The sequence below is a fragment of the Conger conger genome, chromosome 2 (assembly GCF_963514075.1).
Source record: "Conger conger chromosome 2, fConCon1.1, whole genome shotgun sequence".
NCBI lineage: Eukaryota > Metazoa > Chordata > Actinopteri > Anguilliformes > Congridae > Conger > Conger conger.
The window spans coordinates 26161088-26305266 of NC_083761.1; the positions used below are offsets into that span (position 1 = coordinate 26161088).

Here is a 144179-nt window from a genome sequence, read left to right on the forward strand (position 1 = left end):
CTGTAGAGACCCCATGAATGAGACAATACATCTCTCCTGTAGGTGACTAGAACACACATGCATGATATGCTATCCATCCAACAGCCATTACACACCATCACCATACACTAACACACACCATTATACACCGCAATACTCAAACACACAACTTTATACACCACCACGCTCTGTTCCATTATACACTCATCATACATGCCCCTCACAGTGGCATTCCACAAGCACCTTATCCATCAGGGTCACCTCTGCTGGCTTGGGCATGAGATTAGGAAGTCAGACAATTCTTCCTTGCAGAATTCTCTGTGACCAACTGAGTACTGCAAAACAATCTGCAGGCGGGCAGAAGAAGCTCTTCAAAGATCACAGAAAAGACCTGCGGAATCAATGTCTATCTGCTATAAAAATTCACATTTTAGACCATTCCTCCATGCAGAACCTTTCAGAATCATTGGTATACGTGGGATACCCCTCTCTTCTGTTCAGACCACAGGTTTTTCATGGGTTTTAAGTCTGGAGACTTATTGGTTGTTGTTTTTAACCATTTCTGTGTGGATTTTGATGTACTGTTGGAGTAATTGCTGGACAATCCACCTACGAGGAAAGCAGATTTCCTGCCATGATTTGCTGATACGTTATTAAATTAATTGTCCCATTGATGATAAATAATGCACCTAGACCACTGGCAGCAAAACATCTCCACAACACCGGCCCAACAAATGGCCCACCGCCATATTTGACAGTAGGTATGAGGTGCTTCTCCTTGTAAACATTCCATTTTGAATTTCTCTGGAGCAATTATTGTTGTCCATTTTGCCGTTGTATACATCTATACTTATACCTACAAATGCGATTATCTATGTTTTGTATAGGCTCCCTCAAACATGATGAGCCAAAGTACAACTTTTCTGACCAGTATTTGTAACATAGTTGCAGAGAAAATGTGTAACCTCCATCCATATGATAGAAGATTCAATATAACTTCAGCTCATCAAAGAACCAACTAAGAAGCATTTTAGCTGATGACATTACGTTTCCAACAGTATATAATTTGTTTGGCTTTGCTCAGGTGTGTTATTTGCCTCCTTATTGCAGGTATAAGGTCTCAGCACCTAGTCTTTCCTTTTTCAATCACTTTTTAGGAACTATTATTGCTGTTTTTCAATATGAGGACCAAAGTTGTTCCAATAACAGTCAAAGAAGCCATTACGAGACTGAGCAACAAGAATAAAATGGTTAGAGACATCAGCCAAACCTTAGGCTTACCAAAATCAACTGATTGGAACTTAATCAAAAAGAAAGAGAGCACTGGTGAGCAAAGGGATTGGCAGGCCAAGGATGACAAAATAATTCTCTCCATAATTAATTATTAGTAGTATCTAAAGGGTAGGTATGATCATGGAAGATTCTTTCTGGAACTTGCATCTATTTCAGCACTATCAGAAGAAACCACGTATCTGTGAGAAAAAAAAACAGTTCTGCAAGAAGTCTGTACCTGTTGCTGTTTTATTTGCAATTCGCAAGGGATGCATTTTTGTGAAACGAGATATTGCGATATCCTCGTAAATCGCTTTTTGCGAAACAAGCTCTGGATTGTTAAAATGGTATGTTGTGCTATATTGTTCTAGCAACAACAGAAATAAACTAACAGGGTCCACCAAGATAAGCTTTTATAGTACACCAACGGAGGCATTGAGTAGTTAAACGTAGATGACGTTTGGATAGCCAGAATTAATCAAGGAGTTCTACCGTCCTTGCACATGAAGGTTCTGTTCCACTGAAAAAAGAATGCCTATTGACCAGGGGTTCTAAAACATTTCTGGCAGCAGCCAATCAGTGTGGCACAAATACGTCACCCAAAACAGAAAACACACCTCCAATTGAACAGCTGTTTTAACTTTGTTACCATTCATCACTGATGTACAGCTACTGCAGCCTATGTAAAAAATAAATAAAGCAGGCCAAATCACGGATAATGATCCAATTTCTCGTATAACACTTGTGCTTGGAAAAAAGTCAATAATTGTTGCAGGTACTTGTCTAAAACTAGAGTACTCTGATCACCCCTACTATGAATTGTTCATTGAAGTGGTAAGGGGAAAGGGGGGAGTGTTTACAGTGGCAGTAAAATCCTGAGGATAATTGAGGGATGTGTGTAATTGAGGATAGTATAACAGGATAATCCTTGGTCCCCTGCTCTTCTCCATCTACGGCAGATTCCTTGGCCCTGTTATCTCTGCTCATAGCATGTCATATCATTGTTTTGCCGATGACACCCAACTCTTTCTCTCCTTTCCCCCCACACACACGCCTGAGAGACATTCAGATATCCACAGAGCTAATCCCTGCTCTAACCTCTCCCTTCTCTGATTGTTCAATTTCACTTGGGGATACCACAGTGACCTCATCCTCCAGTGCAAGAAACCTTGGAGCGGTGATGGACAACAGGCTGTCCTTCTCCGACAACATTGCAATGGTGACCCGGGCATGACGGTGGTGAGCCGGGCAGGCAGTTTCTTCCTGTACAACATCCAGAGAATCCGTCCCTTCCTCACCGCCTACTCTACTCAGCTCCTTATTCAAGCAATGGTCCTGTCTCGCATGGACTACTGCAATTTTCTGCTGGCTGGCCTTCCAGCATCCACCTCTTGCCAGGCAAAAATCAAGTCAACTGGGAATTTAATTAAAGGCACTACTTAAATTGCATAACAATCATTATAAATCAAGAGGTATGACAACTGATATTTCCCCAGCTAAAAGAAGCAAAGGTTTTTTCCTCAAATACAAATTATATGTTCAAACCAGAGCTAAGCAATCCTCTATATGGTGATTCACCCTGAAATGCAATGCGGCTGCCCCCTGCTGTCGGAATCTTGCTACTATTTTTTCCCAGCCAGTGGCATTCTTGCCGCAGAAGCAGAAAGCCAAATGAAAGTTACTTTCTAAATTGTTAGCAGTCTGGCTTGATTCTTACCAAAGTGGATCCACCATGATCAAAGTGGTTTAGCATCAATCTTCAGACAATCTTCATAGATTACTACACATTTCAGACTACTCGTCCAATTGTAATATTAGTTTGAATGGTTCTAACCTGGAAATATTAACTGTAGATGATGAGAAGACTTTTGATCACCTATAATGGAATTTTCTTTGGTCGGTATTACAATATATGGGTTTGGGCAATATAAGGTACAATAGGTAAGATTTTTGCGTTAAAACATTGTTACAAGACTATTGTAAATCCCTTCCTATCATTGTCCTACCAGGCTCACTGACATGTTCACTCACCCACTACCTGGGTTTATAGTCCTTAAATTTGAGTTTCAGTTGACGGACCGACACTCTGTACCAAAATATTGTATTGCTGTAAAAAAAAGCTCATTGGTTGAAAATTGGTTCTAATTGCCACAGCCAATGTGTGTGTGTGTGTGTGTGTGTGTGGTTTGTGGTTTGAATGTGTTTGTTGCTGCAAAACCTCTCGAGTGTTAGAAATCTTTTGTTTGCTTTTTCGGACTGCCTACCTGGATTTGACCACTGCCTGTTTTTTGACTACCATTATTCTCTATCCCATCTGTTGTCTGCAATTGACTTTCTGATTATATACATCACAGTTCGATGCTCCCGCTAGCTCCACCAATTAAATATTGGAATAAGTATTAGTACATATTTTTTATGAGATGGGAAGCATCCTAAAAGTAAACAAAGGACTTTTAAATTATATTGTTCCCCTTGCAATAATCACAGTGTGGAATAAAGATCTTGAAAGCTGTGGTTGCACCATAAATTGCTATAGAATTTGGATGAATACCTCATGATCCTGTCGTGAGCCACGGACCCCTTGCCGAGCTCAGACCTCACGTTCCCACGAGCAGTACCTCACAATGAGGTGTCTCGGGGACGAACTCAAGTACTCCGAACGTCCTGGAGCCCTGGTAAGTTCTACTGAACTTCCAGCCCAGTCTCGAAGTGAAGGGTGTGATGCAAATCTGGTAATCGATGTCCTGTATTCAATGTATTCCTCTAAAGACTCTTTATCACATATGATTATAGTAAGATATACTTTATTATAATCAATCAAAAGAATAGAGTTGTACAGATTACAGTGTACATATCATCTTTTGCAGTTTGCTAATCACATGCAAGTTACATATACCCCTCTTAGCTCTTTCTAAATTACCTTTCCACCACGATGTTTAAAAATCAAGGTACACCCTTCCTATATCCATCCTCCTCTTTGGCCTTTACCTTATCTTATGGCTCCCCCTTCACGGAGATAAAAGCTACTGAACTTCCATTAATACAATGGGTACGAACACCCCTAAAGTCTACTACTTATTTATATCGTATATAGTATCTTTCTAAAAAATAAAAGACATAAAAATAAAAGGAAACTTATAATGTATTACTTCTATGTATTACTTTTCCTACTTCTACAAGTAATATAGATTATAATTACCACTCATGCCCTAAATATAGCCATCTCGTTTTCTGCGGGATTTGATCCCTCCTCCTTGCTGTTGATGAGCTCTTTGAACAGCTGCATTGGTTTGGGAATCTGGGGCAGGATCAGGACCCAGACTTTCGAAAGACGTGACTTTGCACTTCGTACTTCTCCTGCCTGTTGTCTGGGATGTGCACTGGTATTTCTTCGAACACGTCGGGGGTTTTGCAGTGCAGCCGCAGCATATGCCTCTCCTCACTGACACTGAGGTTAGGGGGGGAGGCTTCAGGTTCTTGCGTGGGTCCAGCAGGAAGGTGTTCTGTAGCGTGGAGGAACCCCGCGTCCCGTCTGTTGGCCTCCAGGTGCAGTTCACGGCTCCAAGCATGTTGTAAAAGCCCTTTAACTCTTTCACCAGCTTTTCTGTATGATGAGGGATGCGCGTGAACACCTCTTCGACATCAGTCCTGCTGTCACAACTCTTGGGCTGAGTCCGCACCGCGTACGTCACTCCTCTCTCCATATCCATATCCTGGAGTGGCGCGCAGAGGGAGCGCGCCACTCCAGCTTGACTACAGCTGTCTTGTGTTGCTCTCTCTTCACCAGCTCGTAGATATCTTCTGAAGCCAAATTCTGGGATCCTGCTCTAAGGTCTAAAAGCTTATCCCTTATATATCTTTTTTGCATACAAAAGTGTACCTTTTTTGATAAGAAATGCCCCCATTATGTCAAGCGGGAAGACATTTATCTTTTATATAACCTGTTTTTTAATGATCATATTAATTATTTCTGTTTTTCCAATTGTTATTTTCTCATACCTCAAAAGAACTGTCCCCAATATTTTATTTCATGGGCCCCTCTGGTTTGGGAATTTCCACCATCTTAATATACGAGTGGAAAAACACTAGCCCTTATGTTGTTTTAATGAACCTATTCATCACTGGTGTCTGTGTCAGTTTCATAATCTCTCCTTGACTTCCTCCAAACTTTGATTTCATGTAAGCCAGACGTTAAAGCCTGCCACCATCTCAACACACTCTTCAGGTGCCCCTCTCCGCGGCGCCTTAAGGGATTTACAAAGGACATCCAGCCAATAGCTGAGTGTAAATCATCCGCCATTAATCATTAATTTTCTTTCGGTATTGACATCCCTTCCGTTTTCCTTATTTTTGTTTTTCTTTAGCCAGGCATTGTGCCCCTCCCCTGTAGGGTTGGGGTATTCTCAGTCAGAACTTTAACCTTGCTCCTTAAAACCCTAAATCTAAGTCTCCCGACTTCAGACTCCTCTACTGACAAGTATGGCTGCTCATTCTCTGAACCACATATTTTTCTTCTTACGGGCGTTCTTACTACCACCTCGATGGCGTGTGCGAGGGGTTAACAATGCATTCCTTTCTAACCCATCCCCCGTCAATCTCTCATCAGGGGGGCCTAGGGCCGGGTCCTCAACAATCCTCTCACTTTTCTGAATTATCAATTGACTAACAATACCTTTGTACATACAGTACAGTGCATTTGAGACCGGGAACAAGGTACAGTATGAAAATATCACCCATATCTGTAACCTTTGTCAATCAAATCAAATTGGAACTCAAGTGTCTACCCCATAGTCTGTCCATTGAAAGATGGAAGGAACTTTAGCCATTGAATGATCTTGCACTAATCTTAGAAATGCAGGCCAGAACTTAATTGAGGATGGTAGCTTTCCTTGCAGCGAAATCCTTTCTATTATAAGTGTAATCACAGCCTGTATTTCACTGAGCTGCAAATTAGTGGAAACAGGTCTGCCAAAATGGGGCACATGACAGCAAACCTCTGGGGGCAGGCTGGGCAGCCTTGGTTTATACATTACCACCCTTTAAGACTTGAGATTAGTTTTACAGAAGTTTTCAGGGATTGGGGGGAGCCCCCCTTCTTTTGGGGGCTAGTTGCCTTACGTTTGCTTTCAGCATATGAAATGCTTGTTCAACTGGATTCCAATCAGATTAATAACTTTTATACATTTTGTATTATACTTAATGTATCTGACTTTTTTCATACAAAGGGTCTGTACGAGTGTGCCACATCAGAAACAAATGCACCTAACTTCAGACAACTGTCCTCAATTAATGCAATACAGTTTATATGGTACTGTAGGTGGGTTGTGGCAGATAGATGGCTAATGGGATTAAAAAGAACAAGGGAACAAGGTCTACCACGTAATTGGTACCTGATTAGTTAGACTGCGGTTCATTGTTTTTTGGCGAAACATAATAATATTGCAGACAGTTGATAAGCAATCCACTAAAATAAATTTCTGAAAACATTTGAGGTGAGAAATGGGCAATGCACTTACTGAATCTTGATATATATCTTCATATTTGATCTGCAGTGCCTAGTTTGAAAGTTTAATCTGAGTTCTGTCTGCCCAGCGAGCGGCGCTGACGTTCACTGGAAGCCTCTCCATCGGAATTGAATGGAATGATTTGTGTACATGATTCGTACGACTCCCCGGGACCCCTCGTAAATGTTGATCCTACCTAAAGAAATTCTAGATGTTCTCTCAAATCACATGTATAGGCGATTTAAGAATGAATCTGTTCATAAGAACGGTTCATGCATGATAGTGTTGTAGGATGAAGTGCCTACAAGACTCATTGGTCTTCAAGTTCAATGAACTTGGTGGAATTTGCTTTGTTTTTATACACTTCAGAATTAATTCTGCTGTTGCTATCATCAGTGAAGACAAGAGAGCCAATACTTGTGGCAGCCATACAGCACATGCTAAAACAATAACACACTAACACCATGTTAGAGATGAGAAGGGTGTTTAAGATCTTGGGCAGTTCCTTTTGGTCTCTGCACTTTGATCTTTCCATCACTCTGATACAAGTAAATATTGGACTCAGCTGTCCATACAACCTTTTTGCAGAACTCTGCAGGCTGTTTTATTGTAGGTACTTATTAGCAAACCTGGCCACAAACCTTGTAACCTGGTCATTCTGATTTTGCAGCACACTATTGGTTTTCAACTTGCAGTGTAGCCAGTGGAGTTCTGTTTGTGAAAAAAATCATCAGACCCTACACCCCTGCCAGACCTCTTCGTTCAGCCTCCACAAGCCGCTTGGCACCTCCCCCTCTCCGAACCTCCACCTCACGCTCACGACTGTTGTCTGTTCTGGCTCCACGGTGGTGGAACGAACTCCCCGTTGAGGTTAGAACTGTAGAATCTCTCCCCACCTTCAAACGCAAGCTGAAGACACACCTCTTCAAGCAGCACCTCTCCCCATCCCTCCCTACCTCCCTGTGAACCTTAATTGTTGTCTCTGTGACTTGCTTTGTGTATCAGTATTTTTTAGTTGGCTAGGTAAGCAGTGTTTTGATAGTTAACTTTGGTCACTTTTGCTCTTTGTTTCTTGTTTAAAAAAAATAAAAAATAAAATCGTCCTTATCTTTGTTGTACAGGTAGCAGTTCAAATTGTACTTCCCTCTAGGGTCTTTCAGCGAACTTATCCCTGGTTATGGATATGCACTTTGTTGTACGTCGCTCTGGATAAGAGCGTCTGCCAAATGCCAATAATGTAATGTAATGAAGTCACTGACATGTCAATGCCTGCCTCCTGAAGAGTGGTTCTGCACGACAGGTGTTTGGGGTTTTTCCTTAATTATGGTGAACATTCTTCATTCATCAATGTAGAGGTCTTCCTTAGCCAACCAGTCAATTTGCAAATGCTGAGCTGGTGTGTTTGCTTTCTTCTTAATGATGTTCCAATCCTGGTTGGGCCTATGGCTTTTTTATCATTATTATTTCTCAGCCTCATAATAGCTTCCTTGAATTGGTACAACTCTGCTCCTCATGTTGACAAGGTAAAAAAATGTTTAAAAAAATAAACATTTGAATGATGCGCATCCATGTCAAAATGCTCATACAACAGAGACTAGGAGAGGAGATATGTGGCTGAGATCTGTTTCAGATGATCCCCATAAAGGCGAGTGCAGAATTTGCCGTCAGAGCTTCTGTGAGGTGGGGCGTGGGGTGTTAGGCCAAACACAGACACCAGGGTTCCTAAAAGCTGTTCACAAACAAACAGCCACTAAATCTGCAAAGCAGACTGAAGGGACAGGAAAACGAAAAGATAAAAGGAGGAATAACCTTTAACTGAAAACTACCCCACCAGGGAAAAACCTCCACCAAAGGGAGGGATAAAGAAGGTAAACTTAAATAGATCCCAACTGGGTGGTCATAGCAAATAACTAACACAGGGAGAGAAGACTCCCACAAAACAATATTCTCAGTGAAAATAGAAGAGTATTCTAACAAAGGGAGAATTAGACTTTTCTCAGCGAACCAGCAATACTGTTTACCAGCTTCTGAGTAACACAAATTGCACAGGAGCACCTGAGTGCTGTGAGAAGATGGTTATCAAGGGTGCGGCTGATTGCAGAGAAATGATTACACCCGTGAGTAAATAGGCTGAAAAGGCTGTCAACCGACCAAACTGCCCTCCAGTGGTCCAAACCGGTACTGCACTGTGACAGCTTCACCATCACCCAAGGAGGAGAGGGGGATGTTAAGAGGCATGTTGATGGTGAGGCGCGCATAAAAAATGCACAGCAAAGGAATGCTAACACTAGTATGCCAAGCCTTTTCTCAACAAAAAAAAAAACACAAAGTCACAGTGGCTGAGGTGACCAGTGTCTACCATAATGTGCAGCATGGCTTATCATATAGATCTGGCGATTATGGATCAAAACTTCCCCCCGTCATGTTCCCTGATCCAGAGATAGCTAAGAAACTAGCATGCAGACAGACCAAGAGTGCATCTATCGTTACTGATGTACTTGCACTGAATCTGTGGAGACATGCTTGAAACACTTAAATACACAAATAGTTGCAGACAAACCAGATTATCTTCAATTTTTCTCAATTGCGTCAAACCACAGTGCTACCAAGCTATTTCCACAAGCAGTGCGATTTTACACCTCAGAGCTTGGCGTGTAGAACGAATCGTTCGAATCGATGACCACAAGGAAGACTCCAATGCGATATTTAACCAGGTTTGTTTTGAGGCTCGCTTTTGAGCTAATCAAAAGTGAAATATAAGTGAGGGTGAACTACAGCTGCACTTGGCAGGGGATTTACACCCCTGTGCTAGGAGAAGGCCCTGCTAGATGCTTCCCATTCTGACAATAAATACGAGTGAATGAGTATAAGGAATGCAGAACAGGACCCAGTTGCAGAAATCCAGAGAGCAGTGTTCAGTTCAGAATCTTTATTGAAAGATTGGCAGGTCAGGGTGTCTCGGTGGTGCAGCCTGTAGAGCACTGACCGCATGCTCATTGCAAGCCGCGACTTCGGTGGTTCGAATCCGACCGTCTGACATTTGGCGCATGTCTTTCCCTCTCTCTCGCCCCCATTCTTCCTGTCTCTCTATACTATACTGTCCAATAAAATCTGAAAAAGGCCTAAAAAAATTTTTTTAGGTCAGACAGGTGGGGTTCAATAGCCAGCAAAGAGGAATTGCAGGGACTAGGGAGTTTGTTGTAAAGTGTCTAGGCAAAGGATCAATACACCAGCAAACAGAGATAACAAAGGGTTACACTGGTAACAAGAGCGAAATGGCAATCGAATTAATGAAGGTGAAACGAATGAATGAAGTGAACTGACAGACTACGGTGTGCACAGAGAGTAAGAAAACACAGAAACGCTAAGCACTTAGACAAAGACTCGACAACGAAAAACACAGAACCTGGCAATGAGGTAAGAACACACACAAACAACACAAACCTTACCATTAATAGCCTGTTTAGATAATTTTCTCTTCCTTCATAAGATGCATTTTTAAGCCTGTTATTAAGATAACATAAGAGAAACATTCCATACTGACGATTTACAGCAGATTAATAACAACATGTGCTTTACATAGCGTTGAATATGAAATCAAGGCATTTAAACAATAAATGAAATCATAATTTATTTTATTTTCCCTCTCCCACATGTCCTGCATTGTCCCGCAAAAGCAGTTCTGCTGTCCTGTGACTGAACAATTTTGACCTGGTCACCCTATACCCTACACCTGACTAATGGAGTTATGGACCTGTTATGGAATTCACTGTATCTACACCTTCACAGGCACTCTAAAGAACTCCCTGCGCAGGTCTGCCATTTTGATCTAGTTAACACACTCAGGTTACACAAGCCCTAGCGGCAATGTGGCTCACAAATAGGACTGTTTAGCTATGGGCTGTAAGTGTACTGCACTGAACCAGAAATGTAATGTAAATTGTCTTCAGAAATTACAGATTACAGTCTAAAAACACTTTGAAAAACTAGGATTAATGCTTGGCAGGGATAAGGGCAGCACCTTAGGATTTAGGTTTAAAATATCTCACATTCACATTCACCACCACCCCAGAAAATGTTCACATTTTTTTAGGGCCCCTGTCTGTCATCATCATTCTAACTTCACCCCTAAGGGCATTGCTGGGCAAGGATATTGGCATGTTAATTTTGCATTCCCTGTATATTATTCCATTATCTGCCACTTGTAACCGCAGCTGTTCATTACTATGTTAAAAAATAAATTAAACAATGTGGTAATTATAGTTATTTGTGGATTGGAACGATTATCCCAAATGGCAAAATGTTCCAAAATCAAACGAGTGTTGGAATTGGTGTGAAGTGCCCCCTGCTGCAGGTAGTGTAGTGGAAAGAAGGAACTCATGCTGATAGATTTCCACTGTGGGGGTGAGATCAGGATCAGGTGACAAGCGGGTGCAAATTGGCACACAGACACCCATGCACACACGCACACACGCACACACGCACGCACTCACATAGACAAAGAAGATCTTGTCATATAGAAGGGGAGAATGACAAACTCACATGATGTTTTTCGATCTGTCAGATTCGTCTGCTTGTCAGATACACCTGTGACTGGGAGGGAACTGTAAGAGAGAGATAAAGAAATGAAAAAAACAGAAAGAGGGAGAGAGAGGCAGAAAGTGAGAGCGTTAATAGGAAAGAGGACACCAGAGAGAAGTGAACAGAAAGAGTTGAAGAAGTGGCGAGCCAAGTAGAGACAGACGTTTTACTAGGAGCAAGTGGAAAGACACATTCACACTTAGAGAAGAATAGTGTTGCATAGGGGCAGTGGAGAGGCTGACTCGAGGTGTGTCTCCTGTGTGTCCCAGAGTGTGAAGTAAGGAGCAGACAGGGAACACCAGTGCGCACAGGGTTACCTCACTGTGGACTGGTGTTAAGGTCGTGGGGAGGGGGAGAGGCTGTTTTCAGGGCAGAAGGTGTAGAGGGGGGTGGGGGAGGTACAGTTATCTGTGTAGCGGGAGAAGTCGGAGGTTAGCCGTGTTATTAAATGAATAGGGAGGCAGAGGGGTGAGCAAGATGCAACAGATCCTCCAGGACATGGTAATTGCACCGGACCTGCTGGCCGAGCTGAACGAGGAGCAGAAGCATATTCTGTTCTACAAGATCCGGCAGGAACAGGTCCGGCACTGGGAATACCGCGAGAACCTATATGAAAAACAGAATGCCGGTCCGTCAGGTTGCTCTCACAAAGGTGAGTACAGGTTCTATCTAGTATATATTCTATCTGCAGTCTGTTGCAGTCTGTCAGTCTATTTTAGTCTTATATTTAGACTTCTGTGGAGGTGGAGGATCCAGGATCAGAAAGTAAAACTCCGTCACTTGAAAGTTAAATGGGTAAAAAAAGCATGCAGAAGGCATAACAGATACAAAAGCAGTGGTTTAGTGGTGCTTACACGCAGGTATACAGCATATACCCACCTCTGAAGAGAGGGGTTTACTGTATGCCTACCTACAAACAGTGAGAGATTGATAGATGTCCATCAATCTAATTTGGGTTTACAGCCTGTGAAATCATGTTATTTTCCTAGCTACAGTAGCATTATTCATTCTGTATGCATGAATTGCAACACAAATAGGAACCGGATGGGTAGAGATCAAAGTTGGTTGGACTGTCAAAAAAATTATACAAATATCTAAATATTGTTCTAACGTTTCTAGCTTTTTCTTAAATGTGAGAATTTTAAGTTGTTCAAGGTCATTAAGGCAACTCTATTTTCAATGCCCATACTGTGGGTAATGTCCCCCGTCACAACACAAAAATTAATTAGGCTAAAGTTAGCAACGGTTACCAAGATGTCTTATTTTCCTTCCCAATACAAAGTGATGCGTATTTAGCACTATAGACACCTATCATAACCTTCAAACAGCAAGAATGTGGCCAATATTTCCATATATTAAATATTTTCCTTCCTGTTCTGAAGCTTTAGGTAAGCTGGGACAAACAAACAATCAACTAAACATGCATTTGTGCGGACATTTCAGCCTTTTGAATGCTTTATTTCATGTTTCTGTTATAAAATGAATAGTCATTGTCTCATGTTAATAATCACAGCTGTCGGCTAGCTGGTCTGTGCCCTATGCTTCTATTAGCCTATATTCTCAGTTGAACCCCAGCTATTGTGCCATTGTGCTTAGTGATTGCAAAAAATTATTTGCTGGGTTCATTTGTCTCAACAGTTTTGTTTGTTGAGATATTGCCTATATTCGCAAGACTGGCCTTCTTGTCCAAGCATTCACTATGGAGAGGCACAGGTGAGGAGCACAGACACTGCACACAGTGACATGAGAGATCTCATAGAGAACTCAAACAGAACCACACAATTTAAAGCCAGTACAGTTTTGTATGCAGATGTTCATGTGCAGTACAGCAGAATGTGGTTTTCACCTTATGAGAAAAGATGTTTGGAGTGTTCTGTGGCTAAAGGAGCACTGTCACGCTGTTTTCAGTTGAGCTTATTCAGATTAAATGAGTAAATTATGTGTAGGCATTTTTAAAATCACTTTCAGTGTTGCCATTTTGTAAATATGGGGCAAAACTTCTCAGTTCTCTTGAATCTCCAGCCTGTGTTTCCCAGAAGGTAACGGGCACTCAAACTCCACCCTTGAATGCAGAGACTGGTTTATGGACAGCCACCCATCCAGGCGATCACATGACACTCCCAGAAAATATGGTAAGGTTAGCATACAAATATCACAGAACCTACCTTGGCTAGCCTGAGCGATATGACAGACAACTCTGACTTTGCCAAGTTAGAGGACAAGCTCTTCAATTTTGACAAAGAAATGCAACTTTATAGTTTTGAACTTGGATTTACAGAGGAAGAATTGTATGAGTGAGAGAGACAGACAGCGGAGGAACACGGAGTTTGCATCATTGCCAATAATAAATCAATAATCAAATAATGATAAATAAATAAATAATGATCTAATCATTGCTACATCCTTCACTAGCTTGTCCTCTAAGGGCACAGCTCCACTGCAGTCATCAACATCAGCAATCATCATCAGCCGTCGGACGCTGAGGGAATCACGCTCGATGGTAGCGTCAAAGTTGGAGAATCGCCGATGTTCATTTCTCTTACACTGTCATTGGTTAAAAGACTACTGTACTAGCTATTATTGGTTAATTTTCTGGGAGTGTCATGTGATCGCCTGGATGGGTGCCCGTCTGTAAACCAGTCTCTGCATTCAAGGGTAGAGTTTGAGTGCCCATTACCTTCTGGGAAACACAGGCTGCAGATTCAAGCCAAACACGTCCAGGGACATCACTGGACATGTTTGTTTTGAGTAGTTTTGCCCCATATTTAGGAAACAGCTACACTGACAGTGATTTTTAAAATGCCTACACACATAATTTAAGAATTTAATCCAAATAAGCTCAACTGAAAAAAGCATGACAGTGCTCCTTTAAGTAGTTGTGCTGAATGACAAAACTGTGACAATTTGTGATTTTTGTGGCTGTAACTAAAAATAAATTTTAGTGCACTTTGTAGTGAGCAGCTTTGTAGGTGAGTAACAGAATTGTGTCATTGATATTCCTTGATGGGAAGCCAGTGTAGGTTTTTTAAAGTGGGCGGGATGTGTTGCCAGAATCCTTTCTGAGTCAGCATTCCAGCAGCAGATTTTTGGACGTGTTGAATTTTGATCAGTAGGGTAAAGGTAATAGAGTATGGAATTACAGAAATCAAGGGGAAGAAGGCAAGCAATTTGAAAAAATGATGTTTTGACCAGATTGTTAACATGAGGTTGAAAAGACAGCAGGGCACAGAGTATGACACCTAGGCTACAAACCGCCTTTGACACTTGAATAGTGAAATCGTCAATATCCATTACGAAGTGGTTGAGTTTGGATAGCTGGAATTATTTGAAATGAGTAGAATTTCTGTTTTATCACAATTCAACTGTAGGACGTTGGAGGTCAACCAGTACTGTAAGTCCTGGATGCAAGTGAGTGGTGATAAAGGAGGGAGACTGGAAGAAGTGCTGACACAAATCTGTGCATCATCTGCAGAACCGTGGGATTTTAAGGCACCAAGTTTCACAAATTAATGTCTATCAAGTCAGACCTGAACCAGTCCAGGACATAATGTTTTAGGAGTCAGGATCCAAGCCGACTTTTTTCAGAATCTGTTCATATGTTTATTCTATTGGCAATAGAAGGACAGATAAAAGGGGGACAGGCTTTAAGTAAGGTAGTGGGCATGGGATCCAGATGACAGGATGTGGGCTTTCAGCAGCTAGATGAAGTCTAGGAGCTAGGAGAAGATGAAGTCAGGTTCAGGGCCAGGGGAGGAGCTATTGCTGGGCATAGCGGGCAAGATCTGAGTAATCGGCACTAAGGCAGGCTTGAGTGAGTTGTAGGTTGATGGCAGTGATTTGAGAATGGAAGAGATCTTCAGGGGTATGGAGCAGTACAGAATTTACAGCTTGGGTGATTTATTTAGGCCTTTGGGAATGGGATTTGCCTTCCCATGCTAATGATGTAGGCATAGAAAGTAGATATATCTGTAGCAAGGGCCTCTCTAAAAGTTGTGAGATGATCATTGCAAGCTTAGGTATGTATACCTCCAAACTCTGATTTCTATTACTTTTTTCCCAGGAAATTGCCAGTTCAGACAACTTGTTCATTTTGAGAACTTGCAAACTGTTAGCAGCTAAAGTGTTTGCATTTTGGGTTTACAATGTTATGTCCTGCAACATCGTTCATGCTTTTTCACAATGTTATTACGTTTTAAAACATTGTTGGTTGGAGAGTAGATGATCTCATTTTAGAGAAGACTAGGGTTTATCGTTCACAAACTAACACCGCTCCCCTGTACGACTCGTTCACAGGCCCTTGTTCGTTCACAGGCAATTGTGAATTCACAGGCACTCATTTGTTCAAAGACACTTGTTCATTCAGTGGAGTGGAGAGGAACTTGGTAGTAACAGTGCAAGCTGCTAACTCTTCACAAAATGTTTCAATCAGCTGTCAAAAGAACAATAGGCTAAACAATAATTCCCATACCAAAAAACATTTATTATACTTTGGGGAAAATTACATATACTTTTGCACAACCAGGAACTAGATTCTTGGGAGCCTTTCGTTTCAGTGGAGCGCAAGTGCTGGCAAATGACTCGAATGAGTAAAATGAATGGTTCAACTGAGAAAACAAACTAGTACTTCCGAGTAAAAAGAGTCAGTCAATTGAAATGACTTGTTTGCGAACTGCACACCACTGTAGGCCAGCTGAAACAGGGAGTGACTACAGACCCCCATGGGGGTCCTGAGAAGTAGAGCTCACAGGTGGATGCTGGGGTGGTGGTCAGACTGCAAAAAAAGTCTGAGGGCATGATTCATGATTCAGGAATAAACAGGATAATTCAAGGAAATGCAGCTAGCAAATACAGCAGCAAAATTAGCAAAGGCCTGTTCAGGTAAAGTTGGTGGTTTATATAGCCCCTCCCATTTGATGTAAGCATCTTGTGAGGGGGCAGCCCTTCTCAAATAGTCTGCTTGTACTAGCTCTGCAGGCTTTCATCCTCATCATTGAGGATCAACAGTTTGATTTAAGATTGACCAATTTCAAGATTTCACTTATCAAGAGAACTGTAACTAAAAGCATGCTAATATTTTCTACTTAAAATAAAAAAAGGAAAAAAGACAAAAGACTTGAGAAGACTTTTTATACTGGTATACTGGGCTGCAGGTGAGTAATTCTGGGGTGCAAGGAATGGGGTGTAGGTAAGTAATTTTATACTTCATGTGAGTGATTTTGGATGCAGTTGAGAGATCTGGACTGCAGGTGAGTAATTTTGAGGTACAGATGAGTGATTTTGGAATGCAGGTGAGTGACTTTGGACTGCAGGTGAGTGATTTTGGAGTGCAGGTGACCATGTCTTTCTACAGGTGGCAAACTGGGCATACAGTGGCTCCTGGGCTCTGATGGGGAGGTGTGGGTGTGGGTGATGGGAGAAGGGCCTGGAGACCGACCATTTGATGCCATCGTGGAGCAGCTGATGTCAGAGAGAGCCAGGAGACAAGCCCAACAAGAGGCACAGGAGCTGTGGTGAGGAGGAACTTTGGGGAGGAAGAACATACCACTTCTAGCACAGGAGGGCAAAGAGAGGGTGAAAAAATTGGCGTTGGTGAATCAATGCATTCAAAACAAAGACGATTAAAAGTACAAATTCAGGGATTAGAATATGATTGTGAAGTTACAGTTTTGATAGGAGGAGGAGGAGTTTGTTCCGTTTTCCTTTGGCAGCTGTATCATCTCATTAAATGGTTTGTTTACCCTCATGAACACAACCCCCTCCCCCAACAGGCGTTTGAAAGAGGCAGAGATTGAACAGAAGTTCAGGGAAGCAGTGACCAAAGAGAAAGCTCGCTCTGTGGCGGGAAGATGGAAGGAAGAGACTGAGGACAGGAAAGAGGAGCGCATTCGGGAGGAGTTGAAGGTAGGAGTGGCCTCTGCTGTAATATCTCTGTGCAAATCCATATCAAAGGATCAGTTTCCATTGCAAGGCTTCAGTCTACTCTTTTCGCACATGCATTGAAATGCAAGGGATCTTAATTGATTTTGCGTGAAAGCAAACCAGACTTGGCTGTTCTGGCAATTTGCTGGCTGAAGACCTTTTACCATTTACGGAAACGTTTTGTTTCAAAGTTTGCAGGAACAAAGTCATAGCATTGCCAGATTAAGCATACAAAATGTGTGTACAGTACATCTTGGTTGTGTTCTTCAATCTCATTGTTTGATCTTTTCAAGTATTTGACTGCCATTTGTTCAAACAGAAATCACCGCTGCTGTCATGTGAATGATATCAAATAACATGTTTAAATAACAGTTTGTCATTGGTTGTGAGAACAAGAGAAACCACTAGCGTTCCTGCATGAATGACTGAACAAATATTTGAATGAGTGGGTGAGTGAGTGTGAGTGGGTTTCTGAGAGTGAATGTGAGTGAGAGTGTAAGTGGTTCATCACTAGCCATCTGAGTGTCTGAGTGTGCGAGTGGTAAATGTATTAGTGTGTGTGTCTGAATTAGTGGGTTGATGAATAAAAAGAACAGTTAAAGAGTGAAATACGACAGTGTAAATGAACTGACCAGCAGGTTAGCATTCAATTATTGAGTTCTTCAGTAATTCAATTTTAAAGGGAAAATGAGCTGCATGGCGTCTCTTGTACAAAATGAACACCACATGCTTTTGGTCTGAACATTAAAACCTAGACCCTAAATGCTCACCTGAACTTAGCTTCTTGAAATAAGACCTGAAACTGTTCCCTCATAGTGATCCCTAATAATGCATCCCCATGTCAATCTCAAGGGATTAGCATGGCTGAACATGTATTATTCAGCCTTCTTCTAAACTGTGAAGCCAGATGGATGATGGTTATCATTTGTGTTCAAGATAAAAAAAATATACATACAGTGTACACCATAACTCAGTGACACATTTTTTGTTATTTTGGTTCTGTACTCTAGCACTTTGAGCTTGAAAGGATACAATGACAACGTTGAAGTGTAGACTGTCAGCTTTAATTTGAAGGTATTTTCATTCACATCAGTTGAACCGTTTAGAAATGACAGCACCTTTTTTACATGGTCCCCCCATTTTAAGGTACTACAAGTATTTGTTAAATTGGTTTCACAGATGTGTTTCGTTAGGTGGGTGTATTCATTCATGCAGGCTGTTGATGTCTAGTCTTGATTGTCGACTTTGCAATTGCTTTTGGAGATTGTTGTTGGGGTGAGACAACATGAGGAAGACATCATAAGGCTCAGAAACGAAAATCAATCAATCAGGAACATTGCAAAACCATGGGAATTATTAACAAAGAAAAAACAATGCGTAAGCTCAATTATGTCAAAAGACCGAGGAAGACCGCTTTAGTGGATGACCAGAGAATACACTCTTTGGTGAAGGAAACCCCCCTAACAACAGCCCAACAGATCAAAAACACTCTGCTGGATGCAGGTCAGATGTGTAAAAGCTACATGTAGAAGACTACACCAGCAGGACTACAGAGGATACACTGCAAGATGCAAACCACTGATAATCCGTCAGAACGGAAAGGCGAAATAACAGTTTAGTTTGCTAAAAAGAAGCTAAAAGAGCCCCAAGAGTTCCGGTACAAAGTCTTGTAGACAGATGAGACAAAGATTAACCAGAGTGATGGAAAGAGGAAAGTGTGGCGAAATAAAGGAAATGCCCATGTTCCAAAGCATACAACCTCATCCGTGAAACTTGGTGGAGGGGGTGTTATGGCTTGGGCCTGTATGGCTGCCAGTGGAACGTACTCCCTTGTCTTCATCGATGATGTGACTGCAGACAGAAGTAGAACAATGAGTTCTGAAGTAAATATTTTATCTGCCCAGATAAAACCAAATGCCTCCAAACTTATTGGAAGGCACTTCATCATGCAACAAGGCAATAACCCAACACATACTGCTAGAGCAACAAAGAGGTTTTTGACAGCTAAAATGTAGGAAATCCTAGACTGGCCGAGTCAATCACCAGATCTGAATTCAATTGAAAATGCATTTTACATGCTAAAGAGAAGATTGAAGGCAAAAAGTCCCTGAAACAAGCAGAAACTGAAGATGGCTGCAGTATAGGCCTGGCAGAGCTTCACCAGAGAAGATACCCAGTGCTTGGTGATGTCCATGCATTGCAGACTTCAAGCAGTCATTGCATGCAAAGGATATGCAACCAAATATAAATTATTACTTCGTTCTACATTATGTTAAACTGGGCAATATTTTTGATGCCTGTAAATGATGGGGGGGGGGGGGTTATGTACAAAAGGTTCTATAATTTCTAAACAGTTCATCCGATATGGATGAAATACCGCCAAATTAAAACTGATACTCATTGCCATTATATCCTTTCAAACTGAAACTGCTAAATACTGAACGATAATAACAAATTACTGGTCACTGTCCAATTATGGTTCTCACTGTATTTCATACAATGGACAGTTAAAATTTAACTTGAATAGAAGCTTATTTTTGCACGATGAAAAAAAACACAACAACCTGATTTGCATAAGCAAATGACATAAAAGTGTGAAATGAAATAAGACTGTCTGTGACAAATGGTACTGGCAGCCAATTTCAGTCCACAAACATCATATGATCTCTGCTTTTTGTTTGGTTCAAAACCATAATTACTTAATTAGAACAAAGATAAGGTATTAATTAGTAAATGTATTAATTTGTCCAAATTATGAAATGTTTCATGTCATCTGCCCTGCATTATTTAGGCTGTAGAAATGTAGACTGTATCGGATACAGACCTCAATGAAACACTACACCTCCATTACCTGGTCTTGTCTGATTGACCTCCATGGGGGTGAGGGTGAATTGCATCAACTGAAATATGTTTGGGACTGTCAGGCTGCAGGAACAAGGAACCAATCGCAACTCAGAAATAAACTGAATAAGTGTCTTAATGAAATAAATGACAGGTCAGGCAGGCAATGGTAAAACACAGGCAGACAGTTATGGCAGAGGCGAACAAGTTGTTGTAGTTATGAGCAAAGGTACAATCACAGGGCAAACGGGTATAACAAGAGTGATCCAAAACTTGGTCGAAGTCACAGGTGGGAGTCCAAACACAGTAAGGCTATCCGAACGGACGACAGTACAAAACGTGATCTAAGAATCGTAACCAAGCGCAGAAGGGTAATCCAAAAAGTGAGGAGGTCGGGGTACACGGAACAGATCGATAAACGGAACAGACAGGCAGGAAACAGCTGGAAAGAATGGTTGACACACATTACAATCTGGCAAAGGCTATGGGAAACAAGGTGGGTTAAATACACCGAGTGATAGGACAGAAATGACAAAAAGGTGTGATTGAGGGAAAAAAGGTAACGAGACATGGGTGAACTGAATGACTGAATAAATGAAGACTACGGAAAGTGAGACGGGACAAGAGGCACGAAAACACTGCCTCAATGGATACTGGCATGCATATAATCAGAGGGCATTCAGTGTGTCAATATGTGTGTGCGTGTGTGTGTGCATGGCTTCATTTTTCAGGGGGGATGGCTAGTGATGAACCACTCCATGTTTGTGGTGATGCTTTCAAATTGGTCTATTGCTATATTCAAACTCTCAAGATGTGGTTTCTTGCCCAATCCATCTCTTTCAGTTACTATACCGTAGAATCATCTTGAAAATAATGACAGGCACAGTGAAAGATGCTATACTGTATATGAACTGTGCAACATGGATATGAGGCTATATTGAATACAAAAAACACTTTACATTAACCTTTTTTGTATTTTCCATTGCACAGAAATATAAAGAGGAGGAGAGGCAGAGAGGAGAAGAGGAGGTCCGGCACACAGAGGAGAGGAGAGCAAAGGAGCTGTACATCTCCTTACGCCAGGAGGAGATGAGGGGTGAGAGAGAGGACATGGAGTGGCAGGAACAATGTGAGTGAAAGATGGGGAGAGAACAGGAGAAAGTAGGGGGGGGAAGAGAAGTGAGAGACTATTACATTACAGGCATTTGGCACTCTTATCCAGAGCGAAGGACAACACAATGCATAACTGTAACCAGGGACAAGTGCGCCGAAAGATCTGATGAGACAAACGAAAGTATCAAAAATACACAACGCTAGTAATAAAATGAGCATACATTTATATGGAAACTACAATAAACTACTTACATAGCCAAATGAAAGTCACAATAAAACCATATTTGAAAACACAACCCTACTAATAATAAAACAATTTAGGCAATTATGAGGTCTAAAATAAACAGCTTAGTCAGTTATAGGGAATTATAGGGAGGTAGGGAGGGGTAGGGAGAGGTGAGGTGCAGCCTGAAGAGGTGTGTCTACAGTTTACAAAATTCCATGCCAGGACAGGTTCAGAATGTTTATTCATACAGCTGTCTCAACATGGTGAGGCCCCAGACTAGACATGTCTGGATCTTCTTGACTAGTCATCAGTAGCTTGAGATGACTTTGTTTGTTGTGGTTCCCAACTGATTATTGGATTTTTCTTATTTTCTCCTGTTTCTGATTTCATCTTTTTGCTGTGTTATGTCACATAATGTGAGTCAGTGGTATGAAAGAATTAGCTATTTTTGATTGGCAGCGGGGTGGCATGGTGGTTCAGTGGATAGTACTGAAACCTTACAGCAAGAAGGTCCCGGTTTCTCCCCGTGTCTGTGTAGGTTTCACAATGCAATAACATGCAGGTTTAGGTGAATTGGAGAGTCTAAATTGCCCATAGGTATATGTGTGTGAGTGAATGGTGTGCTTGCCCTGGATTGGGGACCTGCCTCTCACTCAGTACATGCAGGGCTGGACTTCAGCCCAAAGCCCCCCCTCCACCCGCCCCATGAGCCTGAACGGGAATAAGCAGGTTACATAATACATGAATCATACCTGGGTCCATTGTTTTGGATTCAAATACCTTTCTGTGCTCCATTGATCTTCTCAATCCAACCAAGAGGACCAGAATTCCAAGAGAGTAAGGCTCCAATACAGCAGACAAACTCAGTAAAGCATAGAAAAGTATTTGAATCCTGAAGAATTAAGTATTTGACCCGGGTCTGGATGGATGGTTGGCAGCACAATTTTTACGGAAACTGCGATTTGACTGGCAGTGCGGCGTTCAAAGGCAGCGGATGAGGAGATGAAGATTAAAGCCCGGAGGGCTAGAGACGAGTACAAGCGGCAGTCACTCCGGGCGATAGAGAAAGGGCTGGTGGCCGGGATCAGTGGCCTGTTCCAGAAACCACACCTTAACGGATCGGCGCAGAGCCGCCGGCACAGCTCGGTGACGGAGTCTTCGATTACGCCATCGCCGTCTGAAGCCCTCCAGTCCACAACCAACCCCAGCGGGCAGCCGCCCCCGGCCCATAACCGTCGGCGGCAGAACCGCAGACACAGCACAACCGCTGTGAACCTCACTGACAGGTACACACAGAATCTCTCACACACACACACACACACACATACAAACTCTACAGTATCTCTTGCTTTCTCTCTCTCTCTTGTGCACACACACACACACTACAATATCTCTCTCACACACGTGCACACACATACAGTACAATATAACACACGTGCAAACACACTACAATATCTCTCTCTCACACACATGCACACACACACTACAATATAACACACGTGCACACACACTACAATATCTCTCTCACACATGTGCACACACACAGTACAATATAACACACGTGCACACACACTACAATATCTCTTTCACATACGTGCACACACACACGCTACAATATAACACACGTGCACACACACTACAGTATCTCTTGCTTTCTCTCTCTTAAACACACGTGTGGCAGGGGGCAACATGGCTCAGGCAGTAAGAGCAGTCGTCTGGCAATCGGAGGGTTGCCGGTTCGATCCCCCGCCTGGGCTGTGTCGAAGTGTCCCTGAGCAAGACACCTAACCCCCAAATGCTCCTGACGAGCTGGTCAGCGCCATGCATGGCAGCCAATCCCCGTCAGTGTGTGTATGAATGGGTGAATGAGAAGCATCAATTGTATCAATTGTGTGTGGATAAAGGCACTATATAAATGCCAACCATTTACCACACAAACACACTACACTATCTCTCTCTCTCCCATACACACACACACAGTAGGTACAAAGGCCCTGCAGAGAGAAACAGATTATGACATTAACAATCATGTGATGTATATGATAAATGTAAACACTGGAGACACGCTGTGTTTTCTTTTAAAAATAAGAATAGCATGATAGGCAAAGTGATGTTACTGATCTACAAAAGTGGACATCAGTGATAAGGCCAATTTATAGTCCAGCGACACAGTGTCACAAGAGTGAAATTGCAGAACATTTGTGAAAGTTCAATTGTCGCCCAACATGGACTCTGGTTGTTGTGCTTAGCAAAAATATATAAACATGCTTGAATCGCCCAGAGTGTAAACCAAACCTCACTGCGACATCCATCGCCAGTGGCAGCTGGACTATGGACTGGCCTTTAGTTTTATGAATTACGAAGTGCTAAAAGTCACCAAAAATCTACAGAAGGCCCATTTACAATAATTTCATGGAACATTTGATGGATGACTGATCCAGCTGTGATTATGAACGTGTCTCCATCAACAACCCCCCCCCCCCCCCCCCCCATCCTCCAGTTCCAAGTGGGTTCGATCACCCCGCCCAAGCTCTCGGGACTCCATCCTGTGTTGGTTCAGAGAGGAGCAGATCCCCAAAAGAGCTGGGTACATGAGAAACAGCAACAACATTGCCCCCTGGTTCCATGGTGAGTAATTTCATCTAACACCCCAAATATACCATCAGCAAAAAAAATACAGTGGTGTGAAAAAGTGTTTGCCCCCTTCCTGATTTCTTTTTTTTTTTTTTTGGATATTTGTCCCACTTAAATGTTTCAGATCATCAAACAAATTTAAATATTAGTCAAAGACAACACAAGTAAACACAAAATGCAGTTTTTAAATGAAGGTTTTTATTATTAAGGGAGAAAAAAAATCCAAACCTACATGGTCCTGTGTGAAAAAGTGATTGCCCCCTAAACCTAATAACTGATTGGGCCACCCTTAGCAGCAACAACTGCAATCAAGCATTTGCGATAACTTGCAATGAGTCTCTTACAGCGCTGTGGAGGAATTTTGGCCCACTCATCTTTGCAGAATTGTTGTAATTCAGCCACATTGGAGGGTTTTCGAGCATGAACCACCTTTTTAAGGTCATGCCACAGCATCTCAATAGGATTCAGGTCAGGACTTTGACTAGGCCACTCCAAAGTCTTCATTTTGTTTTTCTTTAGCCATTCAGAGGTGGACTTGCTGGTGTGTCCTGCTGTAGAACCCAAGTTTGTTTCAGCTTGAGGTCACGAACAGATGGCCGGACATTCTCCTTCAGGATTTTTTGGTAGACAGCAGAATGGTTTCATTTATCACAGCAAGTCTTCCAGGTCCTGAAGCAGCAAAACAGCCCCAGACCATCACACTACCACCACCATATTTTACTGTTGGTATGATGTTCTTTTTCTGAAATGCGGTGTTACTTTTACGGCAGATGTAATGGGACACACACCTTCCAAAAAGTTCAACTTTTGTCTCGTCAGACCACAGAGTATTTTCCCAAAGGTCTTGGGGAACATCAAGATGTTTTAAGACGAGCCTTAATGCCTTCTTTTTGCTCAGCAGTAGTTTTCGTCTTGGAACTCTGCCATGCAGGCCATTTTTGCCCAGTCTCTTTCTTATGGTGGAGTCATGAACACTAACCTTAACTGAGGCCTTAACTGAGGCCTGCAGTTCTTTGGATGTTGTTGTGGGGTCTTTTGTGACCTCTTGGATGAGTCGTCGCTGCGCTCTTGGGGTAATTTTGGTCGGCCGGCCACTCCTGGGAAGGTTCACCACTGTTCCATGTTTTCGCCATTTGTGGATAATGGCTCTCACTGTGGTTCGCTGGAGTCCCAAAGTTTTAGAAATGGCTTTATAAAACCTTTTCCAGACTGATAGATTTCAATTACTTTCTTTCTCATTTGTTCCTGAATTTCTTTAGATTCTTTAGCTTTTGAGGATCATCTTGGTCTACTTCACTTTGTCAGGCAGGTCCTATTTAAGTGATTTCTTGATTGAGAACAGGTGAGGCAGTAATCAGGCCTGGGTGTGGTTCGAGAATTGAACAGGGCCATGTATGTTTGGATTTTTTTTCTCCCGTAATAATAAAAACCTTCATTAAAAACTGCATTTTGTGTTTACTTGTGTTGTCTTTGACTAATATTTAAATTTGTTTGATGATCTGAAACATTTAAGTGTGACAAACATGCAAAAAAAAAAAAAAAAAGAAATCAGGAAGGGGGCAAACACTTTTTCACACCACTGTATATGATTGCTGTGTACGCACACTGGAACAGGCATGGCTTCCTCTAAAAATTATTCACACGCAGTTCCAAGCTGATTTGGTCACAGTATGTGGTTCCTGATGCATTGCACGTGAAGGTGAATGATGACCAGATTCCCTGGTGAGGCACGCTTTGTCCTAGAAAACACATACACACATGCCTATGTCTTCATGTGCTCGATGGTAATCTCTTTATAGATATAAATCCGTATGGGTGCAGAATCATTCATTTCATTACATTACTGGCATTTGGCAGACGCTCTTATCCAAAGCAAAATACAGTTGATTAGACTAAACAGGAGACAATCCTCCCCTGGAGCAATGCAGGGTTGAGGGCCCTGCTCAAGGGCCCAATGGCTGTGCAGATCTTATTGTGGCTACACCGGGATTCAAACAACCGACCTTGCGTGTCCCAGTCATGTACCTTAACCACTATGCTACAGGCCGCCATTCTTTGTTATAGTATGTGAAAAAAATGGAAATGAAATTTAAAAAATCAGCATACACATAAGTGAAAGTATGATGTTTAAAGGGGAATGTCATATGAAGCAGAGGAGATTCAAGTATCACGTGAGGGCCTTGGGGTAAGGGGCAGGGGTGTATCAGGTGGAAGAACACAGTCTGATGGCTATGGGGTAAAACGTGTTCTAAAGCCTGGTGGTCCAGGTACCGTTTCCCTGATGGTTAGGGTCTTTTAATAATGCTATTAAGGACGCACGCCTTATAGATGTCCCCTATAGACAGTAATGCTGTGATCATGTGCTGGCTGGCTTTCACCACATGCTGGAGAGACAATCAGGCAGAGCAGTTACTATACCTGATTTTGGTTTTTGCTTCTGTTTATCCACCTGTTTGGACTGCCTGTTTGTTTTCGACCCTCTGCCTGTGATCGCGACCAATTTTCTTTGTTGTACCCATTTGCCTGGATATCGAACCATTGCCTGGACTATTGATTATGAATGTCCTATTTCTTACCATTCCTGTTTGCTGGTTATCGCCTGTTTGAACTTTGAGAACATTAATAAAGACTTTAACTTCATCTCCTGTGGTCTTGCTATGGGGTTCACTGCTCTGAAGCCTGACACTCTGCCTAATCTTTTTTCTTCTCACACCACCTATGTTAACTTGTCCTCAAATTAAAATTGACTAAACTGAATTGTGAATTTAGTCCCAGTGAATTATTTTACATTTTAATTAGGCTGAGCAGTTTCACTTCTTTGACAGTTAGTTTGCAAGAGACACTATTAAATTAGCAGTTTATGTAAGGAGTACTTATGTAAGGAGCTTGCTTGAGGAAGAGTGCTTGGTCTTGAAATGGTTTCCAGTGCGTAGACAGTCAGAGTCGGCGCCAGAGCAGATCTACTGGAGGGGCATTGGGTCATCGTCGGGGGGGCACTGCTGTTTGAGAAATATTTTAACGCAGTGGCGACAAAATAGTCCAACACAGCAGAAATGTTATTAAAACATAAAAAACGAAATACGTTTTTCTTTATTAATATTAATTATTTAATTAGCAAATTTCGGTTTGGTTTTTTTGTTGTTGTTAATTTCCATATCACGTCACTTTGAAGCTTTGTGGTAGCCCGATGCACACAGTTTATGCAGTCACACACACACAGACGATAATAGAAGGTAGAAAGGGGTGGGGTTAAGTTAAGCCCTCTCTCTACTCAACCTGGGACGGACACACAACGGAGGGCTGTCGTGGAGGCTAAATGCAAATAAATGCAGTTTACCCACCTCTGACATGTAAAGTAACAGGACAGGATGTTATCGCCGACATAAGCACATACTGAGGCACGCGTTCGGGCAGCAAGTAGCCTAATGGACAAGCCACACACCAGGCAGAACTGACATAAGCCCATATATCTTTCAGGCAGTATAAGTATAAAATACAAATGCAGATAGACCCAGCAAACATCCATCAACAATTCACCTGCTTAGTAGGCCTTATCATGAAAGCCAGGGCTGGCTTCAAGAAGTGAAATTAACACACGACTTAAAGTCAGAAGAGTTGCAGGCGACGAGAGTTGCTGCTGAACCTTCTAAGTACTGTGTCCTTCCATTCGCTTGTACATTTGCGTGTCAAGTCTTTCTCGAATGCAAGCTGCACCAACTGGGCCTTTCTCTCGTGTAGCATTGTGCGTCTGTGTTCCGAAAAAAACATTTCTCAGAGTGGAGAATGAATTCTCACACATTGCTGTGGATGCGCCAAATGTTAATGCATGTCATGTCAGCACACTGGGCATGGCAATCAGATGGTTGTGGTACGTTGAGATGATGTGCTGTATGGTCCAGTCTCCCTCCATTGCTTGGTTTTGTGACATTAAAAACTCTTTAGCAACTTCAAACTCAGCGTCAATTATAATCGATTGTGACAGGTCGAGAATATGCTTCACAGCTTTCACATCAAGGAAGTTATCACCCTCTGGATTTAGTGCTGCAAATGCACTTGCCAGATTTGCGCTCGCTGAATCTACGCTCCAGTTCCCCAACCACCAAATCAATAGTGTTGAAGTATAATCTCCGAAGTTCAGTTTCCAAGTCATGATCACCTCTGTGTCTGTAGGCCCCATAACGATGTAACCATCCATTCGTGCTCTCTCTATGTGTCTCCGTTTGGGCCCGGGTCTCAGTGATTCGCTGGTGACCATGGCAGTATCCAGCACCTGCTTAAACTCTTCATCACAACAGAGTTTTTTAACACATGCTGTTGCACTCGCCACAACACTTAAACCCATCAACAAGTCAGTGTCCTCTCTCTGGAGAAGTTTGTTCGGTGGGTCCAATAGAGAAAGGACTAAGTTTGCAAGGAACATGAAACTTGGCTCAGATACCTCGCGCTGCAGGCCTGTAGCTTCCATTCTCGTCTCTGTGCCATAGTTCAGCACAGTGTCAGCATCGGTCAGAATCGATTTTATGTCACTAAATGACTTAAGAATGACTGAGACAGTGGCAAGATGCCCTGTCCATCTCTGCTCCAGAAGACGTTTAAGATGCGCACCTTTATAATGCATAGCAACCGTTGGCTTCCTACAGAATTTGTAGAGGGATTTGCACACCTCAAAAAACTCTAAAAGTGCGGTCTCTGCAGACATGTCATGAACCACAACCAAATGCAACTGATGGTTGAGGCAGTGCACATATGGTATCTCACGTCCAAGTCTCTCCTGCAGAAGTTTCTGAACACCACCACGTTTCCCCGACATAAGCGAAGCTCCATCATATACCTGACTCAGAATTTTTGAGGTATCCAGGCCAACCTTGTTAAGCTCAGTCAGAACGGTGTCAGTTAATGTCTGTGCGTAACCTTTCTGAGCCGTAGCGAGGCACAGTAGACGCTCTGTAACTTCCTATGAATCATTCACAAACAGAAGCACAATCAAACTTTCAAAGTGTAATAGGAGTCACCAACTTCCTCCACTATAGCCTCCACACCACATTACTGAGTGTTCTTATAAGTTGTAAGGTGTAAGTTGCATTGTGAGGGATTGTCTTCACCACATTAGCCAATTCAGGATCCTTTTTGATGGTGTAATAAAGCATAGAAAGGAAAAGTCCAGACCCCCCCTGTGACATGTCATCAAAAGCGTCAATCTTCCCCCGTAGCGGCAACTGGTTCTCAACCAAGAACTCAACCACATCTATTAGTGAGGACACATAATACCGGTTTTTCCTTTGTTGATCTGCATTGACAAGGGTTCATACCTCATTCCCTGCATTGTGACGCATCTCCCTCTCCTTCCACATTGCATAGCAAGACATGTGGTCCTTTGAAGTTTCATGTTTATGAAATCCACGGTCTTTGGTCATGGCGTGTTTCCAGTTACGATAGCTCACACTCGCGAAGGCATCCAATGTTCCAGATTTCCTAGTGAAGCTCAACATCCGACAGCAAAAACAAAATGCTGCGTCTGCCTTGACACTGTACTCCAACCACTCTCTGTTGTGAAACCATTTATCGACAAATGATCGCCCCTTACCCTCGTAAACAGTTACAGGATACTGTTTTAACACAATTTGGACAGGCCTGTCAGTCCCGAGATCATCAACCGCTGTCCGCTGACTAGGAGGGCTTGTAGATCGTTGCTCTATGGCTGTGCTGGTTAAGTCCGTTCGCGGTTATCCGCAGCTAGCATTAGCAGAAGGGCCAGGTCGGCTCTCAGAGACCGTGGCTGTACTGGTGGTGGCGGCCGGAGTGTCAGAGCCTGCTGCTGGAAGAGGCTGAGGAGGAGGAGGTCTAAGCCATTTTCGTAAATGTCACGTTTCAGGTCTGTCTCTGTCTGTTTTATGTTTATTCATTTTGTATTAGTCTTGTATTGTCTTATCATGTTTTATGTTAGTCTAGGTTCGTCATGTTGTTTAGTTATGTTTCGTTACGATTTATTTTCTTGTCATGTTTAGTTATGTCTCGTTACGATTTATTTTCTTGTCATGTCTAGTTATGTTTTCGTACGTTTATATTACCAGGTTATGTTGAGTGATTATCGTCTTAGTTTCGCTTTGTGTCATGTTTTGATTTATGTTTATTGTTACGTTAACTCGTCACGGTTTATGCATACACTTTTACATGTTTTTCCGCAAACCTTGCGTTCCGCCTTTTCTCTCTCTCTCTCTTCCTGTCATTCACTCCCTAAGTGTTTCCATTTGTCTCTTTACTAAAACTACTAACGCTAGATCAGGATTGGGTAGAGACTAACAAACTAATCATGTGTTCATGTTACCTTACGTTTCTCGTGCATGTCATTTACTAATTTACTAATGCTAGGGCAGGATAGGTTTTTTACTAACGATTACTAATCTCCTTGTTAAAATTGTCATCCATCGCACCTGTTTTCCATTTCCTTGCTACGCTCTAACTAATTGTCTGCACCTGTCTACACCTGCATTTATAGCCCAGTCGCGCTACTGTTCACTGCGAAATTGTCTGCCTCTGTTTACCACGCAACGCTTGAGCATTTACCACTATTGATTACACGTTACGATCCAAGCCTGTTACCGACCATTGTTTATTGATTTCTGTTTTGTGACCATCGTTTGTTTTTTGACTACATCCTCGCCTACCGTTTTTGTACTTTTGCTTTGCTGATTGTTTCATGGTTTCGACTCCCGCTTCGCCCACGACTACGCCTCTGCCTGCCGTCCGTCTGTTCATCTGCCCCGCTGACAGCTCTCCTGCTACCGGACCTCCCTGCACGTCTACCGACTACGAGTTTGCCTCTTCCCTCGGCACCGTGCATTTTGTTTGTTGACTTTTTGTTTGGCTGGATCTACGTGTATGGACTTTGCTTGTGTTGACTACTCTCCTGGGATTCGTCCCGAATAAAGCCCTGAGGGGTCTTTATATTACTATTGTTTCTGAGTCGTGCATTTTGGGTCCAACCCCCATGCACCCGTCTCAGTAAATCCATTTTTTGTCGATAATTAACTAACTAGCTAATTAGCTAACTGTCTATCTAGACGGACAACTGCTATTCTTTTCGAACAACTTGAAATGGATTCTGCGCACTGCAGCTCAACTTTAAAAGTTAAATCAAATTGACCAAAAATTATGTGTTTTCCCCGATAATTTCATTTTATTTAATTAAGTTACAGTTTGCACATTTAATATTAAAAGAATAACTAAAATGGATATGTTTTTGGCCACGCCATGGCCTGTGGTAGGGGGGGCATCAATGCTCGCTAGGGGGGGCACGGCCCTCGAATGCCCCACCATGGAGCCGACACTGTAGGCAGTGGTGCAGCTACCCTCCTTTGCTCCATGGCTAGTTATTTTATTGATAACGGAAGGTTCAGATACAATGAGGTTCTTTTGTTCCCCTACCCTACTCTCTCTCTCTCTCTCTCTCTCTCTCTTTCTCCAGGAATAATCTCTCGTCAGGAATCTGAGGCTATGTTGAAGAAAGCTGGGGAGGGATGCTTCCTGGTGAGGGTGAGCGAGCGGATTTGGGGGTACACCCTGTCATGCCGCACCGCCAGCGGCTTCAAGCACTTCCTTATCGATGCCTCGGGGGACTACTACAGTTTTCTGGGTGTCGACCAGAGCCGCCATGCAACTCTGGTTGACCTAATTGATTTCCACAAGGTAGGTCCCACCCATGCTCTCATCTGACCCTTTTAAGATTGGATGGAAATGAGGATTGAGTAAAATTTGTTTACATTGAATCCAGCAGTTTTAACTGCTAACACCCTTGTTTAATGTTTGAATACTTAACACTAGAGCATCAACAGTGAAAGCACCTCACTTATCCAACATGGAAAATATATTTTGATTTCATTTTGTAATGTTATCAAAGATATGAATGATCTATTAAATTGCAATTAAAACAAATATTCAGGTCACTTCCAACTAAAAACTAACACTAAAAGAAAGGCCTGTATTTTAACTACTTTAAGTCCACCCAGGTGTGTTTTTTTTTTGTTGCATTAATTCCTTTTTTTCACTATCCAATTTTCAATCACTATGGTAACAGGATATAGCACTTGAAAGCATTAAAACTCACGGTTCTATCTGTATAACATATTTTAAGATGCCTTACTTGTGGGTGGCAAAACAAGTGCTGGGGGACCTCACCTTCTCTGCATTTTGTAAATCCATATGTCATACGAAACAAGGTAATGTCAGTGTCCTTTTTACGGCAAGCATCCAGCGAACCAACTGCATAATAATGCAATTCTAAAGATTAGATTCAACTTTATTGTCATTGAAATATTCTTCTAAGGCAATGAAATGTATTTTTTTTTATTCTTGGTCTAGGGCAGGGGTCGGCAACCCTGGTCCTGGAGAGCCGCAGGGTACGCTGGCTTTCGTTGTTACTCTGCACTTAATTGATCAATTAATGCAATCGATCACACAGTTAACTCGCCTCACCTGGTTTCTTGGGTCTGAATCGGTTGCTGGTATTAAGGCAAAAATAAAAACCAGCACACTCTGCGGCTCTCCAGGACCAGGGTTGCTGACCCCTGGTTTAGGGCAAAGGCAGGAGAACAACAAGGGGAAATTTAATGAACCTAACCTGCATGTCTTTGGACTGTGGGAGGAAACCTACATAGACACAGGGGAAACATCAAACTCCACATTTCCATTACTTTCACCTTCCGGTCTGGTTTGACCAGTCTGGCCATACTCCTCTGACGTCTCTCATTAACAAGGTGTTTTTGTCCGCAGAACTGCTGCTCACTGGATTTTAAAAAAAATGTTTTGCACCATTCTTTGAAAGACTAGTGTCCGTGAAAATTCCCAGGAGATCAGCCATTTCAGAGATATTTAAACCACCCTGTCTGTCACCAGAACTCATTCCATGGTCAAAGTAACTTATATCACATTTTTTCCCCATTCTGATGGTTAGAGTGAAGCTCCTGACCCGTATCTACATGATTATATGCATTGCACTGCTGCCACACAATTGGCTGATTAGATAACCGCAGTGAATTAAGTGTAATAAAGTAAAAATGTTCAGAATAAAGTGCTCGGTGAGTATATCTGAGGAAAACCATGAAAACACCTTTGGCTCCAATAGAGAGAGCATTTTCTTTGACATGACCCCATTTCATATTAGTGTGCATTTAAAAATATTCTCAAAATATTGTATTATTATTCAGTATGCTATACAGTATTGTGCAAAATATGTGGGCACCCCTGGTCAAAATATTATATTATTAGTGTAGGGGTCCTCACACAGGGCACCAAAATATGTAGGGTCCTCGCACGGGCTGCCAAATAACGCAGGGATTTTACTCTCTACGAAACCGGGGCGCCAGTTAAACGTTGTGTAGCAGTATAACTGCAAAAAGTAATCAGTCTCATAAAATTACTATTATCAGAAATATCTAACCACAAATTTAGTATTTTAATTAATAATTAAAATAACCAATATTAATGATTAAACATACCGATAACCTGAAGGTTGGAAGTTCTTCGAAAGACTGCTTTAACTCGGCTCTCATGTCTACGTGATTCCAAAATGGACACCGGGGTTTAATAAAATATATTTATTAAACAAACGTAAAACACAGAACAGATAAACTAACGGGAAGTTAGTAAGGAAATTTAGTTGGGTATGTGTGTGTGCGTAAGCTTGTAAGCACTTCCTGTAGCCAGCGAAGAGTCTTTCAATTCGTGCTTTTGGAATTTTTCCCCATTCATGTCCTCCTTGCATGTACGGCATGTTTGATAGATTCTCAATAATATTCAAGTCTGGGGACTGTGGTGGCCATTCCAAAACCTTCATCCGTCTTTCCCGGATGAACGTCCTGGTTGATTTCGAGGTATGCTTTGGAACATTGCTCGAATAACCAACCACTCTTCAACTTCAATGTCTAGACTGACCTTTGAACATTAGCCTCTAGAATTTCTTGATATTTGGTGGAATCCATTCTTCCTCCACTCGCACAATATTTTCTGTGCACCCAGCTGCCAAACAACCCCAAAGCATAATGAATCCACCTCCATGCTCTACAAAGGTTTCACCCTTTTTCTTCTAAATATACCTTCCTTAGTGGTGGCCAGAAAGTTCAATTTTGGTTTCATCAGTCCAAAGCACAGTTACAAAAGTTCCAAAAATCAATGTTTTCTTTTACATACTTCAGACACTTAATTTTGTTTTGAGGTTGTTCTTTCTGGCAACTCTTCCATGTAGGTCTTTGTGGTTTAAAGAATGTTGTATTGGTGTCCTGTGAATAGCTAGACCTGTGTTTGCTACTCTTTTTTGCAGTTCTTTTGCAGTAATGTGTGGGCTCTTCTGAGCATTTCTCACCAGGTCTCGGGCCATTCTATCTGAAATCTGTCTCGGTCTTTCAGACCTTACCTTGACTTCAACTGTTCCATTTATCTTCCATTTAATGTTTCTGGCAGTGGAAATAGGTTTGAAACATTGAGAGTTTTTGTAGCTTTCTCCTTCTTGGTGGAAATGAACCATCTTCATTTCAGAAATCTTCTGAAAGATTCTGATCAACTGTCAACACCAGAAAGCCACTACAGTTGGATAGTTTAGAAGGCATGGGGTCACTTCAGAATAAAACGTTCAGCCCTGGAATTATACTCACCTGACTAATTGAAGCCCTAACAAGTAAATCACCTGGGTCTGGGCCTTAGTAATCATCTTTTTAAAAAGTAACAAAAAATAATACAGAAGGGATTTATTTTTATGAAAATAAAAATGAATCTTGCTTTAATAGAAGGTCTTTCAGAAAGGTCTCATGTTTAGGTTTACCTTGTTCACATACAGATTCATTGTAATACCAGGGGTGCCTTTGTAATGAGACCAAACATGACCATATTAGTAGGTAATCCAGCTCAGTTATTGAATACCTCTAAAAAAGTGAATTTTTATTTCTGATTATAACAAAAAAAGTGATATTTGTGGACCAATAAGTGCAAAATCGAGGCAGTAGTTTTATCCACCTTCAGGCAAAATATTTTATATGTAACAAAACCAAATTACACCGAGTTGTTTTCGCTTGAAAATGAAACCACATTTTAATGTAGATTTAAACTGTCAGGCATCAACAATACTTATCTATGCTGTCCATTTTAAATGCTTACACTGAGTATCTGTCCATCTGCAATTACAGCTCGGTCAGCTATCATACACAGAATGCAAACTTGAAAATTACAAGGCCATTATTTTCCATTTTAAAAGACACTGCAATAAAGTTTATTGTCAGGCGGTCAGGTTTATGTGTGTGTATGTATGTGTGTTTAGGAGGAGGTGATTACTACATCAGGAGGAGAGCTGCTGCAGGAATCCTGTAAGAGAAGCTCCTCTTCAGACTATGGGGGATTGTTTCAAGACCTCCAAACCTCCAAACTTCAGTAATCCTCGCACCTTCCCTTACCTTCACACTAATATTCCACACTGTAATCCTAACTCTGCCCTGCCCTCTATGGTCATCCATAACTCTTAACCTAACCTTTCAAGCTGGTAAATACAGAAGCATCCTGTTAAACTACAGACTGTCTTCACCCATACCATACTGTACACGTCATTACACTCAGTTAATATCTGTACATTCACTGACCAATTTGTCACAGTAGCAGTGGTGAAATACATGTATACCTTGGGCTTACACCTCTTCATATTCACAGTATCTAAAACACATTGAGATGTGAAGTCACTGTATTTTTGTAGTCTAGTTAATTTAGTAATTCCAGGTGTTTAGTTAAAGAGGTGGAATATGGTTCTTACTGTTTGCTTAGAAAGGTGGTATGTGGAGTTCTGGGAAGGGTGGGGCATTTATAAATTGTCCTTTATAAATTGTTATGCAAATCGCTGTGTGTACCTCGTCTTGTATTTTTAAAGCATAGCTCCGTGATGAATGCACCTGATCCATTCAAATCCATTTCTTGTAGCATTGAGCAGAAGCATCGCTTTCTCTCCTCTCCCTTTCTCCCTGCCTCCCCCTCTCTCTTCCGTCTCTCTACCCTCTCCATTGTGAGGTCGGCACTGTTCTTTTCCATGACCGTTCCTGTGAAACCAGAGAGTGTGTGAAGAGCGCCAGGCAGCGCCGTCTTTGAGCGCACCCCAGGCAGTGGCCATAAACACGCGCTCCGGTTACCGGCGCGCACATTAATAAACCAGCGGCCGCGCATTGTCCTCGCAAAAAGCCACTTGAGTCATGGTCAGACACAAAGACCCGACAAATGCCCCCGCTCTTGGCCTGAATGCGCAGGGAAGAAGGCAACAAAAGGCACGTTTCGCTTTACCGGTGTGTGATCCTGTGCTGTAAGTGAGCATGTTTCCACTGACTGAAACCTATTCATGAGGGAGAATTCTCACGTTCAAAAGGGGAGGGGGCAGAGATACGCTGGCGCATAGATATGAAGTAAATACTGCCCACGTCACACTGTGGATCATTACCTGCTGCCAACAAAGGATTCCTGTATCCTGCCAGTGTCATATTCACCCAGGTACAATGCCTTCCGCGTATCGGCTATGGGCCTTGATCTACATAGACTAATCTGCTGCACATAGAGTTACTGTACACAGATCTTCTGCAAATAGGTCTATGGTAAACAGATCTGCTGCACACATATCTGGTGAGGACAGATGACAGATTTGCTGCACGCAGATAGCGGGACAATTGAGGATTGGAAAAAACGTTGCTTGTTCTGAATCTCAATTTCTGTTGCGACATGCCGTCTGCAGGGTCAAAATTTGTTGTGAATTCATGAATTCATCCTGCCTTGTGTCAACAGTTCTTGCTGCTGGTGGTGATGTTATGGTAAGATTTGCAGCATGAATGTGCAGCCCACAAATTTGCAGCAACTGTGTGATGCTATCATGTAAATGATGGATTGGAATCTCTAAGGAATGTTTCCAGCACCTTGTCGAATCCAGAAAGGTGTACCTAATAAAGGACTATGGGTCCAGTACAGACAGGCATTGTGACTGAGAGAAGCAACCATCCAAGGAGGGGCTAACCAGTCAACTGGATGTTGTGAAAAGGAAAGAACTGGCTAGACTGTAGGGTTTTAAGATTGATTGGAGGTATGGTGGATTTGTTCAATTCAATGCCCTATAGGCAGTGGTGGACCAAGTAAATCCTGTACTTGAGTAAAAGCAAAAATACCCTTGGTAAAATCGTACAGAAGTAGCCTTGTCTATTCTATGTACTTGAGTAGAAGTACAAAAGTACCCGTTTTTAAATGTAATTAAATATCAAAATTAAAAGTACTGTGATGTATGAATTTAACCCAAGTACTTTTATACTTCTACTCAAGCAGAAATTAGAGTAGCCTAGGCTACTTCTACTTTTACTCAAGTACAGGATTTCTGTACTTTGCCCAGCACTGCCTATAGGCTAGTACCAAAGTCTCAAACTTCATTTGAGCTGTAACAGGTTAACTACTTAAGTGAAATGAATCTGGGATAGAAATCGAGGTACTGAGTACTGTACAATACAGCAGAATAACAGCTGCCCCATCTTGTTTTTCATTGCTCAGATGGGAGTTTTAGTGGTCTGAATTTTGCTCCATTATTCCTGAGAAGTGCTGTCTATTGTAATTATGCAATGCTTCAAACTTTTAAACTACTCCCATGAGTTTGTCAATAAACCAAAAAAAACATAATTGCCTGTGCCACCTGATGACTCATTCCGTGTCTCGTGCTTATTTAGATACGAATTATGGATTAATTGCAAACTGCAGAATGTATTCAACCCGTAGTGTACTAGACGCATACTGGTCTACTTGATTGCTCATTTCTTTTCCATGTCTACTTCCATGTCTAAACAAACGGCTTTTATGAGGATCACAATTCACTGTGCCTGTGGGGACCCACAGATTGTCAATGAAATTGTTGATATTGATTGTAATGCAGGTACAGCACACACAAAATGCTGAACTCAGTCATATCAGTTCCAACCCAAAAAATAAGATTAGGCTAAATTTACAGTACTGTGCAAAAGGCTTAGGCACCTGTATAACATTCTGTATTGATAAGATTCTTTCAAAAATAATTCAATGAAAGGTCCTAAATAAACATACGTTTATTTAACGTACATTTTACATTACATTTTATTAATTTAGCAGAATAGTTAAAAACTGAATCAAATCAATATTTTTTTGTGACCACCCTTAAGCGTTAAAACTGCATCACTTCTCAGAGATATCCAATGCTGTCCTGCAATTCTATTAGACAATCAGCAGGGAGGTTGTTCCAAGCATGTTGGAGAACTTGCCACAGACTTTGGTTGGCTCCTTGCTTCTGATCTCAGACTAAGTTTTTATGTTAAAAGTTGTCAGTTGCTTACAATAATATGTTACTTTTTAAAATTAAATACAAAAATGAATATTTGGAAATCTCAAGTGTGTTCTTTTATACTAACACACACAAAAAAATGAACATCTATATAATAAGGTCTAGGGTGCCTAAGACTAAGCCCTTCATTAGTTGTAGCAGATAAGCTTGAAATGGTAGACATGAAATATGTGGACTGGCTGGGGGTAATCGAGAGGTTTCGGAACCACTGCTCAAGAGGCATTATGTCATTATGCAACTGATTTGGAGTTAGCTGAACTTTTCCTTTTTGCTTTTGCTTTAAATAACTCACAAATGGCCCTATAGCAGGGGTGTCCAATCTTATCCAGAAAGGGTGTGTGCAGGTTGTTGTTTTAGCATAGGACTAAAACAGCTGATTCTACTCATCAAGGTCTTGATTAAAGACCACGATTAGTTTATTAGTATAATGGTAATGTATTAGTATAGTATATATATATCAGGTGTGTTACTGCTGGGTTAAAACAAAAACCTGCACCCACGCCGGCCCTTTTAGGATAAGATTGGACACCTCCGCTCTATAGTATGTCAGACCTTCCAAAGCCTACATGCAGCCAGGAACCTGTCTGGGACAAAAGGAAACTGTAAAAAGGTGATTACGACCTTTTAGAATTTTCCATGGTCCTGAATAATATAACACATAAGCAAAGCAAAGCAAAGTGATTATTTTGAAGCGGCCAATTAGGAGTGCGTCACAATTAATATATCCAACCAACTGAAAGGTTTGCTATTTTGGTTTGGAATCTGGGGGATGCAGAGAACTACCATCCAGTGATGTTAGTTCTGTGCACATCTGCAGGTCTGTAAGATATGATATACATTGCCTATAGATAATCATCATACCCCTTTGAAATAGTCACTTTATTTGTCGTAATCAAAACCCATTAAAAGAAAACCTTTTCCAGTTTTATTTACATTTTATTTTCCAGTTTTATTTACATTTTATTTTGCCTTACAACATAAAACTTTTGTAGGACTAACAAGAGTTTTCCTGTAATTACAGCCAGCAATCTGTTTGGATATGTCTGTACTAGTCTTACACACCTAGATTGGGGAATATTTACCTATTCGTCCTTGCAGAATTGTTCAAGTTCAGACAAATTCCGTGGTGAGTCCATCTGCAGATTTTCTATCGCATTTAAGTCAGGGCTCTTACTTGGCCACTGAAGGACATTGCCCCCCCTATCCTTAAGCCATTGCGTTGTTCTTTTGGCTGTATGTTTAGGATCATTGTCATGTTGGAAGGTGAATGACCTGCCCCATCTTGAACAGTCTGGCAGAGGGACGCATGTTTTCCTCAAGAATTTGGGTGTACTTGGCAGCATCCATTTCCCTTCATTCCTGACAAATTGCCCAGTCCCCGCTGAAAAGAAACAGCCCCGCAACCTAATGTTGCCATCGCCATGCTTCACAGTCGGTATGGTGTGTTTTGGGTGGTGTGCTGTGTTTGGTTTTCACCAAACAAAGCACTTGGAGTTCAGTCCAAAAAATGTTGTTCTCATCTGACCATTTCATCACATGGCATCAGAATCCTCCAGGTGTGTTTTTGCATAGCACAAACGAGACTGAATGGGGCACTTTTTCAGAAAAGGCTTCTTCCTTGCCACGCTGCCATACAGGCCAGCTTTGTGTAAAGCTTGTGAGATTGTTGTCATATGCACAGACTGACCAGTCCCAGCCATAAAGACTTGTAAGTCCTTCAAAGTTGCCTTTGGCCTCTTGGTAGCTTCTCTGATCAATGTCCTCCTGGCTCGGTCATCCATTTTGGACAGACAGCCTGATCTAGGCAAGGTGTTGGTGGTGCCATATGCTTTCTTCTTCTGAATGATGCTCTGAACAGTACTCAGAGGGATAGCTAAAGCCTTTGAAATCTTTTTATAGCCTTCTCCTAACTTATGCCTTTCTACAACTTTATCCCGGAGGCCTTTTAAAAGCACTTTCCCAACTATGGTGAATTCTTTGCAGTAACATGCACTACTAGTAGTGGAATCTTCAAGAAACAGCTGGTTTTATTCTGAAGTAATCAAAACCACCACAATTGATGTCAGGTTGGATAATTAGCCTGGTGTTTGATCTGAAAGTTGATTGGTCACACCTGAGCAAGTTTATAATGGTATACTCAAAGGGGCTGATCACTTAACCAAACCAGGTATTTCACTAATTAATTCATAATAATTGTCCAGAATTTTTCAAATTGTTATTTTCACATTGATGATGAGGGTTATAATATGTACATACAGCCCAAAAAAGTTAGACTTAATATATTTTAATTTCAAGGATGTAATGTGACAAAAGGAAAAGATTTTCACAGGGTATGATGACTTTCCATAGGCACTGTACTTTATTGAATCTGTGGCTCACCAACCTGTGACCAACTCCTATTCTGAGGCCTGTGTCTTGGTCAAGGGCAATGGCAGAGAATACCCAACCGCACATGCAGGCCTTTTGACTTGGGAGAAAACTGGGGTACCTGGAGGAAACCCACGGGCACTGAGAGAGAACATGCAAACTCCACACAGAGAGAATCCGGCCAACTGGGACTAACCACTGTGCAATAATGAGTAGATTTCCCTTTGCTCATTAAGATACAGTGTGACTCAGTGGTGAAAATAACCTTTTCTTTCAACAGATGGTAAGTGTGTGCAGCCTATGCGTGGGCTGCAGCCTGTGTTTTTCATTGAATTTGAAATAAAGGAATTTAAACAACGTGTAAATCCGGCCAGTTACACATGAATCACTTTATGCAGCTACTTTAAAGCCATGTGAATTGTACTTCCGGGTTGCACTGTTAAGACATGCCAATGAAACCCACTCCCTGGCACAAATAATTCCGATGGTTGTTGGGGAAAAATATGTAAATGCTACTGTCCGTAACCGTGATAAATAACATGCATTTCTGATTTGTCAGTGGAAAATTGTTTAATTTTACAGATTAATGTTTTTGAAGAGCATCTTTTAATACACAGCCAATCATTGTGAGTTTTCTGAATAACACTCTTAAAACCACCATACCGCAGTCATTTTCGGCATTTAATCAATGATTAATACACTTTTAATCTAGTACCAGTCTTTACATTACATTAGATTACATGCCATTTGGCTGACACTTGATTAGACTAAGCAGGAGATTCCTCCCCTGTAGAAATGCAGGGTTAAGGGCTGTGTGAATCTTATTGTCGAACAACCGACCTTGCTGGTCCCAGTCATGTACCTTAACTATGAACTCTTAGCGTAGCGGTTAAGATAAATGGTTAATTCTGCTTTCTGCACATTCTGCAGTTTTCTCATCTGAACACCAGGGGGCTGTAAAACACACACAAAGTTTCTCAAAGCTAAAAAAACTTCAAACAGCTTTTATTATTCTGATGGGTAATAGGAGCTGCTGCAGGATAACCTGCAGTCGTAAACAGGTAAATGTTTACATTAAACTTTTCAGTTTACATTTGCAGTGTGTGCTGGTAATCCATTCAGCCAGACAAACATGAGTTAGTGGGCTTTAATGCTGAACCAGGGGTACCAATTTAAATCCTAAAAACTATCTATGGAAAAATGTTTGTTAGTTTATCCACCTACATTATCAAGACATTTTACAGAATAAAAAGCAAACATCATATTTTATTAACAAGCTTTATATAAAGAAAGGAATTACACATTTGTGTAAATCAAGTGCAAACATTCCCTTTATAAAAGGCTCTTTGTCGATTTATAAAAATAAGGCAGCACACGTGAAGTTTCATCCACACTCCTCGGAGCCAGCATGCTGGGACCAGTATTGTTTCCGGTTTCCGGTGTGGGATGGTGGAGGGCATGACATTGCAGTACAATTGGGGCCAACATGGCGTCCAGGAGGGGAAAGATGGTTTAAGGCACGTCCTGCAAAAGGGGAGACACCACATTCCACAGATATCAAATGATATTAGCAAGGATATTAAGGCAAGCATATCAAACAATATTAGCAACACCAAGGCAGTCAAATACGGATATGGATATATTAATTATAACATATAATTAGCCAAATTAGTCACTTCTAAATAATCACTTTGGACATGCTATTATGTGTTGTATTTTTGAGGACGAAAGGAAACTAATTAAAGGATTCTTCACTATATACAGATCAGACCTGGGTGAAATACATAATTGTTTTGGATTCAAATACTTTTCTGTGCTCAATTGATCTTGCCTGGTCCAACTGAGCCAACCAAGAGGACCAGAAGATTATACCAATATACCAGACAAGCTCAGTAAAGTGTGGAAAATTGAAAATGGTAAAATAATTACTTATTTGACCCAGGTCTGGAAAGAGTGAAAGAAGGTGTTGGTGACTCACCAGGTCGGGCTCCGGAACATGTCACAGCCTGCCTCTTCAGTAGTAGAACCGGCTCTGCATGATGTCTGAGATAAGCGCTCGTGCCAGGAAAATTCCTACCATCTATCCGAGACGTTGACACAAACATTGACCTTATTATGAAAACTAACATTGTCATTAGCATTGGCTTTACCATTAACCTAAGAACTATGCATCTAAATTGCATTAACAGTAAAATTACAATTAATGTTTACAGTTACAAAAACATTAACATCATCGTTCAGATCGACCCGTAAACAGCCGTCTGAGAGCAGTTCTGTTATTATGAGCATAAGCATTAACCTTGGGGTCAGAGGGCTTGCATCCTAATGAAATATTTGCAAATGTCACACAACATCCTCAGAATGTCCTACCTGCATTTCCCGCTCAATTATTATATGCCGTTGCTACTACATCTTGTCCATACATCACATTATTTCATCACTTAGCACTGTGACTTAATGTCTTAACAAACCTTTTTTACTTTACTTTTATATATTGATGATTCTATCCATTTTATTATAATTTTCCATTGACTGCATTGGGCAGAAAATGCCACATGAATAGCAGACCTGGGTGAAATACTTAATTGTTTCGGATTCAAATATTTTTTCTACACTTTACTGTGCTCGTCTAGTGTATCGGAACCTATGAAATACTCTCAGAAAATGTGCAAATCCCACCTTCTGGTCCTCTTGGTTGGCTCAGTTGTACGAGGGAAGATCAATCGAGCACAGAAAAGTATTTGAATCCAACACGATTACGAATTTGACCCAGATCTGATGAATGGTAACGGGGGATGGGAACGGAAAATACGTTTCGAATGGTTATACGACTTCTGTCAAAGGGGAGATTTGGCAGGGGCCGGTGTCCACACCTGTAGCACGGATATGCCGATAAAGACTCCAGCGACGATGTACATGTTCCGTGGCAGCCACTGCTCCAAAGCCAAAATACAGCCCCGGGTGTTGATAGCATTGCTCAAGCCACCCTGAATCCGGTGAAACAGGTGTAAGCAGCAGTCCTTTGTGTTGATAAGCGTGAGAGACGGGTGTTTGATTTGATATACAAGACTGGGTAAGAGACAGGGTTTCTGTGTGATGGATGTTACCTTTATTCTGACGTCATAGCCACACTGTGTGTTGACTACATTGTTCTGAAAGAGGGAGAACAAATCTGAATTTGAGTGTGTTCTGCATACAGAAATTGACAATCCGCATAATTCATTCATTCATTCATTATCCTAACCCGCTTATACTGAACAGGGTCGCAGGGGGGCTGGAGCCTATCCCAGCATACATTGGGTGAAAGGCAGGAATAGACCCTGGACGGGTCACCAGTCCATCGCAGGGCACACACACTATTCACTCACACACTCATACCCATGGGCAATTTAGACTCTCCAATCAGCCTAACTTGCATGTCTTTGGACTGTGGGAGGAACCCGGAGTACCCGGAGGAAACCCACGCAAACACAGGGAGAACATGCAAACTCCACACAGAGAGGCCCCGGCCGATGGGCATTCGAACCCAGGACCTCCTTGCTGTGAGGTGGCAGTGCTACCCACTGCACCATCCATGCCGCCATAAATCCGCATAATGCGCAATTTAATACGCTGGGTAAAGGCTCACCGCAGGGTCGGAGATGCAGCAGGAGAAGGGAACTCCACACCTCTCCCGGCTGGGGTTGGTTTCACTGCAGTTGAAATACGCATTCAGGTCCCAGTCATCTGGTTCTTTGGCGCCACAGCAGGAATTCTGTGGGGACAGTCCAATTGGTCAGTACAACCAGAACCCTGCAGGGGGCGCTCTGGTGGTCTAGCAGCTCGTTCTGGGGTGGACAGTTGTATTCCTGGAGGGCCAGTCAGTGCGTATGCAGGTTTTTGTTTAGTCTATGTGGCCCTGCTTTCCTGCTCCATTACATTACAGTACAGGCATTTGGCACACGCTCTTATCCAGAGCGACGTACAGTTGATTAGACTAAGCAGGAGACAATCCTCCCCTGGAGCAATGCAGGGTTAAGGACCTCGCAGGGTTAAGGGCTGTACGGATCTTATTGTGGCTACACGGGGATTAGAGCCACCGACCTTGTGGCCGTGTCCCAGTCATTTACCTTAACCACTACGCTACAGCCCGCCCCTGGCTCCAGAACTAGGTGACCGGATAAAGTTGCTTGCGTTGGTTCAACTACTTAGTCATGGGTTTCTGCTTCTTTGAACTTTTTTTGGAGATGTCAATACCATAGCTGTGGTATTAGCATTAGCATTTTCTTGACTTCTTGCAGTAATTGGATTATAAAATACCATAATCATCAACTTTGGGCATCAATTTCAGCCCTCCTTCGGGGATGGGGTCTGCCTCATTATTTCTATTTCATCACTAGTGGTTTTTTCAATTGAGCTGTGATTTTGTGCACCAAAGTATGGAGATGGTATATGGGATATAGGGCTGCATCTTCAATTGATGACTGATAAAAGCAAACATTTAAGACAATGTTATTTTTATTTGTAATTTCAAGGCCATTGGGCCTCAAGGGTTTAAGGAAAAATGATGAATGTTTATTAAACAAATTAATGTATTTGTTTGCAATATAGCACAACTAGCACAATGTGAAAATTATTCACTTCATGCATAGCAATTTCTGACATAATGTGGCTTAAGAGGGTCAATCATCCATCTAAACATGAAAAACATCAAATTTAAAATTACCGGCTTCTTACAATTCTGGAGTTTCAATTGCAATCGTTTCTGAAATCAAAAACCAGCATGTTGCAACACAGTTGCCCAAATCTGCAAGCCACGGTGCCAGACACTGTGGTCGTGTTATGTGAGGTTACTGTGCGGGTGGCTATGTGGAGATGTTCTCTAACGCCACTATGTGGCTACGTGCAAGATGTTCTGTGAGGTCATTGTGGGTGGCCCCCTCCCCTCCTCACCAGTCTCTGTAAAGAGTCGATGACATTCTGCAGATCAATGTCATCCCTGTAGGCTTTGATGTTGGTCAGGAAGAAGTCATTAATCCATTCCTTCAGTGAGTCCTTATATATGAAGGCCAGAACGGCTGCCACAATTTCCAGTAAAAAGATTAAACAAATCAGACCTGAGAACTGGAAGAGAGAGAATTTTAATTAATGTACTGATTTAACAGCATGTTTATTCCAAATTTTATTTCTCAACATCATTATCATAATCATGATTCGGAGAAAAAGATCCTGCAAGGGGCAGTCTCTAATTGTGCAAATCAGATAGTTTCAGAAGAGCTCAGTGCAATTGGCTGCATCAACCTTTAAGAAGTGCTCTCTTTGGGTGAATTCCAGTACACAAAAAAATTTACCCTCCTTTCCTCCACTCATCTCCACTCCCAAACTGGGGGGAGGAAACAAGTATTTTTTAACATTGGGACACACACATTCTCCATCTGTGCGTGAGGCGTGAGGCTATTGTGGCATTTCCTGTGAGATCACTGTGGGTGAGGCCATGCGGACTACAAAGATTCTTAGGCTGTGTCCAAAACAGCTTACTTACTGAGTTTATAAATTGAGTACACTGGAAGAGAAATTAGTTAAGCAAACTTTTTTGTAAATACAGTGTACTTAGTTGCTAATAAAATGTCAACTGCTTACAACAAGCAAAAAGAATAAGATATGGTACTATAGTATTGAATTATAGTGAGCGTGGCTCTCAATATATCACTTGTTTCAAAACCAAAACCAAATCTCAATGCCTTTTAGCAGGTCTACTGCAATGGCAACGGGTTCGGCCTGTATCGTAGTGGTTAAGGTAAATGACTGGGACACCCAAGGTCGGTGGTTCAAATCCCAGTGTAGCCACAATAAGATCTGCACAGCCGTTGGGCCCTTGAGCAAGGCCCTTAACCCTGCATTGCTCCAGGGGAGGATTGTCTCCTGCTTAGTCTAATCAACTGTACGTCGCTCTGGATAAGAGCGTCTGCCAAATGCCAATAATGTGATGTGATGTAATGGGTTCGCCAACTACTGGTACTAATTGGCATAGCTACGTCGTGTAATTTCTGTGTAACAGATACACCTTTTCCTTTAATGGTCACCTGCCTGTACATATTCCCAGGGTTTCCTGGAGTGTGACCATGCCCAAAACAGCCTTCTAACTGTAGTGTCCTCAAAATATGTACTGTCTACTAATCATACAGCCAACTGTGCAACATACCCTCCATATTTCCAACGGTAGTGCAGAAGTGTCATAAAACCACTCCTCTAATAAAAAGCCCCCACCTCTTCCTCTCTGATTTATTGCACTATGATAACCAAAGATGTCTGTTCCTCTCTGTGACACCTCCAAAAAAGTATAATTTACTTCCTGAAATGTGCGCTTCCGAATACACTCAGAAACCCTGTAAATATGAATATCATCCGGGAATTTTAAGTACAGCACATTTTGAGAAACTTCTGTCTACTTAACGTTCTCATCCATTCGGGTAGGCAGTATGTTTAGTAGACATTGAGAAACAAATTTTGAGAACACAGTAGTTAGGAGCCGTGGTGGCTAGTGGGCATTTTACCTAGGTGGGGCTCCATAAATGCATGCACACGCTGGCACACTGACACACGGCAGTACTCACCTCTATAATTACAAAGAAAAGACAAAGCAATGCCAACGTTTTTGTGTAAAGTTATCAACAATCTTAACCTTGGAGGTTTGATAAACTGTATAGGTATAATATAACACGTTGTCCCAATTAGCCTACTTGATGCCTGATTTTGGTAGTATGCAATACAAATGCTTCCACACAAAAAAACAAAAAAAAACATATGATGTATCATCTCCCACTTCTGAAACATTTCATAAGTTTCAGTCTTAGAAGCATGGATTTGTTTCTTGGACAAAGTGAAAAGATCAATGAATTAAAATTACATTAGATGGCGAAAGGCAGATATGGAGGATATTGTAATATACATTTCAACTCAGTTTCTCTTTATAGGGAAGCAACAAAAGATAAGAGAAACAGAAAGCCTGCAACTGAAACAGCGGACCCTCTCCTTACAGCGAAGTGATTTTCTTCACAGTGCGAAAAAAGCTCTTAGATAAAAGCACATCAACTCTGACCACCAGATCTAATATATTACATCGAAAAACATTACAACAAAACATAGACGTATGTAAATAAACAAGCTTTACCGCATGAGTGAAAACACAAAGACGAGACACAACTAGACCAATTTCCTCAAATTTGTTATATATGAAATGGGTAATGGGCTCCGTTTACGACTGTCCTATCATTTTCACAAGTTTGTAAGAACATGCAGTAACCTGCAGACTAAGGAGTACAAGAAATGATTGCCTGGCTAGATATAAAGCGGCACATAAAAAATGCACACAGTGATGCATCTCAAAAAACAACTGAACTGCTTATGATGGTTAACATTTCCAACTCCAAACTTACCCAATTTAGAGGGGAGCAGTGTTAATACATAGTTGCAGGTTTTGCACACAATTGTATTTTATCAGGTTTTTCTAAAGCCCAAAATAAAATGAATAGTTCAAGCTGCTGATTAGGATGATGCCCCTGTTTGGTTCCTAGTCAGAAAAACATTGCAAAAATGGAAAATGTTCATGAGTTCTGGAAAATAAACGTTTTATATTGTATTGGCTATATCCTAAGCTAAGCTAAGGATTTCTTTTAGCTAGCAATCTAATCATAATTTGGAAATGGATGTGTTAATTTCTACGTTAATTGGTTAAAGCGCACAGTAACTGGCATCTGGCTTTTATAAACCAGTGTATTCAAAATAGAACTATTGGTTCCAGCCTGTTGCTACCATTAGAATCGAAAACTCACTGTAAACCAACTACTGGCAGTCCCCGCTCTAGCTAAGGCCCTCTGGGCTACTGGGCATAGCATATGTATGGCCCAGGGACGCCAAGAAGTGCACCCTGCCGGGTTTCTTGCAGCAGCCAATGAGCGTGGCAAAAATAATCACCCGAAAGATAAAACACGCCCCTCTAATTGAACCCCATTTGGGCGCACTCCTAGTGCGCCACTTGGCTAGAAGCAAGAGGCATGCCCAGTCAAAAAGAGAGAGAATAAGGGACGGAAGAGTGAAACCTTCTAAATCACGGAATCAGACCCTTCTACAAAATGCAGAAGGAGTTCGTCTTTTTCCTTCAAGAGGGAAGAGAGAACTCAACCTGACACCCTGGAGGTGATAGTATGGCAGGGTTAAGAACAATAGAGGGCCGCCGGAAGGAAGGCAAGGGTGTTTGTAGGGTGTTTTACTCACAAACTTGAGAAGGCAGATGTTCTCCCGCAGTGCTCCCACACACCCTGCAAATCCCAGGATGAAGGTGATTGAACCTACTATCAGAACCAACCATACAGGGTCCAGACCGTGCGTCCGTGTCACCTGGGTTAGGTCTGACAGCATCCCCTGAAAGGATTATATTATATTATATTAGGATTGCATTATATTGTATATGACAATTATATTACAATTATATTACGAGGGGTGGGGAGAGGTTCACCTCTTGAGGCTGAACCTCTCCCCACCCCTCTTAAACTCTGTAATTTCTAATTACTTTAGTTATTTTGTAATTTGTTCTTAGCACTTATGTTACAGGTTTTTACAATCACTTTGAAACACATTCAGAACCTTGAGGTCATTTTTCAAAATTGTAGACACAAAACTCAAAACGGATAATCAAAATGCAAGAGAAAGGCTTGCTAAAACCTCAGGTCTAGTGTGGTAGGTAACTGATATATCAATAAATAAGATAAAATAAATGAATTAATATTTTTAAGAACTCTGTGTGACTCGTGACATAATGCAAGCATTACCATGGGCTGTAATATAAGATAATGGTCAATAACAAAATAGGGACTGGTTACATGAACACAGATTAATCTTAATTCTGGACTAAATGCAGCTTTGTATGGATAATCTCCAATTAAATTTAGTTTAGGACTAGGCTTACTCATTTGTAATTACTTCATTTGTAGATGAAGTTACAAAGTGTTGAAATTTGAATCACATTGCAGTATTGGTTTATTACAGTTTTTTTTACAATCTTTTTTTCTCTTTCCTTTTTTTAGTTTAATTTTTACTAATTTCAGAACCATGAGGTCATTTATCAAAACTGTAGACACAAAACTCAAAACGGACAATTGCTTGGATACAATATACATAAACCAAAAATAATTTAATCACTGAACCACCGGCAACAACATAGCGACAACATGGAGCAGTCAGATGATCCATGTTAGAATAGAGATCAAGCAGTCACAGGAGGAGGAAGAGGAGGTGGTCAATGGAATGGCAGACGACAAGTACTCCTTCAGAGAGATGGCCTTGTTTCTCATCTTAGAGGTGGGGGGTTGTCCTAGTGGAGGACAGTGTCTTTCACAGCAGTTCAGGATTTATTCCCACCTATAATTTTGTTTTACAATTGCTAAAAATTCACTTTTTCAAAACTCTTCATACAACTCTCTGCACCAACATGCAGCTTGTCAGTTCATTTCATTCACAAAATGGATCAAAACTGCCAAACCAATGCGAACATGTCTCAAAGGAAAAGTGCCAGCACTATAATTTTTGCCATAGAACAGTGCTCTAAAAAGCACTCACAACTAGTGCCATTGCAGTCAATGCACTGTTTTCTGTTAGTGATTTTCAAATTGGACTGTAGAAATGTATAGTTTTTGGTGGTTCAGCCTGAATCTTTATAAAAGCAATGAACAAATCATTCAGTTTGGTCCACATACAGGGCTCTTGTGCGAACTGTGAAAAGTTCTACAAAAGTTCTAAAAAGTATAAAAATGCTTGTTTGCAATTGTAAAACAAACTGTGAAACAACCCACAGCTATGTTATAATTATAATTATATAATATATATTTTTTATTTTTCATTTTACAGTAACGCTTGCATTATGTCACATGAGTCACACAAAGCTCTTAAAAATAGAATGGTTATTTATTTTATCTTATTTATTGATATATCAATTCCCTACCACACCAGCCATCTTGAGAAAGGCTTTGGCTCAGACTTGGACTTGCATTTGATGACTTGTGAACATTTCTGGTCAGCAATATTCTTTTGAGAGTTAAACTCACCGTTGTTTATTCAATTTGCAAATGTAGGCATATATACAGTCGTAAAGGCTTGGATGTACTGTACCTACATTCAAGTTACAAAATACCATGGCCGAGTTCCACCATTACAGCACACTTAAAAATATGTGTGGACTTTTGGGAGGGAATTCCTAGGAGCTGATGCATCGTATTCCTGGTTGAGCCCAATTTGAAACCATTTGAGTATTTCTGTAATACCCTGGAATGATACCCAAGACAGTGTTTTTCCATTTTTATCAACTAAGTGTGAGTTAATGTACTTGTTATTTACAATGTATGAGTTCACAGACTTTTCTGCAGCACATCTGGTCGACAAAATAATGATACTTCAAGAAAAGTCAGATGACGTTACAGATGAGGGGTCATGTCGGGACTGTTGTTGATTTTATCTTAAGCATGGCAGGTATTTTGCCGCGATTTTGATGGCCTTTTAAAACAGGCAACAATAAGGCAAACACTGAGAAGATAATATTCTGCAACACAACTGATTAGAAATACCCAAGCTTGTCAGGAAACGTAACAGAATGTGCCAGCCCTCAGAGAACAATGAGAACATATTTCAGTTGTTTATTTTAACTGAAAACCTGCCAACAGACTTCAACAGCCCAAACGGGGAGAGACAGCAAACATTCATAAAAAATTATCACCCAAAGCAGAAGAGCTTTAAACTCACCTTTTCACTCCAAGCCCAAAATCCAATAGCAATAAATCCAGCTCCGGCTAACTGTTGGAAACACAAAGAGTAAAATCATGTCATTCGGTTAAGGGACCACTATGGTGCAGAGATGAGTCCCATAGCCTTGGACCGAATTTGGATTGTGCCGGAATCTTTACATACGAGTAAATGCAAAAATACATTTAAAAAAAGATTACCTAATAAAGTGCTCATGGAGTGTATAATGCTGTCTATAACAGCTTCATTGTCACACTTATTCAGGGACTGGATATATGAATCAATAAATACACAGAGGCTGCTCTGACAAACTCATCACCATCACAAAACAGTACATACCAGTGCTACACTCGAGTTACCCTGCACCATGCTCACACTGCACCAGACCTGGGGCAAATACGTAATCGTTTTGGATTCAAATGCTTTACTGAGCTTGTCTGGTATATTGGAACCTATGAACTACTCTCAAAAAGTGAAAACCCCTCCTTCTGTCTAGTCTTGTTAAAAATACATAATTTGTCCTTTAGCTGAAGTCTTTATCTAAAGTGACTTCAGACTCAGCACAGGATAATCTGCCCAGGAGCAATGCAGGGTTAAGGGCCTTCCTCAAGGGCCCAACAACTGTACAGATTTTATTGCGGCTATGCCGGGGCTTGAACCACCAACCTTCCAGGTCCCAGTCATGTACCTTAGCACTAGGCTACAGGGTTGCACCAGGCAAGATCAATCAAGCTCAGAGAAGTATTTTAATCCAAAACAATTACATATTTGACCCAGGTTTGCACAACACTCTACAAACAAATAATTATTCCAGTTCTCACCCAGAACAAAATGTTGTAGCTGAACATTAGGTACTTGTAGAAGCAGCTGACCTCCGAGTTCTGAGGTCGGTAATAGTGCATCTTGATGCCCTGCGGGGGAGAGAAAGCAATTATGCACAAGGCACAGTTTTTGGGATGTGAGATTACCTGCAGGAATTTCTGGCTTGCATTAACAGTAAGCTTTTGGAATTCTGTGGTAACTTCAGACTTTTAGGGTACAATTTTAATTGCAGGCTTTTGAGGTAACTGCAAGCTTTTACGGCTGTGTTAGTAATAGAAGTGTTTGTGGAGTGCTGTGATAACTGGCTGTGCTTGGCAGGCTGCTAAAGGGTGGATCCCAAAAATACAAACAGGAAAGGAAGAAACTGTGTTATGCAACTTTTAGTATGTCACTGGTCGTCACAGTCAGATTCTTCTTTGTCCACTAGACAGTTCACTTACCAAGGCAGGCCACTGAAACAGTGATGACTTACTACAAGTCACTAAAAGAGTAAAAACCCATTGCCATTGTAGCTTTCTTCTGCTGTAAAATCAGTGGATCATAGTTTAAGCTTTATTGGAACACACAGCTGGGGTGGGTGGAAGAAACCACACTAAGTCCATGGCAGTTGCAGTTTCAGTCATTCCAGGTTTTACTAGAAGCATGTTAGTGTGGCAAACATTGATGAGCATAGTTATTGTAAATATAAACAGGTAAATGGATAGTGGATTGACCTGAGGCCATTTTTATAATATTTATATAGCCTGGGTACACATTTAAACAGAAATGGAAAATGTGTATCAATTGATTCTTAATTATTATTATATATATTCTTATTGATTATATTACATTCATAAACCCATAATAAAATACTGTAGCTACCATTTTCTTGTTCAAAGTTAAAACCTTGTTTTTACGTAACGGAATACAATAATACATCATTAACCCTTTATGCATCCTGCATATTCTGCCAAATCTCCCGAGGAATAACACAATGACTTAACATTTTAAATAGCTTACACGGTATATTTCAAAAATTAAATAGAAAATAGCAGCAATTCACGTTGTAGTTTTCATATATATATATATATATATATATATACACACACACACACACACACACACACACACATAAGAGTATTTTAATATCAATAAATACATGTGTACAATATAAATACAGGTGTGTTTATTTGAATGGGTCTTTGTGGATGATTTATAATGTAGCCTATTCATTCTCATTCACGACCATATTATGTGAAAATAAAAAAAAACTTTATACTCATCATGTTCTGTCCTGTAAAGCCAGCCACAATATTTTTGGTCTGCATAACTCTTTGGATTCTACCCAGTTACTCAGTATTTAAAGGTTTGTGCGATATAAAGCGGTGGAAGGGGTGAGGAAGATGGTCTGCTTGTTCGTGGCGAGAAGAAGTCTGATTTTTATCTGCCATCTCTCCTTTCAAAATTGCTATTTATATGTTCAGCCAAGCCTCCTACATTACATGGATATCAAACTTTCTGCATTAGACATTAGAAAGTCACAGAATTTTGTGAATAAAAAGTGTATAGTCTCTCCAAAAGACCAGTCTTTTGCAAGTTATTGGTCACATTTTTTCTGGCTTAACAATATATATATATATATTTTTTTTTTTTCTTTTTGGCCCTTCCCCTCAGCCAAGTGCATTAACATTCATCATCTAAGAAGAGTGATTTTTCTGAGGGATTTTGTTTGTCCTTTTGTGTCCAAATGTCATGTCCATAACGCTGGAATTGCCCATATAATATCAGGTGATAATTTATACTAATGCTGCTTTATAAACAGTTAAAACAGACTGCCCAATTTAGAACGTGAACATAAAGATGGCACAAACACAACCGAAGGGTAAGAAAACAATATATTGGTCTCACTGTAATCACCAAGACTTGCTTTACAACATGATTCCTATTTGAATGCTTTGCATTCATTAATTAAGAAATAAAATAATAAAATAAAAATGTAGCCAAAATGTTCATATTTTTCTTTACAGACTGACACATGGAATTCAATTTACAGATGTACAATTTGTTTTATAGTCCTATTACAAGGAGTGATTGCCTGGTTAAAGCAGGGGTGCACAGCTCCAGTCCTGGTTTTGTTCCAACCAACTGCCTTAGTTTTTGTTTTCTGACAGCTCTATTAAATCACAAAAAACAATGTTTTAAGTGAAATATTTGCATTTGCTGAAAGCCTCAAAACACAGGAAATGAAATTGATCAGCCCTACCACTAACTGCTCTCCATCTGGATCAGCACCTATCTCTGACAACATGCTACAGCCAAGTATAATGCCTACTGTACATCAAACAACATGTGCTCACCACTGGGCAGATTGTTTAAGATTCAAAGCTCTCAAAGAATCCATAATCTTAGAGTGGTGCACTGTAAAGTAAATTGCCAATTTCACATTTTAAAGTGAGAGGCAAAATACTTATTTTGCACTTTTCTAAAGCATGCTTTATTTCCAACATGCCCAATGTGTCCTATTTGGGACCACAGATCTTATATTCAACATTCCTACAAATTGTTGGTATGTAGCATACAATTTTTAAACAAGTGTGATTTTTTGCATTCTAAATTGAGCAGCATTTTAAAAAGTTGTTTTGACATTGCATTAATTAAGAAATATTATTAATGACCAAAGAATTAAGGCAAAGTATTGAGAGATGAGCATGACTTTACATTTACATTTTTACATTTTAGTCATTTGGCAGACGCTTTTAATCCAAAGCGACTTACAAGTGCATAGGTTCTACCATAAGTCGAAGCATCACATCCAGAACTAGCAAAATACACATGGAATGCTGTTCTAAACATAGTTGTCATCAGAAGTGCATTTTTTTTTGGGGGGGGGGGGGGGGGGGGGGGTGTAGACAAGGATAGGGATATCAGAAATGAGGGGCAGGGGAAATCAGGAGGGAGGACTAAGGTAGAGTTTGAAAAGGTGGGTTTTGAGTCTGCGTCGAAATAGGGGGAGGGATTCTGCTGTTCTGACAGTGGTAGGCAAGTCATTCCACCACTGAGGAACCAGAACGGAATACAGGCGTGAACGTGCAGCTCGACCGCCAGGTGCACGTAGAGAGGGGACCATAAGGCGACCAGAGCTGGCAGACCGGAGTGGTCTAGCTGGGGAGTAGGTTGTGATCAGGGATTGTATTTAAGGTGGGGCAGTCCCCTTAGCAGCCTGAAATGCCAACACTAGGGCCTTGAAACGGATGCGTGTGGCAATAGGAAGCCAGTGGAGGCCAATGAGAAGCGGGGTGACATGAGCCGACCTGGGCTGACTGGTGATCAGGCGGGCTGCAGCATTCTGGACCAGCTGGAGGGGCTTGATGGCACACGCTGGGAGACCGGCTAGGAGGGAGTTGCAGTAATCCAGGCGGGAAATGACGAGCGCCTGGACTAGGAGCTGGGTGGCTTTCTCAGTCAGGAGATGACGGATACAGCGTATATTATACAGAAAGAACCTGCAGGTTCTGGCAGTGGAGGATACTTGTGGAGCCAGGGTGAGGCAGTTATCAAGAGTCACCCCAAGATTCTTTGCCGTAGAGTGTGTGATAGTGTGTGATTTGTGATTAGAGTGAGACCAAGATATTGTTTTTACCATTTACGGTAGTAAAACTGTGGGTCTCTAAAATAAAGGTGCATGGGAAGGTCAAAACTGTTAAAATGGCCACCTAATCTTTTTCATGATGCTTTCTGTTTCATTTCTCTAAATTATACCAATGGTCATTGCTCCACGGTTACATTATGAGTGTCAAATATCTGAGAGGTCAAGGTTAATAAGGGTCCATTTCCTCCAGGAATGATTCCCTTCATTTTTGTTGTTATAATAATTATTATTATTATTAAATGGTAAATGGTTGGCATTTATATAGTGCCTTTATCCAAAGCGCTGTACAATTGATGCTTCTCATTCACCCATTCGTACACATTCACACACCAACGGGGACTGGCTGCCATGCAAGGCGCCGACCAGCTCGTCAGGAGCATTTGGGGGTTACATTACATTACATTATTGGCATTTGGCAGACGCTCTTATCCAGAGTGACATACAGTTGATTAGACTAAGCAGGAGACAATCCTCCCCTGGAGCAATGCAGGGTTAAGGGCCTTGCTCAAGGGCCCAACGGCTGTGCAGATGTTATTGTGACTACCCCAGGATTAGAACCACCGATCTTCCGTGTCCCAGTCATTTACCTTAACCACTACGCTACAGGCCGCTGGCGTTTGAGCGCCTGTTACCTTCTGGGAAACACAGGCTGGAGATTCAAGCCAAACCGTTTGTTTTGAGTTTTGCCCCATATTTAGGAAACGGCTACACTGATGGTGATAAAAATGCCTACACATAATTAAAGCATTTAATCCAAATAAGCTCAACTGAAACAAGCGTGCCTGGTATAAATTCCTGAAACAGATCAGCCCTGGTTGTGTACCCCTAGTTTACAGTTTGAACTCGATTAGTGATCAAGTTGGGAGCATATTCTGTTTGTCACAACAATACTGTCTCTTACTCTGACTTTTATGTAGACACCCCGGCCATTATTACATACAGTGTCTGTGTTCATACTTCAATGCCTGCAGGTCACCGACTCACGGCTCATCCTGTTATTATACCATTGTATTCGAATATCCTGTTATTGCAGCATAAGGCCCAATAGGTTCTGACCTGTCGCCGCTGTCTCGTAACTATCTTCGCAACTGTAAACTGTACAGTCTGTATGCAATGCTTTCTGCTCTCTGAGCGTGAGATGTTATAAACAATTTTGGGAATGATTCACACAAATCATTTAAAGGTACAATCGGTCATTTCCGACTTCTAACGGTCAAGAGAGGAATCGCAGCAACAAACACGCTCAAACCACAACACTGTTTATCCCATAACTTCTCTGTGAACGTGCTTATGTTGAAACACCAATGGCTGTGGCAATTAGAACCAATTTTCAACCAATGAGCTTGAAATATTGTACAGCTATACGATGTTTTTGGTACAGAGTGCCAGCCCGTCAACTGCATATTTTGAAACCCGAATTTAAGGACTATAAACACATACAGACGGTGTCAACATGAGACCCTTTTTCAATGAATGGTATTGTAACAATGTTTTAACACAAAAATATTGCCCATTGTACCTTTAACACAAATGCCTCATGGTTGACAAGTCTGATAGAATACAGACTTGTCAACCAGATAGAATATTCTTGACGCGAACCTGGGAAAAGCGTTTTGATGAACTCTGACATTCGACTATCGTGCCGCCTACACATAGTTAATGAAGTTAGTGGAAAAAGTAGTTTTAAAATCGCTTCAGTAGATGCGAGGTCACACATATATAACGCATAACGAGAACAATCTAGCCTTGGGATAGCTAGAACTTCTTATCAGCAAAGCTCACGCCTATTTTAGTTGGAAACCCCCGCTCGTGTGCTAATGGTTACAGCCTGTCAATATCAAAAGGCGAATGGCTATATAAAAATAAAGGTATGCATGTTTGTGTGTGTGTGTGTGTGTCCTATGCGAAAATTACCAACTTCCTCCTGAAATTATGATAATCTATTTCGTTTCTCAGTTGACCGGATGGTACGGACTTCGTCCCGACACAGCACACATAGCCCCATTTTCTTCTTAGTTTATAAAGACTTTAAACTGCCGCGACTCACCTTTCGTTTGATCGCCTCCTTTTTTAGGCGAATCCTTACTCGGCCAGATCTCAAACAATTGGGTGTTAACACACGCGCATACACTTTCCTTGCGCGGCACTCACAAGTTTTGGACCTCCCATAGAAAATGAAACCCGCAAGCAATGCGAATTACGAATTACCCAAACAGCTGATACACACCAGGAAGATGCATGGCGTAATAGCTCTACGACGTATGCAACTAATAGACTACTGAAGTTAATACGTAGTTATATGTAACACAGACCCATCTTGGGCGCCAAACGATAAAATAAAGTGGATAAATAAATTGTAGGTATGGGGTATACAGTTTATAGGGTTACACAGATGTGGATTTATTGGTTGGGTGGGTGCTCTGCGATCCATGTTCTTGACAGGCTAGTACACCAGTGTATATATTTTTATAATCCATTCCTTCCATTTCCCCACCACACAATGGTGCAGCATAGTTGTGAAAAGAGAACACCGTTGTTGTAACACCTGTTAGAGCCCAAAAGGCGGTAGCTATGATGTTTTATCCCCCCCACCCCAAATATCTGCACATCAAGGAGCTGAGTTCCAGCGTCCTTCCTGACCAACACCTTTAACAGGCTGTAATCACAAAGGCCATCAAAGGGCTGCATAAAAATCATTTTAACAGTTTCCTCCTCACATTACCTTCCTTTGTTTCCAGGATTGAGGTTGTGAAGGAAAAGAGAAGGCAAAGAAACAAGAACAGACTGATTCGCTTATAATGATTCAGACACCATTAATCACTGCAGTATCATTTTGGAGTGATGTTGTCCATTGTTATTGTTAAAACCTGTTGCACATATACATTGTTTTAAACTGGATTTCATTATAATTCACCTTTGAGAACATGGCAATACTGTGCTATTATCAGATATTGGTCAAAAAACTTGACAGTTTTTGATGGATGTAGATCATTCTAAAACATCAATATTTAACTTTTTTTTTTCTTTCAGACTACATTTTTTTCTCAGTAACACATTTCTCATGGATCTGCAAGTGTATTTCCTTGACAGAAAATGGAAATGCCTGAATTCTTTGAAAAGATAATCTGTATGGGGTTATTACTCTTCTCATTGTACAGTTTTAGAGCTGGAGCAGTTGGATGAATGAAAGACTGGGAGTCTCCAGGCATCACCCCACCACTCATGCCAGTGGAACCATGCAATTGATTAACTGCTCCTATAGCTAAGCAGGTGCTCCCTTATCCTGAGTTATGGCTAATGCTAATGAGATCAGCCATTGCCTCACTACAGACCAGTTACAGCCTATTTTCTGTTGTGGTCTGAAGAAACAACAACTATTTCTAGTCATAGAAATAGGGAGACATAAAAACAATTATTGAAACCCATAGTGGATAGAACATGTGGTCACTGTATGACAGGTAAGACAGAAATGAACTTTTCCCTTCAATAAAAAAACATTCGAATGTGAGTTTGCTGGACTTTGCGATTCACCCTCTTAAGCCACATTACTTCAGAAATAGCTAAGCACTTCATGAAGGAGAACAGTTTGATGTTGATATTGTGCTCATTGTGCTATATTGCAAACAATTACATAAAAAGAGGTTACAAATTTATTTAACTGATCAAATTAAAGACTGGAATCAATATGCTCCTAAATGCAAGACACAAAAAGCACATAAGTAAAACTAAAAGCCTGTTAAAATTCTGGGATTTTAACTCTGGTTGGAACAAAAACCAGCATACACTGCATCCCCCCAAGACCACGGTTGGGAACCACTGCCCTAATCTACCCCAAACTACCCAAAGGTGGATTATCCCTTTTAAAACAATTCATACAGGTGAAACGTTTTCTCAACAATATTTTGAAGGTATTTCATGATTATGATGTAGATCGTACTGACAAACTTAAAAAGCAGAATCATTTATTTGCTTACTTAAAGGAAAAACAGTAACTAATGTTTCTCCTAACACAAAGGAGCAGACCAGAACTATTCTTTTAGGAACAGAATACAAAGTTTCAGCCAGTCACAACACACGTGAACGCGCACACACATACACTCACACACACACGCATTCATAATGGCAGTACTGGTAGCCGCTGCATTTTTTTAAAAACAGGAGCCCAAACAAGCTGCCATGACAGTTTGTGACGTCCGGACGCAGACTGGAGGAGCACAGAAACAAAAAGCCGTGACACCAGTCACACCTCCGTTCCTGTATAAGTTCAGCGTGCGGTCGCATTCAGAGACGAACAGTGGAGAGGTAACGGCCGTCCAGTGGAGACTCAGTCGTCCTTGGGGGCACCCTTCAGGCTAGACCTCTGCCGTTTCTTCTCCTGCTGCCCGAGCACGCGGTACATCTTCTTGCGCTCCTCCTTGTGCCGTTTCTCCCGCTCGGCTCCCTCCCGCTCCTTCTGCCGGAGGAAGTCCTTGTGCTGGGCGTGCTTCTGGGTCTTTGCTTTGTTCTTCTGGTCATAGTGCACGGTGCTCAGGGCTGCCAGCAGTGACGCCACCTGGTGGTGGGAGAGAGATGCACAGAGCAGGGCTCAGCAGGAGCACAGAGATGCACAGAGCAGGGCTCAACAGTCTTCCCTGCCCCCGATATGAATAAAAATTACAGAAATTACACCTTAAGACCATTGCATTTGAGCCAATAGGACCAGAAGGCAGGATTTGAGTATTTCAATTCCAATACACCAGAGTTGCAATACACCAGACAAGCTCAGTAAAGCGTAGAAAAGTATTTGAATCCAAAACAAATACGTCATTGACCCAGGTCTGTTACAGACACAACCCAGAAACCAATGATACGACCCTGAAGATATGACCATGTGCAGGAGGCATCGAAGGGTTCGTACCTTCCTCTCGTGGGGCTCCCTGATCACAGCGGGTCTCCGCAGATCTCGGGGCGTGCGGCCTTTGGGTTGGTCTTGTTTGGGCTTGCTCTTGAAGGGTAGGGCTTTCTGCAGCTGCTTGGGTATGTGCAGTGGGTTGAAGTGTCGCTTTGTCCTCACCACCGGCTGCAGGGTCACACACAGTATTAAGACACACATGCGCGCGCGCCCGCGCACACACACACACACACACAACACACACACACGTTGGGCAACAGGGGTGTCGTAAATTTTCTCTGAGCTCCCGGAATAAAATGATTCATTCTGTAGGTCACACTTTACAATGATGTTACATGAACTTGCATTAACTAATGCAGTTGTTAAGATGAATTATGCACAAATACATTAAGCATGAAATTAACTACATTGAGTAGTGTATTAGTTACATGTATATTTACACATTAGTCAACCATAGGATAAACATATAATTGGTTAACCATTAACAAATACATTTGTTCATGCCATTAACTAATGTAGCTATGAAGAATTAATTCATACATTAACAGATCCGTACAGATTCATTTCCCAGTAGTTAGTCAGTTAATTAACAACTATACTATAGGTAGTTGTCGACTTACGACCTATGCAACTTACGACCGTTCACCTTTACGACTGCGACTGTAATGTGTAGAAAGATGGTACTGTACAGTACGTATATATTGGTTATAACAATAATGAACAAAAAGAACGTTGTTAAAATATGTAAAAAGATGATAACAGTACTAAGACTGGTGATACAATGGTTATAACAATAATGAACAAAGAAAATATTGATAAAATATGACTTAAAGATGATTATAATATCATTACACAGTATAATATATCTAAGGTAATTATAACATAAGCCGACTTACGACCAGTTCCACTTACGACCGGTCGGTCGGAACCAATTACGGTCGTAAGTCAACGACTACCTATACCAATTCATGTAACCATATTGTGAAGTGTTACCATTCTGTCTAACCCAGGTAGTTGGGGCCCTACACCTGCAGGCCTACCTTGTACAGGGAGTCTTTGTCGGGCTTGTTCCGCACGCCCTGTTCCTGTTTGATTTGGCCGAGGGTCCGCATGCCCACCCAGCTGTCCTTCTGGCCCACGGGCCGCAGCAAGGACGTGACAGGGTTATAGAGCTGAGGCACTGACACCGGGTACCAGGAGCGCAGGAACACAATATCTGAGATAGGGCAGGAATATGGTGTCGGACAGATCGCCACAACGGCACACAAACTCTAGACCAGTGGTCTCCAACCTTTGTCCTGGAGAGCTACAGGGTCTGCTGGTTTTCGTTGTTACTCTGCACTGTAATCAACTGCTCTAATTGATTGATTAACTCACCTCACCTGGTTACCTGGGTCTCAACAGGGTGGTGATTTTAAGGTGAAAACAAAAACCAGCAGACCCAGTTGCTCTCCAGGACCAGAGTTGGAGACCTCTGCTCTAGACAGACAGTTAGCCCGATAGATAGACACAGACCGATATAGACAGACAGATAGACAGTTAGATAGCTCAATAGACAGAACGATAGATAGACTTATAGACAGACCAACAGACAGAACTTTATGAATCCCTATGGGGAAATGTCACAGATGTAATAGGACAAGCAAGGTGACAGAGTGCAGTAGGTAAGCTTTATAAAGAAAACTGCTGGTGTTTATTTACAAGGTGCACTAAAATGGACATGCCACAGTATTTACAGCGATTCCCAAAAGTAGGGAGGAAATTAAAGATTAGCAAATGGCAACACCTTTAATACATACACACACAAAAATAAGTGGTGACAAACCAAAAGAAAAACTATCATGTTGGTAAAGCCTTAATGGTCCGTATCACAGTCAGACAGGCAGGGAGGGTTGGTGATATCATGTGCTTGGTACAAAAAGATAACAGGATTCCAGCTGGCTGCATGCAAAAAAGAAGCCTCTTCTAATGTAACATATTTGGCATGAAGGGATGAAGATTCTAAACCAGCCATTAATTATGGTACCTTAGCACAAGGAATAATAAAGATCAAACTACCACCTCATTATTTTACATGTATTGAAAAGTATAGTCCAATACATTTCTTGCAAAATTCCTGAACATTCCTGTGGTTTACCCCTCTGTATAAATAAACCTTCTACATTTATCTAACGGTGTCTGCCTGGTCAGTTATTTGCCAAAAACTGTAGATGTTACATTGCACAAACCCTGATCTTTGTACCTGTGTTTGTATTAAAATGTACTCTCTATGAGAGTGTCTGCCAGGCAAACAGACAGACACAGACATAAACAGACACCCCTTACCACTCATCAGCAGTCTGTCCTCAAAGGTGGCCCGGTAAGCTCCCGGTGGGGTCCGCAGTGCTTTCTTGATCTGACCTCTGACCCCGCTGACTGTCCGGACGCTCGCCCCTTCAAACTTTGCCACCTCCAGAACCGAATTAAACATTCCCTACAAGAGCAGAGAAAGAAGGTACTTAACGGGAAGAAGAGGTACGTAAGACAATCCCACGTTAAGCTCCAAACCAGTTCCAAACTAGCCCCAGAACCTTCCGCAATGACAAAGTCACTCGAGGAAGTGGTTTTACAGTTTCTCAATCATTAACACACTAAAACTTGTGACATGACCCCAGGTGAGTCATTGCATGTGTCTTTTTTGTTTTTGTTTTAAACGATCAGTTAAATGTGCTCTTTCCACACAATATTTCAGCAGTCTCATTTAACAAACCACTGAACACAATATTTAGGCAATAAAAAAAAAGAAAAGTTAATCTCTTGTGATCACAAGGAAAACACTGCCATTTAAAATGATAAACTTTATTTATTTGAATACACTCATTCTTCACATGTCAAACACTAGTTGCAGTAAATGGGTGTAGAAGGTTAGCTCTCCTGTGTTGGAGAACAATGGCTGATGTTGCTGCAAGAGGCAAAGAGGCAGAGGGAGCAGAATGGAGCAGGGGGAGGATGATTCGAAAAATAAGGAGGGCGAGTATCTCAGATCTGGGTGACTGTTTGACCATATGCCTCTAACCTATGAATATTTATTAACTGATGCCTGCTCTGTTGTTATTTACTGTGACTGTACTACAGAATACCTAATGGTGACAAGGTGACGACAGTACCAATTAGTCCTCACTTTCCTTGACACACTGCATTAGGGACAAAGTAAGCTTCCACTGGGCTGCTCTGGTAATGCTGGTTTGATGTAAACCAGCATTTTTCCACATTCACATTATCACACAATACCTTCCATATTAGTCTTACCAAAAAAACAAGGTAATTTTTTTTTGGGCACGGTGGTGGTAGATATACGACTGCAACCCCCACGACCATATTACCCGATTCCAAGCAATGTAGGCATGCAGGGGCGGCCCCGACATGCATAGCCGCTGCTTAGCCAGGGAAAACATCTGATGGCAATTAAATTCTCAGGCCTGATCAAGTGCTGAGACTGGATGCTGAATGACTTCTGTATTTTCTGCTACTTCTCAGAATAACTTTCTCCTTTTTTCTTTTCATTTTGCATTCACATTTTGTTCCATATTAGTTTTTTTATTGTTTTACAACCCTACAATCACATCACTGTAATTTACAGCAAAAACAATGCCACTGTTTGTGTTCTTTTTATGTCTGTATACCAAAATAGTAATTTGGAACAACTGGCTACTGTACACAAGTTGTAAATTACACCACCAAAAAAGCAAGAGCAGGCAGATTTTCCATAATAGTGTCTCATTTATCACACTAGCTGTGTAATTGACATTCAGTTAGTCTATTTATTTGCTGCCTTTTGTGTATGAATTGGTTGCAAAATGTCATTTAGAGGGAAAAAGTGTTGACAGAGAATTCATCAGTTCTGCTGAAACAGCCACAGTTTTGCATTTTGTGCTTGTAGTTTTGAGAACCCCAATGTTCACACACCATGGCATAACAAGAATTTGAATATATCATAATCATCACTTGGGCTCCTGTCCTGGCGCACATTTCCTCCTTCCATATTTTTCATTTTTAATGTGAAAAAAATAAATGCAGAAAATGTGGCTGTCATTGTTATTTCACTTGTTTACTGGCGGTAAATTTATTTAGGTAATTTATTTAGGAAATGATAGCTGTGCGTGTGTTATGTAGTTATGAAGAAGACATTTATTATCAGAGTAAAAGTTTCTATAATGCACCCAGCATGGCTTGGTTAGTATGGGTAACTGGTGCTGCAGTATTCTAGTACTGTATAAGTAAACTAAAGCAATGTCATTTCTAGCAAGATTTTATAAAGCAGCATAACCAGCATATTTCCTACACGTATAACTTGGGTTTACCCGCGGGAAAGTGTGTATAAAGTTAAACATCAATAATTTTCTTATTCAAAACAGAATATAGGAAGACATTTACATAAATGCATGTACATTTATGTAACATTTATGTAACATCTCAAATGTTACCTCACCCTTACTGACATTTGACCACTTAGGTTTGTAACATCCTTGACTATGGAAGTGGGAGCATATATATTCAAATTTAAGCAGTAGAGTCTCGGGGGAGACTTTCCTAGAGCCAACATGGAGGAAGGCATGACACACTGAGCCCATATCTTTACCCTTCCAATAGGTGCATTCTGAAATGTTTGAAATGGGCGAAGCCTACCTTGATGAATGAAGTGTTCTTGTAGATTTTATACGGATATCCGATGAGCTTCAGCTTCTTCACAATGGTCACGGATTTGTCCAGGTCCAGCACCACGCCAGTGGCAGCGATGCGGAAACTTGACTGGGAAACGCATGGGAAATGCATTCGAATTACGCACGGCCACCTGACCTTCTACATATTACCTGAGCAAAGCACATCACTCTGCTCCTTCCCTCTCTGAACAGACTAACACGCACAACACAGCCAACGCCGCCCGAGATACACACAGCACCACATGGCTCCACCAAAAAACTGTCTGTGCACACCCCAGGATTACTGTATCTGTGCACACTGCAGTGTACAGGCGAGCTCAGAAAAGCATTTCAATATGTGCTGTAATTGACCCAGGTCTGTTTAGGATAAGTCTAACTGAAGCTCACCTGAGTACCTCCCACAGACTGGACAGCCAGAAATCCCGTCCCCTGGGGGGTAATTGGCCCTGGAACAACATAGAGGATAAAAATGAGGAAAAAACAAATACAGATAGAGCCAGTATTACAATATTTTTTCAGGTGGGAGTGGGCAAGGGTTCAGACAGAGTCAGTGTTGGACCTTGTAACATCCCTGTGGGCCAAATGGGGGCACTGTTGCCTTCTTCTGCATGGGGCAGTCTGTTTATCTTTATGGAAATGCACTTACTACGAGACAAGCATGTACGGAGATCCTCCCTATACAAGCACCTCCTCTCCATCTAATTGCTGGCTTTTTTCCCATAAAGTTTTTGGCTTTACCTCGTCTGAGGAATAAGCAGGTTTTTGAAGCTGGCTCTAGACTTTTTTTATTCCTAGTAAAATTAATTTCATCTTTGTCAAACCCTGGTGTCTATATCCTGTTTACAGAAGTGGTCGCCAACCCTGGTCCTGGAGAGCTACTAGGTCTGCTGGTTTTTGTTTTCACCATAAAATCCGCACCCTGTCGAGACCCAGGTGACCAGGTGAGGTGAGTTAACTGTATAACCAACTGCTCTAAATGATTAAATAAGTGCAGAGTAACAACAACAAAAAAACCAGCAGACCTCTCCAGGACCAGGGTTGAGACCACTGGTTACAGTCAGCCGTAACGTGTGCCCTCACCCCAGATGGTGGCCCCGCAGTGCATGTGCTGAGGCGTGTATTTGAGAAGGCGGTGCCGCCCGTTGTGGTCCTCGATGTAGTACAGTGGGATGGTCTGGAAACGGCGCCACCCGAGGGAGAGGATGAGCGGGTCGCGCGTCTTCAGGATCCGCTGGTGCCAACGGTGCTTCTTCAGCCTCATCTGAAGCACAGTGTGGGAGAGAGGAGAGAGAGAGAGGGAGAAGGTATGAAGCAGCCTGTAGCATAGTGGTTAAGATAAATGACTGGGACACGCAAGGTCGGTGGTTCTAATCCAGGTGTAGCCACAATAAGATCCGCACAGCCGTTGGGCCCTTGAGCAAGGCCCTTAGCCCTGCATTGCTCCAGGGGAGGATTGTCTCCTGCTTAGTCTAATCAACTGTACGTCGCTCTGGATAAGAGCGTCTGCCAAATGCCAATAATGTAATGTAATGTAATTAAGCATTGTTCTCAAACTGGGTGCCATGGACGCCGTTTTTATTCCAGGCTAAGATCATGATTATATAAGCACCATTCAGTGTCAATTAAATGAAGTGGACCATAGCAGCTCTTCAATTTCTTGAATTTTTTGTGTGGTTGAAGTCAATGAGGAATAGATATCCAGAAAATCTGTGCTTCATACGCTGCTTTGTTTTAAAGAAAATGAAGAGATTCATCCTTTTTTATTCTTCTCATTCATTCATTCATTTCAGTTGAGTTGACACAAAATGGCCCATAATTAGTTCAATAATTTGCTGAATTAGGGCTGATGTATATAAAGAGAAATGAGAACAATTGTTGCTTATATTCTGCACTTTATTGCAGTTAAATGCATATAGCCAGATGAGTAATTGGAATAAATTAAGGCAGCACTAATTGACTGCCATAAAAACTTGCACACACACACGGCCCTCCGTGGCCATGAGTTTGAGACAACCGCTATAAAGGAAGAAACACCAGTGTCTTCAAAAGCTGTTCAGTTACAATACAATGAAACATTACTTGATTGACCCCATGGAGACAATTTCATTTTGGACACTGTGCCGGGAGCTGGACACCCGTGTGAATCAACTGAGCCACAACCGTCACTCACCTGCAAGTATCCCACATTGCCCTCGCTGGACCCCAGGGCGCCGAGGATGATGGGATAGTGGGGGTCAAAGTTGGAAACAAACTCGCAAGGCAGAGCGGGGATCTCCAGACGCACGTACATCCCGGGCCGGAACCCCTCGTACTGGACTCGCATTTCGTCGTCCACGTCCTCAAACTCCGCCCGGTTAAGCTGGGGGAAGGGGCCACGGGTCAGGTTTCATTACATCCCCGTCCAATAATACAGCTCAGATCCCGAGACCCCTCATTTCAACAGCCAATCACATGCTCACACATATTACTGGTACATGCAACCAAATAATTTACCATTAAACTACAGTTATTAAGCTGACGCATTTATCCAAAGCAACTTAAAATTGATTTGAATAAGCACAGGAAATTTGCCCCTGGAGCAATGTGGGGTTAAGGGCCTTGCTCAAGGGCCCAACAGAACCTGTTTTGATATACTTATTATTACTGTAATTTCAAAGTCAAAACTGGTGTTCTTTACTGATACAGATGGTATTTAATTTCCTGTTCAGGTAGCATGCGTTACAAAGGAGATGCCCCAAGACCTCTGACCTCTGCCTGCTTCTGCATCTCCTCCTTCAGGTCATCAAAGTAGGTGGCATCTCCATCGTCATACTGTGAATCAAAACGCTCCTTCAATCTCCTCTTCTTCTCGAGCCGCTTCTTCTTCTGGTCTTCTTCTTCATCGGTCTTCATCGACGGCTCCTCTTCTTCCTCACCACTCTCCTCCTGCGCACACACAGAATAGGTACCCATAAATGACTAATCTAGGAGTTCTGTCAAACAGAAATCTGGCAACAATGCGGGAGTCCTGCTGAAGAATCAAGGTGAACATTGAGGGATAAATAAAAGAAAGAATTCGGAAAAATCTCAATACCTCATCAGGGTCCTCTACCTTCCCAGAATTCCCCTTGTGCACCTCTCCAGTCTCCAAATCCTCAAAGTCTCCGTACAGCTCCTCTGCAAGACAGACAGCCAATGATCTGAATGAGATAAGGGTGTAGCACTGAAATGGGCACAGTAGAGTGTGACTTAGAAAGAGAGAGAGGGAATAGGGTGTGACAGGGAGATTTGGGTGTGGCTGAGAAAGTTGAAAGGGTCCTGACCATCCTCCTTCAGGAGCGTGGCGGCATCTTTATCTCCCTCCCATGCTCCCGTCACAAAGCAGTCCCTGATGGAGGCCAGCATCTGCAGACACAGGAAACATTACCGGAAAGCTGCAGCAATGTTGGACACACCATAGGCAAACACACACCATAGGCAAACACTTCTGACAATGCTCAAAGTACAGGAAACATCCTCACAATGTTTAAATGGAAACATCCATGCCTCGCACAAAATATATTTTGTTACATTTACATTTACATTTTTGTCATTTGGCAGACGCTTTTAATCCAAAGCAATTTACAAGTGCATAGGTTCTACCACAAGTCAAAGCATCACATCCAGAACTAGGAAAATACACATGGAATGCTGTTGAAAACATATAGTCGTCATCATAAGTGCAATTTTTTTTTTTTTTGGGGGGGGGGGGGGGGGGGGGAAATCAGGAGGGAGGACTAAGGTAGAGTTTGAAAAGGTGGGTTTTCAGTCTGCGTCGAAATAGGGGGAGGGATTCTGCTGTCCTGACAGTGGTAGGCAAGTCATTCCACCACTGAGGAACCAGAACGGAAAACAGGCGTGAATGTGCAGCTCGACCGCCAGGTGCACGTAGAGAGAGGGGACCATAAGGTGACCAGAGCTGGCAGACCGGAGTGGTCTAGCTGGGGAGTAGGGAGTGAAAAAAAGCTTTCTTTGAAGAGTCCTACATAATAACTTCTTGGTACATTCATAAGCACTGCATAAGCTTTCATAAGTGCCAATGTTAATAACTTCAAATAGGCATATGATGCGTTCTGTCAAAATTGATGACATATTATGCAATTCCACTTTCTGCATCAATGTTGACATAACACACCATACCATATGCCTATTTACGTTATGGACATATAATGCTTATGAAAGAGTTATATTGCTCTGATGCAGGACTCTTCAAAGAAAGTGTTACCGGTCTGCCCTGTGCCCATATAACTCCTGGTAATACTACTCACTGTGTGTAGTGTGTGCATTTCTCTATACTGCCCCCCTCCCTTTACTGCACTCCTCACCTCTTCCTGATCCCAGTCATGACTGGTGTCAGGGGCGAAGCGTGAGCAGTCCATGGCGTCAGCGCGCTCTCTTTTGCTCTTCTCTGGGCGGCTGACTCTGAACAGCCCTCCCAACTCCTCCTCATCATCATTGTCCTCTTCATCCTGTACCACTGAAGGCCAAAACACACAATTTCATCACACGCAGCATATACTGTATATCTCGCCTACACTAAAGATGGACCTCACATACCCTTCACAAACACAGAGCTCATCTACGAAGCACCTAGACCTGATACAGTTGTGTTCAAAATAATAGCAGTGTGTTTAAAAACGTGAGTAAAGCTCAAAATCCTTATAATAGTTTTTATTTCGATGCATTGGCAACACTGCACATTATATCCTAAATCAAAACATGAAGAAAAATGTGTCAATTTTTTAATTACTTTACAGAAAATGAAGAAAAATGAATATTGGGCTGTTCAAAAAAATAGCAGTGTCTGCATTTTTCTTTGCAAACTCAAATATTTACTGTATAAACTGAAAAATCTTCAGGATTTAGCATTCCTGTGAATCACTAAACTAATATTTAGTTGTATAACCACGGTTTCTGAGAACTGCTTCACATCTGTGTTGCATGGAATCGACCAACTTCTGGCACCTATGAACAGGTATTTCAGCCCAGGATGATTTGACAACATTCCACAATTCCTCTGCATTTCTTGGTTTTGCCTCAGAAACAGCATTTTTGATGTCACCCCACAAGTTTTCAATCGGATTAAGGTCCTGGGATTGGGCTGGCCACTCCATAACTTTAATTTTGTTGGTCTGGAACCAAGATGCTGCTTGCTTACTGGTGTGTTTGGGGTCGTTGTCTTGTTGAAACACCCATGTCAAGGGCATTTCCTCTTCGGCATAAGGCAACATGACCTCTTCAAGTATTTTGATATAGGCAAACTGATCCATGATCCCTTGTATGCGATAAATAGGCCTGACACCATAGTAAGAGAAACATCCCCATATCATGATGCTTGCACCACCATGCTTCACTGTCTTCAGAGTGTACTGTGGCTTGAATTCAGTGTTTGGTGGACCCAAAAAGAACAATCTTACTTTCATCAGTCCACAAAATGTTTCTCCATTTCTCTTTAGGCCAGTTGATGTGTTCTTTGGCAAATTGTATCCTCTTCAGCACGTGTCTTTTTTTTTTTTAACAATGGGACTTTGCGGGGGCTTCTTGCCGATAGATTAGCTTCACACAGGCATCTTCTAATTGTCACAGTACTCACCGGTAACTTCAGACTGTCTTTGATCACCCTGGAGCTGATCATTGGCTGAGTCTTTGCCATTCTGGCTATTCTTCGATCCATTCGAATGGTAGTCTTTCGTTTTCTTCGATGTCTCTCTGGTTTTGCTTTCCATTTTAAAGCATTGGAGATCATTTTAGCCAAGCAGCCTATTATTTTCTGCACTTCTTTATACGTTTTTCCCTCTCCAATCAACGTTTTAATCAAGTACGCTGTTCTTTTGAACAATGTCTGGAACGACCCATTTTTCTCAGGTTTTCAGAGAGAAATGCATGCAAACGTGCTGGCTTCATCCTTAAATAAGGGCCACCTGATTCACACGTGTTTTTTCACAGAATGAATGACCTCACTAATTGAACTCCACACTGCTATTATTTTGAACACGCCTCTTTCAATTAATTATTCAATTAAACAGACTCAGGAGCATGTGTATCATGAATGTTGGGTCTGTTGGTTTTCTATGACTCTACTACACCTACTGGTAAATTATTTGCCATCTCACCTGTGCCATACACCAGTTTGCGCAGGTTAGGGGTGGCACTCTGTTGCCGTAGGAAAGCTTCCGCTGCCTTCTGAGCCAGCCCCTGTTTCCACTGCAGAGCTCCTAATAATGGTCAGTTATTACATGGTCATATTCTGGTCAGCAGATTGACATTGCCCAATAATACAAAAACAGCTGAATGAATGATGGAATGAATGAATGAGCATTTGGTTAGTTTATCACAGCTGCTCATTAGTAATGTAGCTCAGTGAGGCGTACTGGACATATGTATTGTACAGAATTCAAAAACAAAATCTATAAATGAGATTTACTGTAACATTTGCATACCTGCAGACACCTCAGTCTCCTCATCCTCCTCCTCTTCTTCTTCTTTTTCTTCTTCTTCTTCCCCCTCTAGCTGGGGAGAGACCTTTGTCCTCTTGACCCCACTCTGGGAAGCTTTAAGAAGAGAGACCTCTTCCTCCATATCTGAGCTCTCGGACTCTTCCTCATCCTCGTCTTCCTCAGAACAATGTCCAGAATCAGCCGCTCCACGACCGACCACTTGGTCTTCCTCCTTCTCTTCATCGTCTTCTTCCTCCTCACTGTCTGTTTCTCCTTCACTCTCCTCTTCTTCCTCCCCCTCTTCCTCGCTCATCTCCAGGTCGTCTTCGCTGTCAGCGAAGGCCGGCACCTCCATCTTTGTCTCGGCCTCCGCCATCTTCTCCAGGCCCTGCCCTGCCTTTTCGCCTCTCTGCCTCTTCACAGGTGGAGATTCCTCTTTCTGCCCATCATCCACCTGCCTCTTTTCTCCCTTTCCTTCACTTTCTCCATCATCCTCCCCATTGCTCTCGCCCTCTTTCTCTCCCTCTTCCCCGCTCTCAATCTTACAGTCTTCCTTCTCCTCTCCTTCTTCCCATTCCTCAATATTGCCCTCTTCCTCCTTCTCTCCCTCACTATCCCCCTCTTCCTCTTCCTCGCCCTCACTCTCTCCCTCGCTCCCATCAGTCTCTTCCTCCTCTTCCTCAGTGAATACAGCCTTCCGCCTCACTCTCTCGGTAACAGGGTCCCAGACCTGGGTCTCCTGGGGGCTGGGGAGCTTTCTGGAAGGAGAAGAACACTGTCACTGGAACTCTATGCTCACACCACAGCTGCTACAGCACTCCCCCCGACACACAATCCCTGGCTCCCTATATCATGTGGATGCACCTCTTGAGTAATGCAAAACAATAGATAGAAACAGAAATTAATAAGTAGAGACCTGCGTAATATTTAGCCTAAATGAAGGCCTCTCAGAGGAAAATATAGATGGGGGTAAGACTTCAGGATCAGACTGCAGGTGAGCACAGCCACACTGCCAGAAAAACTCACCCTGCCCCCTCCACCTCCTCTGGAGTCAGAGCGGCCGCACCCGTGAACAGCGACACTTTGCTGGCGGCCATCTTTGCATCCAGAGTGGCATGGGTCCCAATAAGTGACTGGACGAGTTCGGTAGTGGGCCGAACCTCCTCCTGTAAGACAGAGAGAATGTTATTGGTAACACTGACATACACTCGCACATAAACATGCACGGTGTGACAGCTCACACTGACAGATGGCAACTAACGGACATGACATAAGGATACACCTCTTCGAAGTCCTACCACCTCTCAGCATGCCACTGTGGGTCTGTGTATATACGTGTGTATATATAGGTGGGGGTATATGTTTCTGCACGCAAGTATGTGAGGGTGTATTTGTGTGTGCGTGTGTATCTGTTGGTGTGTATCTGTGTATGTGTGTAGCTATACGAGTGTGTAGCAGTGTGTGTGTGCATGTGTATGTGTAAGTATATGCATGTCTGTGTGTTGTGTGGCCCATTGCTAACCTGTTGCTGCTGGGCATGGCTGCCCCCCAGATCGATGTACACAGCATCCTTGTCATACACTACACCCCCAACACCAGCCATGGGGGCATAGAGCAGACGCTCCTTCTCATTTAGAGCGCGCTTTTTCAGCGTCTCCGGCAGCGCACACGGGTCTGGCAGGAAGCTGATGTCCGCCACACCGTAGTCACCCACGCCTACAGGGGGCACACTTTGTTATCCCTAATACTTTAGAGCCAAACCAACCACCGTAAGTGCTGCTCGCAATCACCCTTGACATGAAGAGTGCCATGACTCATACTGTAATAAAGCCCTACCGGCACACTGGTCACGGCAAGTCTCACCTGGAATATGGACCTGGGACTTGTTTTTCAGGTATGTGCCACGCAAGTATCCATAGAGACATACAGTGCGGTCACATTTTGGGTCCACCCTCAAAGTCTCAGGGTCAGTCAGGTCCTCCATACTAGAGGAAAAGAGGTTTCATATTGTTACTCGTCAGTGCAGAACCAAGCCAACACACAGCAGTATAAGAACACCAGTATCCTATAGGATCTGCACAAATGGCCATTTCCCTCCAGGTTGTAGGAAATAAGAGGGCAGGAACTATTCACAACAGGGACTCCACAGTTAATGTACCACCAGCAGGTGTACATGTAAGGTACCCCCTCCCCCAACTCACCGGTCTGCCAGTACGTAGGGGTGCGAGGTCTGCCACACCAGTGGGCGGAACTTCATGACGGATATGAAGCGTCCCAGATTCCGCACCTCCTGAGTCTGGTATTCCCCGTGCACCATGCCTGACAGGTAAAACAACTTGGCCCCCTGCAGAGAGGAACAGAGAGTCCAGAAACCTCCAGTTTGGTCCATAACAGACCTCAATCCAAATACTTTCCTATGCTTTACTGCACTCGGTGTGTTGGAACCTATGAAATATTCTCGATAAGTGCAGACACCCCCTTCAGGTTTTTTTGGTTGGCTCAATTGCACTAGGCAAGATCAACAAACCACAGAAAAGTAGTTGAACCTAAACAATTATGTAGACCCAGGTCCGGTCTACACCAAAGCAGCTCTTATCCATCGACCCAAACATCCTCTAAACAAGTATCAATCCAAATCACTCCTCACCAAGGTCAGGAACTTTTTAACAACCCTGGTCCAGCATCTCTCATCCATGGTGTTGATGCTCTCTGTACCCTCTTACCTGGTAGACTTCAGTCCAGAAGCGGTGTTTAAGGCGCTTTTTGGTCTTGCGCAGGGCCTTGTTGTTTTTAAAGGAGTCCAGATGGGTGAGAACGCCCATGATGCGGGGGAAGCCATGGACCTGGCAGATGTTAAGGAACTCAAAGGTCTCCATCTCGAATCCGAAACTGGCATCGATGAGCATTAGCACCTAATCTCGAAAGAACAAAGGAAGGAAGGAAAAAGAGAAAGAACCATCGACCATCACGTGTGTGGAATCAGCTTAAAGATGAAATACATTTTTTTGCGGAAAAAATAAAATTGCTTTATAGCACAAGCAGCTCACCAGATCAGCCACCTTCGCCAAATCAATCATGCTGTTGATGTCATTCCCACACTCAACGAAGGTCAGCCGCCGCTTCTTTCCTACAAAGAAGAAGAGGTTCAGTCCAAGCGAATATCACAATGAACAATTATGGGTAATTCCATGAAAAATCAACCAGAGGTGTAGGAGTTGACCACTCCAATTGTGCCCTCTATATATTGAATAAAGAATATCCAAAACATTACCCTCATCAGATTTGTCGTTCTAGAGATATTGGCTCTAAAATAAGGGGTGGGCGGTACCCAGTGGAAACTGAGCTTTGTGTTGATTTTGGAGCGCCATATCTTTAAAGCATTAAAGCAGGGAAAAACCTGAAAACGAGTAGTCCAACACAATTTTCTGTCTATTTTCCAATTACAGCTCAGACAAAAAGTTATGGTCTTTCAAAAATACTAACTTGTACTGGTTGACTTTTCTTTTTTTTATATTTGATGGCTTACGACACCAGCACCACTTGGTGTATGACTTCCAAATGTCTAAGACCAGTAGATATTTTGGTTAAGAATAGCCCAAACCCAAATTGAGGTAAAATAGATAATTTATAAAAAGATTATACAATGCCAAAGTTTGGTCAGAAAACTGATCATGGCATCAGTGGATCAATAGTGTTTACCCCATTGAACGAGTGCAAGACTCTCACCTGAGACAATGGTGATAGGGCCGCAGATGTCACTGAGTTTTTGCCGGGTGAAGTTTTTGATCAGGCAGCGAATGAGTGTGCTTTTCCCCACCCGTGGGGGTCCTACCACAACCACCACCACTGGTGGAGGCTCAAGGGGGGAACGGTCCACCACAGGGATGTGGTGTTTCTTTGCCTTCAGGTCCTGAGCTCTGGACACAGACAGCAAGCAACAAAACAGTGATGTTGACCAAATAGTCACTCTGCGGTCATATGGAAAACATAGCAACTGAGCAATGTCTATGGAGCATGCAGAGAATGATGTGACTACACAGAAAAAAAAACTGACCACACAGGGAATGCAGAGACAGAGAGGTAATCAGGAACACTATTTCACAGTGATAAAATTGGAGTTCTAAGTTATAAGCCCTGTATGTTGTCAAAGAAGGAGCCTTTGGTTGTATATGCTAGTTACATATGCATGCAGAAAAAGAAAATCTGCGCAAGAGAATGTGTGTGCCCATGTCTGTGTGCCACAGTGCGTCAGAATTCGTGTGCACTTGAAATTAACCTGTGGAACGTGCGGGCCATCCGCACAGCGGACTGAACCGCAAACGCCTTGGGGTTCCGCTTCCTGTCATCCTTCTCCGACTCTGCTGCCTGCTTACGGTTCTTCTTCTTTTCTGCCTGCGGCCCACTCTGCTTCTTCTGGTGCTTCTTATGCTCCTTCACATCCATCTTCTCTGACCTCTAACCCCTGACCCAGACACATTTTTACATTTACATTTTAGGTATTAAGCAGACACTTTTGCAGACTTGCAGAATGAGCACCATAATTCATTGGAAGTGCAGACTGTCAACTTTAATTTCAGGGTATTTTCATCCATATCGGATGAACATTTCAGAAACGATAGAACCTTTTGTACATGTCCCCCCCCCTTTTAAGGTACTACAAGTATTTGTTGAATTGGCTTCACAGATGTGTTTTGTCATTAGTGAATGCAGAAGAGAGCTTGACTCTAGACTTTGCAATTGCCTTTGGAAATTTTAGTTGGGGTGTGACAACATGAGGAAAACAGCAGTGTTGATGCAAATTAAGCTGGCCATCATGAGGCTCAAATTAAAATCCATAAATCAGATAAAAAGCACCTAAAATAGCCCCAAGAGTTCTGGAACAGTCTTGTGGACAGATGGGACAAAGATTAACATGTACCAGAGTAATGGAAAGAGCACAATGTGGAGAAAAAAAAAAAGGAAATGCCCATATTCCAAAGCATAGCTACCACCTAATCTGTGAAACATGGTGGAGGGGGTGTTATGGTTTGGGTCTGTATGGCTGCAAGTGGAACGGGCTCACTTGTCTTCATCGATAATGTCACTGCTCACTGAAGCTATTCTTTTTTTTTTATAGCAAAAGATAAACTCTTTAAGTTGACTGATGATGAATGATGGCAATCATGAAGTGTGGTGACAAACAACTCAATTGTACAGTTGCATAATTAAAAGTTCCTACAACCAACTAGCTAATAACACCATATATTACTGTCAAAAACTCTCAATGAAGTTGTTCGAATGGTAAGGTGTGGGTTTTGATGGTAACCTTTGTTAACTAGCTATCTTGCAAACTTCCTTTATCTGTAGGCTTCTGTACAGTACTTCACTAGTGTGTTCACTTAACACTACCATGTTCACTTAACACTACCGAGACTGCAGAGCCGCATGTTAGATGGTTTGTAGTGAGCTAACTGACACGAGAAAAACCAATCACTATAATATATTGTCGTTACCTTTCGAGGGTCGGTATCTTTCCGAAAGCAGCCGTTTATGATGCTCCTTGTTATTCAGGATATTATATGATGCACTTCATACACCGATTAGCAGAGTACTACCCCCAGCGCAGAGCATGAGAGCGTCAATGTATTTTCACGTGTACCCACTGGACCCGGAAATGAGTACATCAACATTTCCGTACCGACATGAACGCGAATCTTTATTTCCCCAGTTCCGTATGTTTGAGTTGCGGATACATCACACAGGTTTTTAAAGTTCTGACCTATTACATGAATTAAGTGAGAAATACCGATAAAGCTTTTTATCATCGTAATGTATAATGATGCGAAGCGTGCATTATTGCTGTGAAATTCGTCGAAAGGAACTCGTCTCTTGGTCTTGTTACACAGTAACACTGCACTTTGGTGTTACGACAAAAAGCTATCTAAAGTAAAATGATAAAATAAAAATAGACTGTGAAGGACAAACCACGTTTACATTTTGTGATACCTGTAGTTGTCCATCTGTGTGATAATATCTTATGATAATATTTTGGTGCAAACTTGTAAACAAATACATAAATAGGCTAAACATCATTATTTATTTTCCTGACAATAATATCAGTGTTGTCAAAGCTTGATACACCGACCTCAAAATTACTTTTCACATTTGTTAATATTTTTCCATGACTGAACTCATTTGATGATTGATTAGAGCCTACTTGGAGCTCTTGCTACTTATATTGTATGCTACTTATACTTATACAATAGTTGTGTAATCAGCCAATTGAGTAATGCAAAGGTAATTTCAACATAATGAAATCTCCTGAAGGGATTTCATGTATGCTACTGTTTATTATGCTACTAAATATTGCTAGAATAGAGAGGGGGACAAATCTGATGTGCTATAACTAGTTAACTATAATCATCCTAGACAGAGCAGTTGAACTGAATATTAATTGTATACAATATATTATATGATAAACAGTTTCTCTAACATTCAAAGCCAAAGTTTGTTTAATAAGCTGGAGCCCAAACTCAAAATATTCACAAGCCGTTTCTGTCTATTTCCAGAACATGGAAACAGAACAGGTGCTTTCCATCCTCGGCTTCTTTTGGACAGGTACAGGACAGTGAAATCACTGTCGCCCTCCTGGGTAATTCCAGACAGTAATATATCTCCTATAAGTTTATAACTTCACCTCCAGTTTGGGTGGAATCAGGTAGTTTGGGACCCTTTTTGGTAGAATTACCTGGAGACTATCAAAAAAGCTGGTTACTCACTCCAATTATGTTTGATATAAGTTATCACAGATCTCTGCAAAATACATACAGTCCCCTCCAAAAGTATTGGAACAGTAAGGTAAATTCCTTTGTTTTTACTATACACTGAAGACAACTGAGTTTGAGGTCAAAAGATGTATGTGAGATGACATCCGAATTTCATTAAATTTTTATCTTGATTTGTTAAACTTGGAACATATCACCATTTATATTCAACCACCCAATATTTAGGTGAGCAAAAGTATTGGAAAGTCACATGTTCCAAAACTTTTGCTCACCTAAAAATTGGGTGGTCTGATGGACAGGTTTTTGATTGGTTAAACAATAAATAGTTCTGAATGTTACATTATATTACACTATGGGCATTTGGCAGATGCTCTTATCCAGAGCAACATATATAAGTGCAAAGTGCATACTCCTGGTTTTAGCCTTGGGGTTTGCCTGTGACGAAATTTGTGTTAGAAAAGACCAGAGCGCTGTATTTGGGACAAAAGGAAGCCATTTTGCAGCTTAGAAAATAAGTGAAATCCATTGTACAAGCATTGAGGATAGCTTGTACAACAACTTGGAATGTCCTGAAAAAAAAACAAAAAAAACTGCTGGCATACTGAGCAACAGACATTGAACAGGTCAACCAAGGAAAACAACAGCAGTTGATGAAGGTTATGTTAAAGGTACAATTGGTAATTTCGGACTTCTAACAGAGAGGAATAGCAGCAACACGCACCTTCAGACCACAACACTGTTTTTCCCTCCCCCTTCTCTGTGAACACTCTGACGTTGAAACGCCATTGGCTATGGCAAATAGAACCAATTGTGAACCAATGACCTTGAATTATTGTACAGCTATACAATGTTTGGTTGTATAGCTGTACAATACTATAAACTATTATAGTATTGTACAGCTATAAACACAGGCAGAGGGTGAGTCAACATGTCAGTGAGCCTTTTTCAATGATAGGAAGGGATTTACAATGGTCTTGTAACAGTGTTTTAACACAAAAATCTTACCTATTTTACCTTTAAGGTTAATGTTATGAAACCATTCATAGGCCTACTGTGTGTAGCCTACTGCTACTGTGAAATGTAATTATACACAGTGTATACTGTGTGTGCAGACAAACCCCTCGTCTTCCAGTATGCCATAGTCCTCCCCACAGTTCTCGTGGAACCAGCTGTGGTCACTTTTGTCCCCATACATTCTCCGACAAACCTTACAGGGGTAACTGCTGCAGGTTTGACTCCGTTTTTTGTTTTTTTTAAGAAACATAGTCAAAATGCTCCGTGCTGGTGAGTTGGTAGCTGAGGGGTTTAGCCCTCTTTCCAATCCCCCTCTCTCTCTTTGGATTTGGAATCAGCTCGATGAATGTCACTGGCGTCAGGGGAGTCAAGAGACAGAAGATAGAGGGTTGACTTAAGTGACAAATACAGTTAAGTGACAGGTTACAGGGACATTTACATTGACATTTTAGTCATTTGGCCGACGCTTTTAATCAAAAGCGACTTACAAGTGCATAGGTTCTACCATAAGTCAAAGCATGACATCCAGAAACTAGCAAAATACACATGAAATGCTGTTCTAAACATAGTTGTCATCATAAGTGCATATATATTTTTTATTTATTTTTATTTATTTATTTTTTTTGGGGGGGGGGGTTAGACAAGGATAGGGATATCAGAAAGGAGGGGCAGGGGAAATCAGGAGGGAGGATTAAGGTAGAGTTTGAAAAGGTGGGTTTTGAGTCTGCGTCGAAATAGGGGGAGGGATTCTGCTGTTCTGACAGTGGTAGGCAAGTCATTCCACCACTGAGGAACCAGAACGGAAAACAGGCGTGAACGTGCAACTCGACCGCCAGGTGCACGTAGAGAGGGAAGTAAGGTAAGTAGTTAAAGGACCATACTAATGGTTTTGAGTGTTCTTGCCCACAGTGGGTAATGTTTTACAGGTTATCTAGGCTACCTACCTTGCAGATGTTCCATGCTGGGTGACAGTGGCTCAACCCTCTCCGTGGTGGCACTTGGAGCATAGACCTCAGAGGGGACGAACATGGTTTTTGTTCAGGGACCAGCCTGAGCATTCTTAACTGTGGCGGTCGTCTGCCACGCCTTGTTGAAAAGGGAAAATAACTTCCTTATCCACCTTTTCCCTTCCTTGTACCAATTGTGCTGAAGGCTCTTAAAGAGAGCCTTTGTCGGGATTAGGTGGCAAATAACATGAACATGGTGGTTTTTCATCAGCTGGAGGAAAGTCATGTTATAGATATGGCTGCGGTAGCCGTCGAGTAGGAGGACAGGAGGTCTGAGTTTGTCCTTTGGCAGCTGCACCATGAACAGCTTACCCCACTCAACGAAGAGCTTCCGGTTTATCCAGCCATTCTCTGAGACACTAGCAACCACATGAATTGAGGACCATATCCCGATTCCACCCTCAACCCCTAGTTCCGATTCATCGCAGTTCCACAGATGTGAAGGAACGTCCACGATGTTTAGCTCTGTGAACTACTCCTCAAACCATTTTCCCACCACCTCTGGATTCAGGCCTGCAGCTCTTTGTTACATCCAGTGCTTCAAGTTTTTAATCTTCAGCTCTTTGTGAAGTTTCATAAAATTGTTAAACCAGTAGTAGCCTGCTAAACCATCGGCTTCTGAAAAGCATTAACTGCCATTAGCTTTGGCATAGGAGCGGCCTGTAGTATAGTGGTTAAGGTAAATGACTGGGACACGCAAGGTCGGTGGTTCGATCCCCGGTGTTGCTACAATAAGATCCGCACAGCCATTGGGCCCTTGAGCAAGGCCCTTAACCCTGCATTGCTCCAGGGGAGGATTGTCTCCTACTTAGTCTAATCAACTGTATGTTGCTCTGGATAAGAGCGTCTGCCAAATGCCAACAATGAAATGTAATATGCTGTTCATCTACTTTGTTTTATTCCCGCCTTATTTAAAGGCTACCTTTGTCAAGTGAGGAGCAGTTTGCGTACCTACTTCCTGCTCGCCTCGTTTCATGATCGTCATTGTCAGTAGGATGTCCGGTTTCCCTGTCGATTGTGATTTTCAGAGGATGGAGGTAACAGGGAGAGTTCAGCAAAAAGGCTCAGGGTATATTGGCATGGGATATGTGTGTTGATTTATTCAGGTTCCATGCTGTTAATTGAAAACACAGTTTTAAATTCAGATATAAGAATCTTCTCTTAATGAGCATGTTAGCATGACAGCTTCATATGCAAAAATATAAGGTAGATTGATATTGCACCAAAATCAGTTCTGAATTATTCTAGTTCCTTGGCGGCCATTGAAAGTTTTAAGGTTTGATAGAAGAATATTCTGTTAAGCATTTTGCATTCCTGCCTGTCCAGTTCATATGCAAAAATATTACATTTATATTGATATGGGTCCAAAGGCAGTCTTGTTGAATTTGTCCAGTGAGAGCACTTTTGTGCAATCCACTCTTTTGCCCTTTTGAGTATAATGGTACTGTATATTACGTACCTTAAAGAAATGGAAGCTTTTTTAGTTTCCAATGTATTATTTGTACTAATACACTGATAAAATAAAAATATTTGCAACCGTTTCTTTGTTAAAAAAAAATCATGTAATTTTTTAAAACTAATTTCAGAAGTATGATTCATTTTACCATATGTAGCTAGAAGATAAAAAAAAGTTGCCTCACTTGTGAATTCTAGCCTTAATGATCTTTAAACCATGGTCCAATCAGAAAAATTAACTTGTTTTCTACCAATCAATGAGAAAAGTCAACTGCAGTACATGTGTGTGCATGGAGAGGGCACTCAAGGGTACATGCCCAAATGAGACAGAATCTTCCTCGCAACAGCCAGCCCTCACAAGCTTAAATCTTTTATTTTGAGTTTGTTCAAGGTTTTAAGTGGGAACTCTCTGGCGCCATTAAATGGCCGACTACCGTAGTATTAGTTCGTTTTTCTGAACACTGGAAAGGCTGCTCCTCAGTAATGGGGTGGTGTCATGGTCCTCACCAGTATATGAAAATGTATGTGCGCGTGCAACCTTGTTAGTGTGTCCCCTAGGTACAGTAGAAAGTGTACACGTTCCATTGACCTGTGTATCAAGGTCATTCTGTTCCATTTGCAGATTGTAATGGCTGCCTTTGAATGTTGCAAATAGGAAGGACAGCTAATTTATGCTAAATTGGCTAGTTACCAATGTCTGCTCATTCATTTCAAATTGTCCCTCTTTCTGTAGTTTATGCTACCCCAAATTTAAATAACATGTCTTTAATTGTTGGAAAGTAGTTCTCCATTACTTTTGTCTATATTACTTATTTTTTGAAAGCTAAAATGTCACATTTTTGAATGCACACCACCTTACACGATGCAATTTCCACGCAACTTTGGTTGCAGCAACTCATTGATCATGATGTCATTTTATGCAAACCTTTGACCCCAGCTCATGTGTGGAGAAGTGGCCATCTTCACGTTCAAGAAGACAATCCTACAAAGGCTGGACCACTGAAATGGTCACTGTTGACTTGCAAGCCGATTGTATGACTTAAATCTGTTCACAGTGTTTGTCAGAGCAGTCTGTCTGTGTGTGTGTGTTTTGTGTTCAGTATTTAATTGCTGTGCAAAGTTACAGTGCATCCGGAAAGTATTCACAGCACTTCACTTTTCCCACATTTTGTTATGTTACAGCCTTATTCCAAAATGGAATAAATTCATTTTTTCCCTCAAAATTCTACACACAACACCCCATAATGACAACATGAAAGAAGTTTGTTTGAAATTTTTGCAAATTTATTAAAAATAAAAAACGAAGAAATCACATGTACATAAGTATTCACAGCCTTTGCCATGAAGCTCAAAATTGAGCTCAGGTGCATCCTGCTTCCACTGATCAACCTTGAGATGTTTCTACAGCTTAATTGGAGTCCACCTGTGGTAAATTCAGTTGATTGGACATGATTTGGAAAGGCACAGACCTGTCTATATAAGGTCCCACATGTTGGAGCACAAGCCAAGCATGAAGTCAAAGGAATTGTCTGTAGACCTCCGAGACAGGATTGTCTCGAGGCACAAATCTGGGGAAGGGTACAGAAAAATTTCTGCTGCTTTGAAGGTCCCAATGAGCACAGTGGCCTCCATCATCCGTAAATGGAAGAAGTTTGGAACCACCAGAACTCTTCCTAGAGCTGGCCGCCCGTATAAACTGAGCAATCGGGGGAGAAGGGCCTTAGTCAGGGAGGTGACCAAGAACCCGATGGTCACTCTGTCAAAGCTCCAGCATTCCTCTGTGGAGAGAGGAGAACCTTCCAGAAGGACAACCATCTCTGCAGCAATCCACCAATCAGGCCTGTATGGTAGAGTGGCCAGACGGAAGCTACTCCTTAGTAAAAGGCACATGGCAGCCCGCCTGGAGTTTGCCAAAAGGCACCTGAAGGACTCTCAGACCATGAGAAACAAAATTCTCAGGTCTGATGAGACAAAGATTGAAGTCTTTGGCGTGAATGTCAGGCGTCATGTTTGGAGGAAACCAGGCACCGCTCATCCCCTGGCCAATACCATCCCTACAGTGAAGCATGGTGGTGGCAGCATCATGCTGTGTGGATGTTTTTCAGTGGCAGGAACTGGGAGACTAGTCAGGATTGAGGGAAAGATGAATGCAGCAATGTACAGAGACATCCTGGATGAAAACCTGCTCCAGAGCACTCTTGACCTCAGACTGGGGCGACGGCTCATCTTTCAGCAGGACAACAACCCTAAGCACACAGCCAAGATATCAAAGGAGTGGCTTCAGGACAACTCTGTGAGTGTCCTTGAGTGGCCCAGCCAGAGCCCAGACTTGAATCCGATTTAACATCTCAGGAGAGATCTGAAAATGGCTGTGCACCGACGTTCCCCATCCAACCTGATGGAGCTTGAGAGGTACTGCAAAGAGGAATGGGCGAAACTGCCCAAAAATAGGTGTGCCAAGCTTGTGGCATCATATTCAAAAAGACTTGAGGCTGTAATTGCTGCCAAAGGTGCATCAACAAAGTATTGAGCAAAGGCTGTGAATACTTATGTACATGTGATTTCTTAGTTTTTTATTTTTTATAAATGTGCAAAAAAAAAAAAAAAAACTTCTTTCATGTTGTCATAATGGGGTGTTGTGTGTAGAATTTTGAGGAAAAAAATGAATTTATTCCATTTTGGAATAAGGCTGTAACATAACAAAATGCGGGAAAAGTGAAGCGCTGTGAATACTTTCCGGATGCACTGTACTGTACAATAAAATGTTATTTTGACCTGTCTGCGCCCCTAAATTATTTAACTTGGGGCACTGTACTCCTGAAAAGACTTGAGTGTAGAGCCCTGCCTAATATTACATTTTGTCTAAAGATCTGAAACCATTCAGTGTGACAAATATGCAGCAATAGAGGAAATCACGAAGGGGGGAAAATACTTTTTCACACTACTGTATTATACTTAAAAACAATTTTTTGTGTGTGATGCACTGAATCTTGTTTACGTTCCTTCACGCTGCACATCTTACAATACTTGACCATTGTATATATTTCAATACACAGAAACATACAAATTAGGAGCGTCATTTCCACAGACCTGATGAATATGCGCCATTGATTTGTTCCAAATCAATTATACAGCATATCAAAACAGATCAAATGTCAAGGGGCTGTAACAGTCACAAGCATATGAAGTAAGAGTGGGTGTGCTTGTGTGTCAATGAGAGAGAGAAAGAATATGTTTGTTTCATGAGCTCAGAATCAGACTCTTCTGTTAGAGACAGTGAGACCCCAACACTCAACACTTAATTTTCCTGCCTGTTGCTATGGTACCCAGCCAAAAAGATGCTTATTTCCAGAGAACGAAGTGGCACTGGATTGCATTAATCTCTGCCCTCTTGTTGTGGTTCACCGTGAGTACTAAGTGGGGCATTAAACCTTCAGGTGTTTGTGTTTTTAATGAACTGATCTTCTTTTATGTTTCTGCATGCACGCGGCAGTTGGTTTGTTTTGCGTAAACAGGAACCACTGTTCTTGCACGTCATGAGACAGTAGGGTTGAAGTTGTAGTTGAAGTGGAGAATGATAGTGGAACGTGTTAGGCAGAGAATGTTTGGCAATTTCCCTTATTCAAGGACCAGGCAGACACCCAGAGATATATTTGATTGGTTTATTTCTGCGGAAAGAGTATACAGCAAACTCCCACTTGAATGTTCAATACTGTTCTGAAAATAAGGGAAGCACATATTTATACCAGACAAATAGTTTGCAAGAAATGTATTATACTGTGAAATACATGCATAATGATTTGACTGTGATTATATGCAGATTTATTTTGTAAATTTATTTTGTAGCTAGCAATACTATTGACTGGTTTAGGACTGCCATCAATATTCCAAACTGGCAGACTGGCAAATATTTGTTACATTAGAATTGAGGCTTCTATACATGTCCCTTTATCCTTTTACACCAAGGGTATGACCAACCCACCCTGTGTACTTACACTTTCATTTTTCCACTCACAAAGCACGCAAGAAAATGCAATTTTCCAGAGTACAAATAGGCATTGTTTCAAAATAGTTAAAGGTACAATAGGTAATTTCGGACTGTCTCAGCTCGTAGTTCGCGCGGAAATAAAAAGCACACGGTTGTAAAGCCTGCTTTGTGTGTTTATTATTCCATTCTTTTATTTTGATTTTGAGAGGCAAAATTCTTTTAATAAGCCAATTTAATATTATAATTTAATATCATATAAAATGCAACACAATTCAACATGAAAGTGGGGGATGGTTCATTCCGCTATAAATAAATCGGGGTTTAATATAAATTACATTATACACATAAAAAGTTAGGGCGTAGCCTGCCTAGGCCATCGTTTATATGTCTGGCCTCTCTTTACATTACTGCAGCGTATTAGACGATTTGGGGCATGGTGTAGCCTACTTCGGAAAAAGCGCATATTCAAATACCAAGCCCTTGGTAAAGCTCACAGAAGAAACAAGAACAATAACGGCAAGTTCAAACATCATGGTATAGAAGTGGCATGGCATGTGGGCACTTCATTTGTTAATGAGTTTTGTTTTTTGCCTCACGTTTAATTTCCGAGGTTGACGTGAACTGTTTTTCCCAATCGGAAGGTGGTAATTCGGTCATTCTGATATGACGTGAAGGCAGCATTAGACTTTCTTTACCTTTCGTTTAAATGTATTGTTTTAATAGAATATTAAAGAATGCTTCATGCTGCTTTATGCCATGGCCTATTACAGCATAGGATGACAACAGCAACAGAGAGGGAAAACTTTGGATTGGCATTGCATACAAAATTAATTATTGTAATAAGCCTTTAATAAAATGAAGAGTAGGCTAGGAGATATGAAGAGAAGATAGGCTGCGTACAAAAAAGGTGCTGGTCCAACTAAGAAAATGAACACAGAAAGAACATCAGTCACATGGTAGTACATGTGAACTCTACATTATCAAATTGAGGCCGGAACAAACACATTAACCTGATATCTGCTCTCCGTGTCATTCTTTATATGCAATTATATACAGTATATGGGCTACTGTTGATTTTCTGCAGGAATGTGGATGCTTTTACCCCAATTCATCTTTCTGATTAAAGGTGGAATATGCAGCAAGTTGTAAATCTCAGCTTGGCCAGAATGGATGGAACATGCAATTGAGAAATAGGACAATATTGATGGCTCACTCCTGAAATGATAGACATTTATTCAGATTGTATACAGTAGTGCTGCTCTGATATTGTGTCCCTCCTCACAGAACAAAGCCCCCCCTGTCCTCCAATCCTATGCTATACTCTATGATAAAATGAGCAGGGTATAAAATCACTAACCACTATCCCCAAGCCAGTACTGTCTAGGATCAAGGGTGCATTAGCCAGGGTCCCATGTGACTGTTTCTGTCTAGTATTACTAATGGCAAAATGTACACTTCCATGCATTTGTGAACGTATGTTTGCCTGCCTGTGTGTATGTGCATGTATGTATGTGTCAGGACAGGAGCTGATGGTGTATATGTGTCTGCATTTCAGTGGATGGTATTCTGGCCAGATCAGTTTCCCAATGACATGTTGGGTCCATTGGGGTTCCTGTCTAAATATATTAGAGAACATCATCATTCTCTCATGTACAACGGGTGAGTTTCTTTGATATCAATCTCGTTTAATTTCATGCAGATGAGATTTACCTGTAGGGGGTGGGACTAGATTCAGATGTAAATTATGCTGATACAGTACGCAACATATTTGTTGTATCAGATGTATCAAATGAGCTTCAAAGCATCATGCTGCTGCCAGATATTGTCAGGTATCAGAACCGAAGAACCTATAGCAATCCGGAAATACGCAGAATAAGTGTCTTTATTTTGCAAAAGAAAGGTCAGGCAGGCTGTGGTCAAATTCAGGCAAACAAGTACAACAGAGGTAATGAAGTTCGTAACCAGGGTCACAGCCAGAAGTCCGAACACAAGGCAAACAGGTATGACAGAGATAATCCAATTTGTGTTTGAGGTCACAGGCAAAATTCCAAACACAATAAGGGAATCGGAACAGGCAATGGTACAGAAAGTAATCCAAGAATCATAATCCGAGAGTCCAAGCAAAATCCGGTAACGGGTGATCAAACACAGAACAGAAGGGTAAACCAAAAAACAGAAGTCGGGGTACACAAAGGAGGTCGGTACCCAGGACAGGCAGGCAAAAAAACATTGGAAAGAATGGTCTGAACACATTACAATCTGGCAAGTAACAAGGCAAATAGATGGGTTTAAATACACAGAGGAAATGAACTGAAATGATGAACAGGTTTGAGTGCAGGGAACAGGTAACAAGACACAGGTGAAAGGAATGAAGGAAGGAAACTGAAAACGCTAAGACTGAGGAGCACGGAGTGTGACTGATATGCAGTAGAAACTACAAGAATTGTTTAGCCAACAAATGTGTTCCGTACTGTATCAGCATAATTCACATCTGAATCTAGTCCCACCCCAAATTTCCATAGAGATTCATTCAAATGCAAAGAGTTATAGTATCGCATGTAGCACAAGCTGAAAATAAGATTTCCATTTCTGATTAGGTTGATGGGTCACTGACATCAGGAAGTTATGGCATGCAAAAGATATGCATCCAAGTACATTACATTACATTACAAGCATTTAGCAGAGGCTCTTATCCAGAGTGATGTACAATGAAGTGATACAAACCTAATTCAAATAGAAATCTCTTTTATTTGACATTATGTTAATTTGTGTGAAACATTGAAATGGGGACTACATATAAAAAGTTCTGTAATTGGTAAAAAATGTAAAAAACATACACTTTAATAAATTCTCTGCACTTTGACCGCGTATTAATTACAAACAGAGAAAATAAAATATTAAATCAGATAAAGCAGAAAAAGACACGATGACCCCAAACTTTTGAACGGTAGTGTGAGTGTTTCTGTTTCAATTCTGGATCTCAGTGTTTTTTTATTTTCCAGCTGGTGGTTGGCTTTGATGATTCATGTGGCTGAAGCTCTCTATAGTCTGAAAGTTTGAAGGTAAGACACGTGTGTGAATGTATGTGAATGTGTGTGTGTGTGTGTGTGTTGGTATGGATGCGTGTGTGTGTGCGTGAATACATTATGTTATTGTTATGTGTTTGTCTGAGCTGATGTGGGTTTGTGAGTGTCACCAATAGATTTCAACTTTGTATGTGTGTAAAAGTGCACATCTGTGACTCTGTTAGAGAAGTGTGTGTGTGTCAGAGAGAGTGTGAATATATGCATGCATGTATGTGGATGTTTGCATGTTCATGTTAGAGTTGATGTGTATGCTCATGTGCATTGATGATTGTGGTCTGATCTGCAGGAATAAAGGACTGAACAATGCAGTGACTTTCCTATGGTTTGTTCAGACCTTTCTGTTTGGGATTGCCTCTCTTGGTCTACTGCTCAAATACCAGCCTGAGCCCTTGCCCAAACAACACTGAGCTCAGCCCAAGTGACACTGACCCTCTCCAAAATGCACCAAGCCCAAATTACATTTGAGCCCTGCCCGAAAGTCACTAAACCTTGCTGAAACAAGACTTGAGTCAGGCTGAAATAATACTGGGCCCAGTCTGGCCCCTTATACATCCTCCTCACCTTCCCATAATCATTTTATTTTATTTTACTCTAGGGTTGTTCATCTGAACAAATCAGGGATTTGTACAGGAACTCTATTGGTAAAATACTATACTTGGAAAGATAGCCTTTATCCAGCTCAGCCCACATCTGTCTGATAACAACATTCTTCAGATGTTTCAATCAGAATTTCAGTCTCATTATAGTAGAGACTGTTTATTACAGTAGTAAATGATCTTCACCTCAATGCAGATGCTTGTCATCTCAGTGTACTGATTCCTTTGGATTTGAACAGTTCTTTTCATACAATGAATCACAAAGTATTACTATTGTATGTACATCAGCTTAAAACAATAGGATTAGACAAAAAATATTTGAGTCTTATCTTGCAGAAAGTAAGAGTTCCACAGGACTCAATTATTGCCCCCTTATTGTTCTCACTGCTAACTTGTTCCCACTCGGTGATGTCATTCATGGAAATGGTGTATCTTTACATGCTGTAGTTCTGCTGATGTTACTCAACTGAATGCAACTGTAAGCCTTGTAGAAGCTTTTGAACAGGGTCTAAACATTTTTTTGTTGGCTATAAATGGATATGAAATACATTAATTAATTAATTAATTAATTCAGGCAATTCTCCCCTAGTCTCTTTTGATCAGCTCAGAAAAAAATATAATTCTCTGCTTTCCGAAATTATGTGTTTGGAAAATGTATGATTATCCAGAGTTCTGATGAAGACAATTAAGTAAATACTGTACCTTACTATACCAGAGAGATCAGCTACAGCTGGACACTACTGTGTGTGTCTTAATGGCTAATTTTAAGCTTTTAGTTCTTATGCACCTATAAGAATTGAACACTCTCAGACAATGGGCTAAAGATTCACTCTCAGTTCCAGTTCTTAAAATACCGCTGAAAGCATACTTTTTCATGATTGCATTTCACTAGATGTCTTCACTTATTGTACTTTATTACTTTTACTATTCATTTTTGCTACTTTAATTATATAGACTTATACAAATATTTTATGTTTTCAGTTTTATTATTATTTGGATTTCATTTTCAGTTTTTAACCAAACAACGCATTATATATGTTTTTTCTTATTCTATCTAATATTATGTCTGTTATTATTGTTGTTGTTGAATGTTCTGTAAGGACACAATTTATTGTTAGTATTATCCACCTATTCAGATACTAATAAAATGTATATTTATCTTCAGGATTCAGCACCTGGTGTATAATATTTCATTCCAGTGAAATAACATAACATGTAAGGCTGATTATTGACCCTTCAGACCATTTTAATATTGCACTGATGTTTGTCATGATGTCACAGGTCCCCCTTTGGTCCCTAAAGGAAATGCGTTTCTCATAAAGATTCCATTTTATTAGTCCCCTAGACAAAGGCTACTTCTTACAATGCAGAGTTTGTTGAAAGTGCAACATTTCTGAATTTGATGGCTTTAACAGTCAAGTCCCTCTTTTAATGTTCACCACTTCTAATTCAGTGACTCATTAAAAGTTAGAGTATAAAGATTGCAAAAACCTTCAACATCTAAAGAGAAAGGACCTTAACACAAATGTATAAATCTGTGTCAAAATGTAACACAATGCAGACTGAAAAAGACCCAAAAAGACCAGGGAACTAACACGCAGAGCCACCTCAGAACCAAAAATACAGATGCATGCTCCACTGGCCAACACCTGCATGTGATGGCAAAGGGGAGGGGGATTTTAGTGGGGGCCAGAGAAGGACTGGTCTCTACACATTTCTTTTCGATCTGGGCATCTCCACAACAAGACTCATTTTCAAGGTTATGATGAAAATGGCTGTCCTGACACATCCACAGTTCAATGCCACTGTACCATATGTTATATGATAGAAATACACATATGACTGAGATGAGTTTTTTCTTGATTTAATATTGAGTTGTTAATACATTTAGGAAAATAAGGAATCATTATATACGTAAAAGTAAAAGTATTTGTTGCATCATTTATTATTTTCTGGATATTCCTGTTCTGCAATTATGTAGGTCAGTCATTCCCAAACTCGGCCCTGGAGTACCCCCTGTGTATGGTGGTTTTTGTTCCAACCAAAATTGCAATCCAACTTTTAGCGAGCTGTTGATTTTTCTTAATTAGGTGCTTTTCATGTTTAGAGGGACTACTTACCCTCTTAAACCACATTTTGTCAGATAGCTTGCATACCATATAGAATACAATTCCAATGTTCATATTGTCCTTACGGGTGGCACGGATGGTGCAGTGGGTAGCACTGCAGCCTCACAGCAAGGAGGTCCTGGGTTCGAATCCCTGTCGGCCGGGGCCTCTCTGTGGAGTTTGCATTTTCTCCTCGTGTCTGCGTGGGTTTCCTCCCGGTACTCCGGTTTCCTCCCACAGTCCAAAGACATGCACGTTAGGCTGATTGGAGAGTCTAAATTGCCCATAGGTATGAGTGTGTGAGTGAATGGTGTGTGTGCCCTGTGATAGACTGGCGACCTGTCCAGGATGTATTCCTGCCTTTTGCCCAATGTATGCTGGGATAGGCTCCAGCCCCCCTGCGACCCTGATCAGGATAAGCGGGTTCAGATAATGGATGGATGGATGGATATTGTCCTTACCATGCTATATTGCAAACAATTCATACATTTTGCAGAAAGATTGCACAAAAAGTGGTTCGATTATTTTTAACTGATGAAATTAAAGACTGAAGTGAATCAGCAGGCTCCTAATTGGTGAATGTGGTTACACCTGTATTGTGTCGATACATTTAAGGGGGGAAAAAATTACAAATGAAATTAAATGCATGTTTAACAACCTTAATTATGAGCCTATTAGTTGATCTCAGTCTTTTATTTGTTACTGCTTCTTGTGTAATTGTTTTCAAGATGGTGCAATAAGCACAATATGAACATAGTCATATTATTCTTCATGCCACTGCAGAGATATTTCTGGCATAAGGTAAACAATACATCTTAAGATGAAAAGCACCTAATTAAGAGATGGTAAAACAATTTGATGAAAATTGAAGTTGGATACACAGGGGTACTCCAGGACCAAGTTTGGACCACTGACAGGGGTGGATACAATATTTTCTTAAAAACATGCATGCACCTCATTTTCTCAATATCCACTAGATGGCAGCACATAGCAAGGTGACAAAGCCCACCGCAGTGATATAATGAGAGAGAGAGCAAGCACTTGGACAGTGAATCCCTGTCACACCTCAAACCCAGTCATCGACTAACCAGTACAGAAACTCCTTTCCAATGAGTTTGACTCACCCAAGTTTCCTAATATGGCTGATCTCCAGCAATTGAATCCAGTTCAAGCATCGCTGCACATTTCACATAACTGTATCATGCTATTCATCAAACATCTTGTGGGGTTTAGCGATGATGATCCTGTGGGATTATAAAAGACAATGCTGGCACTTCCCTGGCACTGTCCTGCGAACACAACTAAATGAAAACTGGATATTCATTTGCTCGGCCTCATTTATTAAAATGTGTCTGCAGAATGTATTTAGTCTAATCAGTCGAGGCCCATGAATTGAATTTTTCGGTGTCATTAATAATATTAATTGATTTTAGCATGCTGATATCAGGGGTAGACCAGTTCCTGATTATGTGTTTATATAGATTGAAGTGCATTACTTGAGATATGCATGCCTGCATAATTTGTCTAGCTCAGCATTGTCATTGTCATCATAATTTGACAACAATGAACTATCAACAATGTCCTGAAAGTAGGAAATGGTCAATTTGGTAAATATAAGAATTTTGACATTATTTGGGAAGCAAAACAATAGCTAGTGAGAAAAGTGAGCCAAAGTCAGCATGACCTTTTATCTGGTTGACTGGTTCATAGGTTACATACAAAGTTCCTAAAAGGTTTAAAAGATATTCTGTATCCCTGGGGCTCATTCATTCATCATAACAGTGTTCAGAATTTCTTTGAGTATTGTTGCTGACTATGGGCATTCCTTCATAACCACAATCTATCCATCTTCTAATGGCTACTTCCAGCATGATAATGCACCATGTCACGAAGCAAAAGTTGTCTCAAACTGATTTCATTAACATGACAATGAGTTCAATGTTCTTCAGTGGCCACCGGATCTGAATCCAATCAAACACCTTTCGGATGTGGTAGAATGAGAGATTCACAGCATCAATGTGCAGCTGACAAATCTGCAGAAATTGCATGATGCATGGAACAGAATCTCAAAGGAAACATCTTGGGGATATGCTAATAGAGTGTATATTTGACATGTTCAACAAGGCCAATTGGCGAAAAGGCTTGGAATAAAATGTGACAGACTAGCTTGTTGGGTAACGTAGACCTAAGAATAAGACGGATGTGACGAGTAGATTGACAGCTATAATGCCAGTTGTTAACCAACAATACTATTTCCAGTGAACATATATTCCAGGAAATGTTTTCACGTTCAGGCCTTCATCACGTTTGTATTAGCATTTGGCAAACTCTTGGGACTTGCTGAGCATAGGCTATTGAATGCAATTGAGATTTTTATAGAATATAGAAACCACTGACAGCATTTGCCCTTACCAGCAATTAGACTACCTGTATTTGATTATTATTTATGCTTAGACTAAATTAATGAAATGTGTCATTTTGATAGACAAGAAAACAAATGTCTCTAATGACAAGAAACCCAGTTGTGACCTGTGACCAGCAGGCTATTAAAAACCCCAGCTTCAAGCTGATGCTTGCTTGAGAGCTTGCATGTGGTTGTATGTGTATAACCATAGCCTATGTCTTCAACGATGAAGGTTTTTCAGAAAGGATAGAGCTTCTAACGCCACATAAGTTTAGTTTATTTATTTCGGTAGATATTCTGAGACATTCTTGCAAAAAAGTGAAATTCATCCATCAAGAGACACATTTGAATCTAGCCAACTGATCTTCATCAAACCCAGAAAATAATCATACATTGACTCATTAGCTCACGAGCCAAAGCACCCATCAACAGAGGTTTAGTCTCTTAACGTCATTTAATTGTAGGATAAGGATTTATCTGCATCATTGACCAAAACATTTTCATCACTCGATTCTATTGGTTAATGAACTACAGTGCATGCAGAGAATGATCAAATTCTTCTGGATTCCAAATTATGCTTACACACTGTAATACACTTTAAATATTGCTGACAGATAACATTTTAAACAAAATAATGAACTGAAATATGCTGCTTGCACAAGTAATCAAACCCCAGACATTAATATTTGACAGAGACACCTTTTGCTGCTTTAAAGGCATACTATGCAGGCTTTTCAACTCGAAAACAATATGAAATAACTAAATATCTATGGTGCACTGGAAATCTCAGAATTTGGCACACTTTTGCCTGTATTTGTTTTGCAAAAATGTATTTGGGATGCTTTTGGGTGTGACACTCTTTTCTGTGTGTGGAACAAGCTGATATGGCTCATTCAAGAAGTAGAGTTAGACAAGAGAAGTAGAATTAACCATGAAGTTTGCCCAGGGGATGAAAAGTGACATTTTTCTGTTGGACCTGTAAGTACTTATGATACCTCTTGCTATCCAGCTAGCTATGTTAGCCAACCTTTTGTATAAGCTTCTATCTGCATTCTGAGTGGTTTTCAGCTTCAGAAATACCAAAATGGGATCCATGCAGATGCAAGCGTTTCAATTTAGCATTTTTACATACATTTAAATTGTATTTTTGTGTAAAACTTCATATATATATGTTTAATTCCATATAAGCAATATATGGCTCCATTAAGCCAAAGCACATGAACTCACCCATAGCCCTGTTTATTCATCCTGAGATTATGATTGGTGTGTTAACCATTTTTCTTCTTAATGTTTGCACCTAGAGAATTGTGTGTAACTAGTGTATAGCTTGTGATGATTTGAGTTAGTTGATCATATATTGAATGTAAGTTCTTCCTAAATGTGCAAAGTGTGCTTTATGAAGAGATTCATGCATAGAGATTTGCACAAAGGGCAACATCTGCAAAGTGTATAGTGTTCATAGTTGGGAGAAAAAAGGCTGTCCATGTAGGTTTGGGGTGTTTTGCTTATAGAACCAGTTTTAGTGTGTGCGTGATTGAGAAAAACTGAAATGTAACAGTATTTTATGCCACTTGGTAAAGCAGTTTCCCACTACCAATAGTTGTCATAGCAACCCTGAAATCTCATGATTTCCACTTTGTCCCAAAGCCAAATTATTTATTCCAAAACTTCTGTTCTGTACACTATCTAGGCACATTTGATGGACACAGACAGACAAAAACAAGCTAAGTGATTTAGAAAAAGCCATCATGTATTGTAAATTACATTTACAAGAGACTGTTAGTCTGCAAAAAAGTGTGTGATTCAGTGTGTGATTGTGCTATAACTGGCTACTTGAGGTGACCTGAACAAATTCTTCACATCACACTTTTGACAACCGACTCTCCTGTGATACTGCTTGACATAGATGTTATCGGAACACCAGAATTTCTCACGAATTTCAGACTTAAATTCCCATCGAAGGTGAGATACATTTCCATAGAGTGTGGTGTAAGTTTTAAACTTTATAATTGGATACACATTTCCTTTTCCCCAGACCCCCCCTCGGAGCTGACAGCAGGGTCTTTTGATGATATCAGAGGTAAATAACTAACAATGTTGCAGGCTGGAACTTGCAGCCAGCTCTTTTTTCAAATCATTATCAGAGATACTGGCGGCTGCTGGCCAATTTCAGGAACAGTGACGAAAGGATAAGAGCGGCGCGAAAGCTACGGTTGATTTTAGGCATAGGTTTTAACCCTGCAAGGCCAGGGCTCCACTCATACGGAGAGAGGAGATGATTGCTGCACTGTCTGTCCCCAAGGTACTTCTGTACAGCTTCAATTTTCACCCCCCAAGCATACAGCGTCTGACACTGACTGCAGAGGGCCATGGGGAGGTGAGATAGGGGGCCTAAAGAGAGGGAAGTTTAGAGGAAACATGGGAAGCGCATTTTTCATTTTATTTGTTCAGATAATTTTCCTTTTCTATTTAACCCCAAAAGTCATAAAAAGAACCACCTCAGTGAGCTGGTCCTGAACTCACTAACCAAATAACTATAATACCAATACTGCTCTATAGCTGTAACCAGCTACTCACTAAACACAACCACTAAAAAGATGCTTAAGACCTGTAACCAGGTTCTCACCTGCACTGCTCCAATAAATATCAAGCAAATCAAAGAAAATAACAAATATTGAAATTTGGACATAAACAGAATAACATTGTTCAGTGTTTTATTGTTCTTATCCAAATGGCACATATGTGCATTTTCAAGATGTTTGATGGTTTTAAACTGATTTGTGTTTTAAACTGATTTTAAACTGAAGATTTCCACTAAAAAGATTTGTTTTAATGCCTGAAATCATAAATAATTAAGACCATGTAAAATATAATTGCAGCTATTTTCATGATATCTTCACATGCTCTTCCTCTTTCTCACTCTACTCTCCTTCTTCCTCGTTCTCACTGTGTATGGTGGCCCTGTTGTACGACATATGGAAAATGGCTGTCGGTTGACTGAAAACATCCCTCAATCTATGGAAAAAGTCCCTCAGCCTATGGAAAATGTCCCTCCTTTCAGGGAAATCATCTCTAGATCTATGGAAAAAGTCCCTTGGTCTATGAAAAATGTTCTTCGATCTCAGATGTGCTTTGTTAGCTGTAGCATGCTAACTGTTGAAAATAACCAAAATCACTGAATTTGACTTACCAGTGACTACACCAGTAGCTAACGTAGCATGTTAGCATGTTAGCACCAGTAGCATGTTAACGTTATTGAAGCAGTGGCTATTGAGTCCACATTCAATAGTATGGCTGTTGCTATTTTGTGGCTAGTTAGTCTCCTCTTATCCCCCTCCTTTTCTATTGGATTATAGAGCATATGGCAGCACGGATGGTGCAGTGGGTAGCACTGCCGCCTCACAGCAGGGAGGTCCTGGGTTCCAATCCCCATCGGCTGGGGCCTCTCTGTGCGGAGTTTGCTTGGGCCTCTTCTGGACGTGGGTCTTTTTTATTTATGTGCTGTATCTGAAAAGCATGCATCCAATACACTGAACTCATATGCTCTATAATTCATTCATTCATCCATTATCCTAACCCGCTTATCCTGAACAGGGTCGCAGGGGGGCTGGAGCCTATCCCAGCATACATTGGGCGAAAGGCAGGAATACACCCTGGACAGGTCGCCAGTCCATCACAGGGCACACACACCATTCACTCACACACTCATACCTATGGGCAATTTAGACTCTCCAATCAGCCTAACCTGCATGTCTTTGGACTGTGGGAGGAAACCGGAGTACCCAGAGGAAACCCACGCAGACACGGGGAGAACATGCAAACTCCGCACAGAGAGGCCCCGGCCGACGGGGATTCGAACCCAGGACCTCCTTGCTGTGAGGCGGCAGTGCTACCCACTGCACCATCCGTGCCGCCTAATTATGCACATCTGTATATTAATTCTGCTTTGTAAATGCAGTGATATTCCTAAACTGTCCATCGCCTGAATATGACACATTATACCTTGTTGGAAAGAAAGAAAACCCCTTACAAGTCGATTACCATGTTTTAAATTAGTTTCGCTGCTGAAATGACCTAGCAATGCATTTACGTAACAATAACAAATCGTTCAAGATGCCATTTGCTTAGGTATAGACCCGGCGAAAACAGTTTTCTCAAAAATATGGCTGAATGGATTACAAAATAAGCTTCAACGTTAGTCATAGCTTCATAACCAGGTGGGATATTTGGTTCCATAAATATCTCTGTATCGAATAATTAGCAAAACTGTCAGGTTCTGTGTTTTTCAGTGTCCAGGTTGTCTAACTTGTTAGCGTTTCCGTGTATTGTTACCCTCTGTGCTTTATGTAGTCTCCCCATTCATTCCCATGCATTCGTTCCACCTGTTTTCACTTCCTTGTTATCATGCACACCTGATTGTTATTTCCCCCCGTTATCGCTCTCTATAAATCTGTCTGTTTTGTTAAGTCTCTGCCAGATTGTTTGTCCTGTCTGTTTTGTTTTCGACTTCCACATTTAGCTTATTCCATCTGTCTAGTTTTGAACCGCTGTGTATCGACCTGTCTTTGTTTTTCAACTTTGTTCTTTGGATTCTGTTTCTGTCTGATTTGCCTGCTTGTATTCGACCCTTAGCTTGTGACATTGAACACATATTGGATTATCCCAGCTGAACCTATTTGTTTGTCTACTTATGACCAGGTCTTAGTTTCCGAGCAGAGGCAACCAGATTTTCTGCTAAGATTCCTTGGTACTTTGTTTAATTCATTGTGCCATTGATCTTAAATAGATCTTAAATAGCCCCTGAAACACTGGCAACAAAACATCTCCAAAATTCCAATGACCCACCACCATATTGACAGCAGGTGTTTCTCCTCATATGCATTCCTTTTTTGTTGCAAAACATGTTGATGGTGTTTATGGACAAAATGTTCAATTTTGGTTTCATCGTACCATAGCACTCTCTTCTAGTCATAATTCCAATGAGGTCTGGCAAACTCCAAATGCTTGGTTTTGTTTGTTTTGCTCAGTAAGGGCTGTCTTTGTGACACCTTTCAAAGGTGGAGGTGCCATTTCATGTTTTTGCTTTTAGACTTGGTAACCCCAAAACACAACCAATCTCTGCAATTCTTATACTGCGATCTTTGGGTTACTTATGGTCTCCTTCACTATCTTCCTTACTGTCTATTTGGATAATATGCACTCTCTGCCTCTTCCTGGCTAGTTTGCAATCATTCCATATGTTTTACACCCTTTTATTATTGCCCTTACAGTGCTAAGTAGTATGTTTAACTGTTTATGTATTGTTTTGTACCCATTACTACGCTTGTGATGGTCAATTACCATCTGTGTCTTCTGAATTTTCCAATGCTGATGGCTGACAAAGGGATTTTACATGCTTGTTAACTCTTTTTTATACTCTAGTGGAACAGTAAGTGATGGAATGACACAATGTAGTTCTTTAGACTGAGATGAATTAAATTAAAGTAAAATTGTATTTCCGATTTTATCTACAATAATTGTTAGGGGTGCCAATAATTTTGGCACTTGTGTTTTTGAGAAAAATAATTATGAATAATTATTAAATAAAAAACATTGAAACATGAGAGTAAATGTATTAAAATAAAAGTATATAATTTTCCCATATGTTTGAACATAGAACATACAGTAGATCATAATCCATGTTTCATTGCATTGCGTTGCATAGAGGGTGGCCTGAAGCATAGTGGTTAAGGTACATGACTGGAACCCGCAAGGTTGGTGGTTTGATCCCTGGTGGTGCATGACTGCAGGGAAGTTTTGTCTCCTGCTTATTCTAATCAACTGTAAGTTGCTCTGGATAAGAACATATGCCTGTAATGTAATGTAATTTTATTATGCAGCCTTTTTTCTATGGTTGTTAGCTATAGCATCTGAATTGCATTATGGTTATAAGTTTATTCATGTTGCCATAATACTCACTGGTCTGGGAATGTTACTGGACAGGCCTGGCACTGTTGCGCATATCATTTTTCTTTCTTTTTCTTCTGTTACTTAAAAAGTATTTTCTATGTCATGCCATCAAAGCATTTAAATGAAATATGAAGAAGAGATTGGCAGCATAGACAGGAGAACAGATGGGGGTCATGTTGAGATGTGTCTCAAAGCGACAGCTTCAGAAACCTCCAAGCAAAACATCTGAGCCCATCCTTTTTAAACCATCTCCTGCATATGTCCCAACAACTACTGCTACTATGCCTCTGGGCTACTATGGTACCCTTAATATGATTCTAACTTGTAGGTCTATAAAGGACATAACCTGATTTTATTCAATCAACTTTTTAAATAGTTTCTCAATACAAATTATATTACAGTATTCATTCAGCTTCGACGTATTTGGTGTGGCATTATCCCTATAAACTTTCCAAAAAGAAGAAAAATTCATACTGGGGAAAAAATCCATTTACAACTAAAATCTTTGCATGGATATTTTTTCGCACAATTATTTACTGACAGCTCAATAGATTATATGCCCAGTTTGACATACAATCATGTGCATTCATAGGCTCAGTGTAAAAACCTTTCATTCATAAACAGCCTGAAAAAAATAGTACTTGCAAGGAAAAATACAAATCCTTAAAAATCTTCTTCATCCGAACACCAAAGCCCAGTTTCTGCTTAGCCTTGCTAATAAGGCTAACAACTGTAGCAAAGTGCCTTATTCCAATTTCACAAAGTGTGGTGACTAACATTTTAAATTGATGAAAGCAAATGTTTTACTGACAGCCCTCCGAAAGGTTAGGCCACTATCAAGGAACTATCAGAGATTCTGTCTTGTGTGCAGAAAGGTTTGTCTGATTATCAGAAAGAATCCGTTATTTCAACATAGTCTACCTCTTTTCAGAACACAGCAACTATTATGCAAGCTGGAACAGCTCCTGCTTAATGTGTGGAGCTGTCATTATGCTTGTATTGATACATCATTAAAATGTTTAAAAACAACATTTGTCTTGAAAAACAGAATACGGTCATTGGCAGAATAGTGAAACTGGAAGGGACATATTGAGTAATACCAGTAGTCTTATGGGGTCGTAATACAACATACCTGGATTTTATAATCCCGTAATGTAACAGACCTTTATTTTACAAACCCAAAATACAACACACTTATATTTTACAATCTCATAATCCCATACCTAACTAGCCCATAATACAGCACACATGTGTTACAGTCCAATAACCAATCATGCTTGTGTCTAGTGGTCAACATGATGTCAGAGCTCTGCATTGTGGGGTCTGGTTTGGGTGACTGGGAGAGACGAACCTGCCCACCTGTAAGGGCCAGGTAATTATCTGCTGGTCTGGACGTCTCATGTGCCCGATAAGTCAATGGAAATGAAAGCTCTGTCGTGATGAGGGTGGAATGGAGGGGAGACATTTGAATGCCAGAGCGAGGGGTGGATATGAAAGAAAGTCTGGGGGGGGGGATCAGATGCTCATCACTAAGACTCATTATGTTAAAAGGTGAGGGAGCAGTGAAGATGAGTCACCTACATTCGCAGAGACAGAGCACTGTGCTACTGCGATAGGCCACTGTCACATCGCCGTTGGATTACTCCCCTCAGTCTGTTGTCCTTTAAAGTTACAGCCTCATCCTCAAAGCCTGCCTCAGGCAAATGCCCCTGGGCCAAACTCCCTAATTAAGTCTGTGTAGATTCAATTAAAAGACTTGTACAGGACAGCCAAATTGTATTTACAGTATTTGAACAGATGATATTTTCAAGATGAAACTTTTCCTCTTGTAAGTGCAGTTTAACCATTACCTTTTAATTTGATTTATTTTTTTGAAAGATCAATATTCTTACAAATTTTCCAGTTTGATTTGTAATTGCATATATTGTTTGTTCCATGCTCACTGAGCTGTCAGTCACAGTTTCCAGACCCCTTCAATTGCCTGTCAATCCCATTTCTAACTCCCCTAAGGTGCTTATCAGTGAGTTTCGATATCCCATGGACTATTTGTCAATCAATTTCCACTGAGTAATGTGAGAAGATTTCCACCACTGCTCTCTATGGGTACAGGGTTAGTTGTAAATATACAAGACCACCAATGACAGCATCTAGTCTGTAACCATATTATCATAGGTATATGCAATTGTCTGCTCTTGCCTATTTTTCCTGCTTCATTTAGACAGGACATAAAGCAGAGGGTAACATATGCAGAAGGGATCACAGCTTAGAAGATTCCATGGGAATCTTTTATATGGCTTCAGTATGGAGTCAGCGCCCTACTCTTGCCGACATAACATGCAATTTTAATGCCATTCACACTCTTTACTTTGCTTAGTGCACGTTCCTGGTTAAAGATTCCTAATGCACTGCTTACTGTATCTGAATCTTTTAGATGAGATAAGTTAGGCTTTCCAGCATGTTACAGATGTTGAAAGGGTTTTCTGAGACCAAATGCATTAGTATTTATAAAGTAGCTCAGAAAAGACAATGGGTCCTAAGTACTAGATTCTAGCCTTAATTGCAAATGTAAGTACTATAATTCAACATGTGTAGTCGCAATAAGATCTACACAGCTGTTGGGCCCTTAACCCTGTATTGCTCCAGGGGGATTGTCCCCTGCTTAGTCTAACCAACGGTAAGTCACTTTGGATAAAAGCGTCAGCTAAATATTATTTATTTATTATTATTTATTAAATATTATTATTTATTTATTTATTTGTTCATGTATGTATTTACTGTGGGCCCTTGGTCAGGACTGGATGAGTTAACTGCGTATATGTAAACCCACAGAATTTAAAAATTCACATCATTGTAAGTTTTCTTTGCCACTCTTCTTGGCACATTCATGGGGGCGTGGGGGCGACATGGCTCAGGCAGTAAGAGCAGTCGTCTGGCAGTCGGAGGGTTGCCGGTTCGATCCCCCGCCCGGGCTGTGTCGAAGTGTCCCTGAGCAAGACACCTAGCCCCCAAATGCTCCTGACGAGCTGGTCGGCGCCTTGCATGGCAGCCAATCGCCGTCGGTGTGTGAGCGTGTGTATGAATGGGTGAATGAGAAGCATTAATTGTACAGCGCTTTGGATAAAGGCGCTATATAAATGCCAACCATTTACCATTACATTCAGCGGTAGCTTATCACATGAAATCCAAAGATCACATGATTATCAGGACTCAATCATTCACCCCAATGAGCACATCAAAGCAAAATCAAAGCTTCCTCTTTCAGCTCATTTCTAACATTTAACCTGTCAGGAATCAGACATAGCACCTTTGGTATCAGACCACCCAATTTTTATGTGAGCAAAAGGAACAGAGTACTTAAGGAAATGAAAGTAATATTTGGTAGCATATCCCTTTCTTGCAATAGTTGCATCAAGCCTGCGGCCCATTGGCATCACCAAACTGTTGCATTCTTCTTTTGAGAGGCTTTTACTGCAGGCACTTTCAGTTATTGTTTGTTTCAGGGGTTTTTTCCTTTCATTCTCCTCTTCAGGAGGTGAAATGTATGGTCAATTGGGATAAGGTCTGGTGATTGACTTGGCCAGTCTAATACCTTCCACTTTTTCTCCCTAATGAAGTCATTGTGTTGGCAGTGTGTTTTGGGTCATCGCCTTGCTGCATCATGAGTTACATCATCAATAAAGATTAGTGAGCCCACTCCAGAAGCACCCATGCAAGCCCAAGCCATGACACTTCCTCCACTGTGCTTCACAGATGTATGATTTGGATCATGAGCAGATCCCTTCTTTCTCCACAGTTTCGTGTTTCCATCACTTTGGTAGAGGTTTATCTGGATCTCATCAGTCCACAACACTTTGTTCCAGAACTTTTGTAGCTCATCTCTGTACTTCTTTGCCAATTGTAATCTCGCCTTCAGATTCTTACTACAAATGAGTGGTTTGCATCTTGTGGTATAGCCTCTATATTGCTGCTCTATAAGTCTTTTTCGAACCGCACCTTCTTAGCCGCACCAACACACCCTCATCAGGCCGCATTTTGCGCTGCAAGCTTCGTGTACGTAAATCTGGCCAGTCTTCTTTGAACGGTTTACTTGAGATACCTTCACAGCCCTCACAATGTTTCTGTCATCAACTGCAGTTGTGTTCCTTGGTCAAGCAGTATGCCAGCGGTTTCTTTCTTTTTCAGGACATTTCAGGACTATCCCCAAAGCTTGTTGGTGATATGTTGTTTAACAAATCTATGTTAAAAATGCCATGAAATAAAAGCTGAAATTGGATCAGTCATCTCATGTACATCTTTTGACCTCAAACTCAATTGTCTTCAGTGTATAGCAAAAACGAAGGAATTTACCTTGCTGTTCCAATACTTTTTGAGAGGACTGTAGAAGAGTGCTTTTGTTGAGTCTGTTTTCATCTGCTACATCTGCAATCAACTATATTTTTGTACATGAGCTATAGCCATCACCTGTGCCTGCACATGTCTGTGTGTCTGCTGTGTATGCATCATCTGCATCTGAGGTGAGAATCCCAAACCCCAGGGTGGCCATTTTAAGGAGCCTTGGAATTTAAAGATGTGACAAGGGTTACAGAAGTCTCACAGCAGTGAGGTCACACAGGCAAGAGATTCCAAAGATGATTGACATGCTGCCAGAGGGATGCTGGGAGGGAAACCTGCTTATTTCTGCATAATCAGATACCGCAGCATCCAGGGATTCACCAGCCTGCCCTTCACTGTTGCAACATTTGGGTTCAGACACACTCAAGGTCTTTTCTCACCGACCAAAAGACCAAAGGATTACTGCAAAGGCTCTGTCACTCAGAGTGGACTGAGTGAAAATGGGCTTGACAAAATACAGCTAGCTTTTCATGACTTTAGAAGAGTGTTTAATATACTACATGTCCCAGAAGAAACATCAGACTCAGCTATACCATCAATTGACGCTTTTAAAGCATGTGAATGCATAGAGTGAGCTCTTTGAGGTTCTCACTCAATGGGAACATTTATCAAACGTGAACCGAACAAATTTGACTGTAAATCATTTGGAAATGTCATGTCAGTTTTTTTGTAGGATCGGAATGGACTTTACGAGTGCCCTGAGCTGTTTGTATTGTGTGCGGAAATGAAAGCACACAATTGTAAAGCTTGTTTGGTGCTTCTATTATTCCATTCATTCATATTTTATTTTGAATTACAGTAGCAAAATTATTTTTAATATTCTAATTATTCATATCATATAAAAAATCATATAATCAATGCTTAATTGGAGTTGAGTATAAATTCCCTAAAATATGTAAACAAAGTTTGCTATAAATAGAGCTTAGACCTTCGTTCTTTTTAACGACAACAGCTCTCATATTGCTGTTGTCCTCCTGGGTAATTCCAGACAGCAACTTCTATCCTACAATTTAACTTTGCCTCCAGTTTAATGTCAAACCATTTTTGTTTTACCTGTCCCATGGTATGTGGAACTCGAGACAGAGTTTACAACAACTGCAATATCTTTAGTCTTCCCCAGCTCTGATATTCCACTGCTTATATTCACAAAAACAAGATGTTACAAAGTAGCTGAAGCACACAGTCATGTAATGGTAAAAAAAAATTCTCATCATGCATAGGCTACACAAAATTGTCGCCAAGTTTGCAGTTTATCCCCATTATTGTTCGTTTTAGACATTCAATCATTTGCAGTAACAATCGAAACCCACAAATATTATCAGAATTACAGTACATATCCATAGTTCAACACATACATCAATATGAATATGAAGAGCATGAAAGTTGAACAAAACGTCACTTGTTGAACTTTTCAGTTGTCAAATATTGATGCATTAACTCATGTATTTGTGAGCCACGTGCAGTACCTGATTGGACCAAGGATTGGGAGATGACTGAGGTGATTGTCTGTCGGCCAAGGACCACATACTTGTCCCTCATCCAAGTAGAATAGCGCTTATCCCGCTAGACTGTAACAAACATCTGTCATCTCCTGGCGAGATGGGGACAAATGCCTGCTGTCCCTATGCACTCCCCTTTGCTGAGAAATTACATGCTACTTTTTTTGTGAGTGGGGGGATTGCAGCATCCACTAAATTCATTTAGCGGCATATCCCAATCTGCTGTATAAATTTAGCATAACATGCATAATCTCAAGCCTAGTCCAATATGCCAATGAATACATTCAATTCAGCAGAAAAACAGCAGAGTCCATGACAAATTTTGGATTCCCAGAGATTCTCTGTGGTATCGACAGTATGCACATGCATACTGTGCTGTGCACCCCATTAGAGAATGCTCTTGTATATGCAAACCATAAGGGAGCCCACTCCATCAACAATGATTTGCAATTCTATGTGTAATGTTACGTACAGTGCAGTCCGTAAGTATTTGGATAATGGTACAATTTCTGTTCTTTTGGCTCTATTAATTTTTAAATGAAATAATGAATATGAGGTTAGGTTGCGCCTCACAGCAAGGAGGTCCTGGGTTCAAATCCCCGTCGGCCGGGGCCTCTCTGTGCGGAGTTTGCATGTTCTCCCCGTGTCTGCGTGGTTTTCCTCCGGGTACTCCGGTTTCCTCCCACAGTCCAAAGACATGCACGTTAGGCTGATTGGAGAGTCTAAATTGCCCGTAGGTATGAGTGTGTGAGTGAATGGTGTGTGTGCCCTGCGATGGACTGGCGACCTGTCCAGGGTGTATTCCTGCCTTTCGCCCAATGTATGCTGGGATAGGCTCCAGCCCCCTGCGACCCTGATCAGGATAAGCGGGTTCAGATAATGGATGGATGGATGGAGGTTAGTTTGCCTTCGATTTGAGGTATTTACATCCATATTGGTCCATGTAGGAATTACATCCGTTTTTATACAAAGTCCCTCCCATTTTAGGAGACCAAAAGTAATTGGACAGTTGACTCCTCAGCAGCTGATTAGTTAGGTTCCTTTACTTTCCATTACTTCCTTGGTGCAGGTATAAGAAAGCTTTTGGTATCTAGTCTCGATTATAGGCTTTTGATTGCTTTTTGTTATTGTTATTGGGGTTTGTCAAAATTAGTTGTGCCAATGACAGTTAAGGAAGCCATTGTGAGGCTGAGAAATAAGAAACAATACATACACAGATACACAGGCAATACCTTAGCCACAAGGTACCTGACTTTTTATTTAATCCATTTAAGGAAAAAAGTTATCGAACACCCAAATCACCTGTGTGAAAATTGAATTGTCCCCTTAAACATAATAACTGGTTGCACCACCATTACCAGGAATAACTTAACCAGTTGCACCAGCAATAATTGCAACCAAACACTTCCAACAATTTCATATCAGTCTTTCCCATCACTGTAGAAGAAATTTAGCCCACTGTTCCTTGCAGAACTGATTTAAGTCTGACACATTGGCAAGTTTTGGAGCATGAACTGCTTATTTCAGGTCCTGCCACATCATCTCTGTTCAAGTCAGGACTTGTGCGTAATGTGGTAGCCAGTTATTTTACCATTGTAACAGGACTGGATTGCCTGACAGTAACAATTTAGTTTTTATCCCTATCCCTTACTTATATATAATGTATTTCTTTCTTTGAAATCACACACATAACCTGCAAATCACATCATTTACCAAGCTTCCAATAAATGTAATCTCCTCTTTCTAACCGGAATCAATTCCTTATCCAGTCAGACAGCCAGTGTGAACATACAGAGACCCATGTCCTCTAGCAGCCTATATAATGAAAATGAACTACCAGTTTGGTAAGGTAACTGGTAAATTAGGTAATTACATAATAGAGGAGAAGCATACATGTATACATTTCAAAAAGATAATACTGGTCTTATAAGTTTAGAACACTACACAGACATGCGACAGTGCAAACCAATAGTGCACTTCAATAGTGCATCATAAGTGGAAGAAAAAAAGGAGGATGGTACATAGGTTTGTCCTTCTGCCTCCCTTGAGATATGTGCAAGGAAGACTTGGAAAAAAAGTTTGTTTTTTCCCCTCAAGCTCAGCGTTCCCTAATTTGTTGCTGGTTGGGTTGACTCTATATAAAGGAGGTTTTGAAGGTAGCAGGGGTTTTGAAGATGCTGAGCGTGTGTACCGCACTTTGTATGCCTCTCTTCTACTCCGTAGATCAGCCTATTGCGCACTGAGACGTGGACCCGCCTTTCTCTTTGCCAGCTGTGGATTATCAATATTACTCGAACATACTTATTCACACTTATATTATTGGGCAATTTTCCCTACATACAACTGGTCGTAAATGTATTGGAGTTTTCAAAAATATACATTTAGCCTGCTCTTTGAAAATGGTTATATGTTTTTAATAAATTATTTCTTCGAAGATCCTTTTAAGTCGCATTTTAGTCTAGAAAGTGAAATTCAGCCTGAAATGCATACTTATTTTCTGATATAGCCGACGCAAAATCAAACTGACTTAGGCTAATTAACATCGCATATCCGCAGGGAAAATACTTTCGTGGTGAAGTTTTTTTGTCAATAAGAAACCGTTTTATGCACTTGGTCTATTCCCTCGTCTGTCCCTGAGAAATGGATCCATTTGTAACGTCTGTGAATGGGGTTTCTTTTACCGAAGCTGCTGAGATCCTGACAACAGAAGACCCATTTTCTGGTCCGCTCAAAGGGATCGCGCCTTGGAACTACACGGTTCTGGCGTGCTTAATGTTCATCGTCACCTCTTTGTCACTGTCTGAAAATTTCACCGTAATGCTAGTCACTTTTCGGTTCAAACAGCTGCGACAGCCTCTTAATTACATCATCGTCAATCTGTCTGTGGCGGACTTTTTGGTCTCTCTAATCGGAGGAAGCATAAGTTTTCTCACCAATGCATACGGGTATTTTTTTCTTGGAAACTGGGCTTGTGTTTTGGAAGGATTCGCGGTCACATATTTCGGTAAGTAAAAAAGTAGCCTGGACACATATGGGTTACGCTTTTGGGAGCTTCGTTGTCCTGGGTGGGAATACCGGCAGGTGTATATGTTGTCCCTATGAGAAAAACTGACGGTGTGGAGTTGGACGACCAACTGGAACCTCAAGTAAAATAATGCCTTTTAAAATAGCGTATAAATGTGTAAAGCGTGTAGTTTATAGGCTATATGTTATAGGGCTAATGTATATTGATTTATACAATGAAGACATTTCAGTTCAACTGGACTATGATTCTGAAGTATGAAAGCTCTTGTATGCTCTATTTGATACAATTGATTCTAAATCCCCCAGAATTATTGCTAAAATCAATGATCAATACGACTCTATACGTTGCGCTATTTGAAACCCCTAGAACTATAGCGCGGAACAAACATATCACTACATACCGGTAATATTTATTTTACATTTTATATATTGAATTACCTTTGTAGAAGACAGGTGTGGCAAGGTTCATGCCTTATGGCTGCACATTATCGCAATAAGCAGTGTAGCTTACAAAAATGTGGCATAAATATAGCATATAAGCAAGTTCGGCAAGATTAATTCCCTGTCTAACCCCCCACCAAAAAAAAAAAAAAAAAAAAAATTGCACTTATGATGACGACTATATGTTTAGAACAGCAGTCCAGGTGTATTTTCCTAGTTCTGGATGTGATGCTTTGACTTGTGGTAGAACCTATGCACTTGTAAGTCGCTTTGGATTAAAAGCGTCTGCCAAATGACTAAAATGTAAATGTAAATTAATTATGGATAAATTATATTTGTTTTTGAAGGGAAAAAGCGACTTGCATTTTTGTACAACAATGTTAATTGCAAATTACCTGAATGTTATCTGAATAAGTTGCACCCACTGGTTGCATTGGGGTTCTACTAAACTGGCCATTCTTATTTACTCTTAAACTCAAACAAGTATTTTTGATAAGCTCATATTAAGGATAAATCATTTTTTTAATAACACACTCAGTGTTGATGAGAGCAGTGGGACTTAATAATAATAATAATAATAATAATAATAATAATAATAATAATAATAATATGAAGAAGAGATGGCTTTAGTAAATGGTTTTTATATTAAAAGATTTTTGCACAGTTCCATCTTCTGATCACCAGAGACCAGTCTCATTTTGGTCTGTTTAGTCACCTCCTGATGGTATTGTGTTCTTAGTTTCACATGTTCTCGTGTGTACTTATGTTCCTTGTTCCCAGTATTTCATCGCTTTGTCTTAGTGTTGTGTTTGCACATGTTTTAAGCCTCTAGTCTAGCGCTACTCAACTCCTCGTCCTGCTGGCCAGGTTGGTGTCTGCAGGTATTCGCTCCCACTGTGCGCTACACCACCTGATTTCACTCATTATTTTACCTGTTCGGTTCAGGTAATAAGCGAATTAGTGAAATCAGGTGGTGTAGCGCACGCTTGAAGCGAATGCCTGCAGACACTGCTGCCTGCAGGACGTGGAGTTGAGTAGCACTGCTCTAGTCTCTCTATGCAAAATATTTTCCAGTGTTTCCTTGTGTATTGCTCTATCCTGTTTACCACCCTATCCAGTCAAGGGCCCACCCTCAGACATCAAAATACCTTCTCCAGTCTGTCTCCAATTCCTCGCCTTGGTGATCCAATGCACAGCTGCATGTGGACCTGCTGGAGATGATCCCTTTTCGTCAACAACCAACACACATCCCTGCAGGAACCTCAACTGCCACCTCCAAAGTATTTGCATGGGCTACTGCTATGTGGGTGTACACATTAGTGTACACAAATATTTAGTCATTCGCTGGAGAGATGAGTGAAGTCTTTCTCCACTCCGGAAGAGAAAAAAAAACTTGCCTCTCTTCAACACAGCTTGTAAAGCATAGCAAACTTTTCCATAAGGTTCCTTTGCTCTCAGGTGAGAGCGGATGGAATGAGGATGCCCTGGTCACCTTTTTTTTCAGCAAGGCCTGACCAAGTGTTTAAAAGATGAACTGGGATCCTGGACTTGCCCCTCCGGTTATTAGGATTGACAGTTGTCTCTGCGAGCGAGTAACTGAAACAAAAAGTACTTCCGCTTTCCAGCTCATGACGTCATGGATTAACGTTTTCCCCTGAACTCTTATGGACTCCACTGAATCTCCCCATGCCTGACAGCTCCACTCTTGCCTACTCTTAATCTACTTCCATAAAGGTTTCTGGATTCTATATACTGTATGAAAATGTGTTTTGCATTTACTCAGGTTCCCTATGTCTAATATTACATTTTGTCTAAAGATCTGAAGGTATTCAGTGTGACAAATATGCAGTGATCGAGGAACTCAGGAAGGTGGCAAACACATTTTCACATCACTGAACATATACACTCAGTGAGCTCTTTATTAGCAATTTATTAGACTTAAGTCTTCTGCTGCTGTTTTGACATGTTGTGTGTTCAGAGATGCTCTTCTGCATAGCACTGTTTTAATGCATAGTTATTTGCATAACTGTCACCTTCCTATCAGCTTCGACCAGTCACCTACTCCTTCCTCATTAACGACATGTTTTTGCACTAATCATTCCACGGTTACAGAGGGTGAAAATAACACTGCACAACACATTTATATGCCAAGTTGGTAAAGGACTTTGCATAGGATTATGTTTGTTTCATTTTTTCTGTTTAACCCCACCAAATTAGAAAAGTAGAGAAATCGTACAGTATCAATATGAAAAAGGGTTAACAGGTTTTTAAGAGATGTCACACTGAGTGTGGTGTTAACATGTTTTTGCACCCCAAACTGACCCCAAACATAATAGTAGGGTTCATTTTAGATTTGTAATCAATTTGTTAAAGTGCAGATTTTCAGCTTTTATTAACAAGTATTTTTATACATTTTTGAATTACAGCATGTTATATATATATTTAGCCCCCCCATTTGAGGGTGCCATAAAATTTGGCTTTCCAGGTGTTTCTGATGAGACAGATGTGTTCAATCGCTTCCAAAGCGCAGGTATAAGAGCTTTCAGTATCTAGTCTTGATTCTAGGCTTTTGATTGCCTTTGGAGTCTGTTGGTGTACATAAGGCCCAGAGCTGTGCCAGTGAAAGTCAAGGAAGCCATTATCAGGCTGAGAAAGAAAAAAACAACTGTAGGCTTACAATAAGCTTGCCCAAATAAACTGCTCAGTGCAGGTGTTGTCAGCATAGAGAACAGATGTATTTAAAATAATTGTAATTTGGTGTTAACCCTTGTGTTGTCTTAGGGGTCAAAAACGACCCGCCACTATGTTCAACAGCAAAGACTTTGATGACAAAGTTTATGATGAGTAACAGGTTTGATGACAAAGTTTGTGATGAGTAACAGGTTGTTTCTTCATGCAATTTGGGGTTTAAAATTCAATTAAGCTGCTTTAGTTTAGGGGAGTATACAGAATGTTAAGACTGCACAAGGGTTAATTAAATTCATATTGACAAATGTGTCAATATCTTCATGTTTTTGCATGGGGACAGAATATAAGTATTAGTACGTAACAAAAGAGGTGGTGCAGTAGGCTTTTTTATTTAAATTAAACTAAAACAAAAATTAAAACGGCCAGAAACTCATCAGCTATATGACTCCTCCTTAGGGAAGGACCTTCTCCCTCCCAACCCCTGAGACTAAAGCTATGGTGACCAAGATACAGAATGGCCTTGTTACTGGACAAAAGACAAATTCAGCTGTCTACCTCTCCTGTCAGAGCGGGCTTCTTCTTTTTGAATAAAAAGGATGGCAGCCTGAAATGAGAACCATTATCCTCTGACTCTGATTCCTGCTGCTTTAGATTCTCTGCAGGGAGCTAGGTTTTTTTGGACCTACACAATGCATACCATCTTGTGTGAACTGGAGAATGGAATGAATGGAAGACCACTGTTAATACACCTACAGGACACTATGAGTACCGGGTCTAATCACTCATCATTGACGCGCTGATTGACATGCTCAAACATTTTATTTTTGCATACCTGGACAATAGATTAAAAAATCCAGATCTGAGAATCTGCAACATAATCCCCAGGTCCTGCAGCATCTACTCAAGCATCGTCTAAATTCCAAACCTCAGAAATGCAACTCCCACACTAACAGAGTGTCTTTCTTTGCTTTCTTTGTTTCCTGTAGCAACCTGCAAATGGTGCAAGCAGTCTTGAACTGGGCCCAGCCCACGTCAGTCAAGCAGGTGCAGCACCTTCTTGGGTTTGCTAACTTCTACCGATTGTTATTTAGGAATTTCAGCTCCCTGCTGGTGCCTCTGACCACCCTCATCAGAGGCTCTAACTCCTAATTCTCTCATCACCCAGAAGCAGAGACCTTTGCTGAACTCAAGCAGGGCTTCAACTCAGTCCCTGTGCTGATTCACCCTGATTCCTCCCTGATCTTCATGGTTGAGGTGGATGCCTCTGATGTTAGTGATCCCCAAGGACTACCATCTCAGCTGTCCTAAGTGAAATCATGGCACTGGAAACAGACCTCTTTGCCATAAAAATTTCCCTGAAGGAACAGAGGCATTGGCATTGAATGGTGCAGAGCAGCCTTTTGTGGTCTCCATTGGACTTCACGAATCTGGAGTATGAGATGCAAAACGTTTTCATTCACGTAAAGATAATTAGGCACTGTTTTTCAATATATTTCATGGCAATTGGACTCATCCACCTCGGAGAGGCACCAAGCCCCATGCTCCCCAGTTCCCTCATCATGGCCCTATCACCTGGGGTATCGAGAAGGTAGTGAGGGAGGCACAGTGGCAAGAGCCTGATCATATAGGTGTCCCACATAACCTACTTTTGCTCGCCTCCCGTGATTATTACCAGGTCATCCTGTGGGCTCACACTTCCCAATTGACTGGCCATCCAGGCACTCAGAAGCACTCAGAGGACCCTGGAGTTCGTGAAAAAAGTCTGGTGACCGTCAATGGAAGAGGATGTCCAATCAATCATTTCAACTTGTTCTACATGTGTGCTTATTAAGACCTCTCGACAACTACCTACTGGTCTTCTGCACTCCCTAGCCATACCCACCCAACCCTGGTCATGGATTCTGCTCTCCCTAGCCATACCCACCCAACCCTGGTCATGGATTTCATCACGGGTCTATCTTCACCACTATTATTGGTATCATGAATAGGTTGTTTAAGGCTGCTCACTGAACACGCTTCCATCTGCCTGAGAAACTGCTCAGCATGTCCTTAGACTCCATGGTCTTGCTGTGGAAATTGTGTCTGACCAAGGCCCCCAGTTTGCCTCCAGGTTTTGGAGGGCATACTGCTTCCTTATTGGTGCCTCCACTAGCCTGTCCTCCAGTTTCCATCCCCAGGCTAATTACCAGATGGAGTGTATCACCCAAGTCCCAGAGACCATTCTGCGATGCTATGTGGGAGGCAACCATAGTCCCTTGGAGTCATCTCCTTCCCTGGCTAGAATATGCACACAACACACTCCAGAAATATTCTACTGGGCTCTCTCTGTTTGAGTGCACCAGACACCCCAGCTTAGAGTGAGCTGGTGCACCTTCTGTTCGGGTGTTGATCCTCTGCTGCCATTAAACTTGGACAAAGGGTTCCAGTGCCATTCCTGTGGACCTTGATCTAACACTAGCACCAAGATTGCCAACCAGTTTCCCAGTTCTAGCCCAGGCAGAAGGTATTGTTGTCTACCTGACATCTTCCTCTCCAGGTAGAGTCCTGGAAACTGACCATCTGGCTCACCACTTCCTGCTACCACAGTCCATGAAGGTACATGGGGCAACATGGCTCAGGCAGTAAGAGCAGTCGTCTGGCAGTCGGAGGGTTGCCGGTTCGATCCCCTGCCCGGGCTGTGTCAAAGTGTCCCTGAGCAAGACACCTAACCCCCAAATGCTCCTGACAAGCTGATCAGGGCCTTGCATGGCAGCCAATCGCCGTCAGTGTGTGAGTGTGTGTATGAATGGGTGAATGGAGAAGCATCAATTGTACAGCACTTTGGATAAAGGCGCTATATAAATGCCTGCCGTTTTACAGCCAACATTCCATGTGTCCAGACTGCAACTGGTAATCTTCAGCCCCTTGGTTCCCTCCTCCTGGCCACCACCTCTGATCTTCAATGGACATCCAGCCAACACTATCCGCTGCATTATCTCTGCCTGGGTTTGTTGCCCCATCCAGTATCTGGTGGACTGGGAGTACAGTCACGAGGAGTTGTCCTGAGTTCTGGCTTGGAACATATTATCACCAGCCTCACCAGAGGTCACCAGTTCCCTTTCCTAATGTCTCATGTTTGGCCTCCTCCTTATTGTATTGTTATTAGTTGCATCTCATCCTCTGTAATGGTTGCCTGTGTTTCATTGCTTGGTCTTAGTGTTGTGTTTACTTGTGTTTTGAGCCTCTAGTCTCTCTCTGTGCCCAGCAGTGGTTTGCCCCGTTAGTTCACTCAAGTTGTGGGTTCAGTAAAACATTTTTAAACAAAATCTTTAAAAAAAAGTGACAGAACCCAAATGAGGCTATACTCATTATCATCCTGTAATGACAACATATTCCAATAAATGATTTATCTTAAGCATCAAACATCAAAATGCTAAAGTCTTCTTGCATCTGTCCTGTAGGCTGTTTGAGGAAACGTGCAGAGTTCGGTGAATTTGCATCCTGCATGTAAATCATATCAACAATGAATAGCAAAGTATAGCAATGACATGGATAGTGTAAACATATGTAAAGGCTGTATGGTAACATGCATAGTCTGGTCTATAAGAACATGTGAGCATGCAAAAAACGACTTAACTACTTAAGTAGATTTGTAGAGGTGTATTTCATGTGTAAATTCAGGTTTATAAGGCTGGTTGTGGTTGACTAATGTAGCCTGCACACTTTGTCTGTAGGGATTGTGGCTCTTTGGTCCTTGGCAATCTTGGCCTTTGAGCGGTTCTTTGTGATTTGCCGTCCGCTGAAGAATGTGCGTCTGGGAGGTCATCATGCTGCTCTTGGCATCCTGTTTGTCTGGATATTCTCTTTCATCTGGACCATTCCACCTGTGCTTGGCTGGAGCAGCTACACCACCAGTAAGATTGGCACCACCTGTGAACCCAACTGGTGAGTCCATAAACATACACACACTTTTCCAATCTATTATGACTTTTCTTAATTGCTTAACAGGTGAATTTGGCAAGAGGAAGGCCATTGACATGCGTGACATGCCTCAAACCATTCCTGCATGTGTGCACTATAATAACCATTTGGCATATTGTCCCAGATGATCGCTCAGTGTCGCTCTGAACTTACCCCTCTACTGCACCCTGTGATTCTGTGAGCAACTCAAAAAGTAAACTGCAGTTGCCTGCTGCCATACTACAGGCCATCAACTATCTGATTATGTATACAGTGGTTTCATATTTCATTTGATGCTTCTGCCTCTGGAGATCTGCTGAGTGGTGGCAGATTTTTAGTTTTTTCCTCAGTAATTACTTGTTGTTCACACAACCATATATGTGAGCACTCTAATACACAGCGGTCTAAAATATTTGCAGGTTCTGGCAGTAGGTAGGCAGCAGTGCGCTTTTTCATCATGAGCTGAAAAGTTTCAGGAAGTACAGTACCAAAATACTCCAGAGGGAAACAGACATTTGAATCATGGTTATGCTTTCTTTCTATATAAATATACAGAACTCAGATAAAAAGTTTTAAACATGGATTTCTTTGTAAGGGGTGCAATTTCTTTCCCCTTTTCTCAAAATGCAGACACCCCTGGCGGAAAATCCAGCTATGACTAGTTTGAAATTATAAACTACCATCTGTTTCAAAATATAGCTTCAGCTACTTTAGGAGTTGATAGTCTAAGTGGGAATGTGTCTATTCCCGCTTTTTTGATCCGCTATTCAGTAGCAAACTGAACAACAGAGGAGGGTAAATCAAAAGTTGGTATTGGTAAGCCTACATTGCAAGGTTTTTGATATGCCTGTCAGTGAGGTTACCGTACGGTATGGAGCAGTATCCCCACTAGCTTGTAGTACAAAATAAATCTCTGAGTTAGAATATCTAGAATATCCATTCACTTAATTTGTATTTCACTGAATATAAACCATAAAGCTAAACATACCTGCTCATGTACAGTATTTTCATATTTTTCAAGGTTCATCGAATGCATTCACAGTTTCTTTCTATCAAAAAAATATACCCAGTTCTTACTGCAATGTGCTCAGATAAGCTTGAGTATAATTCAAAGATGGACTTCTCGATGCAGCCAAGCCATTTCTCATTTAAAAATGCTATCAACTAACAACTCTCTGTGAACAACTTTGCACAAGCTGGTAGCCTACTGGTTATGAGTTAGCCGACCCTCTTTCCGAAAGTCGTATTAAATTGTAAACATGTGATCCAGGGTGGAGCTGGTCCAGGCTGTAATTTAAAGCCTGTAATATATTTTATTCAGAACTAGTAGTGTGCTAGACACGTGGATGTTGTCAACGTTTGGTCATCATTACAAACATTAACTTAGAGTTCAGTAAGCACATTTTTATTCAACATAAAAGTTAGCCAGCCGATGTTAGCTCTTGATATTTGCTTCTAAATCCAGACAGGGACGTAGCAAAACATTACAACGCTTATTAACTTCCTGTAGGGGCAAAATGGAGCTTTAGAATGTGTGTGTACGTGAACTCAACAACATTTCTCACAGAATACATAGTTTGTCCTCTTTTTTACTTCACAGCAGTGGTGATAAAGAAGTAAGTGCTAGTGTGTTGTTGGCCTTTACTGGTCCCCATACAAGGTTAGTATGATGTAGCTAGCACTAACCCATACAATTTGCTTTTTAACAGTACTTGGTCAACGTAAAACAGTAAAACGATAAAAAACAAAAGCATTCGATTATGGTCAACTGCACCAAAAAGTTCTGTCACACCATCCATGAACTTAAATTCCCACTATAGGATCGATTTAAATATTGAAAATGTTATTCTTTACTCACCTCATTAACATGCCATTTTTCCCTGCTGCTCACTGGATGTTTTTTTGTTTTTTGCACCATTCTCTGCAAACTCTAGAGACTGTTGTGCGTGAAAATCACAGGAGACCAGCAGTTTCTGAGATACTCAAACCACTCTCTCTGGCACCAGCAACCATTCCATGGTCAAAGTCACTTAGATCACATTTCTTTCCCGTTCTAATATTTGTTCTGAACAACAGCTGAACCTCTTGACCATGTCTGCATGCTTTTATGCATTTAGTTGCTGCCGCATGATTGGCTGATTAAATATTTGCATTAACAAACTGGTGTACAGGTCTACCTAATAGAGTGCTCAATGAGTATTACAACGTACTTAAAACCAAGGTAGTATTGGAGCATGGTCACAACCCATTTAATAGCAAGTGCCTTAGTGCTCAACTGCAACATATCTGGTCTCACTTGGACGCAACTCAGAAAAAGTACCGGATTCTCCTCATCACTATATACCTGCGTCAGAACAGCTCCCAGCCCCACCTTTGAAGCATCCGTCTAGACCAGGAATGGATGATCAAAGTCAGGGTGCGGAGGACCGGGTCAGAACACAGGGTGTTCTTGAGCAGTTGGAAGGTATTTTCTTGCTTGGGTCCCCACAGCACTTTCTCTGGTGTCCCCTTCCGTGTCAGTTCGGACAGGGGTGCAGTTGTGGAGGAGAAATGACAGTAGTATCCGGCCAGGCCAAGAAATGCATGGACCTGGGTTTTAGTAGAAGGCCCAGTCTATGCTACACCACAGGTACTGTGCTTTGCTCTGGGCTATGTAGCATTTGCCGGGGTTGGCTGTGGGGCCTGCCCGACTATGGTCCCCCAACACAGCCTGCATGGGAGCTAGGTGGTCAGCCCACATGAGTCCAGTGTACTACATCCATCAGGCGCCGGAACGTGGCTGGAGCCCCATGGAGCCTGAACAGGAGTACCCGGTACTGGTACGGGCCTACTAGACTAGCGAAGGCGGTATTCTCTCTGTCAGGCTGGGCCAGGGGAACCTGCCAATAACCTTTAATTAGGTCAGAGTGGTTATGAGCTGCGACTCACCCAACCTTTCAATAAGCTCATCTCCCTGGGGCATGGGATATGCATAAAACTCAGACACAGTGTTCAGGCATCTGAAGTCATTACAGAACCTCCAGAAGCCATGAGGTTTTGGATCATGGGGCTGGACCAGGGGCTGCAGTCCTCCTCAATGACTCCTAGTCCCTTCATCCTCTCAATTACCTCCTCCACAGCAGTTTTACGGTCTTCCGGAAGCTGGTACAGTTGCACGTTCACCACCATGTGGGCAGGCATCTGTATTCGGTGTTCCACCAGGGTGGTACGTTCTGGCACAGAGGAAAACATAGCATGGTTTTAGTCATTCAGTTCCTCACTTCTTGTACCTGGCTGGGGCTCAGGCCTAATCCTATCTGCACCGTGTCCCTGGGTACTGGCTGGGATTCTTCGGTGGTGAACAGTTCAACCATTGTCCTATCCTCTATCTCTTTAGCAGATGTGGTACGCCTGCTGTGACTTCCGTCATCCCAGCTGGTCTACGCAGTAGTATACTACCTGTACTTGCTCCCGGATGATTTTGAAGCCCTTGTAGGTGACATGGAATGTATTCTCTGGTATGGTATGAGAACTAGAACACGCTGACCTGGCTGGAACTCCCAGAGCTGAGTGGGCCGGTTATAGGTTCACTGTTGGGCGCGTTGGGCTTCCACCATGTGCTACTTCACTATGGGCATTATGCTCCCAATGCGGGTGCGCATGATGTCCACATGCTCAATTAGGCTGCGTTGTGGGGATAGTTGTTCTTCCCAGGTTTCTTTTGCTAAGTCCAGGAGTCCACGGGGCCTGGCCCCAAGAGTAGCTCAAATGGGGAGAACCCCTTGGACGCCTGGGGCACCTCACGGATGGCGAAGAGCACATATAGGAGGACCTGGTCCCAGTCTTTCCCATCCGCAGCGATGACCTTCCAGAGCATCCGTTTCAGTATCTGGTTAAATTTCTCTACCAGCCTGTTGGTCTGGGGATAATAGACAGCTGTATGGATTTGTTTAATGTGCAGTAGACGACAAACATCATCCATTACCTTCAACATGAACAGTGTTCCTTCATCCGTCAGGATTCTGTTGGGGATGCCCACCCGACTGATGAGGTGCACAAGCTCACGTGCAATGGCTTGTAGCCACTGTAGCCACCTGCAGTGGCACCGCCTCAGGATAGCGTGTGGCATAGTCCAGGATAAATCAGAATGTACTGGTGGCCACGAACTGACTTGGGGAGGGGCCCGACCAGGTCCACGCCCAGGCAACATACAAGTCAAGTCCCTGGTTGTTGACTGGGGCAGGATGGCATTGCAATTGTCTAGCCTCTGGGGCTCCCCCTCTGGCTTGTCTTAGCAGCCTGGAGAACACATTGAATCCCAGACAGTTGAGGAATCGTGAGCTCAGGGACAATGCCAGCTGTAACTCCCCAACTATCCCATTCATTGTGGACCGCTAAATCCACTGCAGGAACCCAGTGGACACCGCCATGCACACAGGTCAGGGATAGTGGGGCACTGTTGGTGCCTGGGTGCTGAGGGACCACACAGGGCTGCACCAGGGTCATCACACTGCCTGAATTCAGGAGGGCATCCCAGACCCAGCCACCAGTGCGGTGGTGGGGAAGCCTGGTGGATATCCAGCAGGTCAGCTGTCAGACAGTTCCAACTGTGATAAGGCCACCTGCTGAGCCGCTGATGTGGTGGACACTCAGGCCAGTATCTCCTTCTTCAGGCGCCTATATTCCCAGCTTCTAATGACACCAGGTCATGGTACGCCTGCTGTGCTGTTCGGGTCAGAAATCGCTTAATGAGGTCAGCCCACTCCCAGGATCCGCTCAAATGTGTGGAGGTACGCCTTGATGTCGTTGCTGTTGCCTATCTACACCAACACATTTTTTGCCTTGGTTGGGAAAGGTGGGAGGGAAACAGCTGAGGAGCACCACTTCCGTCACTTCGGGACACCTGTTCTGCCATGACCTCGGCAGTGTGCACTGCTGAGCCAGGTTCATCGCCACAAGAGCCCGTAGGGGCTCCTCCATGTCCAAAGTCAGCGAAGGAAACTGCACCTTACTTTTGGCCAACTTGACAGCACAAACTACATGGGACATAGTACCCAATGGGGCAAAAAAAAATAAAAATAAAAATAAACACACAAAATAGGGGCAAAGACTCAGGATGCTGGTTTGATGGAGGTCTCCTAATCAGTTTGGGTCCTCCCTGGCTCAAGCAGACTCTGAGGAAACAGGAACACAAAGGAACCGTTAATTCCCAAGCCACGCCGAGGAACAAGTCCTCCCACTCTGTGGGAGCAGGCTCCTTTTGTGCTGCCCTTCACTGTGAGCAGCTGGGTGTCCTCTTTATAGAGTTCAGTTGTGCAGTTGTATTCAGTTGTCCCAGCATCACTCCTGGTGCTGACGTAGTAGCAGTTTGTGATGAAAAGGCCTGGACCAGGTGAGGCGGTGGGGAGCCGTACCCCTTCCTCCACCACAGCCCATAATGCATGGTCAAAGACAATTAAAAATGTCAGTGTCGTAACACATTTGAACTGAAAAGAATTATATTTAACTGTAAATGTATGAAGAATATGTGAGCAAAACACTATGAGGTGAATCATGGATTCACTGATAGTATCAGGGTTTAAAGTAACAGTACAGACATTTAACAGTTATTTTGAAAATCTCACCCGTTCTCACTGAATCTTAATTGTGACAGGCTGCCCCAGATAGCCAGCCTATGGCAACCTTAGATGACAACCAGCCAGCTAAAAATTAAAAGTCTTAATACCTATCAATAGCTCACACTCCACTATTTGAATATATGCCATTTGATGAATACTTTTATTCAAAGCACCTTACAATACCATGAGCTTATACATTTTTCAGGATGGCTGGCACCAATGGGAATTGAATCCATAACCTTGGTAGTGTTAGTGCCAGGCACTAGCAGCTGAGCTACATGACTACAATATAGGCCCCTACTCTGTCAGAGCAATACAACCATGAAACCAAGCCTAGCTATCATACAGGCTATAGTAGGTGCACTAAAAGAGAAATCTTCATAACTGAACCGTCAATTACACACTGGCTATTGCATGCCTCATCTGTCATCTCAGTTTGCACAGCCTCAAATGTTGCCTTCAATATTTCATCAGCCAGTTATTTTCCATGAACAGTGAACATACAATCAAGCAGTTCATTTTGATGTGTAACTTAGTGACCAGTGTGTTAAGTGATCGTGTTGGGGTAAGTGATTTTATCCAATCCACAATTTGTGATAGAGAGTGGGGTTTTCTTTACAAGTTCATTATGTTTCTATACGGAATTACAGTTGGCTACCTTCATCAAGCTGTTAGCTTTACCCTGCATTGAGAGATCATGCTTCCAAATTTCCTCCAGTTATTGTTTCAAATTTATAGTGCCTTGCTGAGTCCATGCCATTTATACTCCACAAAGCAAACATGGGAAGCAGAAAACTCGCTGTTAGCTAGCCAGTCCATTCGTTCAAAACAAGAAACACAAAACTTAAGATTTTGTTATTTGTCCTGTTGCATAAGCTGCACATTGTTTGGTCCTCAATCTCTTTATTTTCAGTTTTTCCACAAAAGACATCTTAGAAAACAGATGAGTGAAGTATATAGTCCACCTTGTTCATATTTGTGCCCGCCATTTCATTAATTTGCCTCGCATGTCTTTAATGGATAACAAATGTAAGGAGTGTGTCACACACAGAGCTTCAGACTGTAACGGGCTGAATACATTTGTTGTTTATTGACATGAAATAAGATGACAAATGAGACCAACACAAGGGTAATTTTTCTCAATGTATTTTCCCATTTTCTCCTTCAAAAGATACCCATTCATACAAACCACAACTTAATAAGCCTATCATTGGGCCTATACTCACATATCTGAGCAGCAAGCCTCCATAAGTAAAAAATATATATACATTTAAGCTGATAAAATATCTGTTGAATTATCATTAAAGTGCTGTTCGTTGATTGGTGGAAATTCTTGGAAAATTGTAGGCTGTGAGTGTCACAATTGCCCTGATTACACCTGGCAGATTCACGCAGGTCTTGAACTACCAACCTTGTGAGTCATGTACCTTAACCACTTAGCATAAAGGTCTCTCTGTGCTTGTGGACAGTCTTCTTCAATCCAAACCATACAATTTTAATCGGACTCAAGTCTGGAGTCTGAGATGTCCATTTCAAACTGTAATTTCCTTGGTCAGATAGCAGTTTTGTGGTTGATTTTAAGGTTTACTTGGGATCAATGGGCCTCATGCAAGAACATTTTCGTATTGATTCATTAATCTGATTGGGCAGACTGCATTCATTCGTTTTGGCAAAACAACATGGCAGACTCTTGATAAACTTTCTCTTATTCCTTCTAAACAGACCGTTAAAATACATTTCTGAAAATGTTTGAGGTACGAAATAAGCAATGCAGTTGCTGAATGCCTAGTTTGAAAGTCTGATCTGAGATTTGTGAGACAGGTGATCTGCACTAGATGCATTTAATTTGCATGTAGCCTATGGGTCATTCTGTGACAAATCAACCACAGTTGTGGGGGGTGACCACTACAATTTTGAGAACATGCAAAACATTAGGCTCATTGGATTTTTGTTCTGGAGATATTGGCTCTCGAAAAAAAGTTGGGAGAAATTGTCTTCTCTTTCTCCTTCTTCTTCTCTCACACTCCCCAGCCATCCGGCCGTGGTGGTGGTACTGGTACTCCTGGAAATTCTGTTTATCCCCTCTCCAACCTGTCTATTGCCAATATCCTCCCCAAATAACCTCTTTTGCTGTTGTCTATTGTCCTCCAGGGCCCTTGGGAAGTTTCCTTGATGAACAGAGTGACGGTTATATACTAAAACCAGAAAGAGAATGCTGAAGCATGTGGGCCTTTAACACATTAATGTTAAAAACTGTCCCAAATTATGACTTATTTTTCCACGTCACCTTACCCATGCAAACTAATGTTAACTGCTCAAATCATTGCCACCTGTACAGACAGTATTGATAATACATTGTACTGTACAGACATATGTGTGAATAGGTGATTAAATAAAGCAAATATTTTAATCTACTATGAGAGAAAAGTGGTCATATTGAACATTTTAAAGTTTTGTGGGTTGTTTAGCTTAATGCAAATTAATCTATAATTTAGTCAGTCATCCTTGTGTGCGCAAATCAGGTCACATGCAAGTCCAGTTCAGTAACTTGAGTCCACAACTTCTTTGGTCTGTACCCCACTGCTAAGTAAACTCCCTAGTAAATGAGTATGTACCTAGTCAGTGTTCCAGCCACAGGGGAACTCAAAGAAATACAAAATGCTACTGCTTTTTTGTATGGAATAAACTGTTAGGTGAGTGAATACATCTATTTCTCAGGTATTCCACAGACTTCTACGACCATACTTACATCATCACTTTCTTCTGCACCTGCTTCGTCCTGCCCCTGTCTGTAATCATCGGCTCCTATGCCAAACTCATGCAAAAGCTGAGAAAGGTAAGAATCTTAGCATTTAATCTCCAATGCGTCTTTGTGTGACACTCATTCTGTAAGTACTCTGTGTCAAAGCTCTGTATGTGCTGGCATCATCCGTTTCAACCCCACGAGAAACTGATTTCATAATCATTTATTTTCTTCTGACCTATGTAAAGGGCCCCTTTTGTCATTCCCTCCTCCCACTACAGTCACTGCAGTCTCTTTAGAAACCTTTTGCTAAACTGTAATCCCATGGCGGTACATTTATTTTACCAGAAAGTACTCTACCAGCAAGATATAAAAACTGAGATTCATGTTTATAATTGTGAATAAATTGCATCTGTTAATACAGTGGGCTCCAGAAATATTGGCACCCATAATAAAAATGGCTGCATATAATAAGTAACATGGTATACCCAACAAGAGGTTCTCCTCTTCTCTCTACTATTGAAACTAGACCCAGGTAGTCAATATAAGGTGGTCTATATTATATATTGTGATCAAACGGGTTTAATTCAGGGTCGTTTAATTGGAGATAACATAAGACAGATAATTGAGACCAAAGAGTATTATGATAATGCACAGAAACCTGGCCTAATATTTATAGCCTACTTTGAACAGGTGTTCAATAGATTGGATTTTATTTATAAATATCTGGATTTTTATCATTTTGGGCCATCCTTATTATAACAAGTTAAAGTTATGGATAGTAATACTAAATGCAGAATTATTAATAATGGCCATCTTAGTAGGGTCTTTGAACTAGGAAAGGGTGTAAAACAAGGCTCTGATTTCCCCTCTTCAAAATGACTTGCTTTTCTCCCAAAGACAGCTCTCTGGTCTTTATGTTGGTTGCCTGGTCTTCACAGGAAAAACTCAAGGCTAAAATCAAACAGTGAAATTAACAAAGTTAAAGTAAAATTATTTTGCCAATCTCAATCTAAAGGAAGTATATTGTGTCACTTCCATTTTCACTAGAATTCCTTTGTCAATCATCAGCATGGGAAAACCCAAAGAACTGTCAATTCAGAGCACACATATGGTAATTGACCATCACAAGTCAGGTATTGGGTACAAAGGAAAATCCATAAACAGTTAAACATATCGCTTAGGTCTGTAAGGACAATAAAAAAGGGCGGAAAACATATGGAAAGGTTGCAAACTTGCCAGGAAGATGATGCAAGTGCATATTATCCTGGTAAGAAAGATAGTGAGGGAGGCCATAATTAAGCCAAAGGTCGCAGTTTAAAAATTGCAGAGATTGGTTATGTCCTGGGGTCACCAAGTCTAAAAAAAACATGAAATGCCCTGTCATACCAGCAAACTCATTGGAAGATTGGCACAAAGACAGTCCTTGCTGAGCACGATAAACAAAACCAAGTATCTTGAGTTTTTGAGTCAGACATCAATGGAATTATGACTGGTAGAGAGTGCTATGGTCTGATAAGACCAAAATGGAATGTTTTGGGTATACACACCATCAACATGGTTGGGTGCAAAATGGAATGCATACAAGGAGAAGCACCTCATACCAACTGTCAAATACGGCAGTGGGTCATTGATGTTTTGGAGGTGTTTTCCTGCCAGTGGTCCAGTGGCACTATTTAAGATCAATGGCATAATTAATTCAACAAAGTATTTGGACATCTTGGCAGAAAATTAGGTTGCCTCTGAGTCTTGGAGTCGTAAGTAGATTGTCCAGCAGGGCAAAGACTCCAAGCATGCATCAAAATCCACACAGAAATGGGTAAGTAAAAACAACAACCATATTCTGTAATGGCCGTCTCATTCTCCAGACTTATATCCCATGAAAAAACCGTGGTCTAAACTGAAGAGGGAGGTATCCTAAGGATATCAATGATTCTTCAAAAATATTTAAAAAATCCTTCCAAATGTGTTCTCTATCACAAATTATAGGAAAAGACTCATGGCTATCACTTTTGCCTGTTTTTTTGGGAAATATATATATATATTTTTTAAATGTAAGGCTTTGGATGATGTTTTTGAATCATTAATAAAGCACACTACGTATAGTATGCCAATAACTGTTATTCGTTAGTTTACAGCGCAATTTGTGGATATTTATCTATATTTCTGGATCCCACAGTATGCCAAACCTAAAAATAATGTCATGATACAAGCTGATTTTTGGAGTTACTCAAATCATATTTCTTGTTTTAAACAACAGTGCATATTACCCACCATTTTAAAGCTGGCTGGTCTTCAGAAATGTCTTTAAGAATGAAGCACTATCTTTAAGGTTAGGTCCTTTTGGCAGCCTCCTAGGGCAGTGGTTGCTTAGAAATGTTCCAAGCTTAACTGGTACTCTATTGAATGTATTGCATGCGATCACATGTTTACACATTAGAGAGTTCTATGGTGAGGTGCTGAGGTGTCAAACCACGAAGCAGTCAAACCGTAATCCTCATAGCTTAGAAGTTGTGTGCTGATTAGTGAGTTATTCTCAAACAAGCGTTAGAACTGCAAGTTGTATGCTCACTCGTGAGTCTTTGTAAAAGCAACTTTAGAATTGGTGAGTTGCTAAGTAGTTGAACCATGTTTCTCTTAGCCTACTGAGTGTGTTGGCAAGTTAGTTAGGAAAGCAAGAGGAAGCTGAGGGTGTTTTGCTTCTCAAGCAGGGTTATTTGTGCTGTCTCCTGCTTCCAGATTCCCCAGTCAGTGACTATAATTAGAGTGTGGTACTGCATCCATATTACTAAAATGGAGAACGTAAGTTCACATAACTGTGTAGTCTGCTCTGTCAGTATGCCTGTGGAGGATGGGCATGACAGGTGTGCTTTATGTTTGGGTTATGGCCATGCACATAGGGGTAGGGAAGACCAGAGTCCTTGCATTAATTGTTTTATTCTGCCCAGCCGCAAAAGAAAGGCTCTCGTGCATTTATTTGCAATAAAATGTCCTCCCTCTCCCTCCGCTGCATCTTCACTGGGATTTAAGCGTGCCAAGTGTGAACCCACCCTGGGTCCCTCTAGGGCTGATCTTTCCATCTGCCTCCCTACAGAGGATGAACAGGAGATATAGGATGTGGATGTGTTGATGTGCTCCCCTTCTGAGGGGGAGGAGCTGGCTGCAGAACAGCAAGAATAAGAAGTATATAAGAAGGCGCAAGGCTCAAAGGAGCCACTGCTTACTCACTGACTTAGTGCTTTAAAGAGCACTTTAGGCAGTGAAAGCTCTGGATGTGTCTATGCCAGGAGACCACTAGGGGTCTCTCGTTGCACTTTAACGACAACACTGGGGAACAGGCCAGACCATTGGTTATTCCACTTCTCACAGACTTTGAGCAGATAATGTAAAAGCAGTTTGTGGCTCCCTTAGCTGCACCCCTGGTCTAGGTATCTGGCAAATATAAAATGTTTTATTCTTTCCCTCCATTCGGCCTTCTCCTACTCTTTCTTCAGAGACTGTGGGTAGAGGATGCAGAAGGAATCTGGTAGCTCTGGACTGGCCTTATATGGTGTGGTTCTTGATGATTACTTCCCTCCTGGACGGGGTCCAGTGGGCATATTCCAGTCCGGAGAAATCTATTGTCTCAGGCAGGAGGACCCTGTTTCACCCTTTTCCCCACAGCCTCAAACTCTGTATCCGCCCCCTGAGAGGGCTCTTAGCTTTGGGGATGTCAGAATCTGTGGTTAAGACCTGACAGGAGGTCCGGGCCCATCAACTGGGATGGTCTACTCTTACAGGTGGTAAGTAAGTGTTTGCATCTTGGTGCAAAGCACACCAGTGACATCCCCTGGCTGTAAATTACAGCACAGTACAGAATACCTTTGTTAGATTGTAAATAGCAATATACTAGATCTCAGAATTTTGGGGATGCCCCCAAATCCTGTCAGTTTTCCCCCCAAACCTTATGATGTTTTTGAGATTAGAGAGCCTAGTGTATTCTGAGGTCATGTATGATGTTCTGAAGCTGTCTTTTGATTTGGATTTAAGGTGTCCAATGCGCATGGCAGGTTGGGTAACACCAGGAAGCCAGATGGTGAGGTGGCACAAATGGTCATTGTCATGATCGTTGCCTTCATGGTGGGCTGGACACCCTACGCAGTGTTTTCCATCACTGTAACAGCCTGTCCCACAATCTATATGGACCCACGACTTACTGCCGTTCCTGCTTTCTTCTCCAAAACTGCCGCTGTCTACAACCCAGTCATCTACGTCTTCATGAACAAACAGGTAACCTCTATGAATTTCAATAGGTCCCCTGATGTGAAATCCAGCTATGAGCGGTTCAAAATTAACATCTAATATCTGTTTCAAAACATAGCTTGAGCTGGTCAAACCATGTTGAGTATGGAGCTGGTCTAAGCTTCCAGCTGTTTCCAAATCTTGAGAAGTTTTTTAAGCAGGGTAGCTGAACAACAGATGAGCTGGTTGGGGGGGATGTAGAAGGTTAATAATCAAGTTTTCAGTACACAAAAGGCCCCGCTATCAGGTCCCTGCAGGTCTTGCCCACACAGAACACGAGAATACAGGGCTGCATCATATATAGATGCTTGAGATACGTGATCCACATACAGTACAAGCTTAGCCTGTCTAAAGAGTTTGAATGACCTCTCTCTGAAAGTATGCAGGACTGAGCACAGTCAGATCACAAAGTACCTATCTTGTTCTTTAAAAAAGTCACACTCAAATGTCACAACTCTTATTTTATGTTCTGTGAGCTTAAAGATAATTTCTAGTGACATTGTTTCACAGCAACGTTAGCTGTAAAAGCTCAGTCTTACAACAGCCCATTCTCAAAACTGCCATGAGACTCTTAACTTGCCAGGTGTTTTTCTTTTTTTGATATTTGTGGTCCATTTAAGAAAGACCTAACACCCCCTATGCACCCCATTGGCTTTCCAAAGATCTGTGTCACAGACTGAGAATGTTGAGAGAGACACAATCTCTGCCCAACTCAAATTGACTAAGATATGCGTTTGTTGAATCGTATCTACAGTACATGATGAGAGATTTCAAAAGAAAGGGAATTAAGGTTTTTCAGAACTCAAATGTTTCCACAGTGTGAACTGAAATAATTATTATACCTTCATTGGAATTGCTAAATTACTGTTATCTTAATAATAATAATAGATTTTATTTATATAGCACTTTCCCAACCCAAAGACACATAGAAATATACAGTGCCCTCTATCATTTTTGGGAAATTTTTTTAGATTTGGAATCACATAATTAACACGTGATTGGAATGCACATTTTCAGATTTTATTATCGGGTATTTTTTTTAATAAATTTTGGTTTCACCATGTAGAAATTACAGTGGTGTTTATACATAGTCCCCCCATTTATGGGCACCATATCATTTGGGACACATGGCTTCACAGGTGTTTGTAATTCCTGAAGTGTGTTTAATTGCCTCGGGGTTTGCCTAGGTTTACCAAAATCAAGTGTTTGGAACATAATTAAGACGAAAGAGAGTACTGGTGAGCTTACTAATCGCAAAGGGGCTGGCAGGCCAAGGAAGACCTCCACAGCTGATGACATAAAATCCTCAAACACAGATCACTCTTCAGGAGTCAGGTGTGGATTTGTCAATGCTGTGTCCTATGTATAAGTGTAAACACTGCTGTAATTTCTACATGGTGAATCTAAAATGTGCTTAAAATCGGAGAAAGTGCACTTTAACCATGTGATCTCTTTACTACAAATCTCAAATTGTGGAATAGAGAGGCAAATAAATAAACGATGGATCTTTGTCCCAAACCTTATGGGGGGTGCTGTATATACAGATAAATACATTTAAAACACAAAAAAACTGAACATGGTACAATATTAAGGTACAGTGAGGGACGCAAAATGGCAGGAAGAGAAACAAGGTGTAGGGGTATGGAAGTGTGTGTGTTTGTGGGGGGGTCCTAGGAGATATGAGGGGGATTATTGATAAGCAATGTGGAATAGATGGGTTTTGAGTCGGGAGGTGCAAAGGAGGAAAGTCTCGGATGGATGGGGGAAGTGAATTCCATAGCCTGGTTGCAGTATGGGAAAAGGCCCTGTCATCAAAACTGTGGAGATTTGCAGTAAAGGACCTGAGGGAACGGGGAGGTTGGTAGGGATGGAGGAGCTCAGAGAGGTAGTGTGGGGTAGGATTGTGAAGGGCTTTGAAAGTTACGAAGAGGATTTTGTCATCAATCTGTTTTATTGTGAGCCAGTGAAGGTCTGATGAATGGGGCTGATTCCAGGACTTGGTATTTGTGAGGAGACGTGCAGCACAGTTTGTGGAGGGATTTGGTGCTGATGCCAGACAGAAGAGCACTGCAGTAGTCGAGCCTGACTGTGAATGAATGGATGAGTCTTTCAGCAGATGGTCATGGGAGGGAGGGGCGGAGCGGAGCTTGGCAATATGATGTCTTCGCAATAAAACTGATGGGGTGGTCAAGTGAGAGTTGGATCCAGGTTAACTCCATGGACTAGGGGTGAAGGAGAGACAACTATGTCATCAATGGTGATTGATATTTGGACAGACTTGTTTAGTGTGGATTTTGAACCAATGAGCAAATAAGCTTATGTTAAATAGGCTACTCTAATTCTGTTTCCATCAACCTTAAATGAAGCAATAATCAAACCAACTGTAATCTGCATTTTCCAAACATGCATCTCCTTTTCAGTGATAAGCAATATTTTTGGTGTCTTTTGCAAATTGCTTGACTGTATCCTGTACCACAGTGAATACTGTAAATAGAATTTGCAGGTTGTGGCTTAATCTGAAAATACAAGAATAGAGTGCAGTCTGTATGTATTTTGACACTTGGTAGAATTTTGCACATGAGTTTTCCCAAAACTGCACCCAGATGTCCTTAAGTGTCCCCCAATCTTTCCAAATATAAAATATTTGCATATCTTTTTGTCCAGACACATGAATGATCAGAAAAAGCAAATTAAATGTGAAGAAAATTAACCTTCACCTGAGTTTTATTCACATATATGAGAGTGTGTTTTTATAAAGCTTGCCCAAAGTGTCCAAAAAAGCTCTCCAAAAAGTATTACTCACCCTAATGCTTTCTAACCAACCTGCATCATATTGGAACTTTATTTTAAAATTAGGTTAACCATAGCTCTGTTAACCAGTTATAGGTTCATCTGTAGCAAGTCCGAATCCTGTAATTGTTTGTTACCTCCTCATATGACATGGATGTGGGGTTGGACTATTAACAAAAGTAGAATATCGGAACTTACACAGACTGAAAGCAATACGATGTTGGCTCTACCACCAAACTTAAACCCACGCACACACTAAAATAAACTGTCCTCTGATATTGATATTGATACAGGCATGTATGCATAACTGCCGGATAAATACCCCCAGGATAAGCTAAAAACATAGTTTTACAGAGATATAGTCCATCCCTGTGGTGAAATCCTAAGCCGCCTTCACACATTCTCCGACAATTGACAACGGTGGACCGGTCATTCATTTCCTATGGGAGTTGTAAACCAGCTTGCAAGGGATTCATAACCAGTACGATGTGGAGATTTTGTGTCCGGACCGGAAGTCGTGCATTTCAATTGAGAGACAGTTCCTAGCAGCTAGAAGGCTAGCTAGTGATGATATTAAAAAAAGACATATAACTCGGTAACAAAAATGGTTTATTGCAAATGTGAACTTGATACATGTTTTTATTCAACCCAAACTATAACACCCCATCACCATGTTTCACAGATGAGGGGTGCTTTGGTTCTTGGGCAGTTTCTTTTAACTTCCACACTTTGCTCTTGCCATCAGTCTGATACAAGTCAACCTTGGACTCATCTGTCCACAAGACCTTTTTCCAGAACTCTGCAGGCCATCCTGGGCCATCCTTGTGAAGTCTTCTGCGGAGATTAGTCACTGACACATCCACACCTGCCTCCTGAAGAGTGTTTCTAATCTGTCGAACAGTTGTTTGGGTGTTTGGGCATTTTTCTTCATTATGGCGAAGTGCCCTCTTTCTCTCTTTCAGTGCTCTCTTTGTTCTTAATGATGTTCCAAACTGTTTATTTTGAAAGCCTATTGTTTAGCCTCTGTCTCTGACTGTTTTGGTTATCTAAAGCCTAGAGGGGGGGGGGGGGGGGGGGGACTATGTATAAAAGGGATGTAAATACCCTCAGATTAAGGGGGACAGCCTGCACTTTAACCTCAGATTCATTGTTTAATTTCAAATCCAATGTGCTGGACTACAGAGCCAAAAGAATATAAATTGTACCAACTGTCCAAATATATATGGGCTGCACTGTATATCATTTTTTGGCCCAAAAGTTCCCCCTATCTCTTTAAATCAGTTTAACATGAATTATTAGCTAATTACCGATCATTCCACAAAAGTGCCATCCAAGTATGTATAATCAGTTAAGAGATCCATGTCATTATCTGTGTGTCTCTCTGCTATGCTGGGGAATTGATTGGATTGCTTTTATGCTGCTACTTCTACAGTGGAATTGTATTCACACTCAGATCCACATGCATTCTAATGACAAACCACTGTGCCAGACACAGGCGTCATTGAGCATCAATTTGGCAGCAGAGCAAAGGCAGCCTTTATGCTCCCTGTCCCATTTTAGGGGGATGGATACCTGGCCTGTTATTCTTGCCCCTGTAGAGGTCAATAATTAATGTCTGGAATTCAAAGAGAAGGTTTTGCTTCAGCTTCTCTGTTGCAGTGTGGCATATCAGGGCCAGTGGAGAGACCCCACAATTTTGTCCTTCAATAATGCAGAGGTATATGAATTAATCAGATGATATCCAGAATGCAGGGGAGTCAAGGCAGGCATTAATCATCTCTCAGTTGCTTTTGCATTGTGAACTGAGTGCAATAATCCCATTTAAATGTCTGCTACATGTTTAAAATGCTATTGATCCAGCATCTCTGTTCATCTGCAACAGCTCATGGTTGTTACAGTTTAATCTTTAATAGCTAACACTGTTACAGTTTCATTTGTACTGGTTCAGAGCTTTTTCGATTTCACCTGCAAGGCTCTACATTGTTACAATTCAGTCCAGAGATGCTGGACTTCTTCCAACCAATCAGATTCAGAATTTCTATGCAGCTGTACCTGACAAAGCTCAAGTCAATGACTGTACTGATTTTTCTGTAATGTCTGATGTTTGTACATTTTTATTATTATTATTAATAATAATAATAATAATAATAATAATAATAATAATACATTATATTTAGATAGCACATTTCCAGAGCCCAATTTTGCTTAACAAGGTTTAAAAAATATATTTATGAAGGTTCATAGTTTCCATTCAATCTATAGTGAAACCATTTTAATTTAATCAGATTTCTGTGTAATCTACAGCAGGATTTGAGAGTGCCTGACTTTGTTTGTGCAGTCTGCGGCAACAGTTACATGGAGATACAGTTATAGAATATATGCAAAACCTATACATAGGTGATCTATATGTGTCATTTAGTAAAGCATACTAATCAACATATATGATTTTCACAAACCTTTTGCATATGGGAGGAGATGATGAGGTGCTGCAGGGGTTGAGTCCCAGGTGGCACCCATCTGCACCCTGTGAGACGTGTTTGCACCTCAGGCTGCTGCAGTCAAGACCCAGCTGCTCAGAGAGAGGGGTCGAAAAGCAACAGGAGGCCCCTTCTTTTAGCTCACTTCAAAGAGAGTCCAGACAGGGCTGCTAATCATGCCTCAAGACTTGAGACTGAAGGAGTACTGTGGAGAAGCAGCAGTTGTACATTTGCATGGGTGTCATTCAGGGGAGACTCCGCTGGTGTCCATTGTGACGCTCTGACTCTACTCCTTGTTCTACCTTTGTGTGGGTCTTGTGGAGGATAAATAAATTACCATTGCAGTAAAATAGTCTACCAATAGGACTTGGTTATTGGTTATTCACAGGATTCTTTCTAGAACTCTTTATAATGTGACCATTGCCACCATTATTATTGACAGTGTTGAATTTGTAGCTTTTTTTCTTGTCATTATAACTTTGCACAATTAATTTAAAATTCTAATCTGAAATGAACTTTGCATTAACCATGTAATATGTAACAGAGCATAATCAATATATGACTATTTACAATTACATTTGCATTTCTTAAAACTTTTTAAAAAGGTTTGAGGCCATCTTGCACTTGTACCATAGTGGCTTCCCAGTACATGCTCACACACTACATTGGCCATGATCGTCCCATAAAATCTTGACTTTGATGAAAATGAAAAGCCTCTCTCCACTCATAATCTTTCTTTAATCAGGGTCAGAAATACCAGTGCCACAAAAGCCACTGACATTTAACTCCTGGGCAGGATTACAGGCGATTGACCGCTGTGTGTAAAAAAGAATAATAATCATCCCATGGCATTGTTCATTTTTTATGTAGGCACCCTCTTAATCACCAGCAGGAAATATAGCCATCATTAAAATCAATTAATTGTGCAGTTCCTTTTATATCTTTTCTAATTTTGAATTCCCAGTTGCGTTCATGAGCTGGGCTCATAGTTTCAGGCAAGTGTGTGGTCTCCTCTGAAACACTGATGTAAGCTATTGCTTCTTTTCACTTTCCCTCTGTTTCTCCAAGTCAGAGTAAGAGTAAGTTTACAGTATGTGCAGCTTGCGCAGGCATAGTTTTGGTGCAGGAATGATGTGTGGGGTGGAGAGGGGGTGATTGTTGTGCAACGAGACATGGATGTCCTGCTGACTAAGCCCCCTCCCCCTTTTCCCCTTACTGCCAGTGCTGTAGTCAAATATGTACCCTCCTATGGGGCCGTTGGCCACAGCTGATATGGACCAGATCCTGCCTAGTTTGGAATTATGCTAATTTGTACAGAATGTGGTAGCATAGAGTGTCAGCTTGTAAACTGACAGAGTCTGTATAGCTAATGTTAGAGTTTGGTTAAACACCATACATTTAGATAAATTAGCTAATATAGGTAGAATGGTTATTGTTAGGTCTAAAAGTTACTTACTAGCTAGCTAGCTACGCTGTACGTTACTCATGAAAATGAATGAAACACATCGGAATTAGTTAGACTAGTTTGGCTTGTAGAACAAGACATACCAATTTCTCATAGTGCTAGTTACCCGGCTAACACAATTGGGATTACACAAACTAATTATGAAATGGGACATTTATTAGACACTGCAACGCGCTATAGCTATTTATCGAATCTAGCTAGACATGAGTTAGCCACGAAGGTCTTGCTGAAAATATAACCATAGTCAGTCACCCCAGATCACACCCAATATAATAGTTAGCTAGCTAATGTTAGAGCTAGCAGTTACATTGTGATCAAGCTACAGTCTGTGAGACTTTCTAAAGTGGACAGTAGGGGCCTACTGTCGGTGTCATCTACTACCTGCTCGCGATACCAATTCTCATGTCCATTTAGTAATAGAACGATTGGTTGAAATGTTGAATTTTGAGGTCTAATTCAACAGGTGAGATAATGAGGTTCAAAATATGCTGTTTTGAATGGAAGTGCCAACCAATACTATTTCATATGCCTGAAAATACATAGCAAGGCTTTTAATAGAAGTTGTATATTATTTGTATTTATTTGTTGTAGCTGTGTATGTAAGTCAGTACAATGATTGCTGTTACTTTGTTGTCACTTTGAATAAACAAATAGTTTGCTGCCTTAATCGGATCGTCTATCCCTTTAAATAGCCTATAGTACAGAAGACTATTGACAGATGAGTTCAACAATGGAGGAATAAGCAGAGGAGGGACAAACTGCGCCAGCGCCAATGAGTGTGCCAGGGAAGGGGAAGATTTAGAAAAATACAACCCAATATCACCAAAAAATGATGCCTAGCACAATAACATAAAAATAACATAGGCGCATGTCATTAAACTTTGAGATTTGGTCTCCAAATGTAAAGTGCACTATAAATAAAATGCATTATTATTGCACTTTGAGATTTGGTCTCCAAATGTAAAGTGCACTATAAATAAAATGCATTATTATTAAAGTATCGGTCACAGTATCTGAAACAGACTAATTAATTTGCCAATGCTGAGTACGGGTACTTAGGGGCTGTATCGGCGTTGATACTAATGCTTCAGATAGTATAGGTACACCTCTCCTCTTTATAGATAGTTTTCGATTGACTTAATTGACATGCTGGCCGCCATTTTGTTCACGTAGAAGCAACAATCTATAACTGTGTAGGCTTGACAAGAATCACTTGACAGTAGCATTCAGGGGCTATTTCGCAAAGTGGGATTGCAGAATTACTTGCACTGAATAGAACCTTGAACTCCCCCAAATCAAGAACGTGGAAGTAAAAAGAGGCATTATGGCTTAATTCAGTGCAGTAATCCTGCTTTGTGAAATACCACCAGTTTAGATTGCTAGCTAGCTGCAGCAGATATTGTACATACCGTTATTAGCTTGAATGTTCCGGAAGGGTTTTTTGTGATTTACATTTTCGGTTGCCAGAAGTTATAAGTACGTTCTACTGAAAACATTCGCAATTTTTTGAAACAATATTCTTAGGTCGTTTGGTGTGGTGGGTTTTTTTAAAAGGTCCTAGAATGTTTTTTCCAAAGTTATAATAATGTTTATTGATCAGTTTGGTAGGTCTTGTTGTTTAATAAATAAATAAAAATTATTTACCAATTCACAGTATTTCAAATTATATTGTGCAAATTGCAGTTGCATTAATGTCTGTCCTGTGTTTGATATATGGTGGAAAGCACAAGATACCCTCGTGCAGGGCTGCCCAACCCTGTACCTGAAGGTCTACCGTCCTGTAGGTCTTCAATTTGGCACACCTGATAATTAGCAGCTAAACAAGATCTCTAGTTATTGAATGGAGGTGGGCTTTGTTAGGGTTGGAGTGAAAACCGCCTGGATGCTAGATCTTCAGGGGTCGGTTGCACCAGCTGGACGCAAAAAGGTTGGTCTTAACTGTTAAGTTGGTCGTAGCTACGTGTTCCAATATTTACGCCTGTTACACAGTCTAAAAATGTTCTAAGCAGTGTGTTTTATTTATTGACATTAATCATGTCCCTTAAAGTATTCTGAAAAGCACAATTTACTATAACATTTTAGTGCTGCTAAGCTATATGTCTAAGATGGCGCAACTTTCCGTGGGTAAATCACAGAGCAGGACTAACTTTGTTTGCTGGATAAATTCACTGAGTAAAACCCATAACCCTACCAACTGATGATGAACTGAAACCGCTGGTTAGGATTTTACTCTGTGAACTTTTACGGCTAACTCAGTTGTGTGTTACAGTATGTGTTACAGTCCGCGGTCAGGGACCTGACGATTCATTGAAATAGCTCAGCCCAGCAGGAACAAATGCGTTCAATTCGCTCAATATCCTCATACCTGCAGAGAGGATTTGTCGGGCCTCTTAACATTCTCGCATGTCTGAGAGAGCGCTGGTTGTGCAATCCATAAATGAGATGCACCATATTCAGAGGTTGTTGCTGTTGCTTTTAATTTAGCAAAGAGTGTTACCTAGGTAAATAGTTTGAAAGCTTCACTTACCCCTACCCTGTTGTAGGCATAGAATTTACACCCCTTTACACCTATGCCCAGTTGGTGGAACAGGTGTATTTTTTAAGTCTGACTTTATGCACATGTAACGTTAAGACCAGGTGTATGGGATGAAACCGACCCCAGGAACAGTGTTGGGCAGCCTTGCCTTAATGGGTTAAAACCTCTTAGGTAGGAATGGCAATGCATGCAACTTGATTTTACTACAAGTCTCTACCACATGTACCATCAATGAACTGATCAACAAATCTGTGACCTGCTGTGTCCAGTTCAGAAAGTGTCTGATCCAGATGTTCAAAGGCAGCAGCGCTACTCGGGAGACCAGCATGAGGCAGACCTCTGACCGTGGAGCAACTGCTGAAAGCCATATGGGTGAGATGTCCACCATTGCTGCTCGTATCCCCCTGTCCAGCTTGCCAGATGAGAGCTCTTTGTCCAGGTGCGCAGTTGAGACCAGGCAGGATCCCCAAGAGTTCAGCTTATCCAACTCATTGTCTGTTCCTGCCAAAAAAGTCTTCCCCATGTAGGAGAACTTGACCAACACCTCCCATTCTGTCACGCCTTCTGTAATTCCCTGCTGTGCCCAGTCCTGTCAAAGGATGTTCGTGATTCTGTTTTCTCACTTTTGTGCTAAGCTCGTACACTCCTGACCTCTGTACATCTGCACGCAAGAAACAGAGATGACTGGGGAAGTATTTCTCACAAAGGAATCTAACAGTGTGAAGTACTTTCTGTTTCTCACAAAGATCAATGAAAAATTGCTGTTACATAGCAACAAAACACTGCATGCCGCAATGCCAGTCATCTAATTGTGAAAAGTACAAAATAGGATTCTGCTTCAGTATGTTTAAAAAAAATTTAATAAAAATGATGTCCAGTTTAAACATTTAATCCGGCTAACAGGGGACTCCTAATGTCTGTCACTTGTTGAGGCTCTGTGTCCAAGTCCTAGAGAGCACAGTCAGGCAGTGTCACACACATAGCCATCTTTACAGCAACTGCACTTACTGAGTAAAATCCGTTCCAATGAGTAATTGTCTTACATTGTTCATAACTGTATTGCCTCTTATGTCCTTTGTCTTTGGTGTATTACAGTACAATTGTTTCTCTTCTGGATGTTCCGGTGTTTCGGAGTAGCTAAATAGTTTTTTTCCGCATACTGCATGTGCAAAGTATACAGGATAAGACAGGAAGCAAATAAGTGTGGATGTAAGGGCGGATTATAAAAAGAGTAATTGAGATTATGAAAAGAGGAACTGAGCAATACCTTTTCAGAATAGGGTTGTGTTGTGTTTAAGCTCTGTTGATGTACAGCAGCACCTACTCTGCTTAACCCTTGTGTTCGGTTTGGGTCAAATTGACCCTTAATAAAAAGAGTAATGATACTTTTGAGAGACGTATTTCATAACCAGTGACTAAACCATCGTAGATTTGGTTATTGTTTTGTGTTTCTATTTGTTGTTGACCATCTGTATTTGCTTGAACTCTTTTTGCCTGTATGGTTTCTTTGAAAATAAGATGCCAAAATGAAAATAATTGAGAATGTCAGTTCAATAAATGTCAATAATCTACTACATGAAAATGTTTCATTTTATTTTTGCACAGATATACACAATTTATGCCCCTCCATGCTTTATATTGTACTTTTAAAAATATAAATCACATCACATAATGACATTAAATGGGATCTAGCAGATACATTTATCTTTTAGACCAAATAGACCTAAACAGTGCCTGAAAACCCAAAACTAATAACGCGATTGGCCAGAACATTATTTTCAGTTCTCATTGTGTTCACACAAAATGCAAATGCTGAAGCACATTGAGCAAAACACTAAATGAAAGTGTCATTGTGTATACTCAATTCTCATTCATATATGCCAGTCAAAACTTTGTATTGTATTTTTCTCAATTGGCTATGTTGCATTGATAGGGTTGCTCATTGAGCAAATCATTGCATGCAAAATACTATGGTCAATGAGTATTGTGCTTGTACAAAAGAGAAGGCCAGCATGATGTGTGATTTGAGTAAATCTTTCACAAAAATGACAGAAATTCAATTTTAAAACGGATGAATGAAATTGAATGAATAAATGAATTAAATGAGTAACTGAGAACACATGCTGTCAATACCATTCCACAGGTGCAAATTGTGAACACCACATACTCACAAGTATATACACTCAGTGAGCACTTTATTAGGTATTTATTAGACCTATGGTTTGACACGTGTGTTCAGAGATGCTCTTCCTGTCCACTTCAACCAGTCAGGCCCTTCTCCTCTGACCTCTCTCAAAACAACTGCTGCTCACTAGATGTTTTTTTTGTTTTTCGCACCATTCTCTGCAAACTCTTTTGACTGTTATGTGTGGAAATCCCACAAGATCAGCAGTTTCTGAGATACGTCTGGCACCAACAATCATCATCAACCACCTGCTGTATTGTAGAATCCGTGGGTTTTGTGTGCTGCAATCTCAGAGAATAGTGTAATCACCATGTTCCCACCACTACAACACAGCCCATCTTTTTGTTATGCAGGAGCCTTTACAATGGCCTCGTCCTTCAGAGTTAGATGGGAGTGCTTTTTGTTTTTATAAAATGGTTTTATTCAACAAGAATTTTCAAACACAATACAGTCCACTCCAAACATATTGGAACAGCAAGGCCAATTCCTTTGCTTTTGCAATACACTGAATACATTTGAGATAAAAAGATGAACATGAGACAAGAGTTCAGAATCTCAGCTTTTATTTCGTGGTATTTACACCTAGGTTTAAATTATAGTTTCATTGCCAGACACATACAGTGCATCCGGAAAGTATTCACAGCGCTTCACTTTTCCCACATTTTGTTATGTTACAGCCTTATTCCAAAATTGAATAAATGCATTTTTTTCCTCAAAATTCTACACACAACACCCCATAATGACAACATGAAAGAAGTTTTTTTGAATTTTTTGCAAATTTATATAAAAAGAAAAAGAAAGAAATGTACTTAAGTATTCACAGCCTTTGCTCAATACTTTGTTGATGCACCTTTGGCAGCAATTACAGCCTTGAGTGTTTTTGAATATGATGACACAAGCTTGGCACACCTATCTTTGGGCAGTTTCGCCCATTCCTCTTTGCAGCACCTCTCAAGCTCCAGCAGGTTGGATGGGGAGCGTCGGTGCACAGCCATTTTCCGATCTCTCCAGAGATGTTCAATCGGATTCAAGTCTGGGCTCTGGCTGGGCCACTCAAGGACATTCACAGAGTTGTCCTGAAGCCACTCCTTTGATAGCTTGGCTGTGTGCTTAGGGTCGTTGTCCTGCTGAAAGATGAACCGTCACCCCAGTCTGAGGTCAAGAGCGCTCTGGAGCAGGTTTTCATCCAGGATGTCTCTGTACATTACTGCATTCATCTTTCCCTCAATCCTGACTAGTCTCCCAGTTCCTGCCACTGAAAAACATCCCCACAGCATGATGCTGCCATCACCATGCTTCACTGTAGGGATGGTATTGGCCAGGTGATGAGCGGTGCCTGGTTTCCTCCAAACCTGACGCCTGGCATTCACGCCAAAGAGTTCAATCTTTGTCTCATCAGACCAGAGAATTTTGTTTCTCATGGTCTGAGAGTCCTTCAGGTGCCTTTTGGCAAACTCCAGGCGGGCTGCCATGTGCCTTTTACTAAGGAGTGGCTTCTACCATACAGGCCTGATTGGTGGATTGCTGCAGAGATGGTTGTCCTTCTGGAAGGTTCTCCTCTCTCCACAGAGGAATGCTGGAGCTTTGACAGAGTGACCATCTGGTTCTTGGTCACCTCCCTGACTAAGGCCCTTCTCCCCCGATTGCTCAGTTTAGACGGGCGGCCAGCTCTAGGAAGAGTCTTGGTGGTTCCGAACTTCTTCCATTTACGGATGATGGAGGCCACTGTGCTCATTGGGACCTTCAAAGCAGCAGAAATTTTTCTGTACCCTTCCCCAGATTTGTGCCTCGAGACAATCCTGTCTCGGAGGTCTACAGACAATTCCTTTGACTTCATGCTTGGTTTGTGCTCCGACATGCACTGTCAACTGTGGGACCTTATATAGACAGGTGTGGGCCTTTCCAAATCATGTCCAATCAACTGAATTTACCACTCCAATTAAGCTGTAGAAAAATCTCAAGGTTGACCAGTGGAAACAGGATGCACCTGAGCTGAATTTTCAGCTTCATGGCAAAGGCTGTGAATACTTATGTACATGTGATTTCAAAAAATAAAAAAATAAAAACTTCTTTCATGTTGTCATTATGGGGTGTTGTGTGTAGAATTTTGAGGGAAAAATGAATTTATTCCATTTTGGAATCAGGCTGTAACATAACAAAATGTGGGAAAAGTGAAGCGCTGTGAATACTAATCCCTTTGTCAACCATCAGCATGGGCAAAGAACTGTTACTCCTGAAGACACAGATGGTAATTGACCATCACAAGTCGGGTCAGGTGCAAAAAAATACAACGGTTGAACATACCACTTAGCACTGTAACGGCAACATTAAAAAGGTGTAAAACATACTGGATATTTAACATGGTTACTACGGGTTCTGATTACTGCACTCTCAATCAGGTGAGAGGCCTTTTCCATGAACAATGATTTGGGAAGCAATTTATACAATTTAACCATGTTACATCTGGAATGGTTGCAAACTTGCAAGGAAGAGGAGGCAAGTGCATAATATCCCCACAAACAGTAAGAAAGAAGGTGAGAGAGAACTGTTGACAGTTCTTTGGATTTTTCCATGCTGATGGTTGACTGTTTATGCAGCGCTTTTTCTCCATTTTTATTAAGGGTGCCAATAATTCTGGAGCCCTCTGTATTTATCAATGTGAACATTTGCATATAGCTTAGCATTGGAATTTATGAAAGGTTTGTGGGGTCTTTATTTTTCTTTAAAAATACAGATATTATGGCCAAATTTGAGTCAGTTTTATTGCCATGTTAAACCTATCAAAAAGGAAGAGGCCCAATTTAGCCCAGAATTGAACTCTGTGTGTGGTCCCTGATGCATGCGGTCACACCGGTGTGATTTAAACACAAACCTTGTTCTTTTTAAGACTTAACACGTGTATTTACCGCAAAAACAACAAAAACAAAAAACAAAATAACTATTTACAACGCCGGTATTTATGTCCAGAATGTGAGCATTTATTTATTCATGCAGACATCCACATGCTCAGGGGGCATATCACGAAACAGAATTACTGTGTTAGTTCGATAAGTTCACAGAGTAAAAACCCACAGCTGTTTTTAATTCAGTGCATGTAATGGTTTTGGAAGGTTCTGTGATTCACCCCCTGAAGTAGGAACAGTGACTTTGTCTTTTGGCATGGTTGAGGTTTCTTTTTTGTTATGAGAAATTGTTTTACTCTTTTTTGAATTGCACTTTAGCGAATGAGGTTAGGGTTTTGGGAAATGTATCTAAGCAATTGAGAAACTGTAAATGCAAAAGTATTGGGACAGTGACACAATTTTTGTTTTGCCTCTGTACAGATTGGATTTGAACTATATAAAAAATAAAGTAAATGAAGAATAAAGTATACATAGTCCCCCAATTTTAGGGGAGCAAAAGTAATGGACAGATAAACAAAATATTTGCTTTGGGTCATGAATTCTCATCTTTCTCCATACTTTCCACTTTCCATTGCTTGGGAAAACTTGAATGGCCAGAGTTTTTGCTACCTACCAAATCAGATAACCAGCAGCCTCAGGCTTTTCCAGCATTGGGGAAAGCAAAATTGAGCTTCAGAATGTCATTTAGACTGCATGTATGCACGTGAACTCAATACATTTCTCACAGAAAAACGTTATTCAACACTGTTGCTGTTGGTACTTTTTCAGAAATTCAAGAACTCAA

At 41.3% G+C, this 144179-nt stretch overlaps 5 protein-coding genes across 7 annotated transcripts; 3 read left to right on the forward strand and 2 right to left on the reverse strand.

The window, feature by feature from the left end:
- The first annotated feature begins 11744 nt into the window (after positions 1 to 11744).
- Positions 11745 to 37740, forward strand: LOC133122338 (SH2 domain-containing protein 4B-like). Of its 2 annotated transcripts, none has more exons than XM_061232282.1 (8): positions 11745 to 11988; positions 16687 to 16846; positions 17105 to 17237; positions 21087 to 21225; positions 22409 to 22721; positions 23936 to 24063; positions 31535 to 31755; positions 35375 to 37740. In XM_061232282.1, the coding sequence occupies exons 1-8, from the start codon at positions 11814 to 11816 to the stop codon at positions 35486 to 35488; spliced, it is 1383 nt and encodes a 460-aa protein (XP_061088266.1). In that variant the 5' UTR covers positions 11745 to 11813; the 3' UTR covers positions 35489 to 37740. The 2 variants fall into 2 exon arrangements, with proteins under 2 accessions (XP_061088266.1, XP_061088267.1); XM_061232283.1 differs by having other exon boundaries at positions 21087 to 21192.
- Positions 37741 to 41466: 3726 nt separating this feature from the next.
- Positions 41467 to 58255, reverse strand: LOC133121606 (tetraspanin-14-like). 2 transcript variants are annotated; one of them, XM_061230908.1, is made up of 10 exons: positions 58066 to 58255; positions 52390 to 52479; positions 51569 to 51619; positions 49052 to 49198; positions 45731 to 45901; positions 44427 to 44552; positions 43906 to 43950; positions 43672 to 43818; positions 42777 to 42878; positions 41467 to 42322 (listed from the first exon to the last, which is right to left on the reverse strand). In XM_061230908.1, exons 2-9 carry the CDS (start codon positions 52468 to 52470, stop codon positions 42813 to 42815), a joined length of 834 nt encoding a protein of 277 aa, XP_061086892.1. In that variant the 5' UTR covers positions 52471 to 52479; positions 58066 to 58255; the 3' UTR covers positions 41467 to 42322; positions 42777 to 42812. The 2 variants fall into 2 exon arrangements, with proteins under 2 accessions (XP_061086892.1, XP_061086893.1); XM_061230909.1 differs by having other exon boundaries at positions 43672 to 43785; positions 58066 to 58253.
- A 1708-nt stretch (positions 58256 to 59963) lies between these two features.
- Positions 59964 to 77719, reverse strand: bms1 (BMS1 ribosome biogenesis factor). The gene is made up of 23 exons (XM_061232788.1): positions 77557 to 77719; positions 76341 to 76526; positions 75791 to 75981; positions 75112 to 75191; positions 74788 to 74976; positions 74266 to 74408; positions 73928 to 74049; positions 73587 to 73780; positions 73091 to 73230; positions 72068 to 72822; positions 71741 to 71842; positions 69953 to 70104; positions 68912 to 68993; positions 68683 to 68765; positions 68358 to 68534; positions 67780 to 67968; positions 66690 to 66870; positions 65997 to 66055; positions 65575 to 65697; positions 63235 to 63382; positions 61950 to 62125; positions 60916 to 61077; positions 59964 to 60570 (listed from the first exon to the last, which is right to left on the reverse strand). The coding sequence occupies exons 2-23, from the start codon at positions 76505 to 76507 to the stop codon at positions 60343 to 60345; spliced, it is 3843 nt and encodes a 1280-aa protein (XP_061088772.1). The 5' UTR covers positions 76508 to 76526; positions 77557 to 77719; the 3' UTR covers positions 59964 to 60342.
- A 10164-nt stretch (positions 77720 to 87883) lies between these two features.
- Positions 87884 to 89785, forward strand: LOC133121209 (transmembrane protein 254-like). Its single transcript, XM_061230413.1, has 4 exons — positions 87884 to 87951; positions 89295 to 89346; positions 89465 to 89469; positions 89665 to 89785. The coding sequence occupies exons 1-4, from the start codon at positions 87884 to 87886 to the stop codon at positions 89783 to 89785; spliced, it is 246 nt and encodes an 81-aa protein (XP_061086397.1).
- Positions 89786 to 108868: 19083 nt separating this feature from the next.
- On the forward strand, positions 108869 to 139767 carry valopb (vertebrate ancient long opsin b). The gene is made up of 5 exons (XM_061231962.1): positions 108869 to 109330; positions 116193 to 116403; positions 124734 to 124851; positions 128788 to 129027; positions 138577 to 139767. The coding sequence occupies exons 1-5, from the start codon at positions 108967 to 108969 to the stop codon at positions 138832 to 138834; spliced, it is 1191 nt and encodes a 396-aa protein (XP_061087946.1). The 5' UTR covers positions 108869 to 108966; the 3' UTR covers positions 138835 to 139767.
- Positions 139768 to 144179: the final 4412 nt, after the last annotated feature.

What these genes read in the sequence shown, in the direction of transcription:
- bms1 (XM_061232788.1), bottom strand. Translation starts at nt 76,507, where the DNA reads ATGGATGTGAAGGAGCATAAGAAGCACCAGAAGAAGCAGAGTGGGCCG. An exon ending in CCCTATCACCATTGTCTCAG is followed by an intron (nt 75,192 to 75,790) that starts GTGAGAGTCTTG and finishes TCTTCTTTGTAG; the next exon opens with GAAAGAAGCGGCGGCTGACC. An exon ending in GAGGAGGTGGAGGGGGCAGG is followed by an intron (nt 72,823 to 73,090) that starts GTGAGTTTTTCT and finishes TTCTCCTTCCAG; the next exon opens with AAAGCTCCCCAGCCCCCAGG.
- LOC133122338 (XM_061232282.1), top strand. Translation starts at nt 11,814, where the DNA reads ATGCAACAGATCCTCCAGGACATGGTAATTGCACCGGACCTGCTGGCC. An exon ending in GTCAGGTTGCTCTCACAAAG is followed by an intron (nt 11,989 to 16,686) that starts GTGAGTACAGGT and finishes GTCTTTCTACAG; the next exon opens with GTGGCAAACTGGGCATACAG. An exon ending in GCATTCGGGAGGAGTTGAAG is followed by an intron (nt 17,238 to 21,086) that starts GTAGGAGTGGCC and finishes TCCATTGCACAG; the next exon opens with AAATATAAAGAGGAGGAGAG.
- LOC133121209 (XM_061230413.1), top strand. Translation starts at nt 87,884, where the DNA reads ATGTTGGGTCCATTGGGGTTCCTGTCTAAATATATTAGAGAACATCAT. An exon ending in CATTCTCTCATGTACAACGG is followed by an intron (nt 87,952 to 89,294) that starts GTGAGTTTCTTT and finishes TTTATTTTCCAG; the next exon opens with CTGGTGGTTGGCTTTGATGA.
- LOC133121606 (XM_061230908.1), bottom strand. Translation starts at nt 52,470, where the DNA reads ATGCACTATTACCGACCTCAGAACTCGGAGGTCAGCTGCTTCTACAAG. An exon ending in GCTACAACATTTTGTTCTGG is followed by an intron (nt 51,620 to 52,389) that starts GTGAGAACTGGA and finishes TGTTTCCAACAG; the next exon opens with TTAGCCGGAGCTGGATTTAT. An exon ending in GCTGCATCTCCGACCCTGCG is followed by an intron (nt 43,951 to 44,426) that starts GTGAGCCTTTAC and finishes TCCCTCTTTCAG; the next exon opens with AACAATGTAGTCAACACACA.
- valopb (XM_061231962.1), top strand. Translation starts at nt 108,967, where the DNA reads ATGGATCCATTTGTAACGTCTGTGAATGGGGTTTCTTTTACCGAAGCT. An exon ending in ACCACCTGTGAACCCAACTG is followed by an intron (nt 116,404 to 124,733) that starts GTGAGTCCATAA and finishes TCTATTTCTCAG; the next exon opens with GTATTCCACAGACTTCTACG. An exon ending in TCATGCAAAAGCTGAGAAAG is followed by an intron (nt 124,852 to 128,787) that starts GTAAGAATCTTA and finishes TTTGGATTTAAG; the next exon opens with GTGTCCAATGCGCATGGCAG.